Genomic DNA, 144,179 nt, shown 5'->3' on the forward strand with positions numbered 1-144,179 from the left:
TACAGTTGGATGCAGCACAAAAAGAAAGTACAGTCACCCCTCCACATTCGTGGGGATTAGTGGTGGGAGTTACATGCAAACATGGAAAAACCGCAGATATGTTAGCCCCCAGGAAACATGAATACATGATACAGAGTCTTCTCCCACCAAGAGCACCACCCATAACTTGCTTTTACAACCTTCCAACACATCACCTCCTCCACATTTCCTAAGTCTTTGACTTTCAATGTGATGTTAGCAGCCACCACCATGTAGGATCCACCTTCTCTTCCCTCACCTCCTCCTCCTCACCTTCCCTTCCTGCCAGTCAAAAGCTTTCCCACTTTGCCAGACTTTTCTTCCTCCTCAATTGCAAAGTTTTTCCACTTTCACATGTATGTTAGCAGCTACTGCCATGGAAGATCCACCTGCTCTCCCCACACCTTCTCCTCACCTTTCCTTCCAGCCAGTCAAAAGTGACACTGTATCTTCCTCACTTCACTCGACTTTGCTTCCTCCTCATTTGCAAAGTCCTTCCACTTTCAATCTGATGCTAGCAGATACTACCATGAAAGATCCACCTTCTTTCCCCACATCTCTTCTTCAGCCTTCCTCTTAGCCAGTCAAAAGCAACACCATACTTTCCCCACTTTGGCAGACTTTGCATCCTCCTTATTTCCACTTTTTTTGCCCCTTAACAATGTAAGTGGGATTGAGATCATATCCTGGGTTCCTGTTTCCCCTTCTTGTGTAAAGTCTTGTGACTGGTTCTCATTGCTGACTACTCTGAGGGTGATGTGGTTGAACTATTCCTTCTTGTGATTTGCATATCACAGCTTTCTTTTCATCACTATTCAATGTGCACATCCTCTACGAAAGTGTTTTCTTCCCTTTTATCCTTCAGAATGCCTAGCAGTGAGGTCAATACCACTAAACTAACTTGCTGCACTTACAAATAACTCTGCAAGCATTTCAGATTCATTAAGTATTCGTGTAAGAAAGTGGTACATTGAACATATTGAAGAATTCTTTCTGTATAGGTAAAGTACAGCACTTTAACATAGTTCAATCTGAACGAAACCCTTCTATGGAATTTAACTATGGTGAACACTTTTGGTTTTGGTTTTTAAATGCATTACCAAAAAACAGGACAAAATAGTACAAAAAATTACAAGGCTATAGATAGATCCAGATTTGGAAATCATACATACATCCTTTTCAGTCTTCTGATGACATTGGTGCCTCATTTGCTGGGTCTTGATTTTGGTATTTTTCAGGACTGATAGCTAAACTTTGGGTCTCAACAGACCGCCCCAAAGGGGCAGTTTGCAGCTGCCCATTTTCCCTCTGGAGGGAGCCTGCAACAACCAAACCACGCAGGCTCCCTCCGCTCTGAAAAGAACCTGCTAAAAGCGGGTTCTTTTGGGCACATGGGGAGGACATCATCAATGTGTCATTGGCGCACTGTGACGTGTCCATGACACAAGTGTTTCTTCATGATAAAGTATGTACTGAGAACATGTACTCACACTTTCTACCCAGAACTGGAAGTCAATATAGATTAGATAGTAAATAATTCCCTATGGTGCATAGGTTTAGGGAAAGGTGATTTGACTGAGGAAGACAGCATAAAGTGGTACTGCACTAAACAGCAAAATAGCTAAACTTCAGCAGAGCTGCCTAGTATGTAATATGATACAGACTTTTTACAGGGAACAAGAGCCAGGTAGGATACATTTATAGTTGGCAGATTAATACCTCTTGCTTAAAATGTCAATCCTAAAAAAATAAATTTTATTTTAAAACCAAATACTTGAGAATTTAGACTCAAGTCCTTAAAAATATAGTTATGCTAACACAGCCAAACAAATCCCTTATTAGACTGCTTTTTAAAAAGTTTAATAATATTAAACATCCTGTTCCATGTGTAAATGACTGAGATCAAAGTACCATTCATGGATTACTGGTCAGGGTTATTTTAAATAAATAACTAAAAGTTGTGTTATATATACAGTCTTTTTTAATTGTTATATAACACAGAACTCTCGAGGTGTAGCCTTTCTACAGTTATCCCTGGATTAATGGTTCATAATTTTTCTCTATAACTTAACAACATTACATGGCTGACATTTATGCTTTAAATTATTTATTCAGAGTTTTATGTTCATCCACTCTGCATTTCAGATTAGTTCCCTGTAGAAGAAAAAAGCATTGCCAGAAGGAATTTTATATGAGTGCTGGTTTAGTCATTGTCAGAGAAGCTTTGATTCAGTCAAAGCAATGGAAACCAGGATTTAGTAGAAAAGGCATATTTAGGAATCTGGGAATGAGCAATAAAATCATGATAGTAAAACAAAAGGAGTAAATGACCTCAGTCTTGGGAGGGGGGCAGGGGACACACACTACTTTTTGTGGTTTCTGACTCACACATATGGATCACAATGCACTAGTGCAGACTCTGCTTGGAACTGTTTAGAACTTTCATTTTAAAATTTCATAAACTAAACGTAAACAGTGAAGTTTACTATTGTGATCTGAAGAACCACAAAGGTAGTCTCTAATAATAGGATTTTAAAAAAAGATTTAATGTCGGTATGCTTTGCTTGGTAGGCAGTGTACAGGTAATGTGGTTATTCATTGACAGTGAATTGTGTATGGTTTATATAGTGTTTAACTTTAAGAGTAAAGAGAGTTCTTTTTGTAGAACGAAAGTGTTCAAGAAATGGGGAAGTGGGGCAGGTGATGCAGGAAAGCATAATGCTCTTGATTTCTAGATTTCTGCCATTTACAGATAATTATCAGGTTGAAAGCCCTTCTGAAGAGATGCAGTTCCCAGATCCTGCACTACAGGCTGCCAAATATAATTTTCATCATAATGGAATATGGGACAGAACTGTGTTGGTACACTTGTTGTTTGTCATCAAATCAGCTTCAACTTGGGCAACCCTATGAATGATATACTGTACCTGTTCATCAACTGCCCTGTTCAGGTCTTGCAAACTCAAGACAGCTGTGGCTTCTTGACTTGAATCAATCTCATTCTAGTACAGTCTTCCTCTTTTCCTTCTGCCTTCCACTATATCAAGCATCACCACCTTTTCTAGTTAGTCATGGCATCTCATGATATGTCCAAAGTACAAAAGCTTCACTCTAGTCATTTTTACTTCTAGTAAGAGTTCAGGCTTCGATTGACTCCAATACTCATTCATTTGTTGTTTTAGCAGTCCATAGTACCCATAGAACTCTTTTCCAGAACCACATTTCAAATGAATTGATTTTCTTACTTTCTTCACTGTCCAGCTTTCACAACCATACATAGAAATGAGAAACGCTGTAGTACACTACTTCAGCATCTCTTGTGAATATGTACACCAATAGTGGTGTGCATATAGTGGGTCCTATAGGACAGCTTTTGCATAGGCAGTGGCAGCAAGATTTAAAAGGCCATGAGTGCAGCAGCCATGAGAAAAACAAGGCAGCACAGGGGGGAATTCTGCTCAGAGCTGCCAGATTTTGTCTGTTTCCCCTTACAACTTCTGCATGACCCCAGGAGGAAAGTCAGGAAGACAGTATGTGATTCCAAATGTGATATGCAAAATATTTTAGGGACACCAAGTTGGGGAAGACTGATGTAAATTTACATTCCAGACATTATTTTTTTATTGGGAGAAGGAAAAATAAGCATGAAGTGCTCTTTTTTGCTGATCAGTTAAGAAAATGTTAGTCTGAGTAGAGACTCAAGGAAGAGTTGTATGCAATTAGTAACTTTTTGGGCTTTTCCAAAGTTGCATCTGTGACAGGAGGAAAAAATGTTTTCCTGTTTTTTTTAGAGAGCAGCAGTATTTCCACACTTGCATCATTATGTGTTTTAATGCTACTTCAGTTTCCTACATTTATCTAGGTCATAGGTTGTGTGTCAGGAAAAGCAGACTGCAACATATGTACACCAAAGATTGATTACTTTAGCTTACTAAGCTTCTGCTGGGAAAATACATTTACAGAGTGACAATGTGTTAGTCACCTGCAACATTTTGTTTTCCCATATATCTGTTTGTATAGTGACCTTTATAACAGTGATAAAATTCTTCTTGGCTTGCATAACTTTAAATATTATTTGTGCCATTTGGCTTCCTATCAAAATTCCAAGCAACTACAGTTTTATAAGTTTTACAATGACTAGGAGATGTGCCATATAACAGTCTTCAGTTAAGCAAGGCTCAGATGATTTTATTCTACTGTATTTTCTGTGACAGCTCCTTTTTATTATTTCAACAGGTTATTCGGTGTCACATCAGTCATTCAAACCAACTGCTCAAGCACTTGGAAAATCATAACCAACCAAAAGTTGAGTTGGTACCACCATACCAGCCCTATCTTACTACTGCTCTTGTACTACACCTTAGCAACTCTCATTCGACTTTGGCTACACGAACCTATTGTACAGGTAAAAAAAAACTTGCCTTGAACGTTGCTTGCTAATGAAAATAGGCTCTAGACAAGGAATATAGAAATCCTTTTCCATTGTTTGAGATAGGCACGTATGTGGATGTGGATGTAGATGTGCCTTGAAGTCACCTATTGACTTATGGCAACACCATGCATTCCATAGGGTTTTCTTATTCAAGGAATACTCGGGTGGTTTTGCCAGTTCATTCCTCTGAAATATAGTCTATAGTTATTAAATAAACATATAGTAAATAAATAAAGCTGGTCTGTATAGTAAGTAAATAAAACTGCTCTGTGATTTACTTATAAAAACAGATGTCCTACTGTTACATGTAATTTAGGGTATACCTAAGTATTAGAAAGAAAACAGGGTTCTCTGTGTAGTACAGTGTACCCGTGCTATACGCAGCTTTAAACTGAAGCCACACAACAGTTAAAGAAATGGCATGCATGCCAGTGATGCATGCACTGTCCCGTGCCACAAGCACATGCCCCATTGTTTACAATGGGACATGAACATACACAGATTTCCCCTTACACGGGGGGATCTAGAATGGATCCCTTGCATAAGGGAAGGGCCCACTGTAATTATGACCTTGTAATGTAAATGCAGAAGTGGAGTTAGTTGCATTGATGAGACAACAGTCTGGATCCAGTCCTTAAGAATTCTAAATCTACCTGTAGAGAGCTTGGTAACTGCTGCTTCAGGTGTTCCGTAGTCATGTAATACCCCATATATGGCACAGCATAACACAATGTTTATGATTATATGCTCTACTTCTTATACATAGTGGCAGAGTGAGATGAGATGAACATACTTTTACTGATGGGTTAAAAGATGATGAATAAATGTCCTAAATATTTTTAACAAAATAAAAATAAATATGTGCATAATTTGTTTTATTTAAGTCCTGCTCCAGTTCATTATAAAGTGTTGAAAGGGAAATGGATAAAAGTATATTTTAAGGGTAATTTCTTCAATAATTACTTTTTCAATGCTGTATAAAATTATCTGCTGAGAAGTGTTGAGATTGGTTAATTTTAGACCTTAACTGAATAGGCATAATAAATATAAAATAAACACTTCTCAGACTTCTGAGATGGAGTAATGCCTACTAGTCTGTCTGTCTTATTTACTTGGGAGAGAAAAGTTCTGAGAGAGAATTGTGGCTAAACTACTTTCTTGGAATTGATCTGGTGTTAATTAAACTCTGCTTGTTCTTTAGCATGTGTCTGATGAAGACAAGTCTGGTAATAAAGAAGAGGAAATGGATTGCAGCCCAAACCAAATGACTGCAGAGAGAAGGCGGAGCTTGTGGTATATAAGCCGTTACCCAACTGATGAAAGAAAAGTAAGGTTTACAAGAATAAATTAATATATTTTACAATGTTAGTTATGAACTGATAGGCAGCAAATCAAGCAATTATTGGGTAAGTTGTATTCCATGGTCATAAATTATGTGTTGCTCTTCAGATTTTTGCAACAGTTTTACTGTTCAGATTTTAGGTATAATAGAAGACTAAATGTTGCTACAAGTAATTAAAAAACATGAAAAGGTTTTATTTTCCCTTACAGTACAAATGTACTGGGGGGGGGGGGTACTGAAATATTGTCTTTCAGTCTAGAAGCTGCATTCTAGAGTGCTTCCTTAGGAGCTTGTGATTGTTTGCCTCCAGTGAGACTTATGCTTTTTCCCCCCTGTGAAGTATAGCTTCATCTATACTTTGATTTCTTTTCATTGATGTAGACCATTTCAGAACCCTATCAAAATTTCACAGAAAATAGTACTGCGGTTTCTTAAAGCCCTCAGGACTCATTGCTGCAGCACTATCATGGTTGTTTCTGCTGCTGCTACTTGATGGGAAACAGTTGCTAACTCTCTTTGAAACTTCCAGATGCTTCATTACAAGGCTGTCACAGCATGAATCTGTGTATTTTCAGTGGTTTCATAGAGTTGTTGATGGTGAATCAGGGTTGGTCTGTGAGCCATCAGCCACTGGTCCATGACAGGTTTCCAAGAAAGAAAGAAAGAAAAAACCCAGTTCTAATCAGTAGATAGAAATCAACTGTCACTGGACCATGACATATTCAAAATAATAATAACTGCCAGTTCTGCATATCAAATACCCTTCGGGGCACTGCTCTACAAGAATGTACTTGCAATTAAGATTTTTTTTTATTTATTTGATTTATATCCTGCCTTTCTTTCAAAATGTCATTTTCATACAATGCCTATCAATAATATAATTTTACTGTGCCCTGTTTACTTCAATATACATTTCCAGGAGGGTGAAAGTATGTTTCCATGTAGTGATTAATGTCCCAAAAGCAAATGATAAATTTGAGGCTGCAAGCTAAGCATTATTCTAAGCATTATTTTATGCTTCAGCTGTACTTCTCAACTAATATGCTTTTTTGCTTGCTTTTGCAGCTTCTTTCAGTGACGCAGGATGAACACAAACCGTCTGATGTTAGTATCATACATGGTCTCATTATTTTATTTAATGTCCACTGTGAGTGTTGGTTACATTGATTAGAGTTAGACACCACCTGCTATGTATCTTTATGTCAGGACAGGAAAATTTGTCACAGTTGAAAATCTTCTAAGAACTTCAAATATCTTAGAAAGAGGAGCAGGTGCATGGCATCCTACAATGTTTCCTCAAGAAATTTAGAAATAGTTTGTTGTACACTCCCATGCCTCTGTTTTTGCTGATCATATAACCAATCCATCTGTCACTGATTTGCAAATTCTTTTCTTCCATTTCCTTTAATTTTTTGTTATATTTATTCCTAAATATTTTATAGTACTTTTTAGTCATATCTCTAAACTTCTTTGTCTTACAAATTCACATTCCTCTTCATTCATGTAATTAAATAACATCATTTCTGATTTTTTCCAGTTAATCTGTAACCCTGTCATCTCACCAAATGCAATTAAATGTTCTTTTATTTTTTCCAATCTATCAATTAAATCTTTAATAGTTAACAATGTGTTGTCAACAAATAGCTAACTTTATGGGGGTTTTTCAGTCCTACTCCTTCTAAGCTATTATCTTTCCTTATAATGTTCGCTAACATCTCTATCACCACTGCAAATAATATTGGTGATAATGGGCATGTTTGTCTAGTATCTCTTGTCACCTTTATTTCATTTGTTACCCCATCATTTACCATTTTTATTGCTGAATTATTGGAATATAGTTTATCTATTAAGCCCCTTACTTTATCCCCAACTCCATATCTTTGTATAATTAAGTTTAATGTTGGCCATTCGACACAATCAAATGCTTTAAATATATCCAATGCCATGATCCCTGCTCTTATTTTTTTTCCCCCCAGCTACATGTATTTTATCCAGTACTCTTCCTACTAGGCTTGACATTTGTCTTCCTTTCACAAATCCACATTAATCATTTCATATATATTTATACATACATTTATTCATTCTATTTGCCATAATAGCTGATAAGATCTTCACATCTTGGTTTATTAATGATATTGGTCTATGTGATCCTGGATCGCATTAAATCACCCCTCCCTCTGATTTTCTTATATTTTTATTTTCATGGATCCATCTCCAGAAAAGCAGAATTCCTCTTTTGGGAATCTGCTTTTACTACAATTCTTCATTTTAAAGCACCCGGTGATTCAGAACTGTCCTATCCAGCCATTTGTCTGGCTCCCGCCCCCAGTGATGATATCTTTAACAGTAACAGGGAAATATGTGATTGATCTAGCATAGTGTATTTTTAAACCATTTGTCTTCTCTAATCCTCAACAGATTCTACTGGTGACAGTGAATGGGACACCTATTGATTATCAGAACATACACCCGTTACGTCCCATAGAGAATGGGCCTGCCAATGTAGACATTTATTCAAGACCACACTACAAATGGGATCCATCAGTGGATGACTTAGGTAGTAGAACAAATTGTTTGGGAATACATTTTTGTATTTTTTTTTTTTTTTACATATCTAGCCCTTCAGTCAGTCATTCATTATGTTGTGTCTCTACAAGCTTCAGACAGTTTCTGAGATCATATGATTAAATGTACGTTTGACAATAATGGATAAAGTTGTATTCAGTGAAAACTTCATTAAACCAAGAAAAAGTGCCAGGAAAAACACTAAACCCAACAAGTTATTTAGTACACAAAATTAATGTTCCATTGCTTAGGTACATTGATTATCTGTGTTAGGGAATACACACAACCCTTGAGAAAACACATCTTATCTTAAATCATTCTTCCCTTGCCCCTTTTTCTACATACTAGCAAGGGAATTACTTTCCGGCCAATTGTTTAATAGCCTTGGTATTGTAATATCTTGTAGCTCTTCTAGGTTGCCTCATAGAAAGGAATTTAGCCTACTGGTCTTTTATGTTGTTTCGTAAATATGGAGCTATTATGAAAGCTTGATATATTTTATCACAAGCTGAAAATGCTTGATACTCAAATTTGACACTCAAGCTACATTTGTTGTCATACTGACTTATGGCAACTCTCTCATAGGATTTTCTTGGCAATTTTCTTCAGAATGCAATTCCCATTGCCATCTTCCAAGGCTGAGACAGTGTGACTTGACCAAGGTCACCCAGTGTGTTCTATCGCCTAGGCAGGATTCAAACCATGGTCTCCCATGTCTTAGTCCAGTGCTAAAACTACTATGCCATGCTGACTCCACAGCGACTTCATGGTTGATATTTTCTTCCAATGAAGAAGGAGAAAAACATGGAGGCCAAGATCCAGTACATAGCTGCACAATCAATTGCACAAAGGCTTTGAGTGCATCCATCGCACAGTGCTTAATTGGTTCCTTGTGTTGTTAACAGTAAGAGAACACAATGTGTTTTCAAAATGATTAGCTATGCTAGGGAACACACATAACCCCTGAGAAAATACAAGCACTTGTACAAATATTACGGTAGTACAAAATACTTATCTTAAATCATTCTACCTGCATTGTACCTTTTTCAAGAATCCCACTCAGCCCCCTTCAGTTATGAAATAACATTTACAAACCAGAAGACTGATCTGTATATTTCCAGCTTAGAGCTTTGGGGCAAACCATGAATTTGTTCCAAAGGTGCTATGAACATGGAACCTTGGCATCCAACCAATATTTATATGATTTTGTCATTCATAGCAATTTTTTCTATTCTTTTAGAAATGAAAGATGAGGAGGAGGAAGAAGATGATCAGGAAGAGGCTGGAGAGGAAGAAAATACTGAAGAAGAGAAAAATTCCAAAGTTCATGCAATGGTCACAGTTTTCCATTTTATTATGAAGCAAAGTTATGTTTGTGCTTTGATTGCTATGATGGTAGGTTGAATAGTCTCTTAACTATTGATTGATCTCAGAACCAGGACAATTTTGTAATCAACAAGTTTAATTATCACTTGATAGCACAAACATTTATTCTTGCACTCATGAAATATTTCCCTCATCTTAGGCTCTGTTTCATCATCCACTGAAAGGTTATATACAGATACTCTGAAAACTAAATTATATTTATGTAGTGCCTCTTGAAATCTTTGGACAACATGGGCTTTTGACAGTATAGTGCATTTATATCTGATATACTGTAGAAAGATTACTGTACTTAGTGTTTGTTTTATACTAGGTTAGTAGAGTCAATGTTTAAATTTGTTGTGAGAAGCCTGAACATGTTGTTGTTTTAAGAATCCAAGTAAACATTTAACTTGAATAGGTATTAATTGTTGCCACAGTTTTATTTCGTTCAAATGTTGTTTCAAACTAAAATGGACACATTGAACCTAAGTGTTGACTTATTAGATTACCATGGATTTAGTAGACTTATTTGCCTTGGGAGCCACAATTAGATTTTGGTCAATATTATCACCTTTCCATTTTTGCAATTGCTGCACATGCTATGTATAAGTCTATAAATTTTAGTTTAAAAATTGACCAAAAGAACCTGCATTGACTTGTCCATGGGTCAATGTAAATATCATACCTTAATTCTCATCAAAATAGGAAGCATTCCCTTCTCTGAGTAGCATGTTGGAAAACGAGAGCTTAATCCATCCTGGAAGACTCTTAAAAGAAGTACTTACCATCTCTACTCTCTCAGCTGCAGCACTGCTTCTGGCCATTTTGAATGCCTGCATAGGAAAATAATGGCAGCAACAGCTCTTTGGCTGGAAGTCTATGTTCATTTCTGTTTCATAACCCTAAATATACTATGAGCAGATGAAACCATATGTTTTTATATTATTGTTGATAACATTATCATATTATTCTTTTCTTTCTTTCTTTTTTCTTTTGAGGCTTGGAGTATTACTTACCACAGTTGGTTGACATTTCTGTTGCTCATATGGTCCTGCATACTTTGGATGCTACGTGATCGAAGGAAATATGCTATGATCAGTTCACCTTTTATGGTGGTGTATGGAAACTTATTATTAACATTGCAATATATATGGAGCATTGAACTGAACGAACTTCCAGAAGTTTCAGGGTTTCTAGAACGGAAAGCTCCTACAGAATTAGCATCCAAGGTAAGCAGTGTTTAAAAAACAGTGGCATTTTGGCAGTAAGTTGATTCATTCAAATTCATGCACAATTGTATATTAACAGTGGGAAACCTCTCAGGAAAGGAGGGAACTTTAAACAAGCTCTGAGGGAATTAATTAATTCATTGGGTTATTAATTTGTGTGATTTGTGAGGGCTGAATTCTAAAGATTTCCTGATGAACACAGGATTTAATTCTATACCTTTAACACATTAATTATTGAGATCATTAGACCATGTTATGAGGTAGAGTAGCTCGCTTTGCAATAGATTCAGTAAGACAGAATGATTATGATTATAGTAAATGAATCACATAGCTCTGTGCTAGCTGATCTCCCTGATGCCTGTTTTCAAAGAAATACAACAGTGACAATTGCCTCCAACTGAAGAATAAAATGGGTGTGAGAGGGACTGTTTGCTCAGCAAAAGGCTGACCTAAGGGTTGTCCGCATGGGCTGAAACATATAGCCCCACCTTGTATTGGAACTCACCTGTTGGAACTCACATGTGGCCAAAACAGGAGGAAAGTGGACACAATCTGTATTCCAGGGCTTTAACAAGAGTGAACTATCATGCTGGCATGTGGTCTGCAAACCATTGCTGAGACAATGGAAGGGGCCAGGAGGCTGGTGGAAGCAGTCAGGAGCAGGCACTCTGGGCTGAACAAGCTTCTGGCAGCATTGCTGGTCATTGTTGTTGTTGTTTTTGTCCTCTGCCTGTCAGTTGAACAAATATTGACACCCTGCACAGCCTATGCAGTGGAATGACAACAGATAAATCAGGTTAACAACAAAGCAATGGTTGGTCCAACGGGGAGCCATTGAGGGAAAGTGGGAAAGGGGGGTATGATTGGGGGACACCATGGTCATTCTGTACCAGTGTGTGTCACTGGGTGCAGTGATGCACTGTACAGGCAGTTAATTGATTGTGCAATTGAGTGGTCACTCAGGTAAGGCATCCAGAGGGCTGGCAGCAAGGCAGGATGAGGCAGGAGATTGGCAGCTGCAGGCAGAGCATCCATGTATACATGCACATGTATTTGCAGCACAACAGAAAAAAAAATTACGGCATGGTGCAGCTTGTAGCCAATAATGTTCCATTATGGTGGGTCCTTCCTTACAGCAGGAGGGGTGGTACAGACTGCATGTCATTTGTTATGCTGTTGTAGGAGCCAGCTGTGCAGGTAGCACATTCTTCCCATGAATCGGGAAACCATAGGGGTAAGCCAGATTTTTCTTTCTTCTACCCCTTGCCTTAGAATGTCAGGCCCTTTAGGACTTCACACAGTTCAACCCCCAACACACACACATCTACACCTACCTTCCTGCTGGCCTGTAAGGAAATTATTGGAGTCTCCTCTCCAGCTGGCCTGGCAGACCAGTGCCAAATCCTGTATTTTTTTTATCTGGTGCAAATGAGGAATGTGGGCTGCATTCACATTCATAACAGCTAACCTTGGAGTGTTTGGTATGCTGCAAACTACATAACAGATGTTGAAAGCAGTCTTTTTGTTGTCCCATATTTTTCCATATTGCTTTTTTTTTAATGAAAAAAACCCTGGCAGCCCTATTTGTGTAATCCTTTCAATTCACCTCTGATTTTTATTGAGTTTATTTTCTGGGCTTGCATGTTGTTATTGGGGTAAGCTGCAGTGAACTGCTTTGTACTCCCTTGTAGTGTGTCTGCTGCTCACATAGTGCTGGCATTTGAGTAATTAAATGACCCCCCCCCCCCATCTCATCTCCATTTTGTCCTCCCTTGGCTTTCTTCCCCCCTTCTCAAATTCTGCTTTCCACCTACTCTCTGCTTCAGTAGATCACATGGTTTGAAGGGTTTAGTAAGTCTAGAGTGATGATTTAAGAACCAGACGTTTCAGATATTTCTCCTATGTCTACCTGGAGGCAAGTCTCATTGAATTCAATTAGGCTTACTTCCTGGTAAGTTAGTATAGGATTGTGGCATCCATTTCTAATAAGCCCATTTTAGGAGACAAGAGAGTGAGGCGGTTTTAGGCCACAGAGAATGTGGAAGACTGGGTTTTCAGAGTAGACAATTTGGGCTGCTTTACCTGTTATGTATACACCTGTCACTGGGCTTCTTCAATTCCTCCTTGAACTTATTTTTTGCAGTCATTTTGTGTGGAAACAAAAGCAACAAAAGGAGTAAATTTAAATATCTCTTAATTTGTGAAGTCGAAGGCTTTTATGGCCAGCATCCATAGTTTTTTGTGGAGTTTTTGGGCTATGTAGCCATGTTCTAGAAGAGTTTATTCCAGTCGTTTCTCTGAAGATGCCAGCCACAGATGCTGGTGAAACGTCTGGAATAAACTCTTCTAGAACATGGCCACATAGCCCAAAAAAAACCCCCACAAAAAACTGTTTCTTAATTTCATTAGCACTACAATACATATAGAGAGTTAAAGAACAATAACAAAAATTAAGGCAACATGCTTGCAAAAAACTTGATACAGTATTTGAAAACAAGGATGCCATAGAACTGACTTTGGGCTCTCTGATTCCTGAATGCAAATCATGAGCTACCTGTCTCACAAGTCTTTGAAGCTGCTTCTTCTTGACTGTAAGTTCTAAGGCAGAGGATACAGTAATTCATTTACACAGAAATATGTCCTGCATAAGCTCAGAAGCACTGAAAATGTTTCTGATTTCAGAATTCTTAACATTGGAACATAGCTACCTTTTGGTGCACTAGCTGCAATAAATACATCATTCCTTGGTTGGTGTTTGTTGCTGTTTGCCTTCAAGTCACTTCTGACTTATCGCAACCTATCACAGGGGTTTTTGGGCTGAGAGCTTGTGACTCACCCAAGATCAGCCACTGGGTTTCTATGACTGAGCAGGGAATCAAACCTTGATTTCCAGAGTCATAGTCCAACATTCAAATTACTACACCATATTGGCTTTCACCTTTAAATTATTCCTTATTAGCCTTTGCCACACAAGGTGCTGAATCAGTGGGACAAAGATGAATCAGTGGGAGATGGACTATTATGGGTTTTGAGGTAAATCTAGAGAAATGTGCAAGATTGCAGACATCAACTTTAAAATGACAAAAAGACCAGCTTTGAAATAGCCGGTAACAAAAATGTGACCTAGTGGGGTGATTAGTGCAAATGCCATGGTGTATTGTAAAAACTAACATTTTAAGCAAGGATTTAATTACACAGTTGATTTAACAAATTGACTGGTTTCTATTTTGGAGGTTAATGAAAACAAATTGAAATCCAGTTTCTAATATTTAACACTAGCAAATTAATTTTAAAACTTGGCTTTCTAGACTCTGGCTAGCTGGAAACTAAAAGCCTTCTTTATGTTCTCAAAAGGGATCTGCATATATTTTTCCTGATGCTTTTATAATTTTCATTTCTGGCTGCAACCACTTACATTGCATTGAATGTCATTCCAAACCCTTCTTGACACTCAGTGGCAATTTTGGGATAATACAAGGAACTTTGTTTTGGCCTCTCAATGGCATTTAGAAGACTCCTTGATGGATTATAGGACAAAAATGACAGAATTTGTTTAATGCATTCCATCAAGAAAACATGGATTGCATTTTTCTTTCATTTCATTGACCTGAGTGCCTTCATTATCATATGCTAGTTTGTCTCTCAAAGTGAATTCTGTATTTCTTACTCCCTGCTGGCTACTCCTTAATTTATAATGAATGTAAAAATGAGCAAACACTATATTATCTCCTCTCAAAGGTAGCATTAGTGCGCTTGAAACAGATTAATTGGTCCAGAGGTTCTTTTGGATATGCTGCACACTTTCTCTCATTGATGTTATAAATTTCTCCCCAGGGATTTAACTGCTTTAGTATATTGCCAGCAACTTTGCCATAAACTTTGATTAGGTGCTTTGTAAAATTTCTTATCTAAGACTGTGAGCTAACAGGAGTATTAAATTAAAGTAGGAACAAAAGAGAAAAATGCACACCACCATAATAAAAGAAGGACATCTCCTCGATATATTAAATCTGATTAAAGAAACTCTGTGTTTAGACAAATATTTAATTTCAATAGAAGCAGAGGTAAATTGACTATAATTCTCTCTTCAACTTGTATGCTGACAGTAGAAGGAGTTATTTGTGGAATGCACTGCTCTTCTGGGATATATTGAAAAGAAAAGTACTCCCGATATCTTTCATAGGCATTTGAATAGGTAAAAGAGAAAAGGGAATCAGAATGGGAAATGAATTGGGATGAACAGAATGTTTCTTGAGCATTATTACATTTATCTGTTTAATTTAATTTAGAATATATCATACAAAAAACAGTCTTAGATTCAGAGGAAGCAGGTATGAAAAGTAAGGGAAGGAAAATCAACAATTTAAGGTGTGCAGATGATGCCATATTGCTTACAGAAAATAGCAAAGACTTGGAACAACAACTGATGAAAGTTAAAGAACAAGATGCAAAAGCAGAGTAATAGCTGAATATTAAGAAGACTAAAATAATGGCCACAGGTGGCCATTATTTACATAAATTTTATTGAATGACAAAACACTGAAATTGTTAAAGATTTCCTCTTTGAAGTCAATGAAGACTGCAGTAACAAAAATTAGAAGACTACTAAGGCTTGGAAGGCTGCTGTGAAGGGATGAAAACATATCATGAAATGCCAGAGTCAGAATCATCCAGGCCATAGTTTTCTCAATTTGTATGTATGGTTGTGAAAGCTGGACAGTGATGAAAGATGACAGGAAGAAAATAAACTCATTTGATATGTGGTGCTGGAGTTCTGTAAATTGGTAAAATGACAAATGAATGGGTCCTAGAGAAAATCAAGCCTTAATTCTCAGTAGAAGTGAGGATTTCTAAACTGAGGCAGTTGGACATACGCATTATGAGATAGCTTGGCTCACTGGAAAAGACAGTAATGCTTGCTGAAGTGAAAAACAGTAGGAAAAGAGGAAGACTGTATTACAGTGGATTGATTCAATCAAGGAAACCATGGCTGCCTGCAGTTTACAAGACCTGAGCAAGGCAGTAGATGCCTGGGCTTTCATAGAATCATATTATTATTATTATTATTAACCTTTATTTATGAAGCACTGTAAATTTACACAGCGCTGTACATACAATCTTTTAGTTAGACGATTCCCTGCCCTCGGGCTTACAATCTAAAAAGACAAGACACAGAAGGAGAAAGGGGTGGTGGAGGGAAAGGGTAAGAGGTCCAGCAGTTCCTCTCTACCTCCAAGGCCTGGACCAAGGCAGATGGACTGGAGGGAGGGCGAGGCTTCATAATGGATGGTTAATCATTTTCCAGGGAAAATACATACTCTCAAGTAGGATAATGCATATACAGTACATAGCAATACAGGAAATGGTTCAATAAACAGGCACCACAAGAATCATAGAGTTGGAAGAGACCACAAGGGCCATCCAGTCCAGCCCCCTAACATGCAGGAACCCTCCATCAAAGCATCCCTGACAGACGGCCATCCAGCCTCTGTTTAAAGAGCTCCAAGGAAGGAGACTCCACCCCTCTCTGAGGGAGTGTGTTCCACTGTCGAGCAGCCCTTACTGTCAAGAAGTTCCTCCTAATGTCAAGGTGGAATCTCTTTTCCTGCAGTTTGCATCCATTGTTCCATGTCCTGTTCTCTGGAGCAGCAGAAAGCCAGCTTGTTCCCTCCTCAATATGACACCCCTTCAAATATTTATTTATTTATTTATTTATTTATTTATTTTAAAAAATATTTAAACAGGACTATCATATCACCTCTTAACCTTCTCTTCTCCAGGCTAAACATCCTCAGCTCCCTAAGTCGTTCCTTATGGTTTCCAGACCTTTCACCATTTTAGTCGCCCTCCTTTGGACACGCTCCAGTTTCCCAACATCCTTTTTGAATTGTGGTGCCCAGAACTGGATGCAATATTCTAGGTGGGGTCTGACCAAAGCAGAATACAGTGGCACTATTACTTCTCTTTCCGAGGTCTCTCCATCATAGGATGGCCATAAATCAAAACAGCAACAACAACAACAAATCTTGCTTTGAGAAGCTACACAGCTTTATCCATGAAGGCACCAGAGGGGCCTCTTCAAGATGATGTTTTGAAGGAACCTTTCTCAGCACCCTTGCCATTGACTGTGGCTTAGAAGTAATCTTGTTTACTTTTAAAAGGAGTATATATCAACACTGGTATGAAATTAAGATATTAACTTACATACAATGAAACCATTCAATTTTCTTTCACACCAAAATCTGTCTTTACATGGAGAATCTGGAATTCAGACACAGTATGGAAAATCCCTCTTTGGGTACTATATACAATATATAATTGGCTCACAGTGCAAAGAGTTTACCTTTTCCTCTAAGAAGGCACTTGGGAAGAATTTTGAACTCAGGGACAATACGTGTAAGGATGTTTCGCCTCTCAAACTAAATTATATTGACTGAATCTTGCATCCATTTCATCCTTTCACAGAGATAGATTCTGGATTTTCAAGTGGTGAGTGGGTTCATTTGTAAAAATGTAAGATTTTCAGTCCTCCAGAACTTTCTCTTTACATACATGCATCCAATTCCTACTCCTGCTCTTTGGCTGCCCAGTACCTCTACTTTATCAGTACCAACTATAGTATACTGGCTATACTGAGAGGAAGAATGAGATATACATGTTTAATAACTTAGATGCCTTCCACTCCAGTTGTCCTCTAAGCTTTACAAGCATTTTTCTTCTTCAGCTATAGAAATGGTCAGTAAGAGCTGTTAACAGAAGAACAATGTTGACCATATTATGCAGAATCAAGGAGAACCAAACCTTCTGGAAACTTACAAGCAGGGCAACAGCCACTTGTTGTGATTTCACAGCAAATTGCACACTACCTCTGCAACCAGAGGTTCTATTTAGCCATCATGACTACTTGCTAGTGATAGTCTTATCCTCTGTGAATTTATCTAATCAATTTTCAAAGCCATCTGAGGTCACTCCTTATGACAGTTAATTTAATCTGATATATTTTGAATGCCAATGTGATTTTTCCTGTTGTGATTCTACTGCCTTGAGTTCTAGTCCTATAAAAATGAAGAAGGACCTCTTGTCTACTTTCTACTTCATCCATAATGTTTATGCCTTCTTAGCTTGTATTGTTTAAATCAAATAGCTTATTAGATATTCTAACTTTCTTCTGTTTTGTTTCATTTTCTTATTGCAGATCTTATTTGCAATTACTTTCTGGCTGCTGCTTCGACAGCACCTTACTGAGCAAAAAGCTTTACGATTAAAGGAAGCTGTTTTATCAGAAGTCAAAGTTGATGAGGAAGGGAGCGAAGAAAAAGGTGAATACACAATCAGTTTAAATCAATTACATTCTGTCCTCCCCCATATTTTTGTTCTTGTTGACAAGCTTGCAAAATGTGGGTTGGACCAGGACTACCATTAGATAAATGTGCAATTGAAAGATTGATAAGTTGGTACTCAAAGAGTATTCATAATTCCTTGTTAGCCTGAAGAAAAGTGGGTAATATTTTTTTGTTTTATTTTGTTTTGTTTTGTTTATATGCTGTCTTTTGCCTGGCATGGGACCCATATAGTACTGTAGGGTTCTGTCCTGGGCCTGATTAAAATTCTTGTGAAAAACTTGCACAAATGAGTAAAAGGAATAATCTTCAGATTGCATGATACTGGCAAACTGGAAGGGTTAGCATATAACTTTAGAAGACAAAAACAGGATTCACAATGGTCTTCACAGGCTAGAGAACTTGATCTATGCTTACAAAATGATTTTCAGCAGATATAAATATAAAATGCTATACTTAGGAAAGACAAATCAGATCCACAAACATGGGGATTAGATTGCCAAATCTCAAAATGTGAATTCTGGCAGCTGGATAGAATGCTGTACTTGAGGATCTTTTTGGGAATGGGGTGTGGGCTGTTGAAACTGTTCATTTGAAAGGTATAGCTATTTTTTGTATTCATTAATACACTGATATCATTAACCAGATATGATATCAGACTCCACTGATTGCACAACCGTCAAATTATAGCTGTAAACACAGTTACAGCTACTGAGTTACAGCTCTTCTCTGCAAAATAATAGAAATTTAGATACAGCCTAAATCTATAGAACTCAGGAACATAAGTCAGGCAACAGTCATCATGTCCCATGCATGCATTTATGCTATTTAGGAGATTATTTCACTGCCTTTCCTCCTGACCTAGGCATGGGCTAAAACCTTTTAAGCACGGGCTTTATCGCATGCCTCTGTACCCAGGTCAGAGGCATCTTGTACCTGATCAAGACATCTCCCATACTTTGCAAAAAACTGGAAAGTTCCATTCTTTCAAAAAGTGCTGGAGAAGTCTGGATCAGGTATGGGATGCCATGAAAGTGTACTTGGGCACAGAGGGATGTGATAAAACTCCTACTTAAAAGGTTTCAGACCATGCCTAGGTTGGGAGGGTAGGACAGAAAAGGGCAGTGCAATAATCTCCTTAGAATACATAAAACATTTCCAGAGTTTGAGCTGATTGATAATGAGGCTAAGAAATACTCCCAAAATTAGTGAGCTAATTCATGGATGAAAGCACAGCTATAGAAAACTTGAGCATCATGGAGAGCAGATAACTAAGAGGAGTGAGCAAATCCATAGACAGGAAGGCTGTGTGTGTCTGCCTGTCTGTATTCATGTGTGGACATGCAAACTGTTGGCAACTTAGCATTATTCTCCAGTTGTTGTTCGTTTTCTCTCTTTTTTCCTGAGTTGTTAAAGCCTGGCATTGGGCTCAGCTCATGTAGCAACAGGTTCCCTTAGCTGTCTGTGATAATAAAGATTTCCTTTATCTCTGTTTCTTTACTACTTTACCTTATAGTAAGGTGATAGTGTTGCAAATCAGCTAAACAATATGGCAATGTCATGTGGAGGCTAGCTTGTCCAACATAGTTGCACAATGTATACACTACTTCTCTTGTTTTTACCATTAGTTTGCTTAATCGTACCATTAGTGTAGTAGGGCCATATAAAGTATGATAGGCAGAGCTAATTATGTTTTGGATTTACAGAAGAGGAGCCCCAAAAAGATGAAGAGGAATCCACAAAAGAGGGGGAGGAGGAGGAGGAGGAGGAGGAGGAGGAGGAGGAAGAGGAATCTGAAGAAGAAGAGGAAGATGTAATGAAGGTCTTGGGAAATCTAGTGATGGCTATGTTCGTTAAATACTGGATATATGTCTGCGGCGGAATGTTCTTCTTTGTCAGCTTTGAGGGGAAAATTGTCATGTACAAAATCATCTATATGATGCTCTTCCTGTTCTGTGTAGTACTATATCAGGTAAGTAATATAAAATGTGATATTCAAAAATTTGTTAATATTTAACAAATGAGAATATATGTTTAGTTGCATGTTACAGGAAATATAGTTTAGGTTACAAGTACATTCTGTATGAGTGCTTTGGGAGTGAACATGTTGAGCATGTCCCAGAGACAGTTTTCTTCCACAGGGATCTTTCAAGGGTTACACAGACTGCCAAAAAGGTTTTTTGTGGGAGTCGGGGTGGGGGGGGCAGAAGTAGATGGAAGCTGAATAATGGTTTTAAAAAATGCTAAACACTCCAAGGAGGGAGGTATTTCAAATGTAAAATGGTGCTTCTAAAGAGGCATTTCACTTCTTCTTGCAAGATAAAGAGTAGTTGACTACAGAGAATCTTAGAGACTCACTTTTCTCATATCTAGTATGCTTTTTTTAAATGGATTTTTAAAGAATTAGTACAAGGAAGAAGGAAATGCATAAGATACAAATAAGGGATAACCATATACATTAATATATGCTGATCATATTTCCAAAAATACTTTTTCTTGAAATTGATGACTTTTAAAAAATAAAGGTTTGTGCATATATAAAGCACTAAGATCTTCTGACAGTTGAACAAGAAAGGGTTTTTTAACAACAGTATAGGCACACAGAATCCAACAGCATAGACCCTCAAATAAATTCCACATCCAGGGAATGTAATTTACAAGAACATGTGCATCCCTGGTACATCTGGCCATCTTAGGACATACAGTCAAACAAGACAGCCACATTGCTATTGTGCATTTCTACTTGAAATGCTTTGTCCCAAGTCCCAACCAGTTGGGAACTCTAAGCAAGAAATCAGTATTCAAATCTCCTGATAATGGTGGGGAGCAATATGTTGAGAGGTTTTCACAGGGAATTAAACAGCATCTTGAATTTTCTTGTATGCTAAAGCCAGCCAGGGTAGACATGACCCTTGGTACTTTTAAAGCTTATGCTTTCAAACAGTCTTCTCAGGCAGGCTTACAAATGGTGCCTTGTAATAATCCAACCAACAAGAACCAAAAGCATAGATGACAAGTGGAAAGTCCTTCTCAGAAAGGAAGGGCTGCAGGTACATCCTGGCATACTACTGGTGGGTAGCATCTTTTTGGTTATTGCTGTCACCAGTATACCAGGAGCAGTAACAATCTTCCTTAAGAGACATGGTGATCTAGGGCAAATAATCACTGTGTCCCCATATTACACAGTCTCGTATTCATGATTACTCATATATATTCAGTTTCAGTATTGCTTCTGCTTAATAAGTGTTAGTTTACTCTTAATAAGCCTTTAACCCTACTGGTTGAGGTTATCAGTGGTGCTGGATTTTACTATCTTGCATTTCTCCTGATATGGCACCTACATTCTTCCCAGTTGCAAAAAAATATGAGAGGGAATGCCCTCATTTTACCCAATAGCTACACTCATGTCTTAAATTATTTTATCCACAGCTTTTGAAAGAAATAATTGAAATCACTTTAAGGTAATCTAATAAATATATTAGAGAAGCTGTTGACATAGTGTGTAGGTTCACCTGAATAGAAGCAATTATATCTACAGAAAACCTTTGTTGTTATTAACTGCCATCAAGTCAACTTTGATTTATGCACTTATGTGCATGACAGACCTCTAAGTCACCCTATCATCAATAAACCCTGCTATGGCCTTGCAAACTCAGTGGTGTGGTTTCCTTGATTGAGTCTCTCCACCTGTAATGTGGTCTTCCTCTTTTCCTACTGCCTTCTACAGAAAACCTACAAATAGTTAAAACAATTATTGTCTGGTTCTCAGGTGCACTATGAATGGTGGCGGCGAATTCTGAAATATTTTTGGATGTCAGTGGTGGTCTACACTATGCTGGTGCTTGTTTTCATATACACATATCAGTTTAAATCATTCCCTACACTGTGGAAAAACATGACAGGGATGAATGATGAACAGTGAGTATTTTCTGGTACTTCAGCCTTATTTTTCATAGGCAAATGGATGATTGGTTTCGGTGCTACTAGTCCTCAACAGAAATCTGACTGGGGTGAATGGAGGTTACCAAGTAGTTATCCTCCCATTCCTTCCTTTTCTTCATGTCTCTATGTAGCCACATATGTTGAAAATATGCCTATGCAAACCAACATTTTGGAAACATCTGGATCAGGGGTAGGCAATCTTTCTCTTTGGATATTGCTGGACTGTGCAATATCAGTCCTTGCCAGAATAACCAATAGAGAGTGATAATGGGCTTAGGGAAAAGTGCATAACCAACTCTGGCATAGAGAATATATAGTGTTTACTGCTGAGGTCATGGATGGGAATTGTGAAGCCCTTTAGATTTTATTGAACTGATCTCCCACCATTCCTCACTATGCTGGCTAGGAATAGTAATTTGGCAACAAGGGCTACACAATTCTCACCTAGCTTTATTGATACCAATAGATTTTCCATAGGTGTGGTCTTGAAAGCCAGTGCAACAATGTCAGTCTTACGATTTTGAATCTTGTTTCAAGACAGTCCTTGATTCAGACTATTTCTCTTAAAGATAAATCCTATAATTCATCAGGTCTTGGAGCAATGTTATATAGTATTAAAAATATTTCGATTCCATGAATACTGGAGAAATCGTAAAAGTATGGATTATTCTTTGGGCTTATAAAGAGGGATGGAAGAAATTTCTTATTTCTTTCATCCAGAGCAGTTTCAGATTTCTTCTCTGTCATAAGTACCAATTTGTGTACCTCATTTCTGCCTGACACCATGGAGGGAAAATCCTGTGCAGATGTCCATAGAAGAAATCTTTGGTGGGTTCCACACCACCAAAAAGTACGTGCTCGGCACGTACTAGGGTTAGGAAGAGGCGTCCTTTCCAGACGCCCCAACCCTAGTACATGCCGAGCATGTACAAAATGGCAACGCCCATTGTACATGGGCGCCGCCATTTTGACGTAGCGGACACTTAGCATCCGCACGTCTCGGCGCCATTATGATGCTGTAAGTGCGGCAATGGTGCTTTGCGGCGTCGTAATGGCGCTGCAAAAAGAAGCTGCTTTTTGCGGCTTCTTTTTGCTGCAGGGAGGAGCCGCATGGTTTGTCCACTGCGGCTCCTTCGCGCAGCAAACACCGGCACCAGCAGGCCGCCCTTTTGGGCGGTCTGTAAACGCCTATGTCACTTGGATATCAAAGCCATTCTCCACTATTCTATACCATGACTGGATGTTTTCTTCCTCATAATGGGAGCTGCCACTTGATGTACCTTCCAACTCCACAGTTCTGTAATTTTTCACTATGATTAATTGCTTTTCCTTTCCAAGGGAAAAGACTTGTCATCTTCTGTCTATTAAAAGATCTTTGGTCATTTATATAGATAAAATGACACTTTTTGCAACTGATACCATTTTGTTGTTGCATTGTTAACCAATGCCTTTATAAAGGTTGCTGAGCATCATCCCAACATCTAGTTCATTGTGTCACAGAGAATGTTCTTTTGATTTGACAACTAGCCAAAAAACCATCTATTCTAACAAGTATCTTCTTCAGCACATAGACCACACCCATCATGTTCGTAAAATGGTTAAGCATGGATGTCAGAGAAAAACACACAATGTTTGAGCCAAAACTCTCTTGAAAGTATCATTTTGTTCAGCCTGTATTTGCTCCATGTAGGTAAACTTGACAAAGTTTGCATGTGGGGCCTACATGAGTGACAGGTTGCCTACCAGTTTTCTTCACTCTAAAATAAGGATAAAACTTTGCCAAAGCTCTAAGTTTTTTGTTCTGTGAAGGGACAGAATATGTGCCAGAAAGCCAGATGACACTTGTACATTTTTGTGTTCTTTCAAGGGTAGTCTGCATTTTCATGGGCATCTAAGAAATTAGTATAATTCCCAGAACATCATTAAGCTTTGAAAGTAAAGCTGATCTGTTTGTTTCACAACTGGGGAAGGATATATTGCTGTTAAGACTAAAACATTGCCAAATGCATTTTGAACAGTTAACTTAGCTGTTTTTCTACTGCTTTCTCTTTCAGATTAAAGGATCTTGGCTTAGAACAGTTTTCTGTAGCAGAATTGTTTACCCGCATCTTTATCCCAACCTCCTTTTTACTAGTGTGCATATTACACCTCCATTATTTCCATGACCGTTTCCTTCAGCTCACAGATTTAAAAGCCATTATCAGCAAACAGGACAGTGCCATTTACAGGTAAAGAAAACAGAAAAATATTCTTATTTTTATTATTACCATCTTTGCTATAGTAACTTGCATTTTCCACTTCCCCCCATCAGGGACGTAGCCGGGGGGGAGGGGGATCTTGGGGTCCCGACCCCCCCCCTTCCATTAGAAAAATGAATGGTGTGTGCTGCTGCGCCGCTGCACCCAAGCCCCATTATAATGGTGGCACTTAGTCTGGACCCCCCCCTTCCTAAAATCCTGGCTACGTTCCTGCCCCCATCATCTTTTATGGCTGTGTCTCACTGGAGTCTGAAGAAGAACTGTAGATTTAATTTAAATATAGCCCATGGTTCATTGGATAAGAGTGCACTTAGAAATCTTGTGCTGTTTAGACATTTATTACCACTATTACTACTACAAAAATATTTTTTTCTAAATTCTAATGTTTCATTTTATTATACACACACACACACACACACACACACACACACACACACACACAGAGTAAGAAAATGATTATTAAAAAAATGCCCCGGCATAACAGCAGTTTTGCTATCTTAAAAAAAAATAGTCAGCCCTCCTTATCCACAGATTTTTTATCCATGGATTTAAGCATCCACGGCTTGAAAATATTCGAAAAAAGTATAAATTCTAAAAAGCAATCCTTGATACTGCCATTTGATATAAGGGGCACCATTTTCCTGTGCCATTATATTTAATGGATTTTGTTATCCACGGAGGATCCTGTAACCAAGTTCCAGCAGATAATAAGGTCCCACTGTATGTAGAATGAGTACTGTTCACACACAGTCTGCAGGACTGTATGAACTTTCCTTACAAATCTAACAGTACAGGGCAGGGATAGTATTTCAATTGAAATCAATATTGTGAAGGAAAGTATTGAAGTTCCCACTCCCATTCAGTACAGTACCAATATAATTGGTGAAGAATGCCTATTTTTAAAGAAATGAATTACAAAACCCCCCAACAAGTTTTGTAATGGCATATTTAGTGTTACAAATATATTGGATCTCCCTAAATACCCTACAGGCATCGGATCATGCCTGATAATGGAAGCTAAACAGGGTAGCCCTGGCTAGTACTTACCTGGGAGACCACAAACAAATACCAGGTGCTTTAGGCTATATTCCACAGGAAGGAATAGGCAAACCATCTCTGACTATCCATTGCTCTAAGAAAACCCGATGATATTAATGGGGGCCACCATATGTTGACAGGCAACTCAAAGGCACATACACACAAACACATACATCGGATCTACATTTTCTAGTCCAGTGGGTAAACTAGGACAAAGGAACAAACCTGAGTGAAGCATTTGCCAATGATATTTTCAGTAAGCAGAAGCAAAGCATGCCAGAGATTTACCCAGAGAAAATGCAAGAGATGGATTAACTAGGTAACTAGGCAATTTATAGGCATTGTGTCTGAATGCATGAGTCTAGAATTCTGATACCTCTACTGAAGGAAAGAGAAACTTGGCCACCCATATTACTCTGTTGATCATATAGAAAGCTTCCAGGAATTAACTTGCTGGGGCAGCTGGCATAGACCATTCCATTTTCATTGATTCTGCTACCCTCAGACATTAATGTACTATCCACTCTGGTGTCTGCAGTGCCAAAGAGTTCTGTTCTGTTTCCTGCAGCCTCCCCTTCAGCTTGCTGGCACTGGAACAGAGTTGGTCAGCACGTAATATTTGTGGGTGTGTTGCTGAGAGTGCCACTATGCACAATATACTCTCCCAGTCATACATATTTCATGACCTTCATGACCTGAAATTGCTCTGCTACTCACTGTAATAATTGATTCATGGACAGATGCTACATTCTTATATGACCTAGATGAGGGGTGAGAAATATTGAGAGACCCAGTAGCCAGGTTTGGCAAGTTTTAGGCTCCTAGATTCCATTTCAGCATGAATTACACACTGGCCAGCTTCTGGGTGACTTGGGGTGTAGTGTTCAGATGCCATTTGCCCCAGAGCCAGTGAAAAGCAGCTCTAGAGGGGAAGGGATTTTTTTTCTGTCCCAGATAGGAGCAAACTTTTTCCACATTTGTGTGTGTATTGAACATGTTTGTTAATACTGCATCCATTATGTATAATAACTAATACATATACATTTATAATGGGGAATCTAGTTCACAGTGCAGTTATCTACAAGTTGTACAGTAGTTTGCATCAGTGTTTGCTTCCTGAATTTTCATTCTGATTTGTGTGCTTCTTGTAAGAAGAAATTGGGAGGAGGAGCTTCTCTTGTGAATGTTAAGAAGTCACTGCTGCTGTAGTTGGATAGCACTGTCAAGTTTGATAAAAAAATATATAATATTAATAATCTACTTTGCTTGTGTATATATGTGTGATTGATGTATACACATTCATGATGTACAAGGTGATTATTATTATTATTAACCTTTATTTATAAAGCACTGTAAATTTACACAGCGCTGTACATACAATCTTTTTAACTGGACGGTTCCCTGCCCTCAGGCTTACAATCTAAAAAGACACGACACAAAGGGAGTGGTGGTGGGGAAGGGGCCTCTCTAGTAGGATAATACATATAAAATACATAACAATACAGGAAATGATTCAATAAAACAGACAACAAAAGAACATCAAATAGCAAGTGACAATTATGCAATGCCTGGGAATGCTGCCCTGAACAGGATGGTCTTCAACTCCGTTTTGAAGCTGGTTAAAGAAGCAATGGCTCTTGCTCGCGGGGGGAAGAAGGTTCCAGGAGTGAGGGGCAGCGAGTGAAAAGGGGCGAATCTGAGATGGGGCAGAGGAAATCCTGGGCTGGGACAGTAGACCTTGACTACCAGAACGGAGGGCCCTGGTGGGAAGGTGAGGAGAAATAAGGTCTGATAAGTAAGGAGGGGCCAGTCCATGGAGGGCTTTAAATGTCGACAGCAGGAGCTTATACTGAATGCGGAAAGGGAGGGGGAGCCAGTGAAGGGATGCGAACACAGGAGAGATATGGTCACAGCAGTGGGTGGATGTGATAATGCGTGCAGCTGAATGCTGGACAGAAATTAAAGGACGGAGGTGAGAAAGAGGAAGCCCTGCCAGAAGGATGCTGAAAAGTTCTCAGCCTGACCAAGTAGGGAATGACCTAGAACCATGAAACTTACATGTTGTTCCACATATTCACTCTGACATTTGATGCACTTGGCACATAATTTCTCAAGTTTCTTAAATTCTTTTCCTTAAAAAATAAGAAGGTTGTACATTGAAATACTGGTCTGTTGCTTCTCTCACCGCTGAATCATTCAAAATTTTCCTTCCTTTCAAACTCTTTTTAAGGTTTGGAAACAGGAAAGGTAAGATAGATCAAGATCTAATGGAGGAAGGTTTGGAAACAGGAAGTAGTCAGATCTGGAGCAAAGGTGGATAGTCTATTCAAACCCCAAATTCATGAAAACATCAATTGATAGAATATTTTTCCTCAGTCTCCCATGCCATCTCCCTTTCAAAACATCATTTAATCAGCACAACAAGTTAGAGTAGTTTTCTATATTACTGTTTGGCCCTTCTGAAGATAGTCAGTCATCAAAAAACCTTCCTTATCCCAACAAACTGTGGCCAGGACCTTCCCTCCTAACCTTTGAGTATTGAATTTCTTCAGCCATGGAGAATCCAAGTGCTGCCATTTCAAGGACTGTTGCTTCCTCTCTGGATCATAATGATGTAACCATTTTCATCAACAGTGATGGGTTGTTAAAAAAAATATATCACTAGATCACTCAAAATGCTGCAAAATCATCTTGGAGGTATCCACTCGATTTTGTTTCTAGTCAACATTCTCACATTTTGGCACTCACTTGGCTAACAGCTTCTGCATAGCCAACTGCTCATGAATTATAAACCTAATGCATTCCTGGAATATCGCTAGCTTCTTAGCTATTGTTTTAGCTGAGATACACCGATCTGCCAAAATTAGGCCATGAACACACACAACACTGTTGAAGGCCTCTAAGATGTTGGTCTTTGGTCTCATATCTCCTCACTGAAAATTGGCACACCACTTTTTCACAGTTGAGTATGATGGGCAGTTGTCACTCAGTGTTTGCCTCATGGGTTTCCTTTGGGTTTCATTTTGCAGGAACAGGTATTTCATGACAGCCCCGTGTTCAGTACTTGAAAATTCCACATTTTTTACAGTGACATAGTTCTGTCAATGATCTGAAAAAATCCAGAAATTAGAACTATGATCCTGAAAATTGGCAATTTACAAAGCAAAAGAACACTCTTTTAAGCTGCAGTGACAAAAGTACTCTCAGATTTTGGGAAGTGGGCCAGGCAATGAATTTTTCAGTACCCCCTTGTACACATACACACATGACTGATAATGAATAATTCCTTAATATCATATGTATATTTTGATATATATTTTGATGCAGTATGTGGCTTTATAACCATTAGATTTCCTGTACAATTAATTCAACTACCTTTTTATTTCCCATGTAGAAATATATAGTGTCTGAATGTGTTATTAGTTTTGAACAGTGTTTTATTTTATTCTTAAGTACATTTAAAGCTTTCTTGATTTCTGTCTAACCCTTTTATACTAAAATCCATTTTGCAATACTAGCAATATTACACCTGAGCAGGACTTTTGCTTATTTATTGATATTTTGTGTATCCTCCCCCTCAAAAAATATGGGCTGAACAAACTTTTTTCAACAGCTTTGCATCAGGATGCAAAATTAAACTTCAGTAGAATTTCAACAGCAGCTAATGGCCCCCTGATGCTCCAGTATTTTCCTCCTATTTGAAAATTTTGTTTTATGCTGTAATAAAAGTCACTGCTATTTAGGTACACTGGATCTTCAAATGCTATAAAAAGTGTTTCACTTGTCTGAGCACAAATTGATAGCAGCCTTAAGAGTTAGAGATTAGGGTGCTGATTGCAGCATAATCTCTACAGTAGGGACTTTCTTGTGCAGTATTAAATAGGGACAAAAAGGAATTTGTGTAACAATTTTGTAAAGTAATACATGTAAACTAATATTTAAAACAGCAGCCACAAATTAACCTTAATTTGAATCAGAGTACATTAAACTACAAAATACAGAATAGAATAAATATTTCTTTGAAAAATTATTTAAAATGAACAAAGAAGGGCCCATAAGAGGCTAAAGAAGGGCATTTCCAAGATGGGGTACTGCTACACTGGGTAAGAATCTCTTTTACTATATCAACTCATAATTGTACGTCCATATTAATGATAACATATTGAAGATGCTAGTCCTCCCTTTTCTGTTCTGTTTCTACATCTTTAATACAATCTTGCTTTTTCTTAAAGCTAACCTATTGAAATTTACAAATGACTTCTCACTTACAATACAATATTGACATACAATATTGTCTAAAAGGAGTCCAATTTATTCTGTGGCTCTTGTATGTGTGTATACTTTCACATACACACACAAGAGTCACGTGTGCTTGTTCTAGAATATTCCAGAGCAGTAATACTCCAAGACTGTAAATTTTAGTAAAATTGAAATCTTTCAGATACATTTAGGTTGTATATTCCCTTTAAATCAACAGATTTGGGTAAAATGTTTGGTATTACCTGGCTCCTCAAGAATAACATCTCTGCAGAGTCTTTAATAATTTGAGTATCTTCTATCCTTTACTTACAAGTAAGAAGGATGAGTTATATTTTACGTTTTACTTGGCAGTAAGTCCCACCAATTCTATTAATATAATTCAACTTGTTCTTACATTTATCTTGCAGTTTGCTTAGGCCTTAAGTTTCTTCCACAGTTCTTACTGTCAGTCAAGCTATGCAGTGAGAACCTATATGTTTCCAAGTGCTTCTTATTGCGTGACTTCCGATAAGCGTTTAATGATCTTACTTCATTGCTTCTTGTGGAAAGCTGGCTATATACATTCCTGGTTAACACTATTCTTTTCTCTCTCTTTCTCCTACTAATTTTCCTTCTGCCGTCTCATGTATTCTTGCACTTTCATCTTTCTCACGAAAGTCATGCCAAAGTCAATGGCCGTGTTTATCTAATAATCAATAGGTGGGTATTTTAATGTTCCTTTCCTTTTCTGTCAACAGTATACCTTTTCGTTGCTTGCTACATTTTCACTCTGAAATAATATTTCTTTAAAAAAAACAGGCTATATTCCTAGCTCAGAGAAGATAATGCTGTCTTAAATACATCCATTTTCTGGTGCATAGACTTGTTAGTTAATACAATGAAAACCTCAGTGTATATTAGCATTGTGTTCATGGCAGCAGAAATCATTAATATATGGATTTTGATGCAGAATGGACAATGATAAGCCTACAGTTTGACTACATTATGTTGTCTGACTAGAGGTATAGACTATAATAAGGTGCAGATTGTTCCTCACTGTCATTCCCCAGAATGGATTCACTGAGCAATTAAAATGATTTTATTGCAACAGCATATTGTGCTTTTCACTTTTTATACATTTTTGCATTTATTTAACTTCTTATAAGTATCAGGTTAAAACTGTTTATTTACCAAAGACTTGGGTGTATTTTAATGTGCTGATCATTCTCATTTTCCAACTCTGAGCATGCTCTTTTAAAAAAGAAAACACCTGATGATAGTTTAGAAATGTTTTAGTTTGGGTTTTTTGTTTTTTGTTTTTGTACTGTATTTAACAATGCATGTAATATAGAATATAAACATTTGAAATAAGGCAGCTAACTTTAGAAAGGAGCATGAGTATTAGAGCTTGTCTACACAATTAAAGTATTCTTAGTCAAATACAGTGAAATCCCTCCACACGCAATTTGGAGGAATACGGACTTTTTGCAGAGGAGTGTGTGTGGAAAAACTCCACAAGCTCCACAGAAAAAGCGTTCACAGTTTTTACCAAGTATCTGCAAGTATCCACGAGGATGTGCAAGAATATGGCCATTCGTTCCCTTCTCATGGATACACATGCCTGCACATTTTCAGCAGAGGGAGGATGAATAGATCTGAATAGATGTGAATTTACACAGAAAAGTGAAAATAATTAAGCATTGATACAAATGTGCAGAAATCCACATCTGAAATAGACTGTAAGGGTTCCTGCTATGATACTGCAAAAGTGGACCTTATCAGAGTTGCACATTTTCTCATTTGATCTCTGAACTCACCTTCTGTTCTACAACAAATGACATCTGACAGAAATATTCATAATACTTGTGTGTGTATGTTTGTGTATCTACATGCACATTCACATGTAGAAGCATCTTTTTCCCCTTCTTAATAAACAGTTCGGCCAAGGTCAGATCATGATGACATAATGATTATGGTCTAAACAGTTGCACATTGAGAAAACATGTTCATCTCTCCTTCCCATTCCATTTCTCACACACATACACCAATCCATGGTCAAACACCAAGGACAAAGAGGGCAAGATTCAATGGGGCAGAAATGTCTTCAGTTGAGGAGGAAAATTGAAACCCCTGCCCTTGTGACTGCCCTGCTTTTCTCACATGGGATCTGTTTGGTAAAATTTTTCGTATTGGATATATCCTATTGTAGGCATGGTTCAGGATCAGAAGAAAGAGAGTCATGGTACTGAAAGAAAATAAATGAATTAAATCATAATAACATTTCATAATTATACACCATTTATAATAACAGAACCATAGAATAGAATTATGGAAAGAAGAATAATATTTACCATTTGCCAAATATTTGATATGTTGAATTCCAAACAAAATATGGTGTATCATGGAAACAGGATTATGCAGTACAGTGAGCCCTCATCGTTCGCCAGCATCTATGCCTGGCATCTTCTGAAGATGCCAGCCACAGATACTGGCGAAACATCAGGAATAAACTCTTCTAGAACATGGCCACATAGTCCAAAAAACCCACAAAAAACTACTGATTGCAAAGTTAAAAATAAATACTACCAGCCTTAAAATATGGGTTAAAAACAGCATAGTTAAAAACAATAAAAACCATTAAAACAGTAAAACAGCACACCACATTATTCAAAGAAAATTCACCCACCAAATGCCTGCCTAAATAAAAATGACTTCAGCTGTCGGCAGAAAGAGAGCAGGGAGGGGGCCGACCAGACCTCCTGTGGCAGGCAGTTCCATAGTCTGGGAGAAGCTACAGAAAAGGCTCTCTCTTGAGTCCTTGCCAAACGCACCTGCGAAGGTGGCAATACTGAGAGAAAGCCTCTCCTGCTGATTTAGTGCTTGGGCTGGCTTGTATAGGGAGATACGATCCTTCAGATAGTCTGGACCCAAGCCATTTAGGGCTTTGTAGGTCAGATCCAGTACCTTAAATTTTAAGAATCTGTTCCCAAATTAACTAAAGGGCTATTTCTTGTAAGTGCTTCCTTACTTCAGATCAAATACTTGTGACAAAGTTTGGCTCCTGCAGTGCTGCCTTTGAGAAGGGTTGTTCTTTATTCTTCCTGATTCATTTTGTTGGAAAGAAGAAACATCAGTTCCCAAAGTTCTTGTGAACAATGGGAGATGCATATATATTTCCAGATGCCATTGTTATACAGTGCTAAAAAAAACCTGCTTCCTGAAAGCTCAGTCAGTTACTGTTTCTTCTGTCCCTCACCATGACTCACAACATTTGAGTCTGGATAAAGGAAGTAGGAAGAAAGCTAGCAGATACCAGTGGAGTGATGGTGATAGCTGAATCTTCCTGAACTTTTGAAAAATAAAAATCCAAAGTAGTTATTCAGAATTCTTCAGAAAAACTTGAAAAGAACAAGGAAATTTTCAATTGAGGTGGGTGGGTATCATTTATTTCTAGATCATGGAATCTTGTCCCTTCTGTACCTTAAAGATCTCCATTGGTATGGAGAGCCTTTCCACCAATGGAGTTTACAGCTATTCCTTACAATCACTGTTTCTATAATTAATATGGCCAGTTCATCACCTAATGGCTGACCTTCTGGTGACAATGTTCTTTGGACTTGGCTGTATAATATGCAGTAGATAGGCATGCAGTCCATCATGGGCTCTGTACATAATGCTTTACCATCTTGGTAAAGCAGTCAGAGCTTTTTCTCTGCTAAAATACTTCAAGTACTCAGTCATCTCTGCCTTGATAAGGTGGCAGAATAGAACTTTTGTGGAGATTGCTTGCATACATAGGCAATAAGCAAGCTATACCCATTACTCCCAAAAGATATTTGCTTGTCATTGTTCTTCTTCTTCTTTTTCAATTAAATACAAGTAAGACAAAGATTGACTATACAAACTTAATAAAAACATAAAATTATTACCTATTTATCTAGTATAGTAAATATAATAGTATGAAAAAAGAACAAAGAAAAATAAAGAATACAAAGAAAAAGAAAAAAGCACAAAATGTAAAAAAAAGAGAGAGAGATAAAGGATAGTCAATGATTAAAAAAAGATTAAATAGGGAACATGAACAGAAAGAGAGGGGGGAAAGAAAATAGGAATTATAGGCGGGATACAGACGGGCAAAAAGGGGTGTGTTCATGACGTCATGAAGGTATAGCCTTCAGACAGCCCTTACCTGAATGCCGCCATGAACACGCCGCCCGCACGCCCCAAGCGGGAAGAAGCGGCATTAAAAAGGTGCCGCTTTTCCCCGCTTCTTTTCTATATAGTGCGCAGCTGCGCATCTCCGTCTGTAAGCTGCTGCACCGGTACGCCAGAATTGCTACGCCGCTAATTTAAGTTGCCCATTTAAAAGCTCCGTGTCTGCTGCGTTGCATAATGGGTCGGGGTCCTGGAACATGCGCAGTTTGCAGTCAGGCTTTAATTGCAGCATCAGATGCCATGCAGGTGTGGAAGCTGCAGCACAGCTGCAGCGCATTTTAAGACTCGTAACCCTAACCCTAACCCGAACCCTAGAGCAACATGTAGGCATGCGCTGCTAGAATTGTGGATAGTTTGGAATTTAAAGTGAACCCCTACACACATTCCTGTGCCATTTTCACCTAACAATAAAAAAACGCTAAAACTATAAATATTTACATATGTACAAGGGAGGTGATGGGGGATGGCAGGGGGACAGCGGTGGCAGCGGCGACAGCTGTGGCTGTGCATTGCAGATTCAGCAAGAGCGTGGGGACCAAAGGAGAGGAGGCATCCATGATGCTGGTGACACTGGCAACGTGCAAGCGGACAAGGATGCCAACACCAGCTGGTCACCAGCTGGCAGGAGACCACCATTGTTCTTGGGCAGGGCGGGGGGAAAAGTTTAAAGAGGCCCGGGTGCTTTAAATGTGCACATAGGCTTTCTGCTGCCTGTGCTGAGCGCCGCAGCTGCGCAGCTGCGGATCCGCCAACCGGCAAAAGAAAAAAAAGCCCCGTTTTTGGCTGCCCGTGAGGAAGCTGCCTCTCTCTTTGCAGCGTCCTGTGAAGTGGCGGTATGGAAACTGCGGGTCAGAAATGGCCCCAGGTGAAGCGTCTTCACTGCCCCCCATGTGGAAGCCCCATACACCTGAGCCACGCCCCCGGGGCGGGCGGTCTGGAGACTCCGTATTAAGCAGAATACACCTCCAAGACGTCTTCCCCTGCCCGTCTGTATCCCGCCATAGAACTGAAAATTAGAAAAAGAGACTTCCTTCATCCAACAAAATCCTTCAGCATTCTCTTCATGCTTCTTATCTAATGTCACCTTAACATTTAATTACAAAAAAGCAAAAACAAAGATCCTCACTTAAATCACGATGATTATCTTTAAATATTGAATACTACTACTTATTATTATTATTATTATTAACCTTTATTTATAAAGCGCTGTAAGTTTACTGATGCTTTTTATATGAGCCTATTCAGTCACTCTTTAAAACCACAACTCATTATGTCTCCATATTCATTGCTTATATATCTTATCAGCTGTTCCCAACTTTGCACAAAATTATCCATTTTATTCACCTTTAAAAGACATGTCAATTTATTCTTCTCATATCACTGTAATATAAATCACATTGGATAATCTAGATTCATTGTATGATGAACATTGTAGATTCTTCTATAACACTTCTCAAGATTATCGCATAGTATTTATCCAGAATTATTAAGGCGGGTTACAAACCGCCTGAGGACGTCACAGTTTAAAAAAGGGGCGTCTCTTCCAGACGCCCCTATTCCTGTTACGGACTCTGTCCGTAACAAATGGCGGCGGCCGTTCCACACGGCCACCACCATCTTGACGTAACGGACGCTGTGCATCCGCACGGCGCTAATGACGTTGCGAGTGTGCCATTGGCGCCTCGCGGTGTCATTAGCGCGCCGCCAGAAGAAGCTCCATTTTGGAGCTTCTTTTTTGCTCCGTAAGGGAGCCGCACAGTTTGGCTGCGGCGGCTCCCTCGCGGAGCATACAGCAGTGCCGGGAGACCGCCGGTTTGTAACACCTCCAAGACACTTTTTGCTAAAGCTGTCCACATAATTTGGCTGAAGGCTAGAACAGAGTGGTTTGATTTGTACCAATCTGGACTAGACTTGGGACCAGTTCACACTACACTGTTACAGTGTTACATTCCACTTAAACTACCATGGCAACATCCTGTAGAGTTCTGGGTTTTGCAGAATTGCAGTATAGGGAAGAGCATTTATCACTCTCATCCAGTGTCATCTCATCTCATTCTAGAGTCCCAACAAACTACAAAACCACGGAATTCCATAGGATGGAACCATGATGGTTAATGTAGAATAAAGACACTATAATTGTGTAGTATGAATGGGCCCCTGGGGGGGAAGAATCAGTGGAGGTAATTTGTGTAATAATAAACCCCTTGTGGAATCAGGAAGATCAGGCCACCTGGGAGCTTGGAGCAAGGAGCTGCCAGGCAAATAGCTTGTATTATCCTCCCCCTCCTTTGGTCACAAAGCAGAGCAGGTTTGAAAGCAAGATCAGGCTGTCAGGTTCTTCAGGACACAGGCCAAGTCCAAGGAAGAGATAGCTTGTTCTTACAAGCAGCTGGTTGCTGACTGAGCTCTTATAGCAGGGTAAAGACTTCAAGACCTCTAGATGTTGTTGAACTGCAAATTTAAGAAGCCTTAACCAACATAGCCAGTGGAATTGGATGGTGAGAACTGGAGACCAACAAAATCTGGAGGGCCACAATCGCCCTACCTCTGTCTTACATAATATTTCACCTCAGAAGCTGCAGTTCCTACAGATCATGGCTCAGAGGGTTCAAGTTTAAGCGTTTCCACATTAAGACTGTTCCTCATTACTGTGCTTTTGAAATACGTTGAGCAAAGTTGCTGGATTCTTGAAAAAAATCCAGCAAAGTTGCAAAAGTTGAAGCTAGAAGTCTCATATAATATTCAGCATATTAGTAAGATCCAACTACATACTAATGTATCAAATTGTAAAGAAAGAATGTCCATTCAAATATAAAAATTATATTCATATATTATTTAATCCCTGATCCCTTTGGGATATTATCCACTTGCTTGATTCTGATATGCTACCAGTCGTTACTATTCTAAACAACTTTGAAGAAGTTACAACACAACAATTGACGAAGTCTTACATTACAGTATTAGACAACATGATAGTGGAAAACATCAACGAATGTATCTGAAGTTAGAAGAATTTATAGTAGAGATGAACCAGAGGCTTTCTTGTTCCAGCGCAAACTTTATTTTAGGGGTTTAAAAAAAAGAAATAATGAAATGATGAGATCTTTGTTGAAATATTTTCAAAATGAGGTTTGGATCAAAATTATGGCAGTTCTATTTTTCATTATTGTAAATTAAGTTAAAAGTAAAATGCCTTTCTGAATGTTATGAATCCCTGAAACTGGAAAAGCAGTCCTTTTTCTTTGATAACATAATTAAGTTCTAATTGCCAGCATGGACTTCTAACATATTTTTATTATGCTTCTGTATAAAAATAAAGAGCTTGCATTCTGTATTTAATTCTTGTAATGCATTTTGCCATGGAATTTTTGAAACCATAACTGAGATAGCATGGAACATGCTTTCAAGGTTAGATACTGCCCTTTTCAATAATATTAACAGTTTTTTTTTCTATGCTTATTAGTAACTTAAAAATGTACCTATGAATCACAGATGTTGAGTTTTGCATTTTAAAAAGTTGAAAAAATAACCAGAGTAGAAACTATGCAAGTTCTTTGGGACAATTCATACTTGCATAAATTAGGAATGATTAACTAAAGGTTTCTTTATAACTGCAATATATGCACTTTCCATCTTAAGAAATACGCCCTATTAATGTCAGGATGGCATGCTCCTGGCATCTAAAGGTTGCCACAGATGGATTAAGAGAATACTAGTCAGTTATGTAGCATGATGTCTTATCTCTTCTCCTTTTATAACTCTTCTGTTCTCATTTCCTTTTTTTCTTTCTGTTTCAATTACTTTGAGCAGCATCAAGAAAAAATTACCAATCCGCCAAAATGAGTAAGTCCCCAAGTGAAGTCATGAAATGCTTGCTGCTACAACATGTCATTTCATGCTTCTGCATCTTAAACTTTGACCACTTTTCCCCTCTCTAGGGGAAGTGTCAAGTTTAGGTGGCAATATCACTGATTACTAGTAACATGAATAACTAAAATCAAAGTGACAAATAATTGCTACTACAGTGTGATCCCATGTAGAGTTTTATTTTTCTAAACAGTGTTTGATCCATTTATTCATGCAGTCCCTGTTTGTTTCACTATACATAACAAAGAAGATAGCTTGTTTGCAATATTGCAGCTGCATAATTTGTTGACATGCCTATTTTGTCTACCAACAGACTGGTGCACCAAGATGGAAGCCTGCCTGATATCACAATGATGATTTCAAATAGCAACACTGAAAGGGAAGAGGAAAAGATGTTGCAAGATCAGGAAAAGATGCCACAAGAACAGGAAGATAGTATAATGATTAGGGAGGAGAGAGAACATGAGGAAGAGGAAAAGGAAAAAGAGGAAGAGGAAGTGGATGAAGAAGATGAGGATGAGGATGAATCGGAGACAGAAGAAATATCAGGTAGCCTGTGAAGAGATTCTACCCTTTGTCTATCTTATTATTATTATTAACCTTTATTTATATAGCGCTGTAAATTTACACAGCGCTGTACAGACAATCTTTTTAGTTAGACGGTTCCCTGCCTTCAGGCTTACAATCTAAAAAGACACGACACAAAAGGAGAAGGGAATGGTGGTGAGGAAGAGGATCAGGTCCATCAGTTCTTCTCTCCCTCTGAGGCCTGGACCAAGGCAGAAGGACTGGAGGGAGGGCTCGCACACACCTGGGAATGCATCCCTAAACAATATAGTCTTTAACTCAGTTTTGAAGCTGGTTAGAGAAGTAATGAGGTGCGCACGTGGGGGAAGAAGGTTCCAGAAGTGAGGGGCGGCAAGTGAGAAAGGGCGAATCCGGGATGGGGCAGTGGAAATCCTAGGCTGGGACAGGAGACCTTGACTACCAGAACGGAGGATACAAGTGGGAATGTAAGGAGAAAGAAGTTCGGATAGATAAGGAGGGGGCAGTCCATGGAGGGCTTTGAAAGTCAGCAACGACAGCTTGCACTGGATGTGGAAGGGGAAGGGGAGCCAATGAAGGGAGGGTAAGAGAGGAGAAACTTGGTCAAATTGGCGAGTAGATGTGATAATACGTGCAGCTGAATGCTGGACAGAGATTAAAGGATAGAGGTGAAAGAGAGGAAGCCCTGTCAGAAGAAGGTTACAATAATCTAGTCGCTATACCACTAGGGCATGGACCAGAGTCTTGGCAGTAGAGGCTGAGAGGAATGGACGGATTTTACCAGTTGTTGTAGAGAAAGAATCTACAAACCTTGGCGGTGGCCTGGATATGAGGAGTAAACAACAGAGAAGAATCAAAAATGAAACCAAGACTGCGGGCTTGCTGAACCGGCAGAATAGAAGTGTCATCAACAGAAACAGAAAAGGAGTATTGAAGGGTGGGCTTAGGTGGAAAGACAAGAAGCTCAGTCTTAGACATGTTGAGCTTCAAGCGCTGATGCTGCATCCACTGAGAGATAAAACTCAGACAAGATGAAACTTGCTGTTCAAGCCCCAGGGAAAGGTCAGGGGAGGAAAGAAACAGCTGAGTGTCATTGGCGTACAGATGATAGGAGAAACCAAAAGAACTTATGAGTTTTCCTAGGGACAATGTATATAGAGAAAACAAAAGGGGACCCAAGACAGAGCCCTGGGGAACTCCAACAGATAAGGGAACAGAGGAGGACCACCCATGACTACTGCAAAAGATCTATCTGACAAGTAAGATTTAAGCCAGTCGAGAACAGAGTCAGAGAACCCAAGGTCAGAAAGTAAATCAACCAGGAGACAGTAATCCACAGTGTCGAAGGCCTCAGACAAGTCGAGAAGAATGGGAATAGAGTAGGGGCCATTCGCCTTGGCCCGCAAGAGATCGTTTGAGATCTTGGTGAGGGCCGTCTCTGTAGAGTGCCGTGAGTGGAAACCAGACTGGAAAGGGTCCAGGATGGAGTTGGCTTTGAGAAACTCAAGACAGCGAGAATAAACGACCCGCTCCAAAACATTAGAAAGAAAAGGAAGAAGAGAGATTGGACGATAGCTAGACAAAGAAGAGTTGACAGAGGGTTTCTTCAGAATTGGGGAAACGAGTGCATGTTTGAAGTCTAAAGGGAAGGAACCCGCAGAGAAAGAGAGATTAAAGATATAGAGGAGCGAGGGCGGAAAAGAAGGGGTTATAGAGGTTAGAAGACAGGAGGGGATAGGATCAAGAGAACAGGTTGTAGGTTTGGAAGAGTTTAGCAGCGTAGAGAGGATAGGTATGAGGATATGAGGATAGGTAACAGACACAATCTCTTGGTTGGAGACCACCTAGAACAGTGGTTCCCAACCTTCCTAATGCTGTGACCCTTTAATACAGTTCCTCATGTTGTGGTGACCCCCAAGCATAAAATCATTTTCATTGCTACATGCAAATCTGTGTTTTCCAATGATCTTTGGCGACCCCTATGAAAGGGTTGTTCGACCTCCAAAGGGGTCCCGACCCACAGGTTGGGAATCACTGACCTGGAATCAGTTCTAGAAAACAAATTTCACATGCTGGTGACTCATGCAGGTGGCTGCTTACTTTGGACTGAATGAACATCTTCTACATTAAAGGGAGGCAAATTGTGTGTTCCCCAGGCAGGATGACCATTGTCAGGCTACATGATTTAAACTGTGCTAGCTCTAACATGCCCAAGGAACAGAATCACAGAGCAGTTTCTGCTGTGGTAAAAGGGTAGTTAGTAGACTTAGTTTCCTAAGTGCATCATTTTGTTTGCCTCCATATAAGTGAAAGGTTGCCATTCATTCCTGTTGTTGCCATAGAATTAAACATATATTTGAATCCTGACACTTTGTTGTTGTGTGCCTTCCAGTCATTTCCGACTTATGGCGCTCCTAAAGCAAACCTATCGTACAGTTTTTGGGTGTGATGTTTTGGCAACATTTGTTCAGATGGGTTTTCTCTGTGCTTTCCTCTGAGGCTTAGAGTGTATGACTTGTCCAAGGTCACCCACTGGGTTTCCATGGTCGAGTGGGAATTTGAACCCTGGTCTCCAAGGTCCTAGTTTATCATCCAAACCATCAGCACCATACTGGCTCTCAATAAACCTGACGCTACAGGTTGTCTTATCATTAACAGGGATCTCATGCTGTGTTTCCTTACTTTCTACACATTGAACTTGCACATATATATAGCTTGCGCTCTCTCTAATCCTCTCCCCATTCCTCATATTTTCTCCAGGCATTTTACTAGTTAATAATAAAGGCTGTTGTTTAGTCAAAAACTGAATTTGTGAGCAATCTGTGTCTATTAAGTACTGACAGTAAACATATATATATATATAGAGAGAGAGAGAGAGGGAGAGAAATAGAAATGGAGTAACTAATATTACTTTGAATTATTCTTTGCTCAACATTTTATTTTATTTATCAACCACAGTTGCTGTAATACAAGTAGACACACATGAGCAAGAGATATGAAACTTTAGGAATCTACAAATGGCTTCAGTTTAATCAATAAAGGCAATAGATTTTCAAATACAATATTTCTTTCTCAAAATAGATATATTAAAATCAGTTAACATGTTGTAGCTAAGCTATTAAGTCCAAATGTGATTATAAGAATATAAAAATTCTTATTCTTATAATCACATTTAGCCTTAATATCTTAGCAGTAACATCTTAGTTGATTTTAATATATCTATTTTGAGAAAGAAATATTGTATTTGAAAATCTGTTATTTTTATTCATATCTCCAACTGAAGATAGAAGGAGCCCGGTTTACAGGGGGGGGAAACCAGTTTCATCATTATGTTTAACTTATTTTTTTCAGATTTAAGAAACAAATGGCATTTAGTAATTGACCGGCTCACTGTACTTTTCTTGAAATTCCTGGAGTGCTTTCATAAACTGCAAGTCTTTGTGTGGTGGATTCTGGAGTTACACATAATCAAGATTGTTTCATCATATATTATCTGGGTCACAGTAAAAGAGGCAAGTAGATAATAGATATTGTGGTCAGTTATTCCTTTTGTGCCAATGTTACAGAAGAATGTTGGCCAGTTTATCTACTCAGTATCAAAACTGATTATTTGAATGTTTCATTTGAGTCTGAAGTTTTCTGTCATTCTTTTAAAAAATGTGTGAAGTGGTATCCCTTGAAAATGTGGAAGTGAAGTATAGTTGCACATATAATTAAATATTGCATAATTTAAAATATTGATTCTTTGGATTTTGAATTTGAAAAAAAGGTTGTTGAGTTTTCAGAAACTTCAGTGGATCCCAAATGCCAAGCTTTTGACTGGGGTTGGTTACAGGGATCATGTCCCCCCCCCCCCAAATATGAAACAACTTCATTTCTGTAAGCCTTTGTGAATCCCATCCCAGGAGAAAGGCAGGGTATAAATTCAAGAAATAATAAATAAATAAATAAATAAATAAATAAATAAATAAATAAATAAATAAATGATATACTGTACTCTTGCACTCAGGGAAAATGTACTGCTTTAGCATCATACAAAGAAGGAGACTATGACATTTCCTGCAACCTTTCTGATGTTTCTAGGCAGATAAGCTGGAAAATAGAACAACTAGGTATTCTAACGGGCATATGCACACTGCACAGTTATAACAGTTTGATGTCATATTAAAGTGTCATGGCTCCATTTTGTGGAATTCTTGGGTTTTTTAGTTTGGCAAGTTACTTAGAATTCCATAGTCTACTTTTCTGAAATAGAGCATGGAGCTCTCAGGCAAAGAAGTCTTAAGTGTTACATAAAACTACAAATCCCAGGATAGAGCAATGACAGCCAAAGTGCAATCAAACTACAATAATTGTGCCACATGAGAACACCCTAAGACCCACAAAGTGGTGAAATGTTTCTGATTAGGGTGCACTAGTGGCCAAATCTGACCCTGAATAAACTATTTCCCTAAAGTTTTATTTGTGATCATCAGATTTTGAAAATAGCTCATTCATACCAGGTGGAAGTCATCCATCTATAGCCTTTCCTTTCTTAAAGGATACAAATTGATCAGCATATTATCTTTTCCCTATTTTCACTCACAGGTCTCACTCCTTAACTATGTATTTTTGATTGCCTGGGCTTTTGCTTTGCCATATTCTCAGTTCCGCCCGTTGGCATCTAGTGTTTGCACTGTTTGGACCTGTGTGATTATCATCTGCAAAATGTTGTACCAGCTTGAATCTATTAATACTGCAAACTTTTCTGTCAACTGCACAATGGTAAGAAGTAGCTAGCTTTAAAAAATTAATACAGTGAATTGAAGTAATTATAAGTACAGTTTCAAACAGATAGACCTTATGAGTTATGCATAGAGATGGACTACTATTCATGATACATTGAATCAGAAATCTTCCTCTCTCTCTGTTTTTATACTGAAATCAAAACTTTGAGGCTTAAGATATTTTTTCCTTTGTTTTTCCTTTCAGTGTTGCTTTCTTCCAAATGAATCCTTTCACTATACTGTCTTATCTCTTGCCTGTGAATCCAACTTGCTTCCTGTTCTCAAACAATGTTATTTATACAGTTTTCCCTTATTAAGTTTTCTTTTTTAGTTCTCTACTGAATCCTTTTCCATTTGGTAACATCATTTATTAAATTAATGTTTTTCCGGGAAGGGGGGGGGGGGGCTTGATGTTGGGCTTTCAGGCTTGAAGGGATTTAAAACAAAACCTATCACTATATACTTAGATCCTTCCAAGTTAGTTTTGTTGGGGATACTGTTCGGTGCTTTTCATAATGTTAAACTATTACACTATTAGTGGGAGGTGCCTTAAAGATACTTCATTAATTCTTTTCTAAATGAAAAACTCATGTGCCATGCCTGATCTGTTTTGTTATGTGTACAGTCCTAGCTTTCTTCACTCATGAAAAGGTCAGATTTAAAATTAATCTTTTTCTCCCCTTCATTTTAGCCTAATATGACTGTAAAGCCAGAAGGCCTGAGTGAATCACTTCTCTACCGAAAACCCATTGATCCAACTGAATGGGTTGGGTTAAAAAAGTCCTATCCTTTGCTTGTGTACTTGAGGGTAATTATTATGGATTTTTTTTTCTGTTCAAAGTTTTCTGTTCTTGCCTTCTACTGCTGAATACTTCCAATAGAATCTAAGCATTGTATAACACATAGAACAGGTTGAAATCATCTTCAATGACTGGGAGTGCCTGTGGCGAAAATAAATATTTTTAGTCATTTTCAGGATGAATGAAAAACTGGGGGGTTGTGGCATACTAGGACAAGTAGTAGAACTGAGATTTCCCCTCCTGCTCCACTTCATTGGCCATCCAGTCCTTTTGAACAATGTTGCTTTTTGTGGTGTTTCTCTTCTCAATAGACAGTGAGTTTTATTGTCTATACAATGTAGATCCCATCTTTTTGTTGCTGTGGTTGTTCACATCCAATTGTGAAATAAGAAAAAATGTTTATAAGAGAGTGTTTGTCTTGGGAGGGGAAGACAAGGTGAATGCTTTCTTGTCCTGATCCTGTTACACCTCATTGATTAGTCTGATGACACTATGGTTGAAAACAGACGGCCCTAAAGGGGAAGCGGCATGCCACCCCTTTGTGTGCCAGATCAGGGCCACGGCAACCACATGCCATGGCCCCGATCTGGCCTTTTCCCAGCATGAAAAGCAGCAGCAGAAAGATGCTGCAGCAGCTCTTCTCTGCTCCTGCGGCATGCAGCATCTGGTTGCTGCACCACAGGAGTATTCCCACACTGCCTGCCATCTGCTTGGGTGGGCGGCGTGAGGCTGGATTGGGGGTGGAGTCAAAGCGTGTGACATGCAGTCACCACACCCCCACACCACCAAAAAGCCGGCTCAAATTACCAGTTTGTTCAGCCCCTATGATGAGATGTACATTCAGATGCACATTTGAATGTGTTGTCTGTTTAGAACAAAGTTGGGTGACTGTGGAAGGCTAAGGGGTGCATTAGCCCTTTGGGAGACCTTGGTATGCCACACTAGCCCACCACGCCTCTAGCACCAAAAGAAAAGGAAAAAAAATCAGTGTTTTGCCCCAAATGCCCTCAGAGGTTATGAGGGCATTTTGCCATGTTTTTGCAGGGCAGCAGGCCATTTTAGACTCAGAGGATGTCCTTTTTTTAAAAAAGGAAGTCATTAGCAATCACTTTCTGTTTTATAAAAAGTTCTCTCCAGGACTAAAATGGCCTAGGGGGCCCAAAAATGTGGTGAAAATGTCCCCATGTCCCCTCGAGAACATATAGGTACATTTGGGGTCAAAGTGGGAGAGGATATTTCAAAACAAAATGATCAAAAATGGCCCTAGAGGGCCACAGGTAGCCCATGGACTACACTTTGCCTATCCCTGATTTGAGATACAGATCAGATTAATAGCATTCACATTTGGTGTGACTTCCCATTCCTTGCCTTAGAGGGAAATACATTTTTGTGTAGGTGGTTGATTACTTACACATTCAAGGATTGGTACCAAGAACTGAAAACAGTACTGAGAGTAAGAAACTAGGATAACAAAATATATATTTTACAAAGAAAACTCGGGCCTGTTACAGACTGCCAAAATAAAGCTGCTTCGGGTCTCTTTGGAGAAGCAGAAGAAGAAGAAGAAGCCTATATTTGCATTTTCCCCATTTTAGTGGGGAAGGGGGTTGTACCGCTAACAGTTGTGAAAATTGAAGGCTGTAATGTGATCTCAACAGAGTAAGAAAATCCCATAGCTATTGTTTATCTGACAGTGGAATAGATGAAGTTTAAACGTTTTTCGGAATGCTTGCTTTCAATAAAATATCCATCGATTTCATGTTGTTCTCTTTCTCTTGCAGAATAACCTGCTGATGCTGGCAATTCTTGCCTTTGAAGTTACTATTTACAGGCATCAGGAATATTATAGATGTCGAAACAATCTCACTGCACCTGATACCAAAACAATTTTTCATGATGTTACCAGATTACATTTGGATGATGGAGTAATTAGCTGTCTTAAGTATTTCGTAAATTACTTTTTCTACAAGTTTGGTTTGGAGGTAAATTCATAGCTGGTATGATCAGAACACTAATTCCTATGATGATTCCATATTGAGCTTGCTTATTTATTTATTTATTGGATATTTATATTAGAATATATACTCTTTCCTTCAATTAAATTCCTAGAGAATTTTAAAACATGCAAAAATGTGCTTAAAACAATGGTGTATTTTCTTGATTTGCATAAAAATCAGTACAGTGTGCCTTTGTCTCATGCAGGGGATCTGTTCCAGACCCATCCACCCACCCCCCAGCGTAAGACAAATTCCGCATATGCTTGAGTCCCATTGAAACTAATGGGGCCCGGGCACAGCAGCGCAGCGGTGCCTGCATACCATGGGCTTGCATGCCATTTCCTGCTTGTTGTGCGGTTTTCAGCATAAACTGAAAGTCGCATATAGGGCAGCTGCGTATGACGCAGGTGCACTGTAACAACAACATAGAAACTGTCCCTAGAGAAACTGGAGGACATGGGAGAAGGCCTACTCTCCTGTGGCACCCCAGTTATGGAATGTCTTTCCCTTAGAGGTCTGATTGGTGTCTACGAAGATTATCACACAGGGTCTTACTGTGAGTCAGTTGCCAAGGAAACGTTGGGGAAGTACGCTTATATGAACGCCAGGTGCGCTTCCCCAATGTCATGGAATCATGAGCTCCCTCTAGCATTCTGGAATCATTCAGGGAGAGTGACTTTCTTATTAATGGAAATATTGCGTTAATAGGAAAGTCACTCTCCCTGAATGATTCCAGGACACCAGAGGGAGCTCATGATTCCCTGACATTGGGGAAGCACACCTGGCGTTGAAACGTGTGCGCTACCCCAACATTTCCTTGGCAATTGACTCATGGTAAGACCCTTTGTGATAATCTTCTACATTGCTGTCATTCTGGCTCCAAGCGAAAATACAGTTGTTAACAAAAACCTTTGAGGCCTAACTGGTTTTACACTAATAACCACATGCACATTGTTTTAAATTGTTTTAACTTATTTAATTGGTTTTAATCAGTCTTCTTTTAACTTGTGTAATAGCCTTCTAAAATCTCTTTTAATGTTTACATTGGAAAAAAGATAATACTTTATTGTATGTCATTCTGAGATCTTCAGATACAAAAGTAGGCTATAAATATTTAAATAAATAAATAGAGTGGATTTGAGATAAAATTAATCTAAATGAATTGAAAGTCTTCAAAAATAACATGATCTATGCCTTGTGCCAAAAATGCCATGAAATTAAATGTCATATGAGTGTCTTACAACCACGGTACCACAACAGAGCAGGCCGTTTCCCTTGTTATCACCTGCTGTACTTCAGATGGTGGGGCAACGTGGAAAAGAGAACAGAATAAATATCTTATTGTACAGACAGATACACATGGAGAGAAATGGTACCCTGGTCTCAAGCCAAGAGGGGCTTTGAAAGGTCAAAATCAGCTATTTGGATTGAACCCAGAAATGAACAGGAGCCATTTGACTGAGCAGCAAATGACAAAGTGCCAGTGTGATAGGATCAAAATGTCTGGTCCAAGTTAGCAATTTCCTGCTATTAAGGTGCTGCTCTAGACTTAGGGCAGTAAACTGTTTTGTTTTGCTCATAGTCTGCAATGTTATAGCAAGAGCACAGTTTCAGCACTGGCAGTTCTACCAGATATTTTTCTTTAGTGTTTTAATTAATTTTTTTTTAATCCAGTCTTCTGTAATTTTAACTCCAACAACTCCAGTTTTGTTTAGTGGCAATCTATCTTTTTAGCTGGTATCTCTGTCTTGCATGATCTATAAAAACATGGCTAATATCCAGGAATGAAGTTCTATGCATGAATGTAGAGCTCATAGTTGATAGAAGAAGTTATTGTTGTTCTTGTTCATGCTGTGTGCCTTTAAGTAATTTCCATCTGATGGTGAACCTATAATGGGGTTTTCTAGGCAAGATTTGTTCAGAGAGGTTTTTCCTTTGCCTTCATCTGAAGCCTTCATCTGAGGCTGAGAGAGTGTGACTTGCCTAATGTGACCCATTGGGTTTCCATGGCCAAGCAGGGATTTGTATCATGTTCCAGTTCAAACCATGCAACCACAAAGTGCTAAGGACAAACTACACCTCTGTATCAAGAGGTGCAGGGCCTGAATTCCCTAAAGGCACATGTCTGATCTTGGAAGCTAAGCAAGATCAGCCTTGGGTAGTATTTGGATGGGAGACCACCAATGACTACTAGGTGCTGTAGGCTAGTTCAGAAAAAGGTACAAGCAAAACCACTCTGAGTATTCAGGGAAAAGAAAATCCCTGATTTATGGGGTCACCAGAAGTTGAAGGCAGTTTCACAGAAACACCAAGGGCTGCACTGAGAGCACTGTGTTTCCTACCCCCGAGATATTTCATTTGATTTGCAAATGTTTTTGTCACAGTATAACAAAAGTTAGTGTCAGTGACTTAATTCTTCTTTTTATAAATAAGTACCTAAATTGGTGAGTAAAGGGGGAGTGTGAAGAATAATGAAGACCAAGAAATGACACAGCACTGGAATAAAATAGCTCACATCTTTACTGATTACAATTTACAGATCTTTGGCATAGAGGATAAGTCTGCCAATACATTCTCTAGTTTGCCTACAGTAGGAATCCATGGGACAGCAGGAACTGGAAATCTGCTGCCTGTTCCTGAAAACCTTCCCCATTACAATCCCATAAGGGATCATGGGTGCTACACATGTCAGGAAAATTATGTGAGCAGCACCTAGGAGTTCATTTAGGGTATTTCTATGACAGCCAAGCCTGTGTGAGTGGCGAGATTGTTTGTACCCTTGCTAGATAACAGTGGATGCTAGTGCTCTGCTTACTAAAAGACAGGCAGCACAGTTGCGTATGTCTCTGATCAAGCCATTAAATCCTCAGTGATCCAACCCTATTTTGTAGAAAAGTCAGAGCCAGGCCCAATTGATGATTCTGTAGTGACAGATATAGTCTGATATAAGGTATGTGACTATAACTAAAAAGAAGACACATTATAGGCTACTCTTACACTGCAGGTGAATATAGTTGTTACAGATATGGCTGCCCTATTCCTTAAAGGAGTGTGCCTCAAGCTTGGTTGAAGCCCTGTTCCATCCACACTGGTAAAGAGGGACCAGTTGGCATGAATGGAGAGTGGTCTGGTCGGACAAAGTGGAGAGTTGTAAAGATTTTGATTATCTAAATGGTCCACACATGTGGAAGCCCAGAAGCAGTTGTGCACCCTATTTCCCTTCTGCAGCAGTTTGACCACTGTTTCAGTGGCATGTCCCCATTCCTTCAGGTAAAACAGGGAGTATGTTGAGTAGGTGTCATCTCCTCCATTAGGAGATTAAAATGTCAGGACCCTTGCACTTGATTTGGATGGTTGTGGATGGTTCTGGGTCACTCCAATGAGTACCATGTAAATTCCAGACTGTTTTTAGAGGATCACTCAACATGCTTTTATCTGTTCCATTAATTCTCTCTACGCTTTACCCAACAATCCTGCCTCTTCAGCTCCTGTTGATTCCCCACCAAAGGTTACCTGAAGGCTGATACTGGCCAGCAGAGCAGGATGATATATAAGAAAGAAAAGTGGGCTTCTTGAACTTGTCCAAGTTCTCTGCCAAAGAGGCTGCCTCCTGGGCAAGCCTAACAGTCCTCTAATTGACTGGATGAGGTCAGTGTTCCAGGGAGCCAACGTTAGTTGTGTTGGTTGCTAAATGGGCCAATGCCATACACACTGGGAAGAACCAGCCTTCCTTGAACAACTTTTTACCCTTCAGGAAACCAATAGTGCTCCTAGCAAATTAGCAACCCTTGCTATATCCAGTTGGTTGTTAGAAAATGTATGAACTTGTGGGTAAGATAGTGTTACATTTCAAATCATGGGGTTTCTGAGAAGGAAGCTAAATAATATATACAGATAAACTATCCAGGGAGGTTTAAATTCTGTCTGTTTCTCTTGTTATCGCAGAGCTGTTTCCTGTTATCAGTAAATGTGATTGGTCAAAGAATGGATTTTTATGCCATGATTCATGCCTTTGCCTTAATTGCTGTACTGTATCGACGAAGAAGAAAAGCCATAGCAGAAGTCTGGCCAAAATACTGCTGTTTTCTAGCATGCATCATTACATTCCAGTACTTTATTTGCATTGGCATCCCACCTGCTCCTTGTAAAGGTAAGGACATTTCTTGTCTCCTCCAAATGACTACATTTTTCATCAGTAGTAGTTTGCTTTCCCTATATCTAGTGCTCTCTAGATGCTTGGGACAGCATTCCCATCATGCCTTGCTGACTAGAACTTTTGGGATTAGTCAAAACATCTGGAGATCACCAGTTTGGAGGAAGCTGTTTTACAGTAATTACTGGAAAATTTAAAAGATGCAGAAGAGAAATGAGTGGCTTACTATAGTTGTCCTTGCTTTTGCTTTCACAGATTATCCATGGAGAAGTCCTAATGCTAATTTCAACTCTAATATCATCAAATGGTTATACTTTCCAGATTTCATTCAACGTCCAAATCCTGTCTTTCTTGTATGTAAGTATTTTAATGTGTCCATAACACTGGCCTTTTCTCTTTTCTAATTCCTTTCAGGACATTTTTAATTGGTGTTCAAAAATGCATTGACATATGCAGAAAAATATCAACCTTTAAAATTTTATTTTGCTGCTGCTAGTGGATTTGAAATTTTATTGCTTGTGTTTTACTGCCCTTTGTCCTGTATGATGACAGTGTGATTCTCAACATCTTTGCCTGATGAAGAAGGCAGTGAAGATTCAGATGTTGAGCATTTTGGTTACCCTGTAAAGGTGTCACTGTTCTGTGGAGTTTAGATTTGCTTTTATTTTGCTGCTTGGCCAGGACAGCCACCCCTGAATATGTTTTCCTGGATTTAAAATGATTTGTATTATCTATCCCCAAGGCCTTTCCAAGGAGGATTTGATTTGGGATTTCCAGGCACAAGTTGCTAAGCCTTAATGTGGAAGATAATTTCCTCTGCTCTGTTATTTTATTGTTCCATGTGTTTGCTCAAGTTTCCATTCAGATCTTCCTGTTTGTAGGCCAATTATCAAGAGCATTGGTTTGATTCAAGGGATGGGGTAGCCAACTGTGCTCTTCACATAGACCCAAACCAATGTGTCACATTGCATCTGGAGATGAGAACTAAGTAAACATTCTCTGTCCAATCTTTTGTGGAGAGATGTGTGTGTGTGTGTGTGTGTGTGTACCTTTGTATTTTTGCTTCACTCATGTCTTCTAGTGGGCAGAGTTAAAAAGATGAGAGAAGAAAGTAGACTCTAGAGAGAAATTATTGAGGAAAAGCAGAGGAAACAATCGGTTGAGAGGCCCTAACTCCTTTTAAGACAGTCAATGAAGAAACAGAAAAGTGGCAGCCATTGGTTCCCATGTCAGGGGCTGCGATGAATCTGTTCCAGCTTTTATTCTGAACTTTAAAGGAACTATTTAAGGTCTAAAACTATTTAAAGAACAGAATTCATTGCCTTGGATGACACCTTAAAAATTAAAACGAAACTCTGGAGCAGATTCAACACCCACTGACATGAGAACTATTAGCCACCATTGGACAGAAATTTTACGAGAGGAGGAAGCAAATAAAAGATATTGGCTTTTTCCTTTCCTCTGTGTTATGATTGTTTGCAGGTCTTGACTGGTTTTAAAATCCCTTTCTGTCATAATTAATGTGAGTCCCTCAGAATGAAATTTAGTAGAACATACAAACTTTAGATTACTTTGAATGGTAGATAGTGAGAGATGGATACTAAAATGCCATGGCTGGGGGGTGGGGTAGGAGCAAGATCGCTTCCAAAAAAGAAGGGAGTTAATAGCAGAGATTCATCAAGCTGTCTCCTGCCAGTACTAATCCCAGTGAAGTTGAGATCAAAAGTAAGTAAAGAGGAGGATCCCACCCTTCCCTTCCCTTCCCTCTTTGTTGTCTAGATGCTCACAGCCCTTGAGAAGGCTAGAGCTTCCTAGAACCACTGCCCTTTCTGTAGCACGAGAATGAGAGAAGCCCTCAGTTGTTGCTACAGTCAAGATCTCCACATATGGCTAAGGAAAAGCTAAGGTGTGTGGGGGTCGGGGGTTGGTGAAAGAAACAGTTTTGTGAGACCAAAAAAGTTTGCAAGGATAGGGAAACAAAGAACTTTCTTCAGTTAGGAGGTTGTTCTGTATCTGTGCAGAGTTCAGGTTGGGTATGGACCTTAACACCCATTTTTAAAAATGCTTTTAAAGAAGTCCAAAATTCACTTTTAAGCCAGGTTTAACTCAACTTCACCGGGATCTTCTAGCCTTGATCTTTGATGCTACTACTAAATGCCACCCCTGCAGGTAAGGGAAAATGTAGAGGAAGAGAAATCAGCTGATTTGTTTGTTTGTGTTTTTATACCCCACTATTCAGACATAAAGACTCTCAGAGCAGCTTACAGATTCTTAATTTGACAGTTCCCTGTCCTCAGGCTGACTATCTAAAAAGACATGACACAAAAGGAGAAAGGAATGGCAGTGGGGAAGGGGATCAAGTCAAACAGATACTGCCAGTTCTTCTCTCCCTCCAATGCCAGAATGGTAGCATTTAAGATGGAGGAAGGGCCTTTCATCTTCCTCTGGGGCTAGGCATGGTGGAACTATGCCTAACTTTCCTTCTCTCCTTGCAAAATTTACTATGGTGTGGAGCCTGAATTCAAATACTCTTTTCTCTGTGTGTGTATTTCTGCTACTGTATTTAATTAATTGTTTGTGTTCCTTATATTGGTTGTTTTAGCTTTGAGATTGCATATTAATCATGTTATGGTTTCATATTCATCAGCTTGATTGCATTTGAAGAACAGTTGTTTACATATTATAAAAATACATACAATCAAAGAGTTACGGCTTAGATTATTAGTGAAGTACAACATTACATATATCTAACCAAATGTGTACATCCTACATTTTCATTGGTATTTCTTCTTTCTGCCAGATGACTTCATGTTATTACTATGTGCATCCTTACAAAGGCAAACCTTTGAAGATGAGAACAAGGCAGCTGTACGTATTATGGCTGGAGACAATGTAGAGATCTGCATGAACCTTGACGCAGCATCGTTTAGCCAGCACAATCCTGTCCCTGATTTTATCCATTGCCGGTAAGGGCTAGGGCTTTAATAATTGTAAAGATCACATCAATTTACTAACTACCCTCATTATATTTTCACAGATATCCATTCCTTTTGTGGCCTCTCAGTTCAGTGCAGATGAAAATTTTGCACTCACATCAGAGAAATTAAATGTATGCTTTCTCTCATTTTTATTTATAATAAGAATTTGGTTTGTGCATTCACAGACAATAATCCATCTGTACTTCATAGATTATAATCCAGACTGTACTTCATAGATTAATTGGTACTGAAGTCCTAAAGTTATGGGCACTGCCTTACAGATGTATTCTCTGCATATGACTTTTCCCCATTATGTTACAACCTGGAATTGAAATGGCTCAATTGTATCTCTGCCTAGAGAGGACTGTCCAGCAAAACACTAGTAAAAAAAAAAAACACACACACAGAAGGTCAGTGGCAGCTCTGAAGAAACTGGAGAGATCTACAACTGAGATTAGAGAAATTGTTAAAAGTAACAACTATCAGCTTCAACCTGGCCTTTTAGAAGCATACCCATAAAAAGAACATTTGGAGTTTGAAAAATGGTGTGTGAGGGACACAGAAAGTGTGTGAAATAGGGTTCTCTGGTCTGATGAGATCAAAACAGGTTGTTAATTTTAATTGCTGCCAAGGTGCTTGTACTAAATTTTGATTTAAGGGAGTGAACACACATGCAGTTAGTTTTTGTGCCACAATAAAACTATGGGGCTTTCTATATTGCCCTTTGGGACGTCCGGAGGACGTCCCATTTTAAAAAAGGGGCGTCTCTTATAGACGCCCCTGGGCCTAGTACGGACTCCGTCCGTACAAGATGGCGCCGGCCCTTCTACATGGCCGGCGCCATCTTTGCGTATCGGACGCTGAGCGTCCGTACGCGTCGCGTCGCTTGTGACATAGCGAGTGCGCCCCTGGAGCTTCTTTTTCAGTCCGCAGGGGAGCCGCGCCGTATGGAGGCTCCGGCTCTGCCACGGACTAGCCGGCGGCGGCGGCAGACCGCCGCAAAGCGGCGGTCTGTACCCCGCCTATATTTCCACTTCACAGTGTTGAGTATCTTGCAATAGCAATGCCAATGAAATTCATTTCAACTCTGGATTGTAATGTGAAAAAAAATCAAAGGTATATGTCTTTGATTACACAAAGCATTATATACGAACCACACACCGTTTCTTGACACCTTAAAAGAGAAATAAATTTGATTTTAACAGATGGTCAAGTATTAATTTTTGTGTGTATCAGAAATCAAAGGGACTGTCTTTTTTTCCATTGACTGACAAATAGTTTTTTTAAAAAAAATTACACAGTACATAGTGCAAATGAAGGGCAGGGATCAAGAGGGCAGGTGGTCCTTTTGACCTTAGCAAGCAGTTTGTCTACATCATCAGTATTCAAAGACTGAAACTGATCCAAATTAATCTCATTAACAGAATCGCTGGACACCTCTCTAGATGTTCTGTGTTAAGGCTGGCGTCTAAGTCAGCCCTTATCCGAGATACTTTATCTGTGAAGTAGTCGTTGAAAATATCACAGCAGGTCTCAGTGGGTTGTAATAATAGATTCAAGGTGGAAAGAGTCTGAGTTAACATCCTAACCACCTTGAAAATCTCTGCCGGACAAGACTTTGCAGACGCAATAGATGCAGTAAAGAAAGATTTCTTTGCTGCATTTATTGCCACTCGATAGGCTTTAAGTGAAGTCCTATGACGTGTCTTGTTGGATAGGGATCGAGTCTTTCGCCAGCTGCACTCTAGTTGTTGTACAGCCCACTTCATCCTTCTAAGATCCTCAGTATACCAAGGATTTCTATTCGAAGTGGGCTGAAAAAGATGCTTGGGAGCATTTGTGTCAATAGCCTTTGTGAGATCGTTGTTCCAGGTGGACACCAAGGCTTCGACAGAAACACTGACATTACCAGCCATAGCACCCTCCAGGGCTTCCTGGAACCTATTGGGTTCCATTAGCCTTCGAGGGCAGACCATTCTAATAGGTCTACCACCCCCGAAGGGGTTATGAATGGTGGCCTTTAGTCCAACCTTAACCAGGAAATGATCCATCATGACAAAAGGGAAGTACAGATTACCTCCGCCCACGGATTTTCCTGTTCCGAAGAAAAGACCACAAGTTAAGTTAACAATCATTATCAGCAAAAAAATGACTGACAAATAGTTATACAGACTGAAGTTCACATGATGTCCCAATTCAGAATAAATCTAATAGTCAGTGTTTCTTCAAGACGACTTCAGAAGCATCAGTTTTTCAACAAATTATACTGTACTACTGAAAGAGTTATGTAATGCACTTATTTGTTCTCTTGCCACTTGATTCCAAAACCATAGTAGTGGTACAACTGCTTATGAGGAGACTTGCCATTTATTTTTATTTATGGGGGGGGCTAATATTACTAAATTAACAGTATAAGGAAAAGTACTGAGTTATTCAAGAAAAAATCCAAAAGAGAAAAAATTGTATCCTGAGCTGTCCTTCAACCAGTAGAATGGTTCCTTCCATTTACATAAAATAGTAGAAACCCTTCCTGATAAAAAATGTGGAAGCATTTTTTATTTTATTTTATTTTTAGAATTTTACCAATTCTGTCTTTCTTCTAAAGGCCTCCACATGCCTTGGGACTGCTCCAGAACCTTTTAGTACAAATTTTGGAGGGGGGATGCTAGAAGGAAAGAGACAATCAGCAAGAATTTCATCTCGTACCTTCTTCTTCCAGCATGCTATAAGTGGATTTCTGCTTATGAGAAGTTAGGATTTGAACCAATAACTACTGACTTCACTCAATAGGATGGACAATTTCTTTATCCAAGCACAGCACTTTTGTTAATGTTAATAATATATTAAGTGATCATCAAGAGATTGTTTGTCCTAGTTAGACTCTTTGGAACAATGGAATTTACATAAATGTTCATTTATCAAATTCCTATTTATTCATTTGACTTATTCTAGTTGGGATTATCGTGTGGACTGAGACAATTGAAATGAACAAATACAGATTTAACATGTTTCATTCTCATTTTCTTCTATAACAGATCTTATCTAGACATGGGCAAAGTGATAATGTTCAGTTACCTCTTCTGGTTTGTACTGACCATCATCTTTATAACGGGAACTACTCGGATCAGTATATTCTGTATGGGCTACTTGATAGCCTGTTTCTATTTCTTGCTGTTTGGAGGAGATTTATTACTAAAACCTATCAGAAGCATTCTTCATTATTGGGACTGGCTGATAGCTTACAATGTCTTCGTGATTACAATGAAAAATATATTGTCCGTAAGTGTCATGTTCTTTATTCATAAATATTCACCTTTAGATTGGAGAGTCTGTCTAATCTGTTGTGCTTACAGAGGGGGAAACAATAAAATAATTATGGAAAAACATTTCTCATCTGGTATTTTATCTTTACTTTTACTTTCTTGTTTTCAACATTATATTTGGGGGGGAGGAATTAAACTTGTGAAATATACAAGGCATTGTTAACATATCTACAATTCAGCCTTTTTAGTTCACACTCCCCAGAAGCCTAGAGCAATCAGTTACATATTTGGTAACCAGCTTGGGGCCTCCAGCCTGTAGCTTCTTTTGAAGCTTTCCTCCCACCAAAAATCTCAAATAGCAATGTCTGACCAAGACTGTGACTGGTCCTCTGAATGGGAGCACTCTTATTAGGAACAGTAGATATTCACTGCAACATTTCTTAGCAATCCCACCCCCCTCATGTTCCTAAATGATAACAGTGTAAACTATAGAGGTCAGGTGTATGTGGGAAGGGGAGCTCACAGTAGGGTCCTTGTCATGTGCAGCTTCACTAAATTGAAAAATGCTATTTTGGTCTTATTTTTATATCATAGCCAAAGATGTACAGTCTGCTGTAATAGGTAGCTATATTGAAACAATTAGAATTGTTTGCATTGTTCCTACATTTCTCATGAGAGACCTACACTGAAGGGAAATATCATTGTATCCTTCCTCCTCCTCCCTTTTCTTTTAACTTTATATTGAGCAATAGCACCTACTAGTGATAATGCTATTTTAAATATTATTTTCCCTCCTGATTTTTAATATATACATCTCTGCTTCTTCCAGATAGGAGCATGCGGCTACATTGGGTCATTGATTAAAAACAGCTGTTGGGTGATTCAGATATTTAGTCTTGCTTGTACAGTTAAGGGTTATACAATACGTAAGTATAGACTTGAATTCCTTTGCAATATTTTTTCCTTAAAACTCAATAGAAGTCTTTTAAATATGAATCACTTTTTTTAAAAAAAACAGTTGTTTTTCCTTTGCTTTTTTGATGTTAAGAAATAAAATTTTAAAGACTGGATAAAGTATGGACATAATTGAATTTCTTAAAGTAAACTGGATAGAATTTTAAATCTGAAAATAATGGCAAATATTGAATGGAAGATGTCTTTTTTAAAGCATTTTTATTGTGTATATCATAATAGTGGCTCTGACTTAGAATAATAGTAGTTTACAGTAATATAGTTATAATTCATGGTTACACGAAGCCTGTTTATAGTGGTGCACATGAAGCTATAACAGGTAGCCTGTAGATGATGCCTACTTTTCATAATCCATAATTTGTTCTACAGTCTATATTATTCATTATTCTTCTGGATTAAGGGGATTGCCTATCAGAAATATCTTTCTATGGGCTCTGCTAAATGGGGCAAATGTGTTGTAAGGCTGTGCTATGTGTTGTTGTAGTTGTCAGGATTTTCTAGGGCCCGAAAGACACAGGCAAAAAGAAATGGCTTTGGGTCATGTTGGGGGCATGGCGTTTACGTGCTGCACATCCCCAACCGCCAGAGCAAAAAGTACTATTTTAATCTGCTTGATCCTGGGACCACTGGCAGCAGCCTGCTTTGAGAGTGGGCCAGGCAGTTGCTGTAGTCTTGGCCCAACCATGGCCAGAGCGGCCTCACGCCACTCCTTTTGGCCTGTCTGCTGTGCCCCAAGTGATGTTTCTGTGACTGCACACTATTTTCTGGCAATTCCTGACACCAGCTGCAACATTTTATTGCCACTCTCAATCTTTTTTTTAAAATGCCAAGATTTATTAGTCTTTTCCTTTCTCAATTTTTTAAAAAGTTGCTTCAGTAAAAAACTGCATCAGTAAAACAGTATTTTCATAATATAGCATTATTGCACTAAACATTTTTAAAAAACAACAACAGAGAACCACCTTAGCATATGGTTCTTTAGAAGACCCTAGTGCAGTTCCAAGAAACTACTACAAACTACCCCCAAAATAGGTTTTAAGGAAATGGATGAGGAATTGACAATTTTTGGCAAAATCTAAAACTCTAAACGAGTCTGAAAGAGCACTACATCTTTTTCCATTTGCTTTTTCTTTTCATTGTTTTTCATTTTTTTTAAACAAAACTTATAAATTCAGTACATTTTTTGGCCTTTCTAGAAGTGTTATTCTTACAGCTGGCATGATTGACTGCTAACCTCAGAATTGTTCTGGTAGTGGTATGTGGAGATCCAATGTACTTTGACTAGGTGAACCAGGAAAGGAAGCTAGTGCCTTCGTTCATAGTAGTTTGCTGGCCAGTTTGGTGAAAGGACTAAAAATAAAGCACAATTATCAAGAGACTGTCTGAGGCATTTCATATTTGCAGGGGGTGATCCTCTGCCTCCCTCTCTTCCTACCTGCGGTTACAGTCATGAAAGGGCTTGGAAACTAGGAAGGGAAGGAGCACAAGGGCTTATGAATTTAGAAATAAGACTCTGAAAGATATTTGGCACAAATCCAATTGCTATTCTCAATGTAAGTTATCCAATGAATCAATTGCCCAATGATAAATCAAGATTTCGGTAAATCCCATTGATTCAGCAGGTCTGTTTTAGTTGTAACTAATTATTGAATTTTGGCCACTTATTCTCTTTTCCTTAACTGTTTTACTCTTTTTCCCATTTCAACGAAGATTTTCACTTTGTAAGTGTAATAATACTTACCTTAAGGGTTTTTGTTTACTTTTGCCAGCTTCAGATAAAGATGGAAACTGTAAATTACCTAGTGGGGAGGCAGGAATAATCTGGGACAGCATTTGTTTTGCCTTCCTGTTACTGCAAAGGAGAGTCTTCATGAGTTATTACTTCCTCCATGTGGTTGCAGATATTAAAGCCTCACAGATTCTGGCATCCAGGTAACTTATCCAACTGATTCATTTAAACAGCTGTATATGTCCCTTGAGATTTTTGTCCACTGGTGTAGATCCACCCCTACTGGTTAGTTGCATTACTTTCCATAGCAATTGAAACACAAAGTAAAAACAAAAACTTCCTTAAGTAAAGACAAAAACTTAGACTTGTTGATTAGATCAAAATGCAAAAACAAAAAAAGCAAATGTTTTATCCCTGCTGCATGAAGTTTTTTATCATTTTAAAATATTTTTTTCAATTTTTTTCACAATGTGAGACTTCTTTGTGAGAATTTTGTTTCGTGCAAAAATATATTTTTGCAAAAAGCCCTGAAATGTAAGAAAATCAACATAAAATTTTTATGTTACTTCAAAGTTTCCTGCCCATTATGTGAAGAAGTTTGGCTAGTGACCTGGACTCCTATTATTTCCTATACCAGTATAATTGTCAGGTCTTCCTTCATATTTTGATGGTTTGTAAGACATACTTGCTCTCGTAAAATGACATACAAGTTTAACTCAGTTGACAGTGAAGATGTGTTCTGGAACATTTACTTTTTTAACAGAAAATTTGGTTTCAAAGTCAGAATTGACATGGAAAGAATAGGAATAAGTTCCTGCGCTATAAACAAGAAAATTAGCTCCATATGCTGCAATAAAAAACTATATGCACATGTGAAATGAAACAGACAGATCAGGTAAATTTTGCAAAAGTAAACAAAAATATTTTGAATCTTCCATAGACCATGTAAAAGTTATTTCCAAAATGCCTTCAGTGATTATTATTTTTCTTTTACCAGCCTCCAGTTTTCCTATGATTTCCATCTTGGTAGGAAGGGCATGAGGTTGCTGGTGAGGCAGATTTATCAACTCACACCTTTTCTTTTTGTTTTGATGTTCACAAACTGTAAGGGGTTAAGGAAGCAGCTGCTCTTCACTTTTCCTGGTACATAAATGGCAACAGTAGGACCAGCTAGAGTAAAATACTGCTTTTTCCCTTGGCAGTAGAATTCAAAGACATAGCTGTGTTAGTCTGTAACATCAGTGTTCAAAGGGAACTTGTTTCTTTCACTCTAGGGTGAAACAGACAGGCCAAATGAAGCAGTTTCCACCTGTTTTGAAGGCAGGGCATTTAGATGATGCATGTCTCCAAAGTGGGCAGAAACTGGACTGAAACTGTGCTCTAAGGCTAAAAACCAGAACAAAAAGAAGCAGACTTAGCTCAGAAAATATGCACCTCCAATCCTGCATATAAACGCTGTGACGTGAGAGCAGTTATGAAGGAGTGATTCATCCTAACCCTAATATACAAACGCAACAGTGCAGGTGTGCATTGGGGGAAAAAAGACAGAGACGGCATACCCAAGTGATCGGAGCGACAATGCAAAAAAGTGAAAGTGTGACACCTCCAATGGATGTAATTACAACATACACAAACCAGAGTCCAAGATGGGAAATGGGGTGAAGGGATGTGAAAGGGACATGTGAGGGGGGGCATGATTGTGCTTAGCCAGCATTTTACTGGACACACCGATTCTCCGATACCCTGTACTGGTTGGTAGAGGATCACCGGTGCGACTGTGTGGTTGATCAAAGGAGTGGCCATTCAGTGGGATGGCATCTAGGCAGCAGACAGTTGGGGACAGTAGTGAGCATGCATGGTGGGGAGGTGATAAAAATTTTACTGTGCAGTCGAGCTCTTCGCATACAGGCCACCTTGGGAGTGACTGGTGTGGACAGCGGGGTTTCAACAGGTTCAAGCTGCTTTTTCCTGCCCACCTGTTCCACCCCTTAATCTCAAAAGTGCTACACGATCTCTTTCAACACTGCTCTTTCTCAATTGTTTACTGCAGACATGCTGCTGCAACTCAACACTGGGAGTATTTTTCCAGCACTTTTCACCATTCTCCCAGTACCAGTGCTGCTTAATAAAATTTTCAGCTAGACAGAAGATGAGGAGAAGGAGGGAGTTGGTTGGGCATAAAAAGACATTGTAAAAAAAAGCTTTGTTAAATTGAGGTATGGCTGTATTTAGGAAAGAATAAGAAGTTCCCCCTGAAATTAAATGAGAGAAATGACTTGCCTATGCAGAGGGATGTGGTATATAATGCCTGTTTTATGGGGAATCTGGAGAATTCTTCTTGAAGTGTGGAATAATTTTCTTGACCCTAACAGACACACCCAGAATATTTGTATTAGTTTCCAATAGTGCAAAATAGCTGAAGCAATGGGTTGCTTCCCCTAAAACCTTCATCTTTAATAGTGTTTGAAAGCAACCGTGTTCAATATGCCATTATAAGCATTACATATAGCATTACCTGGTACTTGGCAAAAGTTTTGGTTCTTTTATTATGCATATATGTTTTGTTGTTTCACAGAGGTGCTGAACTTTTTCAAGCCACAATTGTGAAGGCTGTAAAAGCAAGAATTGAGGAAGAGAAAAAGTCAATGGATCAACTGAAGAGACAGTATGCCTTTCTTTGTTTTCTATGGTCATTCTCCTTCTATAGGGGTTGTTGTTGTGTGGCAAGTTTTTACGACTCATGCTGAGGTGAACCTATCACAGAGTTTCCTTGGCAAAATTTGTTCAGAGTAGATTTGCCTTTAACTTTGCCTTTCTCTGAGTCTGAGAAACAAATTTGCCCAGGATCACCCTGTTGGTTTCAATGCCCGAATGGGGATTTGAACCCTGATCCCCAGAGTTGTAGTCCAGTGCTCAAACTTCTACACCACCCTAGTTCTCTTTTGTAGAAGATTACCTAATAATTCTATAAGGGAGTACCTAGTTAGCCTTTCGGAGGTGGGAGTCCAACACCACTACATTAGACTTACAAAAAGTTATCTTAACTTTATAGATGTCCATACTATCCACAGAATAACCTAGTTCATGTATAATTTTCCCATCTTGTTTAAATTATAGATTGAAGTTGGTTTAATATCCTGATTAGTAAACTGGCATTCCCTGATATCCTTATAGTTCCCCGATCTGGGGAGCTAAAAAGGATTGGTGAGTTGGGGAAATCAGAAACAGGGGGAGTACATTGAATTGAACCATGAATTTAACTAGAGTTTGACAAGCAGAAATGTTGCATTGATTCTGAGATAGTATGATTCAGAGAAACATTCAGACATATACAATCCATTCTCATTTTATACTACCATCTGTAGATTGTATATAAATTTAGCTTTTGTAAAAATATAAAAATAGTTGGGATGAGCAGATTGCTGAGATCACATATTAAATGTGCAATGAATGTAGATCTATGTGCACTTGGGATCCTCAGAGATGAAGGTGTGTCTCTAATAATATAAATCCTTTTCCTTTTCCTTCTCCTTTTTTACAGAATGGATCGTATCAAAGCCAGACAACAGAAATATAAAAAGGGTAAAGAAAGGGTGATGAGCATGAATCAAGAAACCTCAGATGGGCAAGCAATTCAAAAGGAAGATGATGATGATGACGATGGTACTATTCCTTCAATATATCCGGCGTTGGTATTTATTGCTTGGACCTTGGTACTGTCAACATGAATGCATGTAGAGTAGTAGTAATACCCCCTTTGGCCATTTGTCTGAGGGATTTCACAGCCTTATCCAATGCATTTTGCTCAGACATAACTTCCACTGTGTTCAGTGAGAATTCCTCATAATCATAATCATAATCAATCATAAATAGATTGTGCATATATGGGACATCCTTTACATTCCCATTTACTACATTTAAGCAGCAGTCTGAATATTATAGCCAGTTCGATGCATGTGGTGATCCTCTTCACTGAAGTAACAGTAGAACCATTCAGAGTTTTGAGTTAGGGTGCTAATGTAACATTTATAACCTTTAAGATATTGCATGTGAGAGGCTACAGCTTGATAACTTGGCATATGCAAAATAAATATAGAGCTTTTTGAGACAAAAGGTTTGCATGTGGGTCTCAATTGGTTTTTCATGTTACATTGAGTTAACAGAAATGTTGGAAGGATGTTTGTACTTATAAACAATTTCAAACCAGCAAAGCTTTTTCAATACTCTTATTTAATGCAAAAAAAAAGTGAGTTAAATGAAATTTTAGGAACTCATATTTAAAGAAAAAGATTGCTCTTCTTTCCAGCCATATGTAACATTATATGTAATAAACTGTTGTTATTCCTTTGGCAACTCATTTTTTAAATAATTTATATAAAAAGTACTTTCACCAATACTGATGAAATCATGTTCCATCAATAATGGGGTAAGCAGTAATCCCAGTAAAGTGCACGTGTTAGTCCTAAGTCTCATTGATTTTTGTTGGTCTACTCCAGTTAAGGATAATAATAGTTTTAGTTTAATATCTTACAGGTTTAGTTTTTCTTTTTTTCCCTTTTTGGAAGTATTACAAATGATATTGGAATATATGTCACAAAAGTTTTTTCTGATTTGTCTTCTTTTGCCAAGACACTATAACAGGAGTAGTTGCTGTGACACTTTAGATATTGTTGAATTGCATCTTCTGTCAGACCTAGCCAGCATAGCCAATAGCGGAGAATGCTGGGAAGTATTCCAGCAACATCTGAAAGACTGCATGATTTTCCACCCTGGTCTACAAAAAATGTTTTCATGAATATATTTAAGTCTGAACTGAAATTTTAATTTGATGAAATGGTTTTGGGGTGTTTCTTTTTTTTTCTTTAGTAGGACAGAATCTGTTCTTCCACAGTTTGGAGCTAGGAAGAGCAAATACAAGCAGTAACATGTTTCTCATTTTGTAAAATTAATTTTTGGACATATTTCATTTTAGGAGAAGCAGACAAAGAAAAAGCCAAAGGCAAAAAAAAGCAGTGGTGGCGGCCTTGGGTTGATCATGCTTCTAGTAGGTTTCTAAATCATCTTTAAAATACATGGATTTAACCCTTATATCCTTGACCAGAATGGAGGCATCCCCAAGACTTGTTTGTTTTATGCATAGTTGTATATTTGTGACTTGATAGTTATATGGATGCAAATTCAGTAATTTTGTGTGGAAACAAGAAAGAATCAGTCATTTGCAAGTATGGTCCAAAACACACAGCAGAAATAACCCATGTTGAGACCACTTTAACTGCCCTGCTTCAATGCTAGGCAATCCTGGGAGCTGTAGTTTTGTGAGATTTATTCTTTTCTGTCAGAGGGAGCTCTGGTGCCACAATAAACTACAATTCCCAGGATTCCCTAGCACTCAGCCATAACTGTTAAAGCAGTCTCAAACTGGATTATTTCTGCAGTGTGTTTTGGACTTATCATACCTTTGTAGTAATTTCCATTTTTACTAGCTATGACAATATATTCATCATATGAGGAAAAATACACTAGACATCCCTTCAAAAGATATTTAGATGCTTTGTCAATATAAACACTATCATCACCCTGTATTTGGCATTTTACTGTTAACATGAAAATATTTTCAATTGTTTGATTTATTCGAATCTAAACTGCCTCAGCTGTTACTGAGGTACTGTATGAGACATAGCAATGGCATATAAGATCACTAATCTGTTTGATGTTAAAATATTATCAAAATTCAGAGTAACAATTCATAAATCCATAATTTTGAAGCCTTTTTAATTTTTAATACTTTGCTTTTCTATATACAAAAATATTTTATGCATCCATATGTATGTTTCTTTGTTATCTGTAGCACTGTTATTTTTATAAGAGCTCAACCCAGCATATAGAATGTCTGTTTCTATCAAGTCACAAGTAAACTATGCCTCTGTATATTTGTGTGTTTGAATGTGTGTGTGTGTGTGTGTTTCTGTTTCTAAAAGGGCATGATGAAAATTTATAGTGACTAATTCTTTTTCCAAACATTTGCTAAAGATAGATTGTTTTAGTTTTCAAAATAAATACATTATGACACGCTGTCTGCTAAGAGAAGAGCTGGATAATCTTAGTTTGGGGCTGCTGGAAAATTGTTGAAATTTAGGTGAAGAAAATGATTCAGAAGTTGTCATGTTCCCAGGTTATTCTTTACGGTGGATTTTAGATCAGGCAGAAGAATGTTGAATATGGTACATTTCCGGGTTTTTTTTTTTTTTTTTTTTGCTACTGTCCACTGTATTAGATAGACCTGCATCCATACAACTTTTGTTAAATTGTTCCAATTCAATTTAGCATTTCTGATTCATTTCACCCTCATTATATGTTTCAGGGAGTTAATATACAGTACATATTATTGCAATAATGCATATACTTGTGAAAAGCAATAGATGGCCAAGCTCCGAATTGTTTATTACTCATTAGTTTTCTATATCTTTCTCAGCTGCTAACATGTTCTGGACAGTTGTTTGCATATTTGAATGATTCAAACTGCTTGTTGTTTAGCTATGTATTTCTAAATATTTAACAAATCCAAAGTTCCTATCATGCTGCAGCTAATCAAGTACATATTACAGTGGACCCTTGTTATACGCTGGGGTTTAGTTCCAAAATCCCCCATGGATAACAAAATTCATGGATGCTCAAATCCCATTAAATATAATGATATAGCAAAATGGTGTCCCTTATTTTAAAAAATCAAAGTTTGATATTTGAAATTTATACTTTTTTTGAACATTTCCAAACTGTAGATGCTTGAATCCGTGTAAAAAAAGATCCGTGTATAAGAAGGGCCGACTGTATTTGCACCATGACCTTTTTTTCTGATAAGAAATTCTCAGATCTTCTCTTGCTGGGGGTGGCAATGTGAAATTGCCTTCCATGCATACTATTAAAAACATATGTTGCTGCCTGATAGTCTCTGCCAAAATGCTACAGTTTATTAATTTTATAGTAGTTTTTCCATTCTGATAGACCATTTAAAAATTATGGTCTGCTAAAATTAAAACTTTTCTCTGAAGGAAGGGTGGTCTGTAGGGATGGGCTTCTTTTAAGAGTACATGCTTGCTGTTTAATCATTGCTTTTATTGTGTGGCTTCAAGTTGTTGTTTAGAATGGGGTTGTCTTTGCCTTTGCCTTTGCCTTCCTTAGAAGCTGAGATAATGTGACTTGCTAAAGTCATCCAATAGGTTTTCATGGCCGAGCAGGACTTCAAACCCTGCTCTCCAGAATTGTAGTCCAGTGCTCAAACCACTACACCACTTTGGCTGTTGAATCATGTTGTTGTTGTTGTTGTTGTTGTTGTTGTTAGCTGCCCTCAAGTCGACCTCAACTTGACTCATACACATCTCCAAGCCCCTCTATCCTTCAATGCTCTGCTTAGGTCATGTAAGTTCAGGGCCATGAACTCCCTGATGAAGACTATCTATCTGGCATGCATTCTTCCTCTCTTCTGCTGCCTTCTACCTTTCATAGCATTATTGTCCTTTCCAATGATTCATGCCTTCTTATGATGTGGACAAAGTATGGTAGCTTCAGTTTAATCATCTTGGATTCCAGGATAGTTCAAGCTAGATCTATTCAAGGACACATTTGTTTGTATTCTCATCACTGTTCTCACTTTAAATAGTATCAATAGGAATTGTATTTTAACATGGATTATTAGATTTTATTGGCACTGATGCTTACATCAGAGCAAGAGGTATGTGTGGACTTCGTGCAGGTGGTATCCCTACTACAGGACTGGATCCAGTATTCTTCTTAAACAGTAGCAGATCACACTTGTTCAACAAAACAGATTCATTATATCACATGAGAAATTTAATAGAATCGATTTCTTCCTGGCTCAGGACATAAAAATGGCTTCAGGTCATGAGAGAGATTTTAAAAAGAAGAAAAGGATTAAGGAATAATTGAATAAGAATGCAAGTTATTTTGATGGTCCAGAAAGCTGTATAATGAGGGTCAAATGCGCTCTTGGATGTCATTCTGTATATGGCTTTGTAAGTTTATTATTATAAAAACATTAAAGTATTTTCTTTTACTTACAGAGATTATGTTAATAATCTTTAAGGGCAAATGTAAGGCTGTTTTTTCCCAGCTCTGTTACTTTTTTGGACTACAACTCCCAGAGTACCCAGCCAGCAGGGCAACTGGCATGCTGCAAGTTTTAGTCCAAAAACGTAACTCTTCTCCATCTCTGCTCTTGCTTATTACTTTTCTTTTCACATTTTATTTCCTTTGTTTATCAAGTTAGACCTATTAGCTTATTTGGAGTTTTAAACAGTGTGCTTCTGTTCAAGGATATAAGGCCCAGTTCATTCACACCCCATCTTGAACATATGGAGGCCTCCGGACATTTTAGTGATGATCATATATGCTTTTAAAATATATATATTAAGCAAGAAATTGTTTCCCATTTTCGAACTTGTAAGCTTGAAAAATACTGTGGTTTTTAAGAACTAAAATGTTACCAGATGCATGTATACTTTTAGCAGAATTTTGGTTTTTCTTCTTCTAGTGTTAAAATTTAACATTTATGCAGACCCATTCAAGTTGGAGATTCCTCAGTCTCTGATGAAATGAAATTAATATATTTTTTAAACAAGTTAAGAATATTGCAAGTTTTTAATACTATTGTTCCATTTTTTATTTTATCAGCGCCTATTCTTCTGGTAGTACTATATTTCTTCTGTAACTGACCTTCTTCACTGTGTCTACAAACATCACAATAAAATGATTTATCTGCCATTGATTCTGTTCATCTCTTGCTTTTTCTCCACTTCTACCCGTCGTGCCCTTGAGTGCCATGGTCAGATAAACTTATGAAGTGCTTTTTCTCTCGCAAATATAAATATATATATATATTTTATTTCGCTTAGTGGTCAGAAGTGGAGATTATTATTTGTTTGAAACGGACAGTGAAGAAGAGGAAGAGGAGGAGAAAAAGGAAGAGGACGAACCCGCTAAAAGATCTGCATTCCAGGTAGTGTGTCTACCCATGTGTTCCTGCTAAATAGGTTTGAATAATCAAATCATTACTGAAAACTGAAAGGAATGGTGTGCCAGTTTAAAATCAATTGCTGCTTGCTTATATTATCAGCCTTTTGCAATGCAAAGATGATACAGGAGATGGATTCTCATTCACTTGCAAATGTAGCATGGTTGTTTGTTTGTTTGTTTTTTAAAAAAATAAAGTTTCATATCCTGAACTCTATTTTTCTGATGTTGCATTGAAGACAAGTGGATAAAACATCTTTTCATCAGCATTGCTTGATATTGCTTAAATTTGTTTGTTTGTTTGTTTGTTTATTTGGGGGGAAAGAAATGCCATGAAGAATTCTTAAAGATATATTTATTGTAATAAAAGCTGGGGTTTATATGGATGGATATAGTTTTATTTGGTGAGAGAAGTCAGTCAAATGTAACAATATAATTAATATATTTTTGTGTTCTAGGTTGAAGAAAGGTAAGCCATAAGTATAGCACCACCACAGCATTCAGCAACCTGATTAATGCATGTGTACCCCCATCAGAATGCAGCATCCTGGTGCTCTCATACTACTTCTATGTTAATAAAGTCAGATTGTAATATTACATTCACATGGACTGACTATATAGACATGGAATATTAGTGTCATAGTGGTGTATCCATGGATTATTGTATGGGGACTCCACTTATGATCTTTCATATGACACAGTGTCTGTAGGGGAGGGGGTTAAGACTAAAGATCAGAGTTCCTGCCTAAATTCCTTTCATATTTGGAGCACCCTGGATTCATAAAATATCTTTTCTGGCGTATCTGTCATATGAGTGTATCCATATTTCATCATAGTTGATATAGACCCATTGGTTACTGTAGCCTAATTTGATTGCTAGTCCCAACTAGAGTAGGCATAGTAAATGAATTACAGTTCAGTCAAAACTTAATTGATTCAATAGTTCTCCCTTAGAAGGTACTAGCAATTGAATTTAGGCCTATATGTCTGCTTTTGAGTACTATCCAACTGAATGTATTATGTTATAGACTTTACAGAGTCTGTAGAATAGTTTCCATTCATCTTTTTATATTTCATCATATTCATTAATTTATGTTCACTTAAAATTGTATAAAAGATCATTACCTAAAGCAAATGAAATATATATCATTACCTAAATCAAATTAAGAATGCATACAGATTTCTGTATTAATTTTAAAAATCTAGTCAGTCTGTTCTTATTCTGTCCAAAGTTTCAGGCTGTTTGTTGATTTGCTGAAAAGAATTTACATATTTTTTGTCAAAATCTCTTCAGTTTACACTGATTATCTTGAAATCTTCTGAACTGAAATCTATACATTTATCCTTTAATGTTTCATTATATAGCAACAAATAATTTTGGGTCAAAAGACATTATGTTAGTCTTTTTCACTTACAAAGATTAGAAATAATGATAAGTATATATTTGGTTACCAGAGAAAGGGCATAAAAGAATAATAGCATCAAGGATGAGAATCTGTAACTTCTAATATATGTCACATACTGAATATTAATTTTCATTAAGTTTTTAATCATTCTCACTAATATATTATTGTTACGTGTGTGATAATTAACCTTCATACAACTATGCTGTCACTAACTGAAGTACACTCTAAGCTTGAATACTCACAGTTCACATATTATATGCTTGTTTTAATTTAAATCCTGTTATCTAATATGATTGTGCAAATATTTCTTATAACAGTCACAATTATATTTCACTAATTTTCTTACTTTGTCCTTCTTTGTAGAGAGCTATTGCGAAATTTGCTTCAGCCATTTTAGCCTTGCCAAAGTCTGTTATTAAACTGCCCAAAACTATTCTTCAGTATTTAATCAGAGCTGCAAAGGTATTTGATGTTCCATACTGTGTAGATTGTGATCTCATCCCATATTCTTCTGGCAAAGGGTATCCCTTTTCTGCATTTTCCCTCTTAGTGTGAACTTCATGAGGACTTAAGGTAATCAATAATTTGGTTTGCATAGGACTTAATAAACTGAATCACAGGATAAATTGCCACTCTCAATTTGACTGTGATCATAGATTCCTGAGAGAAAATGCAGAGACACATCTTGGTGTAATCTTGGGATTTCTGCCAAAGCTGTTTTAAGAGGATTCCATCAGGTTGCATGCATCTATAGATAATATAAAATATATATAATAAAAATGATGAGCCAATTTAATTGATGAGTTTAGCAAGATTTCACACTGCATGATAATCTTTCTCAGAAAGCTGGTTAAAACCTACATTGTAGATAAGCACATCAGGTTTCCTTTGCATCATTATTCTGATATCACTAAGTAATAGCTTTCTGTGGACCTCTTTTGGAAGTACCTGTGATATTTTAGAAGTGATAACTTTATATATGCAGTATACTACTTACCTGAAAGAACTATAAAATGATTTAGATGCAGCATAACTGATCAAATCCTAATGAGCTGTGTATATTTGTACTGTTCTTTAAATGCAGAGCTTATGTACCTTAATTTTTACTCTTAAGAAATAACAGATGAGTTAATGTTTTTTAACAGTTGCATTATTGCAGCTAATCCTCCTTAAAGCTTCTTGTTGTCCTTTGCCTTCAAGTCATTTCTGGCTTATGGTGACCCTAAGGTGACCCTGTCACAGGATTTCTTGGCAAGATTTGTTTGGAGGGGATTTGCTATTGCCTTCCTCTAAGACTGGGTCATCTTGTGAGTTTCTGTACCCAAGTGTGGATTTGAACACTAGATTCAGTACATCACATTTGTTCTTAAAGTTATCTGGAGTTTTAAAAATCTTAGAATGAGCATGCCATTTCAGTAAGAAGGTTGATCATACCATTGGATTGTTATTTCTATTCCAATTTCTATTCTGTTTCTATTCAAAGCTGTATTTTTCCATAACAGTTTTAATGAGTGGAACAGTCAGCCAAGTGTTGAAAAATCTCACACTTTGTGGTTACAGATTTAAGTAGCTATATAAGAATGAGCACCATTCCAGTGTTGGAATGGGGTTCTGCTGCCACTCCTCTTCACTGAAGCATCACAAAGTCAAATCTTGAATAAAGGAATCCTCAGAAATGGTTTGGGATGTAGTCTGGAAACAGTGGGTGGCAGAAAGGATTATCAAAGTGGTGGATCCCTCTAATGTGAGCAGAATCACCTTTTCATTTGTGCAAGACAACTTTGAATCCAACTTATTAATACAGCAGCTGTAGTATTTTACTTTAATTCAAATCATAAACCAAATTTGTGAAGTACTGTGGGGGGCGGCAGGGAGGAAAAAGACAACAACACTTAGTTCTCCCACATTTAGTACTGTAGTTTTTCATGTTCACATTTCATAACCAGAGAGTTTATTTTATTTCTGTGCCCCTTGACATTTTAAAGGCATTTCTTCATAAATCATCAGTGTATTTTTGTGTATCAGAACAGCAATAAATAAAATTAAAGCTACATTTCCTTTTGTAATATCCAATGATAACATATTCCAGCTTCCCTGAGACAGTTTGTGCATGTTTCTGTTAGAAAATGTAACTGTTCCGTCTATCCTCACCCTCTTCTCTTTGCGTGCATGCGTTTGTTTGTTCTATGGCTGTAGCTAATGTCTTTAACTGGTGATGCAGTGCTAGCTGAAGATGATTTTCATTCTGTAATGAAGATCATACAGACAAAAGCAAAGATCTTTTGTCTCAAACTGCTATCACATAGTCCTTACCTTTTTGTTATTTTTATTCAAATGTGCTATAGAAATCAGTGCATACTATGTGGTGGTTGTGGCAATATGAACTTCCATTGCACTCTTATTTTAAAAGATGAATTTTAAAATGAGCATATTTAGATCGTTCACAATTTAAGAAATGTTAGACTAAACTTTAAAGGTCATATTCTATTTAGAATATTGTTCAACAGGTAAAGCTACTTTCAGGAAACGGTTCATATGTAGATGATACTTTAATTCCCAGAATATAACTTGTGAATCCACAACTGTTAAAATTATTTGGTTAATTAAGTACTGTATTTGAAAATAGCACCCCAAAAATCTCAGACTTCATTTTAGGTATTTGGGTTGAAATCAGAAATATTTAGTTAATCTCCCAGATTTAAATCTGTCTGTTCAAATAACTGTTATTTGTCATTTGCCATTATTTTGTTTACTGGTTACTTAATAAGGAGACTGAATGAATTGGTTTGTTCCCTTTAGTTTGTTTATCAGGCTTGGATTACTGATCCTAAAACTGCCCTCCAACAGAGACGAAAAGAGAAGAAAAGGTTTGAGAAAGAAAGAAGACGAAGACGGAAAGGATCAGGAGATGGTATTTATTCTTCTGTAATATTTTCAGTTATGTCCTATAAACTATACAAAGATGCCTTCTCCTCCTCCCATTGGAGATAGACTTTGCTGGCATAGTATGTGCCTTGCATATTGAAAATTCCTGGTAATTAAAATAATAATAAAAAGAATCATATAGTATATGGTAAAAAAGACATAATGTTCTGGAAAGCCACAGCCTATAAAAGCAGAAAATGGTGGGACAGTTGGACAAATGTTCTTGTCCTATGGAGTTATAGTATGTAATTCTTTAATGTTGAGAATGTTAGCACACAAATGTTTTTAATGTGTTGCAAGAAAAAGGAAAATGTTGTTTGAGTGCTACCTACAAAGGAGGTTATTAGATTGTGATTTCATCCTGGTTTGTAGGTTGCAATTTCCCAGATTGGACATTGTGAGAAACCGAGGTCTAATAAACTATGAAGTTATGAATTAAGGCATGGAAAGAAGTGGGGAAACAAAAAAGAATAGGGAGTGTGTAGGAAGAACATTTGTTGCCAGCATTATAACATGATGGCTAGTATCCTATTACTGGATTATGATGCTGTAAAACAGATTTCTGCAATTCACTGATATGGTTGTTGCATTGGCCAATATTCTGTTTTGACCATGCAATGATCAACCCCAAACTCACCTTCTAAGCAGCACATCCCCCCCCCAACATGGCCATTTCCATGTTGTTGGAGAGTCGGAGAAGAGTGAGGATGCATCAAGCTATTTTTCTATAATTGGACATTCTGCCATAGGCAGCTGCTGAGACACTGGGACATCTGTGTGATTCTTGTACTTGCTATAGGAAAATAGCTGGATGCTTTTTGGATACTCTCATTTTGAGGTGGGCTGTGATGATTATAAGGTGAGCATCAGAAGACGTAGCTGCAGAGATGTATCTTGTGATACACATATGTGTCCCAATGCAGGATCTTGGATGATGTGTCCTAACTGAATGAGTTCTATCAAATTTGAAAGCAACAGAGTTTTAATTTAAAATAAAATTAGTTCTTTTATATCAAACAAGTACAAACTTCCAAGATTCTTTGCTTATTGTTTTTATATTGATTTCTCAGTTAGTATAGATGTGGAGTGTGACGAAAAAGATGAATCTGTCAAAAAGAAATCAGATGGACCTGGTAAGTAAAGGGACAATAAAGGTATTTTAAAACAATGCTAATGGATAGGACTGCACAGCCATGGGTTACATAAAAGCATTTTGTATCAAGAATCATAGCAATACTAGCATACATGATACTATTCAAGCCAGTTTGAGGCTACAGAATTGTGAAGCGAGATGAATTAAACTGTTTTGTATTTAGAGATGCTGTACAGTGGTACCCCGGGATACGAATTGATCGCGTTACGAAATTTCCGGGATACGAAAAAGTTAGATTGGAAAAAACTGTTCCGGGATACGATGTTTTTTTTGGGTTACGAAATTTATTTCGGCGCGAAATTCAAACGCAAAGCGCGGCTAGCGGCTTTCCAGCGCTAACGGAAAGCCTTTTCGGGTTGCGAAATGTATCGGGTTACGAACGGAGCGGCGGAACGAAATAATTTCGTAACCCGAGGTAGCACTGTAATTAAATTTTTTTGTATGTTGGCCAGCTACATTTTGAACTTTTAAAAAGATATAAAATATTTAATATTAACTGCTTCAGGGTCTTAAAAATGAAAGGCAGTGTGGACTGCAGTGTATGAGGAGCTGCTCACATATATGAAGAAGTGAACCACAATATGTAGCTTTTGAAATACTAAGCACAGAATGATAATAGACAGCCTTAAATCTGAATGCAACATTTTAAAATAGCTGTCACCTGATTATAGGAAGTGTTTCAGCATAAACAGAGCAAAAGCTCTGAGTTCACCAAACAGTGATTTCAAATTACATGACTATGCTTTAAATCTGCAACTGATAATTTGTGCCATGAAACAATAAATACCTGATAAACAATTCAATCCTATGTACATCTGTTCAGTTTACAGTAGAGTTTACTCCTAGATAATTAAGAAGAGGATTGCAGCCATATGTTTTCTCTTGTCTAGATTTTCATAAATTATTTGAAAATATTTACTACTATGATTATTGATTTACCAGACTATATTTCTTTTTGTTTTACTCCAGATAACATTATCAAAAGAATATATAATATCTTGAAGTTTACCTGGGTTCTTTTCCTTGCAACAATTGACAGTTTTACAGCTTGGCTCAATTCAATTTCGAGGGAACACATTGATATTTCCACTGTGCTCAGAATCGAGAGGTGCATGCTTACTAGAGAAATAAAAAAGGTAATATGACAAACTCACAACATTTGTATGATGGTAGCAAACAGGTTTGTCTTTCAGATACACTTTGGCCTACAGTAACCACACTGTATTTTCTTTTTTCTTTTCATTTTTGGGAGAATGCTATGCATCAACAAACTTTTTTAGTTTTGTTTTTTAAAACAATTTTTGCTATGAATTGAGGAAAACCTTCAAACTCAGGTGAAAAAGTAGAACACCTTTTTCTATATTGTATACACACTTTATATATTGTATAGTTGGAATGTGGTGGCTTAGTGGTTACGATACCAGTTCTGATGACTGGAAGATTGGAAGGTTGGCAGTTTGAGGCCCAAGTGCCACATGATGGAGTGAGCTCCTGTCACTAGACCCAGCTTCTGCTAACCTAGCAGTTTGAAAGCATACAAATGTAAGTAGATAAATAGGTATCACTTCAGTGTGTAGGTAATAGCATTCGGTGCAGTCATGCTGTCCACATGACCATTAGAGTCATCTTCAGACAATGCTGGCTCTTCGGCTTAATAACAGAGATTAGCACCACCACTACCGTTGGTTATGACTAGACATTTGTGTCAAGGGACTACTTTTACTTTTTACCTTTATGGTTGTATATACCTGCATGGTAGGAGGAATTCCTGATTATGGAGTTCCTTCTTCCTGGATGCACAGTTGGCACCAACACTGGAATGATTCTGGCACCATATTAAAACCTGGCTCTTTATTAAAACCTTTGAGTGAAACTGATTTTATCCAGGCTACACATGTTTTCAGATTCAAGATTGTTTAAAATTTTCTGTTTTTAAATTGAGAAACTATTTAATATATTTTAATATTTTAACACATCTGTAATTATTTATTCTTTGTAGTTGATTTTATTGTAAGCTGCCCTGCAAACTTAATAAAAAAATAATAAATACAATAAATAGATCATCCTTGCAGTCCTTCCACTCTAAGATTCTATGATTCTACAAACATGATTTATTTTGGCCTTCTGCAGATTTAAAAAATCTTCACAGTAGACTATTTAGAGACATCACACAACAGTAATGCCCTACTTGATCTTCCCAATTCTGCCTCTTTTGTCTTAGGGGAATGTTCCAACTCGAGAAAGTATCCATATGTATTACCAGAACCATATGATGAAACTTTCCAGGGAATCAGGATTGGATGAAATTTATGAGCCTGGACAGGCTGAGAGGACAGTAAGTCTAGAATCTGCACCATCTCGAGATAGCGAAACCAGGTATTTTGTCAATGTGCACAATATTTACCTATTGACCTTCATAAATCTACAAATAACTAGTAACAACTTTAGTTTATGTTGCTGATAAATACTAGATTTGATCCCTGGAATTTTAACATCCTGTTAGCCTAACTTTGACTAGGAGCAGATATTCAGCATCTATATTTCATTCCTTTGCCTACCACTATACTGTAGAAATAATCCAGTTTGACCCCACTTTGACTGCTTTGGCTCAGTGCTATGGAATTCTAGAATTTATAGATCTGTGAGGTATTTAGTCTTCTGTGTCAGAGCGCTCTGGTGCCACAGCAAACTACAGTTCCCAGAATTCTATAGCACTGAGTCATGGTAGTTAACGTGGTGTCAAACTGGATTATTTCTGCAGTGTGGATGCAGTCTTTGTCTTCTTCTTGTTAACATAAGAGTGACAAATATTTTCTATCTTGTCTGCTGTCATCTTTGTTCTGGTTTTCCTTCTCTAAATGTGGTTCTAGGGTTTTACAGACAACCTCTACATTGAAAGAATACACACGCAAAAAATCCTTGGGGCTGAACAAACCAGACTTGGATATCTCCCCAAGTAGAAATGTTTGCCTTTGTCAGTGGATTTGGACTGAATGGGAAAGGGCTTTCAATGCATACTGATGTACATAACAGAGAGCTCTTGTGGGAGTCCCATTGTGGGAGAAAGGTGGGATATAAATCCCATTCCTTTTGTCACATTACAGGGACAGTGTCCTCCCTCCCATCCCTCAAAAACTGGTGCCTCGGAAATGGCTAGCTGTGGTACTGCTTTTCTGTTCAAAAATGCAAATGTTCACATAGTATTTATACCTGAGCAATTTGTCTTAAAATATTGTACTGCCTTTGAGGCTTTTTCATTACACTGAAAAAAAATCTGAATTTAAAAGTACCAAGATATATGGGATGTGGTTGGGGGAAAAAGCAATAGATACTTTTCACTTATTTTTCATTTAATATAATTTTATTCTTGTTTTTAAAAGAACACTTAAAATGTGACTACATATTTGACTACATATTTGAGAGTGTTTTTGTTGTTCATTGAGAGGTTTGTTTTGGGGTTTTAGGATGCATTTAAAGTGTCTTCTTAGGGCCCATTCACACTACTTAAATGTAGTGCTATATTGTACTTCAGCTGTCTTGGCAACATACTGTAGAATCCTGGGATTTGTAGTTTAAGAACGCACTGGAGTTTTGTGGCTAAGAATGCTAAATGCCCCTTCTAAACATCAAATTATTATTATTATTATTATTAACCTTTATTTATGAAGCGCTGTAAATTTACACAGCGCTGTACATGCAATCTTTTTAGTTAGACGGTTCCCTGCCCTCAGGCTTACAAGCTAAAAAGACATGACACAGAAGGAGAAGGGGGTGGTGACGGGAAAGGGTAAGAGGTCCAGCAGTTCCTCTCAACCTCCGAGGCCTGGACCAAGGCAGATGGACTGAAGGGAGGGCTTGGCTTCAAAATGGAAGGTTAATCATTATCCAGGGAAAATACATACTCACAAGTAGGATAATACATATACAGTACATAGCAATACAGGAAATGGATCAATAAACAGCCAACAACAGAACATCAGATAGTAAGCGACAATTATGTGATGCCTGGGAAGGCTTCTCTGAATAGGATGGTTTTCAACTCCGTTTTGAAGCTGGTTAAAGAAGTGATGGCTCTTGCTTGTGGAGGAAGAAGGTTCCAGGAGTGAGGGGCAGCAAGTGAAAAGGGGCGAATCCGGGATGGGGCAGAGGAAATCCTGGGCTGTGACAGGAACCCTTGACTACCAGAACGGAGGGCCCTGGTGGGAAGGTGAGGAGAAAGAAGGTCTGATAAGTAAGGAGGGGCCAGTCCATGGAGGGCTTTGAATGTCGACAGCAGGAGCTTATACTGAATGCGGAAAGGGAGAGGGAGCCAGTGAAGGGATGCCAACACAGGAGAGATGTGGTCAGAGCGGTGGGTGGAAGTGATAATGCGTGCAGCTGAATGCTGGACAGAGATTAAAGGACGGAGGTGAGAAAAAGGAAGCCCAGCCAGGAGGACATTACAGTAATCAAGTCGTGAGATCACTAGGGCATGGACCAGGATCTTGGCAGTAGAGGCGGAGAGATATGGTCGGATTTTGGCAATATTGTACAAAAAGAATCTACAAGCCTTGGCTGTGGTCTGGATCTGAGGGATACACGACAGAGAAGAGTCAAAGATAAAGCCAAGACTGCGGGCTTGCTGGACTGGTTGAATGGAAATGTTGTCCACAGAGACAGAAAAGGAGTGTTGAAGGTTGGGCTTCCCAGGCTTCAGTGAGATGTTGCTATTCCAGTTAATAATATGGGGATATAGCACTGTAATTGTGTAGTATTACTGAGTCCTTAGTGCACCTGTAGTTCAGCTCTACAAAATACTTAGCTACCATTCCAAACAACCATATAAGTCATCCTCATCATTAGACTTCTGTAAAAGTCCCCTTCCAGAAATTCAGATGCTGATCTGGTAGTTTTGGCTGACTTGAGTGAATGTTAATAAAAAGGACACCATCTCTCCTCAAAAGAAGCACAATAGGGGTTAACTATTCTGTCCAACAACTTTTCCATTAGTAAACTGTCCCATAACCTATGCTACCATTTGTCCATTGTTAAGCTGCCCGTCTTCCAGTTCTTGGCTGTTTCAATTCTTGTGATGTCCAGGAGAAAACAAATTATTTTGATATTGAAAATATCAATGATTTGTGTTTCAAGTCTTTGTTCTCTCCCAGAGAGAAGAAATATATTTCATAAATATCTGCGAGACCTCAATATTCTTCTCTCTGTGGTTCACATAAACATTTTACTGTTCTGATAAAGTGGAATAAATTAATACTTGCTAGCCTCATTGGGTCAAATTTTAAAATGGCCAATCTGAATTTTCCTCAAAAGCACCAGTTGAAGCTATCTTCCTTCTATTAATTATGCATTTTAGGACACTATTATCATTCATTTCAGTGTTTATTTGTTCACTAGAGTTAAATTAATTTTACCTTTCAGTCGTGTTCAGAAATATTCACTGCAACAGCATATTACTTTAATCTTGATGCTGTTCAATTTTTCCTTAATAGTTTGTTTGCATTTCTCCAAGTTTTGGTCCCATAACTATTATTTATTTCAACTATCATAATCCTGGTGCTTGCCTCCAGTGTACTACTGTATGGATACATGAGCAAATATAGGGGGTATTACTTGACGGACCTATAGTAAGAGACTATAAACTAACTTACAAACCTGTTAGAAATTAGAAAACAGTTTTGGAAGCAGTGGAACATTGTAAGATCTTGCCAGTTGTTGCATGGTTAAAGTAATACGCTTATATTGTTTAATGAACTGTTTAATGAAAAAGTTTGTCATATTCACACTGGGTTTCTTTTGAAAGCAGATGAGATCATAAATAGTAGGGGTAATTCCCCATCATGTTTACATTAAAAATCTGAAAATTCATTGTTAACAACTTGAGAATTGTGTGGAGTTTGAGACAAAAACCCAAACCTTTCCTAAAGCTACACTGTGTCTGAAAGCATGCATGCATTGACTGTAATGACCTAAAGCAGATTTACTCAGGAGTAAGAGTCCTTATGAGCTTTATGGGTCTTACTGCCTAAAGAGATATCAACACTGAGATGCCATGGTCTCCCATTTACCTAACTATTGATCCCATATGGTTGTCAGAACCTTGTTGTATTTTACTACCAAGAGCTTGTTCTTTCCTCTCAGAACCTTTTGTCTCTTTGTGTATTTGTGTTGTGCATGGCCAGCCTGCACGTTTGTTGTTGAAACACTTTGGTACGATGTTGTTATTTAACTCTGTCTTTGTAACTGTTTGCACTGCTAGCTGCTGCACTGAAGCAACCACCCTCTTGTTGTCAAGGCAATCAACCCTTGATGATTTAGATGGACCAGATCCTATTCCTAAAACAAGTGAGCGTGCGCGACCTAGGCTTCGTAAAATGTACAGTATGGATGTATCTTCCTCATCTGCTGACAGTGGCAGTATAGTGTCCAGGTGCTTAACTCATGCATGCTTTGTTCATTCATTCACTTTCACAATTATAAATTTGGGCAATGTAAAAGTTTGCAAGTATAGTGTGTGTGTTTATGTAGCAGTTTCGTGTGCGTAAAGTTACTTGCATGCACAGCAGATGCATCTGTCTGTTGTTTAAGTTCATACCAGTATTTATACTTTTGTTTGGAACCTTATTTTAGTTGCTGATTTTTCATTGCTACACTTTTAATGTTAGGTTTCTTAATTAAGTGCTTATTTCTTTACTTTTCAGCTAAGAGTTTAAACTATAGTATTTTCTTCAGACCCTGGTTAGGTCAGAATCCTGGTTAGCCTTAGACACAGCTAACACCACTCACTGCTGATAAAAATGCTTAAACAGGTTAAGACCAAAGATGAGGGGGTTCACTTGGAAGAGGAGGTGGAGTGGGGAGGGTGAAACATGTGGCCTGCGGCCTGCTTCCAGACTCAGGTGTGGTTGCTTAGGTTTGCACTAGCTTCATACGATAGTCCATCTAACCGTTGTGTGTCTCGTGAAATAAGAAATTGATGAGAGTATTCTTCCCCCTATTCATGACAGTGAGGCTACCCAAATTACTATGCTGTATTCCCGTCAAGGAACAGCAGAAACCATTGAAGAAGTTGAAGGAGAGGAGCATGAGGAAGAGGGGGCAGATCCAGCAACAAGACAGGAGCATGATATGGAAGATTATTGCTTGGATTCTGAAGGAGCTGCATACACTTCTGATACGGATATGCCTTCTTATTCTGCTTTGGATGGCATTGCTGAACCCCCTCCTTCATATAGCAAAGTTGTGAGCTTGGAGCTTTTACCTTTGGATGATTCCCAAGATGGTTCATCTGATAAAAATCAAATGATGGTGAGCCCAGATGAAAATCAGTCTATCAGACCAGATGATTCAATACTCCCACCTTTGACACATGAACTGACTGCAAGTGAACTACTTCTTAACAAGTAAGAATCACCAAATTGTTTCCCCACCAAAATGTCCATATCTATAGAGGAAATTATCTAACTCCCCTCCACATATGAATATTTTTGATATTTCAGTTGTTCGGTTGCAATTTACTTTACAAATTAAACTTACTGCTGACCCAATACACTTTGTCCAATTTCATTAAATGTATTCTTGGAGCCTGATCTTTCTGGTGGCACTGGTCACTCATACACCAGCTTAACATCATAAATGTACAGTGCACCCGCGCCATATGTGGCCTTGAGCATACGCACTCAAGCCGCAGGGCGTGAGCGGGGCGGAAGGGGCGGCGCATCCCATTCAATTGAATGGGTGCGCACGCCTGTTGCGCCCCGCCCGCGCCCCCGCGCTGCCACGCACGAGCCCCATTGTTTCCAATGGGGCTCGAGCATAGGCGGAATTCACCTTACACGGCGGGATCCGGAACGGATCCCCCGCATAAGGCGAGGACGCACTGTAACTGCATTTCATATCCTTAGTTTTGAGAGTCTTGGCGCTTTTGTTTTTATTTTTGGATACAACTTCTTCTCTATCATTAGGAAATAGCTTTTGCGTGGGCCAGAATGGACAATTGGCCATGGTTACATTATTCAGCACTGAGCAAGAACTTCCAGACATTTTCTCTTATTAACAGAGGTGTGATTTATGCATTACAAAATTCTTCCATGAAAGACCCATGTAACTATTGCCCACAAAGGTGCTTCCTAATGTATACAAAAAGTGTATACTGTACATTATGAAAAATCACAGCTAATTGCAGCATTCCAGGACAGATATACATAACAAAAATATTTTATGATCTGACCAATTTTTTACCAAAGTAATTGCTTTTAAACTCCCCCTTATGCAAACAGTTTAACATGTGGAAAGGCCCAGAGATCGAGCCTGATCTCTCCAATTCTTTGGATGAATTTTAGAAACAACCATAAGTATTTCTACTTGGAAGTTTTTTCCTTCTTCTTATGTTGAGCAAGAGATCTAAGTGAGGCACCATGTCATCTTGGAAATAAATATGTGTGAAACTTAGTGGATAGTCCTGGTTTTAGGTGGCTTACTTTATGACCATGTGGCATTGTTTGGGAAACCCATCCATAACTGGGTTTTGAAAGTGTATGGTTCTTTGGGAAATTCCTGTTAGTTGGAAAGCTCTAATTTGTTATTACTAACAGATGCAATATTTAAAATATTTACACATCAAATCATGTAGTCTAACTTTTTCCCCACAGAATGTTTAAAGATGAAGAACTGGATGAGTCAGAAAAATTCTATGCCGATCAGCCACGATTTTTGCTGCTTGTTTATGCTCTATATAACACACTTGTGGCCCGTTCAGAAATGGTGTGTTACTTTGTAATTATTCTAAATCACATGATTTCTGCTTCCATGATTACCCTCGTACTTCCTATTCTTATCTTCCTTTGGGCTATGCTCTCCGTCCCAAGGCCTAGCAAACGTTTTTGGATGACAGCTATAGTCTACACTGAGGTATGTTTTCATTTAGTAGCCATTGAATCTAAAAATGTCCAATCCAGACTTCTAGCATTACAGGAATGGGTTACACTAAAACTGGAAGCTTGCATTTCCTGATTTAAACTAACCATAATCTGTTGTTGCTATCCATTTGAATCAGCTGTGATTAGCTTAAACTATAGCTCTGATTTCTACTCTTGTCTTGTTTATTTCTAATGTGCTTTCAGTTGTTAATGTAATGGCAAATTATTGATAGTTTACACTAGTGCCCTATGCAGGCATTTGTAGTCCTAGTAGTAAAGGGAGTGCGAGAGGAATGAGAAACAAAGCACACAAGCATGTTGCTGGAGTAGAAATCATCGTAATATTATTGTATATACTCATGTATAAGTCTAGAAATTTTAGTCAAAAAATTGACTCCAAAAAACCTGGATTGACTTATACACGGATCAATGTAAGTCTTGTACTTTACATCCCCTGGTGAAAGGCAAGAGCATAATCTATCCTGGAAGCACTGACCCCCTTCTGTTCTCTCATCCATCCAGCCTGTAGGATGAACACAAACAGTTATGTCTGCTGGACATTTGTAAGTTCGTTAGCATTGTTTTCCTTTGCTTCATCATTTAGATATTTTGTTACATGCCCCTAGGTTTTACCCTTGACTTATCCATGGGTCATATCAAAATCCATAATTTTGACCCCAAAACCTGCCCTGACCATGAGGTCAACTTAGATTCAAGTATATACAGTAATTGATTATAGCTGATGCAGTATAGGGATCCAGGTACTGAACAACCTGTTTGACAATTGATGAAAGTCCCACAGCTTTCTGGTAGGATGATCGGAAATGGGATACACATGGGTAAAAGTCACTACATGATTTCCTTACCACCTCAGAGTGAAGCCTATCCGTGGCGGGATACACACCGCCATATAGTACGTATAGGATACGTACTAGGGTTAGGAAGGGGCGGTGCTTCCGCACCCCCCTAACCCTAGTACGTATCCTATACGTACAAGATGGCGGCGCACCTTCTACATGGGCGCCGCCAGCTTTACGTACTGGACGCACAGCGTCCAGACGTGTCGCGGCGCCTATGACGTCGCGAGTCCGCGCCAGGCGCCTCACGACATCATAGATGCGCCGCAGAAAGAAGCTCCAAAATTGAGCTTCTTTTTTGCTCCGCGTGGGAGTCGCGCGGTTTGGCTGCTGCGGCTCCCGCACGGAGCAAATGGCGGCGGCGGGGAAGCGCCGCAAAGCGGCGGTTTGTACCCCGCCCATGAGCCCCTGAGCAGAGCATATTCCTGAAAGCCTTCACCTTTGAAAACTTTCAGAAAACCCCAATATTGGTGGACACAGCATAAAAACCCTGTTTCCCCCACAGTGGACTGGGCCCAATTCTGCCACAATGCATTTCAGATATTACTCTGATAAACATATTTTCAGAAAAATAGAATAAACAATCCATTTTGAAATGGGTTTTCTTAAGAATAGTTTTAAAAAGGCTATTTTCACTAAAGATTATTTTATTCTACAGTTTAATACTAAAAAGATGAAATGATTGGTAGCAGATGCAGGACAGGTGAAAAAAGGAGTTTTTCAGACAATGCTTAATCAAATTATTAATGTGCTGCTGTGTAGTTTTGTGACAGCTCTGATGATAGATTAAACAAATTCATCAGTTTTCCCACTTAAATTTAACCTCCATCTTCAGGGTTGTTGTTTTTTTTTCTTATTAGCAGTTGTTATAATGCAAAAAATGAACACCTGCTTTGCTTGTAAATTACCAGAACCACCGGTGACCATTCTCCTGATATTTGTTATGCTTCCTGCAATATTTTAACAGTAACTAATCACTGTAATGAAATTTCTGGTATTTAATGATATTTCTGATGTTGTATTTGAGGAAGTGGACTGTAGTTCACAAATGTTTCTGCCAAATAAAACTGATTGAATCTTTAAGTTGCTGCAAGACTCTATGGCATTTGCTTGTATAAACATGGGGCTATTTTAATCTTTGTTTTGTTTTTTGCGCAGGTAGCAATAGTTATAAAATATTTTTTCCAATTTGGATTCTTCCCTTGGAATAAAAATCTGGAAATAAAAAAAGATAAACCTGATCATCCTCCCAATATTATTGGTATTGATAAGAAAGAGGGTTATGTGCACTATGACCTTGTTCAGCTACTTGCTTTGTTTTTCCATCGATCCATTTTAAAGGTATTTTGAAATTAAATAGGTACTTTGTTCTTGTGAACATAGTTTTTTGTGCAAAATGATATGGTTTACAACATGCAGTACTTCCATCCTTTCTAGATTATAATTTGCATGTTTTACCTAACAAATTTAAGAATAACACAAAGAAGCCTATTATTAGGCTAAATGAAATGCTGTCATTATAAAATCAGATCCGTATATCATTAGTTAATCAGCTAGACCTTTGATTCAAAGCTATATTTTCACACAATGCTTTAGGAATTAGCAGATCCCAATGAACATCTGTTTGTTCCTTTAAAACAAACATCTTGAAACAGCCAGGACTTTAATATTAGTCTGGGCTCAGCAAAGTATCACTCTAAAATTTATTTTCACTGGCATTGGGACCAACAACTCTACATTATCTAGATTAAACTGTAATATCCTCAAAGAGCCTCTCATTCTAGAAATTAAGTACCAACATGAGCACAAACTTGTTAAAATGCCATTAGCCATATTCTTAAAATTGTGGTTCACAAGAGGTTACATGATAGAAGGTAGCAACATATTTCAATATTAAGTGCTTTCTATGAAGAAAGAGAAGCTCGAGAATAGTCAGTTGTAAAGTATAATTAATATAACTTTGAATACAAAAACATATTAAATTTCTTTCTTTTTAGTGTCATGGATTGTGGGATGATGAAGATGGAGGAGACAATGGCAGTAATAAAGATGATTCTGATGATGAGTTATGTGAATCAGACCGGAGAGGTTCTTCTGACTCTCTGCAATCAGTTAATTTGGCAACATCTGTTGAATCCATCCATGTTCATTTTCCGGAACAACACTCTGCAGTCCGCAGGAAAAGTTCAAGCAGTGGTTCACAGTTGTCACACAGATCTAGCTTCTCCTCTCACCGTTCAAAGAGAGGTACATGTGTGTTTTTACCACTAAGACTCTAAAAGCGAATAGGGAATCATGCTGCTCCATACCTAGACATTCTTTGACTGTATTGGTGCGAAATAATAGTGGTCATTTCTCTTGTGAAGGATAAGTGTTTGGAATGGAAAGTTGACTTCCTGATATATTATTAAATTGAAGCCCAAAGTATATTTAAGCCAAATACCTTAAGAATTGCCTCTCCTCATATGAGCCAGACTAGAGATGCCATGTTCTTCTATGGCACTTCTGAATCTCCTCTCATAAATATAATAATAACTTTATTACAGCCATTTGGCCAGCACTCTCATAAATATGACAATTTTAAAGGTATAGCAGTGTTAGTCTGGAAAATAAGTATAGAAAGGGATCTTGTAGCACCTTTAAGACTAACTGAAAGAAAGAAGTTGGTAGCATGTGCTTTCATAGAGTTCAGCCTATTTCTTCAGATGCATGTTTGGAGTGAAGAACCTAGACACAGATTTATATAAGCAATTTATGTGTGATACTGGCCTGGTCCATACCGGTGCTTTGTGCTGGCCTGGCCACATAATAGGGTTGCGTGGGGGTGGAGCATCCACACGTCCTGCAACCCTAATATATGGCAGTGGCGTCATGGCAGTGTCCCGTCCACACAGGGGCCGCCATGGTGACATCACGCACGTGCTGTGTCCAAATGGTACAGCGCGTGTGTGACGTCTCTGGGTGCAGTGCGGGAAGGAGCTCCGAAAAGGAGCTCCTTTTGGGCACCGCATCATTCCCTCACCAACCAAATGGCTGCAGGAACAATGGCAGGGAGAAAGGGGCCAGGCAGCCCCTTTCTCCCATGGCTGCAGCTCCCGGGGTGTCCAGGGGCATGAAGTCCCAAGGGCACCCTTTTCTGCAGCACAGGGAAGCGGCATTTTGCCACTTCTCCATGGCCCAGAAAAACTCTGGATTGGGGCTTCAGGGCTGCCGGTGAGGCTGCCCTGCCCCCAACCCGGAGATAAAAGGGGCGCCACAGACCCACACCTTTGGGGTGGTCTGTACCACATCAATGTTAATTCAGATTCAAAACCTTATATGTGTATGTATATATGAGGTGGCGAGTAGAGTTTTAACAATGGCCACTGGGAGACAAAAGCAGGAAAAGCTATTATTGACAGCCAAGGAGAGTAAATAACCATATGAATGTTGGAATGTAGTGTGGGAAACAGAGAGGGTTATGTTGAACAAGTCAAGGGCACCCTCAGGATGGGGGTTAGAAAGTGTTGAAATGTCTGTAGTGTGCCAGTGTGTAGGCACACTATACACATTTCAATACTATCTAGCCCCCCTCCTCTTGAGGGTCCCCTTGACCTGTTCAACACTTCCCTCTCTGTTTCCAACACTACATTCCAACACATATTCATATGGTTATCAACTCTCCTTGGCTGTTAATAGCAGCTTTTTTCCTGCTTTTCTTCCTCAACACACATGTGTGAATGTGCACACACACATGGCAAAGTTTAAGCATCACTTCCCACCTGTTTCGTTTACCTTGAAAAAAAACTGGATCCTACATTTAAAAACATGGTTTAAATTGTCCATACCCCCCCCCCAGCTGTCTTGGTTTGGCAGGGACAGTCACAATTAACACTTTGTCCTTGCACTTTTTCAACTGTTTTTAAAATGTTCCAGTCCTCTTCCCATTTTCTTCCTTCGTACTGCAGACTGAGGCGGGATACAGACACTTTGGGCCGGCCTGTGTGCAGAGTCATGGCATGGCATCCGCATGCTAGATGCTGTGACCCCATCCCCATGGTGCCATTTTGGTACGTGCCCGTTAACATGGCCAGCGCAATGATAACACCACTATAACACAGCGTCCATGGTGCAGTGCGGAAGAGTTGTCATGAGACTATGCCATGATGTCCCTTTCAGGGAGCCGCTTGGGGTGGCTTCATTTTGCTCTCTGCAGAGAACGGATCAGTGCAGCAGCACCGATCTGGGGCAAAAAGGGGCAGCTGCATGCTGGCCATCTGTACAGGCCCTGAGTTCAAAGTGCAGAAACAGTCTTTGCACTCAGTTAACACAGCAAGGGAGAGAGAAGAGGAGGGATGTAGTCTTATTCTTTCCAGTAGGCTCATGAAAAAGCAAACTGATGCAATCTTTCCTAGCTTCTGTGTTGTTTCTCACTGACAACCATTGACAACTTGACCACACACTGGTGTTGTTTGGCCATATGTATCCTGATTTTTATCTGTGAAGTGTTGAAGGGTATGATTCTCTCCCTATGACCCACTTATACACTTGGTGATAATATTGTAACACTAGTGACATTTCTCCCTTTCAAATATGCAGCTGTTCTATGTTTTTATTGTATATTTGCATATTACCATTTGGTTTGTACACATTTTTAACAGATGGTTAACAAATATCAAATAATAAATTTGGTGTGATTCAGACAAAAAGAAAAAAATCATTAGACTGGGGGCCTATAAAGTATTGATATAACCAGTGTTAAATGCTATCCCCAAATGAAATTCAGCTTTCAATTGAAAGCAGAAAACATCTGTAGAAATTGATTTGCAATACGCAACACATACAGTAGTGCTATTACATGACAACAGTGGCCAAAAATAATACTTCAAATAAATCAACAAGCATTCTCATGGAATGGACCTATGTTCTAGCAACCAATAGTTTAGGATCTAATAGAGACCAGAATTAGGCAACTTTCAAGTTCTGTGCTTTTTTCACTTTCTCTCCCAAGATCTCATGGATACCCTGGTTTTCTGAAGCAAGACTATATATCATTTTAAAGTTTAATTTAAAAGCTTTAATTAAATGTGATTTTGTTGTAGTTTGGCAATAGATAGCTTGTCAGTCATGTTGAAATAAGCTGTAGAAAGCTGTAAAGATACATTCCTTTTCAGTTGTAACTGGGAAAACTATGCGCTCTTCCAGTCTTTTACTCCAAATCTCAGGGGTCTAGCTTCAAGTGTCAAGTCCTTGAAAGATACTTTCAAGTCAAATCAATTAGGGTCTCAAGCCTGGGAGCCAGCTTTTAACAGAAAAAAAAGGTGGTGGGGTATGTTTCTCAGAGGGGAACAGCAAATGCAATAAGCAATGGACTTGAGTCTGCTCAGCAGCCTGTCCTTGCTACACATCAAAGGAGCCTTCTAAAGCTTTTTAAATGCTTTAGAAGTTTTTAGAAGAGGAGAGGAAGGAGCCATGACCCCATGGTTTGTTGCAGCTTTAAAAGGCTTTAGAAAGATACTTCCACCTCAATCCGGTTGCCTAACACATTTGTTTTTTCCCCTCCAAGAATGGCAGACCATGTGCTTGTCAGCTGCTAAAAGTGAATAATGTCAGCAAATCAGTCACTAAAAATATCCAAGTTGCAAATTGAGTCAAGTCAATATGCCATTTATTGTCAAGTCAAATCCAAATTGAATCACTGAAGTGACTTCAGTCTGAGTCAATCAACTTGAGTATACAGACCTTATCGCATGGGGTAAAAACCCTGGCTTACCTTTCCCCAATGCAGTACTAATTTGGGAGTCACACAGAAATTGCCTTCCAGGTCCATACCAGATGCAGCCCAGGTCCTGTAAGCCACCTTGGCGGCCCCTTTTCAAAAACAGAAGCTTCCAACTTCCAAAAATGGCCACTGAAGTGGTTTACAGGAACAAGATGGCGATTCTGCAGCAATTTCTGTGTGACAGGACCCAGCTGCCTTCCGAATTAGCACTGAATTTAGAAAAGGTAAACCAGAGTTTTAACCCACTGCTTTCTATTTTGTGAAAAGCTGCAACAGACCTTGGAATCACAGCCTTTTACTCTCCTCTTCCTTGAAGGTGATAACTTTTCCCTTCTGATCTTAAATAAATTACAGTTCTCTGTGACATCTGAAATTTGGGACACTCTGATTTGTATGACATGCCAGAATATGAAACCACTTTTTTTTTTTAATCCAGGCAAAATCTCACTGACTGTAACTTAAAGAAACAACTGTTTACCAAGTTCAGACATCTCAGGGAACTGTTAGATAATATCCAGAAGTCAAAGCTTTTTGATCTCCCCACAGTTGAAAAGAAGTGAAGTTTCTCTTTACGTTTGACTTGTACCGTTACTCTATAATTTTAGTCCTTTCCATAACTTAAGCTTAATTTAATATAAGATTAATCTAATACTTTGAAGTAATTCTTTCTCCCAACTATATTCTCAGGCAGTACCAGCACAAGAAATAGCAGTCAAAAAGGAAGCAGCGTATTGAGCATAAAGCAAAAATCAAGGAAAGAGCTCCTTATGGAAAAGCTGCGAGAACAAATGATTATAGCAAAGGCATTTACAATTAAAAAGTAAGAAATTAAGATTTTATCAATTTAAATGAAAGGAAATTTGCTGCAGAACAAATCTCAAGGCTTTTTGCTTTTGAAGAGACAACTTACTTCTTACAGCATCTGCCAGTGAAAATAGCCCTTAGTTCTACATGCTTAGGATCCTTGTGGTATCCATGCCAAATATCAGATATCTAGGTTTTACAGTCTTGGAACTATAATGGACAAACACAGGCATGTACACTTCCTGTATTTTATTATAGGTTAACCAAATTATCATTCAGTGAATTAAGTATATAAAATGAAATAAAGTATAATATATTTTAGCTGGATTTACAAATAAATAAAGTTACTTGTAAGTAAGATTCTGTTTCTGTTACTTCAGGACACTTCAAGTATATGTGCCCATCAAACAGTTTTTCTACAATCTGATCCACCCAGATTACAGTGCTGTGACTGATGTTTACGTCCTGATGTTCCTTGCTGATACTGTGGACTTCATTATCATTGTGTTTGGATTTGGGGCTTTTGGGGTAAGTTGGAAGGAATTTAATGTATCTGAATGAATCTGTCATGAAAGCCATTCATTGTGACAGACAATAAAGAGGTTTTGCTCTACTTAAAGTATTGGCTTGGCTTTTCTTCCCAGAAACATTCTGCTGCAGCAGACATTACTTCTTCCTTATCAGAAGACCAAGTGCCACAAGCATTCTTAGTTATGGTGCTAATTCAGTTTGGAACCATGGTAGTAGATCGGGCACTCTATCTGAGAAAAACTGTCATGGGGAAAGTCATCTTTCAAGTCATCCTTGTTTTTGGTATACACTTCTGGATGTTTTTCATATTGCCTATAGTGACAGAAAGGTAAGTTATTATTTCAAATACTTTAAATTTAGCATTGTTCATCCATTGGCTCAAAATAATGATGATTTCATGTGAAACAGGAAATATACTGTTTATATGATACCAAGATAGCAGTTAGCTATGGTTACATTCAACAAATAAACAAAAAGAGCAATATGTAAATGATACGTTACAGATCCCACCTGTTCTTAGAAGCTAAGCAAGGTCAGTCCTAGTTACCACTTTGATGCGAGACAGCCAGCAAATAACAAGTGCTGTAGGCTATATTTTAGGTTAAGGAACTTGTAAAAATCCTCTTGAGTATTTTTTTTTTTTTTTCCTAAGAAAACCCTATGAAATTCATGGGGTCACTATAAGTTGACAAAGGACTTGAAGGCACATATACACACATGGAAAACTCGCTTAAAGAGATAGCTGCATAGTGGCTTCTTTTATGAGGCACCCTCCATCTGGAAATATCCTATATCATTATACTAATGATTCACAACGAGGGACCATTCTCATTTTGAAAGAGAAGGGAAAGAACACTTCCTTGGGGTGCTAATATGTCTGTTTATAAAAAGTAATTTGAGAAAGTTCAGGAAAATTCATATTAATTCAGTTCATTCCCAGCAACTCAATACTAATGCCTTACTAGAGTTTTCATAACTGCCTGTACTTTATGGTTTATTGTTTATATCAATACTTTGAAAGATTAGGAACCAAAGCATCATATTCTGTATCAGTAGATCACTTGAGACTGATCAGATAGTTGCACAGTCGTCTATGCTCTTTCTAAAAGCAGCTAATAACAGTCAGCTTAAATTTGGGGAAGCTTCTAAAGTAGTTTGCAGTACAGTGTGAGAAGCTTTGTTAAGTAAAGAAGAGTAAGATGCCCCAATCTGAATTACATAGACTTTTGAGTCCAGTAAGTGTTGTGCACGTATTTGTATTCATTGCCTGCTCTCTGTTTTGCCTTGTAGGAAATTCAGCAAAAATACAGTTGCCCAACTCTGGTATTTTGTGAAATGTGTTTATTTTGGATTATCAGCTTATCAAATACGTTGTGGCTATCCAACTCGTGTACTTGGGAATTTCCTCACTAAAAGTTACAATTATGTAAACCTCTTCTTATTTCAAGGGTAAGTACATGAACATGCACACATAATACACAATTGGGGGAGGTGCATTTCAGTTTCTTTTTCCTCTAGGCTTATTGAGACTGGTGATTTCCACTGGTGTCAATTAGTGCAAACCAATTGCACAAATTCATTGGTGTCACCAATTAATGTTGCTTCTTGTTGATTCCCTATCCAAATGCTCTCCTAACTCCTTGACTCTCCTAAAAATTCAAAGGATAGGTTGCACACTTTGATTCATTTGTAGGTGTCATGCTTGTAATATGGGTTGTGATTCTAGATTTAATCATGTCCAACTCCTTCAAATCCTTCATTTGCCTTATTTGATTGTCACAATTCCAATATATCACATTTTTCAGGGAGGAACAAAATATTACATAATACTCTGGAACAGGAGGTGAAAAAGCCTGAAACATTACATGATTGGACAAATGCCATTAATGTCATCTTATCTTTTCTTAGTCAAGATATACAGCAACAAATACCAGTATATTTGTTCAATCTGTTAGAACCCATCTATAAATCATTTAGTTCACTGTTTATATCACCATTTATATGCTGTCCATGTGCAAGTGGGTCAAGTTGTACTAGTTTGGAGCCTGGTGCATGAATGATGAAAAATACAACAAATCTTCAAGGAAACCCCAAATCCAAAATGCTTTAAAATACAGAAATAAATTACAGTATAATCCACATTATACGCAGGTGCCTTTTACATGGCTTTCAGCTTATGCTGAAAGCCCCGTGCCATTTACTGGATGGCGCACTCGCCATGGTGCGCCACAACCACAAGCCCCATTATTCTCAATGGGGCTCGAGCATACGTGGAATTTGTCTTGTGCGGCAGGGTCCGGAACGGAGCCCCCACTTGTAAGGCAAGGGACCACTGTACTTGAAATCTCCTGGTGGTGGAGTTTCATTTCTTGGAGGTCTTTAAACAGAGGCTGGATGGCCATCCATCAGGTATGTGTTGATTGAAAATTCCTGCATGGCAGGGGGGTTGGACTGGTTCACTCTTGTGGTCTTTTCAAACTCTATGACTGTGATTCTTAGCATATACAGTGGGCCCTCTCCTCATGCGGGGGATCCATTCTGGATCCTCCTGCAAAAGGGAAAATCTACCTATGCTCGAGCCCCATAAGAAATAATGGGGCACATGCATGTGGATGTGTGGCGCACACGTGCCACGGGTGCACACGCCATTGTTATCCTCCCCACGCAGCTTCCAAGTAAGCTACAAGTCACATAAAATGGATCTGCGCATGGCACGGATGCACTGTACTTAGTTACAATGTAATTCCCCATCTATGATGATTTCACTCTATTTAGATTCCGGCTGGTACCATTCTTGACAGAATTGAGGGCCGTAATGGATTGGGTTTGGACAGATACTACATTGAGCCTTTCTAGCTGGATTTGTGTTGAAGACATTTATGCTCATATATTCATCCTAAAATGCTGGCGAGAATCTGAGAAGGTAAGAAAACTTCTTTGCTTTTGCATTTTTAAAAAATTTTCTGCCTTTAAAGTAAACCAATATGACAGGTTCTTTAAGAAATATAAAATGCATATGAAGAATTAGAGATATATGAAAATATTTGCTTATCTTGATGGTGTTTCACAGACTGTTTTGTTTAGCTAGTTTTCTCTAGGCACAGTTGCAATTAAACACCTAATAATATACAAAGACTGATTAAGAGTAGAAAGTACAGGTTGAGTCTCCCTTATCCAGAATTCCAAAATTCAGAATTGTCCACAAAATTGTCCACGGCTGAGATAGAGACACATTTTCTTTCTAATGGTTCAATGTACATAATTTTGTTACATGCACAAAATTATTTTTAAAATATATTATTTATAAACGTACCTTCAGGCTATGTGTATAAAGTGTGTACAAAACATGAATAAATTTCATGTTTAGACTTGGGTTCCATCATATTTCATTATATAAAATATGTTGGGCCCCAACATATTTCATATATATATATATATATATATATATGCAAATATTCCAAAATCCCCCCCAAAAAAACCTCTGCTCCCAAGCATTTTTTGAATAAACAAGATTCAACCTGTAAAATGAAGTGTCTCCATGAAATGTTTAATTTAAGACATCTGAAAGTAAGAACTGACATGACTTCATGTTACCACAAAAACTTTAAGACTTGAAGTAGAAAAATTATAAATATCAACTGAACCTTAATGTACAAATGTACTGTTCCCAAAAAATCCTTGTTTACTCACCTGAAACAGGAGGTCTCAATGAAAAGCAGAATTGATGGTCATAAATCAGTGTGAACATTAGGAAGCTGTTTCTAAATGGACCTGGAACATTCCAGCTAGGGCTGCACTCAAGATTCTTTTGATCTGTGTTATTATCTGTGTTCATGGCATTTTATGGGATTAGTCTCTTTTTATAGCATTGCTCTTTTTTCCCCCTGCCAAAATGTGAATGATAGCTACAGCACTGCGCCAGATCCAGTTTTGGTGTGAAATGATCCTATATGTCTGTCTCTCCTGTTTTGGGGAGACAACTTCTGTGCAAAACACAGTGGTTTTACCCTCATACTCCCAAACCTTTTTTTTAAAAAGCTGGAAATCAACCAAAAATGAAACAAAAAATGATGTAATTCATTTCTAATTGAATTGCATTCATTTCCAATTGAATTGCATGCACTGTTGCAACGTTATCAGAGGATGCCAGGGTGAAAAATGGCCCCTGCCACCTCTGCGTTTGCCCACCCTTGCCTTAAGGGATCTTGGACTGAGGGTTTCCAGGATCAAACACACTTAGGTGCTGTCAGGTCTTCCCTAATGCTCATGCAGGGGAGCAACACAGTGATTTTCAACCATGTGAGTCCCACGTCCTGTCATCCCATGGTATCTCCCAGGGTGAAAAATGAGAATGGGGGTGCTTACTGAATACTGATTGGCATCTGATGCCTAATCTTTTTTACCCACTGCTGACCTGAGGATCATATAATCATAGAGTTGGAAGAGACCACAAGGGCCATCCAGTCCAAACCCTTGCCATGCAAGAACTCACAATCAAAGCCTCCCCGACAGATGGCCATCCAGCCTCTGTTAAAAGACCTCCAAAGAAGAAAACTCCACCACACTCCAAGGGAGTGTGTTCCACTGTCAAACAGCTCTTACTGTCAGGACATTCTTCCTAATGTTGAGCTGGAATCTCTTTTCCTCTAGCTTGCATCCATTCATACTCCTGTATTCAACTCTAAACCTGGAACTTCAGGCATTAATGGTGGCCAGGAGTGCATTTGCACACTTAGGGCTTTTGCACCAGCTGCACTCATTCCTTGCGGGATTAGATCTGGCCACAGTGACACATATTTTAGGTCCACTGCAGAAATAATCCAGTTTGAGACTATTTTAACTGCCCTGGTTCAGTGCTAGAGAATCCTGGGAATTATAATTTATTGTGGCACCAGCTTCTGATAAAGAAGGCTAAATGTCTCCCAGAACTACAGTTCCTAGAATTCCCTCACATTGAGCCAGGGCAGTTAAAGCAGTCTCAAACTTGATTATTTCTGCAGTGTGTTTTGAACCTTATTGCAAACCAGTAGGGTTGCTATAATATAGTCTATGGCGGGTTACACACCTCCATGAAAGTACGGAGTCAGTCCGTACTAGGGTTAGGAAGGTGTGGTGCTTCCGCACCCCCCTAACCCTAGTACAGACTGAGTCCATACAAAATGGTGGCTCCCCTTCCACATGGGGGCCGCCATGATGACGTCACAACCGCGCCACCTCTATACGGGGTGGCGCGGATGTGACATCGGTCTGCGCCAGGGCGCTTAGTGCGCCCTTTCCGCGGCCCAGGAAGGAGCTCCGTTTCGGAGCTCCTTCCTGGTTTGCGGTGCTGCTTTGCCTCTCTGGGCGCAGCCTTCAGACGGCTACGCCCAGTGAAGCAAGGGAGAAAGGGGCCAAGCGGCCCCTTTCTCCTCCTCCCCGCCGCCACGGGGTGTCCTTGGGGCTTGAAGTCCCAAGGACACCCCTTTTCAGGCTGCGGGGAAGCGGCGGTTTGCTGCTTCCCTGCAGCCTGAAAAGCGGCGGATCGGGACCTCAGCGGCTGCCATTCTGACAGCTGAGGCCCCGATACACCGGGGAAAGGGGCGGGTGCAGCCCGCCCCAAATGGGCGGTCTGTAACCCGCCTATGTGACTCTGCCTTTCAGAAATTTAATGTTGTCCAGAGAGCTACATCCAGATTGTTAGTACACAGGGAACACACAGCTCTCTGATTGCAACAGTTCCACTTTCCAAAGAGATTAGATTGGCATCCTCCTTGCTCTCTTTCCATAAATGAGTGAAGACCTTTCTGTTTCTTTTTGAAAATAGAGTGAGTACGTTGACAGGCTACCCAAAGGCACCAGCATTATTGGGCTGGGGAAAGCTCTTCAATCCCAGGGTCTCTTCAGCTATCAATTGGAGACTCTTTCTGTATAGCAGCTGAGAAGGACCCCTCCGGGCCCCCACCAAGCACCTTAGATCTCCTCTTACCAGAGAAGAAGTTTAGATGGAAATATTATTGTTATTTTCCCATCTCCAGCCCATTAATGCATTTGTCGTCAGGAGGAACTCTCAGAGCACCATCTCTGGAAGTTAATCCCTTTTTAACTTTTATAGTTTGGGAATTTTTAACTAAGTAGGTTTTTCTTTTTCTGCTGTAAACTTCTTTGAGCCATAAACTGGAAAAAAGCTGAGATAGAGGAGGAGGAGGAGAATGGCTTGCCTTCCATTGCCATCATTCCCAGATGACCTTTTCAAATGGATGGGATTTCCATTGTACCAACAGAAGTTTCCTCTTTAAAAGAAAGAGAAGAGTTGGAAGCTCTGTTTATTTGTTAGTTTGTTTGGTTAACATTTGATTTTACTTGTTGCAGAGATATCCCCAGCCAAGAGGCCAGAAGAAGAAAAAAGCTGTGAAGTATGGAATGGGAGGCATGATTATCGTCTTGCTGATCTGTATTGTGTGGTTCCCACTGCTCTTCATGTCTCTTATTAAGTCTGTTGCAGGCGTCACAAACAAACCTCTTGATGTATCCATCACAATAACTTTAGGGGGTTATCAGGTACCAGCTAACAAGCTAAAATGTTGCATGTTTTCCTGTATACACTATTTTTATTTATATTTATTTGGATGTTGAATATTGGTGAAGTGGATGGATGCTGTTGCCACTTTTTAAAAAAAATCAGAATTTACTGAACAAAATACATAAGCATTACTTTCTTATTTTGCAGCCTATATTTACAATGAGTGCTCAGCAGAGTCAGTTAAGAAACATGACAGGAAAAGAATATGGTGATTTTTTACGGAAGTTTAAGGATAATGTAAGTAATTTTATGTGTTTGGTGTACTTTTGTCTATGTGGAAATAATAATACTAATTATATGTTGAATTATTTCAGTCACATTTTTCTTATTTAGTAGTATAACAACATTAATGTTCCCTATAGGCTGTGAGCACACCATTTGCTTGTAAAACCAGCTCTATTCAATTTTATTAACATGCAAGGAAAAAAGATTGAATAAATAGCAGTGTGTACTTTATGTGGCATGTTACTGTGTATTTGTTATTGTGTATACATCCCTAAATTTTGAACATAATGCAAATTGCCAAATTAAAAAATTATTATACATTTCAGAAAATGCACATAAACATGTATAAACAGTTTTGGGGAAGCAATTCAAAGCAAGCTTTTACAACCATTGTAATCACATATGAGACTTCCCTCTTCTCTGCATGGAACTGTGGCAGTTAAAGTGGCATCAAACCATATTTCTGCAGTCTGGATGCAAACCACTTCTCCCTGCTATGGGAAATGATCAAACTGGAAAATAAAACCTTGGCATTGAATACTGTAAGAGCCTTTGAGACAGGGATATAACTTTGACTTTGACTTTCTCTTTATTTTTATTTTTTAGGCTGCTTTGCAATTTTTAGAGAATTATGGTAGAGAAGATATAACAGTCGCACAGCTAGAAGGCAGTTCAAATTCATTGTGGACTATCAGCCCCCCCAGCAGGGAAAACATGATTAAGGAGCTCAAGACAATTGAATCTGATTTTTCTCTAGTTATTTCATGGACTGTTCAAAGGTATGGTTTCATGGCTATGTTGTCCTTATTTGTCAAGAGCAGCAGTTCCCAACCTGTGCTTCATGGAGCCCTTAGGGTTCTGCATGCACTTCCCAGGTGCTTTGCGGCCGCTCCAGGAAAATGAAAGAAAGAAAAATTGAATGAAATTAAAGAATAAGAAACAAAAAAATTACACTACTCCTAAACACCATTAACTTATAAGACATAGGGTAGGCCTCTTAGGGGCTCCACCATAAAAAATGATTCTAAAAAGGGCTCTGCAAGTCAAAAATGTTGCGAACCCCTGGTCTTAGGGTTGCCATAGCGCCGGACCTCAAAACCGGGAAAATGTAGGACAAAATTTTCAAATGTAGGACACAAAAATGTGTCCTACATTTGAAAATTCTGTCCTACATTTTCCCTGGCGATCACGGCGGGGAGCGGAGGCCAAGTGGCGAGGGAAAGCCCCCACTTAAGGAGGCTTTCCTTCCCCGCCTGGGTCCCGGGCCTCACCGCGATCAGAGGCCAGGATCGGGGCCTCTCCTCATTCCTGGCCTCGGCTGGGACCAGGAAGGAGGGGAGGAGGCCTGCGGCGATCGCCGCGGCCTCTCCTCGTTCCTGGCCCCCGCTGGGACCAGGAAGGAGGGGAGCAGGCCTGCGGCAATCGCCGCGGCCTCTCCTCGTTCCTGGCCCCCACGGAGGCCAGGAAGGAGGGAGGAGGCTGCAGGGAGGCGGGGAGGTTGGCGCGGCTGCGCCCAAGAGGCGCCGCCTCCCTGCAGCCTCCTCCGCACCAGGCCTCGCTGCCCTCCTTTTCCTCCGCGCGGCCATGCCCGGTGGAGGAGGAGGAGGGCAGCCAGGCCCCAGGGTTGCCCAGCAACCCCGCTGCAACCGGGCTTTTCCCGGTTTTTGGCTGCATCCGTGCCGTGACCGGGCAGGTGCAGCCAAAACCGGGAAAAACCCGGTTGCAACCGGGTTATGGCAACCCTACCTGGTCTAGAGTGAGTAATTTGTACTGCTGCATTTCTCTTGAATTTTAGATTGTTTGTCATGCCATGTAGGACAAGCCTTTATTCTTTTAATTTATACATTTTGTCTCAGGAGGTGGGTAGAAAGTTATGAACAGTGTTTTAGAATGAGCCCAGATGCAAAGATTAAAATAATCTACATGGACGGGCTGGAAGACAGGTCAAACATTGGAGTTTGGGGGAATTTGCAGAGGTGTTATTGTCCCCCCCCCCCCAAATATTCCTCTAGTAGGAGTCCTCATGATCCAAAGCACTTCCTTGAATGGAAGGGGCTTTGATTCCTAGAACAGCAGATCTGGAACCAACTCCAAGTGCCATAGTTGACAGGCAGTTTTCCAACAAGCTTGCAAAATGAACCTGAGAGGTCACATGTAGATGCAATGCCATCTGATGTTTTTGTAATATAATTTTAAATTTTAAATAATGTCATATTCAGCATAAATATCTGAGACCAAAGCCTACCATCTTAATTGTGGAAAGCTATTAATATCTGTTTATAAGCAATTAGATCTCAGGTAGAGGTTCCAAAGCAGATCCCATGCATGAGTTTAGCTCTAGAGTACAAGGCATTTTTGCACCACTGCAAAAAAGATGGAGTTGTCAATGATTTATAAGAATGTAGAGTCAATTATTCTGGATGAATAGCATTTTGAATCCCACAGAATTTTAGGAACTGAGGGATACTTTGTGATTTTGTGTTGACAAACAGTTGAATAGTGTAATCCTGTTTCTGTTTTGATTGAAGAAACCTGTCCCTTGGAGCAAAAGCAGAAATAGCATCAGACAAAGTGTCTCTCAACCTACCAATTGATACAAGAAGAAAAATTGCTGAAATGATGGAATATCCCAATTCAACAAACTTAGTGTAAGTTATTTTCCTCTTAATAAAAGTAAACTTTACAGACAACAGTTATTAGAAATCCTGTTGAGATATATTGACAGCATTGCCATATACAAATGGGAGGAACTGGCCAAGTGGAAAAATGAATCCCTCTTTACAGCAATATGAGTTTACAGCATCCCTAGTGAGGTAGGAAGTAGTCAAACTTTTGTTGAAAAAGCACTCCCTGAATCCCATCAAATGAGACAGAGATACAGCTATTCATGGACAGTGTTCAAGCATATAGTGTCATCCCAACTCCACCCCCCCCAAAAAATCGAAATTAAAATGGAAACAAAGAGAACAAGCAAGCAATAAAATAAGATGTCCATGTGTAAAAATGCACACATTACTTTGTTTTAGGAGCAGAAAGAAACCTAAAACTGGGAGGGTTGAATGCAGATGTGACTTCTTACAGTTTGAATTTTTGGTCTCATGTGGAGTTGTTGAGAGAGGGTTTCGGTTTACAGTAAGTCCCCTGAGGACAGAAAATACCCTCTAATCTGCCAGTGTTGTCCATTAAAAACATAGGATGAGTAATTATCGTGGCCAAATAATCTAAATGGAAAATATTTAGTAGGTTGCTTTGTTACAGACAGAAAAAATGTTGGCAGTGTCATTATATTCTCCACGCATCACGAATGGAGTAGAATTTAGAGTTGGAAGTGACCTCATGGACTATCGAGTCCAACCTCCTGCTCAATACAGCATCTCCAGCTAAAGCATCCCCAGCAAGTAGCTGTACGGACTCTTTTTGAATACATCCAGAGAAGGGAACATCGCTACCTCTCTAGGCACTTGGTTCCATTACCAAATCACTGTTCCTGTCAAGAAGTTCCTTCTAATGATCAAAATCTACTATCTGTAACTTGCCTTTCGATGATGTTTGAGCTGTCATCTCCAGCCTCCCTAGGGTTTACTTTAAAGCTCTCTTGATCAGGCTTCCCATGCTACAACAAAAGGTGATATCCCTTGTTCCTGGTTTCCCATTTGAACATCTTCACTTCTGCAATCCTCATGAAGATGTAAGAAATGGTTGCTTAGTATGGGACAAAATATGGACACCTATGACACCTCACAGTTCAATAATCTAGGAATCCTCCAATGTCACTCTCTGAAACTAGTTCTGCAGCCAGAAGCTGAGCCACACAATGACAGCTACTAGAGTTGTTCCCATAGGATACCATAATCAATGATATCAAAATCAAGGGGAGATCTGGGAAGATCAAGAGGTTAAACCCCCTCCTGATTAGGAGCTGCTCCTCCAGGGAGGGAAGGATGGAAATGGAGCCTTTATGGGCCTGGGTGTCTGGCTTTGGCTCCTGATTAGGACAACCGAGACTGTTTGGTACCATACATTCCCTGAAATCAGTTCAAAATCAGTCCATATAATCTTATTTCCTTAAGGAATGGCTGAAGCTGGCCATCTTAAGTACCTTGCCCCAAAGTGGATGTCAGTGATAGGGCAGTAGTTCTAATATATTTCCAAGTCCAGGAAGTCCAGGTCTTCCAAAGAAGACCATATTCAGCTTTCTTCAATGCATCGGGTACCTCTTCTTGACCTCCTGGAGCCATCCAGTCAATCTATCTCTGCTAGATTTTGTCATCCAAGATGAACAAGGGCCAAGCTTACACTTGGTGGGATAGACATCTTTTTCACATCATCAGGATGCAACAACTGAAAGTGATCTTTAAAAAAAAGATCAGGTGGTCTCCAGATTCTATAATAACTATGGTGTCAAGTTCTGGGTTAAAATGAGAGACTTTCTCTTCTTAGTGCAGACAGCAGACAGCCAAGGGCTCCACTCCTGGCTTCTCTGAGGCTGATCTTAATAGATTTCACACCATGCTGAATACCTCTGCTGGGCATCATGTGGATAAAATAGTAACAAAACAGTAAAGTTGTTTTTGCCAACCTCACTGCCACATAATAAGCACAATAAAGAGTCCTTGCTGATATTTGATCATGCTCACTCCATAAGCTATGGTATGTGCACTGTAATGATCATCCAGCCTTTTCCACTATGCCTAGCTGTTCAGTAAATGAAGCTGAATATATGCTCCATTACACTAGATTTGATGCTCAGGAGCAATCATATTGATGGCCCTTTCCATTTCACCATTCTATCTAAGGTCCACCCATCTCTTCACCATTATATCTAAGGTCCACTCATCCACCCAAGTAATACATACTTGGTCAGATTCTTTGTCTGCAGTCAGGTCATATAAACTGGCCTGGCATTCAGTAGCAGCACCAACAGACCAGAGGGTGGGCTGAGAGGGCAAACTCATTCTTTAAGGATGTGCCTGCAATTACACTGTTGTGAAAAAATGAGACCAGAATCAAGGCAGAGAATTTCAGTTAAAGCATTTTGAATCATAGTGATAATATCCAGATCAAATCATAAATTCACAACAGACTATATTTTTTATGCAGGATACTAAAGGAAGTATATCCACATTATATCAAGGCACCCAGTGACTCTCTCGCAAAACCTATAAAGCAACTATTGAAAGGTATGTAATTGCATTTGTTTGCTGTTTCTACATATTCTCTTGACATTTGTAGTCTAGGTTGTTTGTATTTTACTTCCTACATCTGTGATCCTGGAAACACTGAAGCAATGTCTCTACTAGCATTAGCCTTGCTAGCTTCAGTGGTGATCTGGGGTTACCTATAGAGAATAGCTGTTTTTCCAGGACTAAAGCCTTTCTTCAGTTAAGCAATATTGCCTGTTACTTTAATTAAGCTTTCTGCAACATTTTTTACCTGATGAAGAGATTGAGAGATCTCAGAAGCTTACATATATTTTGTGCCCTTTTGTTGGACTTAATAAGCATATGACTCTAATTTTTTTACATTTTTATTATAGATACATTTTGCTGTTTACATAATCTGAAATATTAACAAAATTCCTCGTTCTACTGTAGATGGAAAAGATGAAAATATCACTGTTTCACTGTCCAATAATAATAACTCTGACATTAATTCTGATCTTCGTGAATGGTGGGTTCTAAACCAGACTAACAAAATTTTGGATAAAAACAAGACAAGGCTGGAACTTGTTGTGTTCAGTGACAAAGTTAGCCCTCCTAGCCTTGGATTCTTGGCAGGCTATGGGTAAGTGATTGTATCATACTGATACGAGTGTATCATTGCACACATTTAACAAAACCTTAATACCTTTGTTATTCTTTGGAATAGTACAGCTTACATTTTTCATATGGTTTTCATAAAGCACTTTCCCCAACCTGAGGCATCTGAGAAGGAGATTGCTACTCCCTCTCAAATCATTGTATCATCCTGAAACATCTAGACTGGCTTCCTCTTAGGAGTTTTCATCATCATAAAATAACTTATGCTCATGTAAAGTTGAATTGTGCCATTGAGCAACATTTTTATTCTCAAGAGGAGAACAGAGACATAACTAGGTCTTCAGGACCATTGTGCAAGTGAAGCCAGGAGCATGGCCATTATGCAATGGTCCTGTTGTACTTTGGGTCAGTTATGCATAGCACCCCATTGCAAAAATATTATGTCAGAGATGTAGCTATGTCATTGTAGAGTTACTCACCATCTACGCTAGGATCTAGGCTGCAGTCTTGTCTAAATTCAGACACTAAGCAGGGCCTGGGCATGCCAAGGCAACCTAAGATCTTGAGATCCTGGCTGAACCATTGCCAACTGGAGTTAATAATACTGATCTAAGATGGATCAATACTCAGTATAAGGCAGCTTCCTACATTCCTGGTACCCCAGTGCAGAACACACTTTTTAGAGTACTTGAGATAATGATAGATGACAGAGAGAGAGAGACCAATTGAAGTCCTAAATGCATGGAGACCAAAGATGATACAGAACATCCCATACAGAATAATTAAAAAAAAAAACACTTTTCATATGGTGGAGTATTTGCCAACCTCTGTGAGTATTCAAATATATTAATCCATCTATCCATCCATCCTTTTATTTAACCCCATCTTTTTCTCAAAATGAGGCTCATTGGGTCTTAGAAAATGTTTTGTAGTGGAAACGTCTCTTAACAGATAGAGACTGCCTTCCTGTCCAGTGTTTAGGATGTTATAAGCTAGACTTATGACCTCGTAAAGTTTGGCATTCACATTTATGATTATGGCATCATTGCCACAACTGCAATTAAGATGGGACCCCACAGGGGTCACTACTCCTATTATTCACATCACAATTCACTGGCAGGAGGTAGCTGGACATGGTATCCACCAGTGATATAAAACTGCTTCAGTTGGTGTGGCTACCTGACATTTAAGGTGAGTTTTAGGGGCCAGATTGGGAGATGGATTTTAGCTATGCCATTGCAGCTATGTCTCTCATGAGGGAATGCAGCCAGTTGTTTTGTGGGACATTGAATGGAAAAAAAGAAGTGCCCTGTAGTAAAAATCAATGCATCTGTTGCATTTTTCCCTAGTTTTTTGGGAAGGGCAGCAACAAGTGGCAAGACTCTGGTGCCATTGCTTACTATGGTGCCGGTGACAATATCCTAGAATGACTGCACTATAGATCTTTCTTCAGTAAAAATTGAATCTGCCGGATTCTATCCTAATGTAAAAAGGTTTTATAACCATGCTGACTTTTGACATAACTCCTGTCTTCACCTCTCTGTGACAATGTTTAACATTCCTCCATTTTTATACATGTCTCAGTTTCTTTCCCTGCCATTCCATTTCTGTTGTTTATGTATGTGATAAATTCTTTGTTAATGCAGAAAGAGAAGGAGTTTGTTACTAAACATATTCATCATTTAATTTTTTAAATTCTTCTTATTGTCTCAATATCCACATTTTGTGCTTGCATTTTTATTACTATACATTTCTAAATGAAAGTACCTTTTGATTGTTTTGCAGTATAATGGGGTTATATGCTTCCGTTGTCCTGGTAATAGGGAAGTTTGTCCGTGAATTCTTCAGTGGGATCTCCCACTCCATAATGTTTGAAGAGCTTCCCAATGTGGATCGTATCCTGAAATTATGTACTGATATCTTCTTGGTGCGGGAGACTGGTGAATTAGAACTGGAGGAGGACCTATATGCCAAATTAATATTCCTGTATCGCTCACCAGAGACTATGATCAAGTGGACTAGAGAAAAAACAAATTGATCTCTTTGGAAGTCTCGCTGTAAATCAAGAAGACATTGGTTTCTTTTTAAAGCACAACATTCTCCTAAGAGCGAAAGCTTTTATGATGGGGTTGCAATGGAGGTTTTGTTCATGGATCCACTTGGCTGCTTAGAAAGCTACATGGCTTTGAATCAAAGATGAAGAAAGAGGCCTCATTTCAGATTCAGCTCCTCTGACATTGGAGAAAATTGTTTTTAGTTCAATGAACAAATACTCTGCATCCCTCTGACTAAGGTAACACATGGGCTTTGCCCCCCCTCTCAAGGGAAAGAAGGATACCACAGCTGAAGTAAGCAGATCTTTAAGGGAATTTTTGGGGGGGTGGGGGTATCTTGGATTGTGCATAGCTTGCTTTACACCACTGCTTTCAAGGGACAACAGTGGTCTGAGTTATCATTCTGAGAAATCCAAGGCAGTGGGAAACCATGTGTGCTGAAGAAACTTTTTTGTGTATGTCCAAAAAATCACATCTGTTAAAGATACTACAGATGACCTTCTGGAAATGAAGAAATAAACACTCATTGACATTATCATTAAATGCCTTATTTTATTTGAACATTTACCGGAGACATTAAAAAATCAATGACTTTACTCAGGAAAATAAAAACTGTCAAAGTTTAACTAATACATGATAATTATTGTGAAATATTGTGATCTTTTGTCGGCCATTTTCGCCAAATAATTTGTCTCCCAGCAGCCAGATGTTTTAAGACAAAAGAAGACAGTTGAAATTTACAAGAAGCCTTTGAAGGCAAATTTTTCTCTGCTCCAACACATGCTTTCCCTATTTTGACATTTTAACCTTATGATCTGACTTGTATCTAATTTTCCTTCCAGTGTTTCAGGTATATAACAATGTTTACTATGAAAATTCACATTTTTATGTCCAAGATGGTTTTTAAAGTTCCTGGTCATGAGAAAAATATTATGTAAGCTTGAAAACATGGACTTTTCTTAAATTATTGCTATTGGTGCACACAGGCTCTTCAATAGAGGGAACTGTAGCATGAACATTTAGTGTTGCAATGTAGTTTTCATTCCATGGTTTAGAAAATGCATTTTCTCAGCAACAATATTGAATGGACAGATATGCAAGGGTATATATGTGTAGTTCTCGCTTCCATAATGACTTCAGATGAAGTACATGTTGCAAACTCTTTTTTCCTTGGCTTGTTTACACTGAATGGAAAGTCTTTGTATAAATTATGTCTAAGTTGTGAATCTGTCAGTAATCATTTTTTAAAAAATCATCTTGTATTTATTTGTATTATAATGTATTAAGTCACTTAAAAGGAAGCTGTAGATGGCGAATCAAAAGAAAAGGTAATAGTCAATTGTTCTGAATTTCATTCTGTTATCTGGTAACTAGAAGAACACCAGTGTAATAAGACTGTGACATACCCACACAATTGATCTACTTCCATGAAAACATGCTGGTATCTTTCTATATCATGTCGAAAATTTGACACGAGGAGGCCCAAACCCAACATAACTCGAAAGCATTTTTACATAAAAACATTATGACTGGGTCATTCAAAGCTATTTTAATACCTAACAACATCACACAATAATATAATAAAGCAAAGGGGTTGTTTTCAGAGAGAGGAGAGAGAAACAAAAGTAATTACTCTTCTCATAATAGGTTGTTGACTTAATCAGTGTGAACAAGAAAAGTCCTATGGTACCTTAAAGACTAATGAATACATTAGTTGATGCATAGCAATTACCTGTATGTACAGAACACAAATGTATACAAGAGGAAAACTCAGCTTGTATTATTGAAATCTAACAGTCCTACTAGTGTGTACATTGCACTTCAGGCTCTTTTTGCCTGTCTGTTTACCATGATCACACACCATAATTGTGCACTTCTTGTTTGAAAATAACTCTTTATGGATCTGCTAAAGAAGGCTGTGACACGTGAACAATTTATTGTTAATTGTTAACCTATAGGTTACCATAGGACTAAACATGGAACTAGAATCTCCATTCTGCTAATGGAAGGACTCTGCTTACTAAAGATAGCTCTCTGACCACATCCTAATTCACCACATCCAGCAAGGTCCCTTTTCCCTCCTTAGCATTACTCAGGGCCTGGAAAGCTACCATAGGAAGAGAGGCAAAGAAGTCTGATTCTGTGAGCCCATTTGTACATACATAAATCCTAATCCAACTTTCTGTTTTTATACTAGAGATTACATGGCTCCCTCTTATCAGATTTGAATCGTGTTCTAAGAGTAGCAAGGGCTGGCTGGTGTAGAAGAGCGCTGATACCAGCTAGTCTTGTGTTTTCTTTCCCCAGCCTTGCCAACCAGGTATTTCATAGAAGCCTTCAACCACAACATGAAGGCACATGTTGGGTTTGTTTTACCAGCAACTGTCCTAAGAGGCATACAGGCTCTACGTCTGGAATCTGAGTTTTTTACTATGTTAAAAATGTTGATGGTGTATTTCCATTCATTTGTCTAAATCCCTCATAAAATGAAGAATCACAAGTAGTGGATTCCATAAACTAATTGTGTTGTTTGTCTGTCTTCAATACACTGCCAATCCAAATCATTAATGTTCAAGTATAGACAAAATCCCCTCTCCCTTCACATCTTAATTTTAAAAACTTTTCAGATCTCCCCACTTGAGGCTTTTGGCATGTTTTTCGCCAAATAATTGCCCCACTTTTAGATGAGTTGCTCAAATTCCTATACCATTTTGTGATTGGTGTTTTTGTTTTAGATTGATAGGTAGTAATGCTTTCTCTTAATCACAAAATTAGTAGAGAGTTAATCTGGCTGTGGGTCCACTGTGGTTACTACTCATTCATAAGAGGCACTTTACTCATCTATCAAATCTACTAGCAAATAAAAAACCATTTGTGCAGGTCCATGACTTAAAGGTGAAGTAGTCTACGGACAGCATTTTAGAAGTGTGGAATCCATAAATCTTCAGTCGTCACAAATTTGCTGCCTTTACATGATTAATCTCTACAGGCTCCAACTAGCATGGTTGAACTACACACAGCCACTGAGGCAGATTGAAATCTTAGCATTGAATAGCATTTATTTCTTACTGAGAAAAAATTGTGCTTCTTATTATCTCTCTTTTACATGCATGTTATTTATAAAGCATATCTTTTCTCTCCTAATAATGCATTGTATGAAGGGTTAAAAAAAAAAGGACAACACTGTGATGCAATTTACCTAGGAATGGGCCTTGATTTGTGGCAGGGTTATATCTTGGAACATGTGAGTAGCCAGTTATGTGCAAAATGCTTTTATCTTGCCTCTGAGTAACCACAGTTTATCCTATCACATTTAGGATTAAGCAGCATACAAGGCAGATGGCATGGCATTCAGGTGTACCAGATCCCTGGTGACTGTTTTGAGAAATTAACCAATACCACGAATGGAGAAACACAGTAGGAACTTGGAGATGATGGCTACAAGCCAAGCTCAGGGGGAGAATTATCTGTCCCTCTGGCTGTCATAGGGCTGCAAGTTTCAGTAGCCCTAGTCCATTTAGTCAAGGATAAGAGAGATGGGGTCTTGCAGTGAAGAAATATTTAGAGGGGTGCATGAATCTCATCTTTGGCCTAGCTTCTCACCATGGTAAATTTAAACTCTGTGAAAGAAAGATGATGAAGTTTGTTTCTTTTCCATATATCATGATCTTTCTGCTGGAAGTTAGCAATCAGTCTGATATAGTTGGAGGCTGGGAAAATTACTTTTTGAAACAGTTTAAGTTGATTCCAAAATCCTCCAGCCACCATGGCTAGAGACCGTGGGATTCTGAGAGTCATTGTCCAATAGGGTAACCTTTCCAAGCTCTAGCTATATACCTTTTGGTCTCCAGCATTCACCTCATTTACACAAACATTACATACTTGACCTGTGTAGATACACTAATAGAACTAATTATATGAGGACTGATACAAACCCCAACTTTTCCTGAAGAGATAAAGGCCTAGTGTTTCACTTCTGCTTTTTACTGACCCCCATAATATCAGTTTATTCCCATGTAAATAAAACTGTAAATATATGTACAAACTACAAATACACTATGTAAGACAAGCTAGGATTTAGTGCTTGATTTTGTTACCTGAAGGGCAGTTGAAAAACAAATGTGACAATGTGACTCGCAAAAAATATTAATTAAAACATTAAGGTACTATAGCCTTTGTATAATGAAATTATGATATGAAAAGGTCTTTTTCTTGATTAAAGTTTTTTAACAAAGACTTTTCTGTTCCTTTTCCTCACCCAAGATCCATCAATGCAGTATCAAAAGCACCTGTTGATGTACTGGAGAATAGTTTTTAATCCTATTCTGTGTTTGTGCTCCACAGCCAGTGTTAATGCTCTCTTTAGAATGTGAATCGAAGAAAACATGTGTGACATTTCATGTCATCATCTATGGCCATTATCAGACGAGTGTGGAACTGGGGGTCTTCCGCACTGGGTGATTCGAATTCACGTTATTTCGCACAATACCATCATACCAGCATTCGAATGGCCCAATCCGCCCCTCACGTTAAAGCGCGAGCTGCCGAACTGAATGCGTACTGGCTCCTCTTTTTGGAGCTGTTGGCCAGTGCGCTGATAAGGGGATTGGCGATATCCTGGATTGGGGCTCTGTTCGATCTCAGTGCGAATGGGTCTGGTGTGACTACCCAGTCCTGAATTCCATCGCAAGACCCCCAGATTCCAATTTTACTTCCGGTGGGTCTTTCCTCTTGCCGGTTCCAGGGAAGCGGGGGGGGGGCGGTTCCCGCGGCTCCTCCTCCTCCTCCGGCTTGAGAGGCATCCCTGGCTGCATCCCAGGCAGGGAGGAGGAGGAGGAGGCCGTTGAACGGCGGCGATTGCCACGATTCTAGCGGCCCCGCGCCTGTTCCCTGCCTGGGATGCAGCCAGGGATGCCTCTCAAGCCGGGAGGGAGGAGGAGGCTGCTGGAACCGCGATTCCCGTTGCCCCCCCTCTCGCCTCTTCCCTGCCTGGAAGGGCAAGGCATTTCCTCCCCTCATCGGAGGGGAGGGGGAGGAGGAAAGAGCCCTGGGCAGAAGGGAGCAAGGGAGGCATTCTTTAGGAGCCTCTTTTCCCTGCATCCCCTGCCCAAAGCCCTCTGTCGCTGGGCATTCCTTCCCTTGCAGGAGAAAAAATCAGGTCATGAACGGAGCTCATGTCAGGCAACCCCCCCCTTTTCAAATTCAAACAATTTTTTTTGAGCGCAGATGTGCATGTTCAATATTCCTGAATGTAGTTTTATTTTTAACCATTTTTTGAGCGCAGCTGCGCATGGTTTATATTCCAGAGGGCAGATGGAGCCAGGCTTGCACTTGTGCCGCCGCTGAAACCCCTGTGCCTGGCTCTTTAAAAAGGGAGGACACTTCCCCCGATGCCCTGCAAACGTCCCATGACGATAGCTTGATTGGCAGCGGCCAATCTACAGAATGCATTCAATTTCTGTCAAAATGCATTCGATTTCAATTTGTAGGGCACTTGCTAACGGCAGCGATTGACAGCCGCTGGAACTGCTCCTCCCCCCACCCAGAATACATACTCACACACTCACCACCACACACACACACACGTAGAACCGGGCATTGCTAATTTGTTGCAAGGGAAGTCATGGTAACATTAAAACCAAGCAGGAATGTAGGAGGAAACAGTAATGGCGCGTTGTATCGCGATTGTTAATGTGCATGAGCTGGCTCTCCAGCTGTTTACTGGGCTGTCATGACGGGACCTCCCCTTTCACCCCGGAGCGTTTAAGGTCGCAACCCATGCAGGGCACCACTGAGTGTGCGAGGCAGCCGATACGAATCGGCCAATCCTCATGTTGAGCACCGGTGTGACAAAACATTCTGCACTGAATGCACTTCGCGCGATGCAGAATTGGCCAATTTGATCATGCCATGCGGAGGGACTCCCAGGTATGATGGTATTGTGCGATAACGTGAATTCGAATCGCCCAGTGCAGAAGACCCCCAGTTCCGCACTCATCCGATAAGGGCTATTGTTTTATGACAGTGTGGATTGGCAAATGCCACCTTATCTGTGGAGCTCCAGAGATCTCAGTGGATGATGCCATCACTTTGCATCTGGTTGTGGAGTGATTTGAATGTTGGACTGTGACTCTGGAGACTAGGGTTCAGTTCCCCATCAGCATGGAAACCCACTGGAGCACACGCTCAGCCCCAGAAAACCCCATGACAGATTTGCCTATAGGGTTGCCACATGTTGGAAATAGCTTGAAAACACACAATAATCACAACAACAACGGAGACGTAGCCAGATGGTTTTCCAATCTCTCCCATTCTCCCAAGCCCAGAATAGGGGAAGGGCTGTAGCAACTCTGTGGTAGGTCTGGTGTGGGCTTTGGTTGACGTGGAAGGAGAAAGAGAATAGCAATCTCATCATCAACCATAAAGAGACATATGCAGACCTACAATTAGCTTAGCCAGTGATGGTGAACCTTTTAGAAGCCGAGTGCCCAAACTGCAACCCAAAACCCTCTTATTTACTGCAAAGTGCCATGTCCCTCTGGCTTTCTAGTAACAAACTCTGGCAAACTCTGTGCTGGGGCGACGGCACATGTGCCCACAGAGAGGGCTCTGAGTGCCACCTCTGGCACGCGTGCCATAGGTTCACCATCACTGGCTTAGGCCGTGTATGGCAGGAACAGGATACATCTCCCCATTTCTTACAGTTTGTGCATTTCGTTTGCTGCTATTGGAAGGGAGCATCTTCCCTGCCCACCATAAAAATCCAGCTAGGCAGGGGAGGTATTTAAAAAGCTTTCTGGGTCTTTGTCACTGTATTTCATGGGTGCTTTTCTGACTTTCCCTGATTTTCCTTCCCATCAAGTCCCTGCTGCCATATTTTGTCAAACGCTTCACTTAATAGGAGATGTGCTTTCTCCTGTCACAGCAGCTATCTCTCTGTTGAGCCACATGTTCAATGTACAGAAATGTCAAATCCACTGTATCATACTGGTGACCTCCCCAGCCGCCATCCCTGGTTAAGGCAGCGTAAGGACATACATCAGAGCAATGCATAACTTTATCAGAGCTTGGAAGTACAACAAATTGCATAGGAAGATAAGATCACAGATGTGCAGTCTAATAGAAAAATGCCAGCATAAATTAATCGTGAAAAACACATGGTTTGTTTTATCCCAGAGCTAAATACAAAATGTATTTGGTTTTAGACCTGCATCTGTCCTTTGGAAAGCAGTCTCTCCTAATGGCTTCCATATGACATTAGAAAACAAAATGTTTGTCCCTTCCTAGAGCCACTGTAACTTTCTTTTCTTTTTTCATTTAGACCTTGAAAGTGGGAAATAAGAAGGTTAAAGCATATAAGAAAACTACTCATGAATTATCAGGCACTTATCTAAGAAATGAATAAAAGCCATATTGGAGAACTTTACTGTGATGCAACTGTGGAGATCAAAATTATCAGGAAAAGCAACTACATTTCCAAAAATCAAATATATGAAGCTCTCTGCTAGTGCCTTCAATGGATTAACTAGAATATGCTGCAGCTAAAGTTGTAACACAGTTGAGAACTATTTGATGGATAACTGACAAGTGGTAGCTGACAGCTTCAATGTTAAGTGATGAATATGCTCTGGATTTTAGTCTGACGTTAAAGGAATTGTGCAAAGTCCTAAATCTGAGCCCCAAAATAAATTCAACAACAGTTGAGGTTGAGGTTTAGAATAAGCTGACTGCTGTCAGTGGCACTGTGAGTAGTAGGTGAAGATGAAGCAGAACCTGTACGATTTGCCCAAAGTAAAAAGTAGCCATTGATGTATGAGGGGTTGAGGCAAGAAAAGAGGAGTGGGAGGTATCTTGTAAGGCAGATTTCCAGTATCATCTCTTATTCATGGCCATGGTCAAATAAATCAATCACAGAGGAGCCTCCCTTAATGGGCTCCCTGGAGATTACAGAGGGATTTCAAAGCTTCAGACGACATTTCATTGCCTGCTGCCATATCTATTCTCCCACGTCAACAGCAGAAGGTCTCCTTTGAGAGCAAAGCTGCATGCAGCATAAGCACATTTGCCAAAAATTGCAGATGAACACAAGCATCTGTGTTTGCCATCTCCATTGTTCCAAAAAAAAAAAACAAAAAAAAGGCAAGGTTGGATAGAAAAACATATGTTATACATTTGCAGCTCTAGACAATTTTTATTTAGGAGCCAGGCTGGAGTTGACTGCAGGTGCTAGGTTTTTCAAAGTTTAAGTTACTAATCAAATTTTCTGGCATGCATGATGTTTAAATAATACAATACTTTCAATGCAATCTATATTAAATAGCTCATACTTAAGCCATGCTGATTTTAGTCCCAGAGCTCCTCTCATAAATAAAGTCGGTGAAGCATTTGTGAGAAAATGATGGCTCATAGCCAGCCTCAGGGTGAGCAAGCTGGGCACTTGTAGTAAGTGCTAAAGGGGCTCTGAGATGACCTCAATGAGTTGGTGCTTCTTAAATATGCTGTCTGCACTTGAAGTATACTGGGAAAAGGTGCTTTTCTCCTTTTCTTTGAAGTTCTACAGGCAAAACCTGTTTGGATGCTGGCTACAAACTAACCTTCCACTAGTTAGCTTTAAAGTGTGCTGCTTTTCACTTTCTAGTTGGATGTTATTAATTTAATTCAGAATAAGACATGGGGAACCTACATAAAGAGAGAATGCTACTAAAATATGCTGGCTTCTCCACCAGATCCCACTCTTTCCTGGCAGGGGAAGTTCTTCTCTTCAACCAGCTGCTAACTGGAAGTAAGAATTTTTCTCTGCTGAGAAGATAAGGCAGGGCTTATGGGGTGGGGAAGCTACTGAATATAGCTGACCTTCCATATTCATGGATTCTTTATCCATAGATTCAGCCATCAGTGGCTTGAAAATATTTTAAAATATATATAACAAACAAACAAACCTTGATTTTGCAAGTGTATTTAATGGAATACTGTATTTAGTGGAATGTGAGCATCCATAGATTTTATTATCTATGGGGGGGGGGGGGGGGGTCCTGGAACCAAACTCCACTGGATACCAAGGGCCCACTGTAATGCAATATTGCTTTCTTCTGAGACTTGTCCTTCTTGCTTCTTAGTTGATGTGGAAACACTTGGCCTGTACACCTGAGTACCCATGCTGGTCATACTCACCAATCTGGCTGCTGAATTTTGTACTAGCTACAAATTCCAAACACCTTTCAAGTGCACTACAGTAGTCTAATTGGGAGGTAACTAAGGCCAGATCTGCCTTTCCCAAGAAAGAGCACAGATGACACACCAGCTGAAATTAGGCAAAGGTGCTCCTGGCCACCTCAGCAACCTTTCTTTCTAGGAGCAGTGCTGGGTTCAAGAGCACTCTAGAACTACAAAGCTAATATTTCAGAGGGGAAGCAACCCCATCCAGAACATTCTGTGATCCCATTCCCAGGTTGGTTTTCCTGCTGACCAACAGCACTTCCATCTTGTCTGGATTAAGCTTCAGTCTATTCATCCACATCCAGTCCTCCACTGCATCCAGACAATAATTCAGGACTTCCACCGTCTCCCTGGCATCAGTTGTAAAAGAAAGATAGAGCTGGGCATCACCAGCATACAGATAACACCCAGATCCAAAACTGAATGACCCTTTCCAGAGGCTTCATGTAGATGTTAAAAAACATAGGTGACAGGATTGACCCCCTGTGGAACCCCACAGGCTAATGGCCAAAGGCTGAATAACAGCAGCCCAGCACAACGGGGAGCATTCAAGTAAGAACAACTGGAACCACTGCAAAACAATTACTCCAAGTCCCATATTAACTAAACAACCCAAAAAAATACCATGGTTGATGGTATGAAATGCTACTGAAAGACCCAGGAGGACCAACCAAGACTCGCAGATTAGGCTCTTACCATTCTGCCTTTTCTCACAAGAATTAAAACTTGCCAGCATTTTTCTACACTGAACAACAACTTAGGAAAGAACACCACCATCCCCTACTTTCAAGGAAAATAAATGTTCAGCAGAGAAGGTAGGATATAAATAATCCTGGGCAGCCAAAATCTAGAAGCCCCATAGACAGTTAGCAATCAGCACCTGAATGAGTTAAGGGATATTACACAGCAACAAAACATCGTCTCAAATTGGCAAATTGTTAAACTTCCAACTGTGCTCCTCCCCACCATGACAGAGGGATGAATAGAGGTTCAGAGCAGTTTGAAGTACTGACCCCCAGACCTCTGCTCTAATGGGTCTAACAATCTACCATTGCTATTTGCCAAAATATTACTAAAACCTTGGCTGCTTTACATACCTCTGTGCACGAATGGAAGAGTCTGAGAATCCAATGTGTGGTTTGGTGGGCTGTTCTGGCTCAAAATGCATCTGTCTTTCATTCTGTGCATGTACATACATCACCCGATCTCTCCCTGCTTCCCTCTCAGCTACATCTAAATTACATGTGAACCTGAACTGAACAGAGATTAGAATACTTACAGAATTGGAGGTGAGTGAGCACAAGTTTGTCCAGATTGCCAAGCAATAAATCCAGCTTTTTGGCTGGAAGAAACAATCCTTCTTTGCAGGAGTTGCTAAAGTTAGCTGAATAGTTGGAAATAGATGTTCTGTCTTTTTATACTGTTTGCATGCAAGATGACTAGATTTAGTTGAGGGAAAGATCCAAAATGTCTCTTAAATTAAAATCACACAGCAAAGGGTCTGATTGCTATAATGTGTATAACTCCCTGCAGAAGTGTCTGTCTTCCTGATGTTCTTGCTCTATTTTGTTTTCTGTCAACAGCTCCACCTCTCCTAGTCCTGAGAGAGTGCCTGAAACTATGGAGATGTTAAAGCATTGATCATAATAGACCTTAAGGCCTGGATGGTTATATTAGGCACCCAATTCATAATATAACTTTCAAAAAAAGCTTCACAATGAAGAAATGATCTACTTTTAGATATTTCACAGTAAACACACACCTCACATAGTGGGCTTATCTGGGAGTAAAGTTAAGCTAAAAACTGGGTTAGCCGTAACCATAGTTTGTCATTCATTCTGTCTAGACTTAATAAACTATGGTGGCTGTTTTTTTCCTACTCATGATTTGCACTAAACAAGAACCAACTTTATAGCTTCTATATGTGGAGGAAGAAGAAAAAGAAGGAATGTACACCTCCAAATTCCATACTGTTCACTCTTATACTGGTTTACCTAATTTAAACACTTTCAAAGGAAAATGATTAGCCTTAGATTCACGTTTCTTACACATACCCTGAACTCTTTAAAATACTTCAGGAAGATCTCAGACAGAATGTAGCCTTAACTCTTGCCTTTATTAACTAACAACATTAATATTGCACTCAAATGATTTAGTGCTGAAGGACAAATTGTAAAGGCATATTAAGAAGACCAGATATTTGCTTAATTGGTCAATCTATTTAAAAGGTGACATGGCTTTGTCACAGCAAACCTGTGAGATATTAAAATTTCATTTTAAAGTTTATCACAGTTTTGCTAAAGTTCAGTTAGAGTTTATTATGTCTGTCCCATGATTTAAAGACTTACACACTATCTTCTGTCCTCAGACATTGTACAATACGCACACATCTTACACACACTTTGGCCTGTTACAGACTGCCAAAATAAAGCTGCTTCGGGTCTCTTTGGAGGTATGCTGTTTAAATGATGCATGGGTCCTAAGAGTCCAGAGGTCGTGCCAAAGCCACACTCCATTCCTCAGCACTGGAGGGCAGCTTTGGTGCAGCTTCCGGATTCTTAGGGTGCATGCATCATTTAAACAGCATACCTCCAAAGAGACCCAAAGCAGCATTATTTTGGCAGTCTGTAATAGGCCATACACAATATAAGCTGGAGCAAAACACAGCCTTCATAAATATTAAGCACACACACAAACCTAATGATAACCACCATGAAGCACAGCCAACAAGCTTCCATATGAGCCCTGTAGAAAGAGTTAATCCCTCTCACATCCATAGGAGTCCACCAAAGAAACAACCAGTACATCTAGGAGCAGAATTACAAAAAGCTGCATCTGCTGTCTATAAATTCATGAGCCAAAACCTCAACATTTACAAGACATGAAAACATTAAACCAGGCCTTCTTATTTGGCTTCTGTTGCAGAGCTTTTAATAGCCACAGTTGTCATATTTTCAGGCAACCGTTTTAAAAGCCAATATTCCAACAAGGGAGGAAGGTTCCAAATCTTACCTAGCACATAGACCACTATAGCACAGGGTCTTTTTGTATCATTGTCCCGTCCACACTGGCACTGTGAGGATTTATAGTTTAAGTTTCATGGTGCGGTATTCTGGGGTTTCTCCATAGCAATGACAATTGAGCTCTCAAACCCTGATTACTAAATAGTTCAGGTGACAGGCTTAGGAAATTTAATTTCGTTTTGCTTTGTTTTTTACTAGAATCTTGAGGTCTACCATCTAGAGTCAGGACAAAGCCATGGCTCAATTAGACAGACATTAAAAATTAAGGGAAAAGGTGCATTAAAGCACATGCAAATGCTTAGCCAAGGACTTTGTGACTAATAACGACAAAGCTCACAATATCTTTCACGGAAATTCACTCCTCATGTTCCACTAAGTGTTCTTTTTCTGCAACTACAAACAAAATGAGTATGTGGCTTTTTAGTTGTTGTTAGTAAGACAATTAGGAGACAGAAACCCTGGCTGATCTATTGCAATTTACTTAGAAATTCACCTGTATATCCATGTGTACATTTTATCTAGCTCTTTTGTGCAGAGCTATTATCTCTACTGCTTATAGCAGCTAAAACTTTAATGGCAGACATCAGAGAAACACATCTCTTCATATTTATATATCTCTTTCTCTACTGAATTACCATGAAAGCACTTTAAAATGGCTTTTTTTTAAAAAAAAATTGTCACCATTATTATGGTAAAATCAACCAGAAACTACAGCTGGGTTAAATCGATATCAAGAGACCACAACTCTAAGCATAGACAGCATCCTAATCCAAAAGGTGGAAGCATATCTAGATCCCTCTTCAGCATTTGGGAGACACTACAAACCTATCTGTACTACTATATTCAGAACTTGAAGTAAATTGGGGGGGGGGGGGGGGGGAGATATGTCAACATTATAACACACACAGACATGCACAGCACTGGCTGATACTATCCAAGTACATGGAGCTATTAAAGTACAGGGGCCCAATCCTAAAGGATTTACATGAAGGGCTTAAAAACAGACAAAAGGGTAATAACTGAAGCAGAAAGGTAGAATATGATCCTTACTTACTTGGGCTTATTTATGGTAATGCATTTGGTAGTTGGGGGTTGTTCCAATGGGTACATAGAAAAACTTGTCAGAACGCTTCACTCTTGTCTTTTACCAGCAGACACTTCCAAATCTTTAACAGCAAAACCTGTAAACATGCTGCTTTGTTAATGTACTGTTCTTGAACACAAGCTTGAGGAATGCACAATTGAAGGGCGCATGGAGGTTAACCACTCTCTTGTGACCTCTCATAAAATGCAGTGAAAAATCCAACACAACACTAGAGCAGCAATAATTCACTCTTCATAGCTGTTCCATTTGGAAACACAATTATTTTGAGAAGGCCAGAGGAGGGTGGTGGGTGTGGGACTGGACATGAGTCAGTACAATATTAAGATACTTGGCATCTCCATGAGCTGTGGAGCTCAATGACAGTCAAAGTTGCAGAACATTCTCATGCACTTTCTATCCAGTTCAATGCACATGTTTAAGAGCTCATGCTTTGTGTGATGAGAGATTTTCAGAATGATGAGGAGTGTTAGTAAACTTTTACAATCATTCTATACATGCGTTTTATATGTTTGAACAATGTATAACATAACAAAGAACCATTTGCTAATTAATCAAGTAGGCCTCTAACAACACTATTAACATTGCAACTCTAGCTGTTGCAATTATGCTGTGGAAAGACAGCTCACACTGCAGAGTTGTGCAGGGACAGACGGGCTGGACACCATTCCTGTCTTATAAAGATGGCTACAACTTATTGCATTGTACAGAAGTCATAAATCAATCAAAGTCACACATGCCTCTATCATATCAATCATCATGTAGTTGTATAATACTCTCATAAATCAATCATAATCAGCGTCAACAATATCATAAATCCTGCTAACAATTTGACAATTCAGAGAGGACATGGGTCCTGATGGTTCCATCCTTAGCCAATTGCTGGGCAAGGGTCTCCCTGCATTAAATCCCTGAGCAGGAATTTTATTCCAGCCAATCAGTTTGATTAAGCCAAACCGAACTGGTAAGAGGAGTGTGCCCTGCACTTGCCCCAACTGCAAGTAAACCCTCTCCCTTCTTGTTGGTTCTGATACCATCACCACGTGCCCTCACACTCTGCTTTATATCATGCCTGATGTCCTCTCCTCCTTGAGATAACTGCCATAGAAGGGGCTAGCCCAGCTTGGCAACCCCTTCCCACCAAAAATGTAATGATGAATGACCCACAGAGTCCAAGTAGATGTCAAAGCCTTCGGGGAAGAGATGTAACCTATTGCCCCTGAATAAATGGGCCAACTTGAATTCTGGGTGGGGAAACAACACCCTGCCTACCCCAAAAGGATTCCTCATTATGTCTCTTGACATGGTGTTGGGCTACATTGACAGCTGCCTCCCTTCTAGACCCTTGCCATGCCCTGCATGACAGCATTTTAGTCCACAAAATAAGGGTATGCAGGAGGATGGTCCTAATTGTTTGGAAGTCAGCCAAAATCATTCTGACCAGCTGAGGTCCCTGCATCTCAATGAGGCCATTCTCACTTAGCATCTAGAACCTGTGGAACTGAAAACAGGAGTGGGAATCTGCCAAGGGATTCATAATTCCCAGAAGATAGTGAGATTGGAATAAAAAGTTGTAGTGCAGGCATTGGAGAACCATGCATCTGACTAGGCCAATGATGCTGGAAGACATGGAAGACTGTGAGTTAACCTCCTGAACCTCTGCAGTATTCTGCACCAGAAAAGGACCAATTTGTTGGCAAACATGTTGACCCATACATGGGCCGCTACCACAGTTGGAAACAGTTCTAGGAAAATCAAGTCCCTCATCACCCCATTGCTTACCCAATCCAGTGACTAGGATTCCATGTACCACTGGTCTTCCCAGTGTAGGCCAAACTCTTCCACCCCTGTTGGATCTGACTGGACTTGTAGATCCGTCTGCAACATCAGGTCCCCCCTCATTATACTTACAGAGAAAAATGGTGCCTCACCATTTCTAGCAGGAGAGGGAACAGGAACAGCCATACAGGAGGAAGGACCTTGGTGTGTCTCTGCATTTTGGCAAAGTTTTCCAGTCTACAGCTAGCCATGTTGGAGCTGATGACTGGAGGCCTGATATATCTATGGAAGGCACCTTCCCTGGTGGAAGTTGTATTGCACCAGTAACACCCACCTGTGCACCGGGCCATTGATGGTGGGCCACTGATCTGGGTAGTGGTCACTGTTGGTGGTGTGCTGGGCTGTTTGTGGCTTGAAGGATAATTGGCTAATGGGAGAGAATGGGAGGACCTCCCAGAGTAGAGATATAAAATTTCTGGAAATTTTGAAGCCACAGGGGAGGAGGGAAAGGTATTTTTTCTGGGGATTTTTCAGGAAAAAAATGGGCAATTTTTGGACAAACTGAAAAAATGCAACATTAGCACTTTTTACAGATTGAAAGTCACTCTGTTACATCAGCACTTTTTACAGATTGAAAGTCACTCTGTTTAGGAACATAAAATATGGCTATGTACAATTTGATTTGGCATAAAAATGATCACAATAGGTATATTAAAATACAGTGTATTCAAACAATTATTACAAACAGAATTTACTTTTTTAAAAAAAAAAAGATTTGTAACAAATAGAGTAATAATATCCTGAACTTTGGTTTTGCTAGTTTATGTCGAGTAGGCAAAAAATAATTTAAGAAAAAACCACAAAAGAAATAATCAACATTAGTAACAAAAAAAAAAAAATCATATTTCTGCTCCACAGTATCAACTAGACATAAAGCACCCATTCCCATAAAAATATTTAGTGGGGGGAAAGTGTGTGGAAGGGAAGAGGAGGGACTAAAATTTAATGAATAGGCATGACATTGAATCAGACTTATTTTCTGAGCTACAGTTATCAGTATCAGTTTCATTCTCTGCTTCTGCTTCGTTACCTTTGTCATCATCACAGCTATCATGGATTTTTGAAAAACGAAGGTTTGCCCAAAATGAAATATGTTTCTCTACCCTTTCAGATGTCAGTTTATTTCTTGATTTAGTGTGTTTTTAAACATAGACCAAATTCTTTCACATGCTGCAGAAGTCTGAAGAAGGCAAAAAGCAAGAGGAGTCGGAGGCTACGTTGTGCAAAGACCTTGCCACCATGTTGCAGGACTCAGGGATATGTTTGGCAGAATCCCAGATTGCCTTCCTGGACCAAATCCCTGAAAATGCTCTGCAAGTACCTTCCCAATGTTAAGTCCTAAGTGTGAAGCTTGCTTTGTAACCCAGTCAAATGCAGTAGCAGTGCTATCATTACTTACATTACCACCTTTGAATCTCGGATCTAACAGATTTGCAACATCATGAATCGGATGCCAACAAAATTCTTGGGGGTTTTTTTATTAAAAAAATAAAATATTTAACTTTATTTTTTTCTACAGTTGTAAGTGGAGATACACTGAGATTGTCAAAAACAGTTGTTTTTATCATGGCCATTTGATAAAGAATTTCTGACAGAAGTGCACTGCCTGATTCAGATGCAATGGCTGCAGAATTGGCTTTAGAATCTTCACGGAATTCTTCAGCTGAACCCAGAAGACATCCTCATCAAGAACAGTGTTTCTTACACTCCTGGGTACTATAGGATCTTCAACTATTACTGTTTCTTGAAGAGCTTCTTTATTTTATTTTATTTTTAGTAAACTTTCAAAGGAGATCACAACTCCACCCCAATGAGTTTTACTACAGAGCTTCACTATTTACTACAGTATCACTATTTTATTCTTTGCATTTTTTTCTACTTGCTTTTTCTTGAAAACTGCAGCTACAATATGAGTGGCCTTTACATGTTTTATAACTTCTTTTGCTTGTCTATAGAGAGTTTGAAGGGTGTCAAGTTTCATAATATCATCAAGAAGCAAGTTTAGCCCATCAGATGCACATGCTATTGCAGTAATATGTGGATTCTTATCAATTATGATCTCCCATGCTGTTTTCATATTGCTGGCATTGTCAGCCAGCAAAGCGAATACTTTACAGCTCACAGTTTTCTGTAGGACTTCACATATTTTACAGCTGATATACTCTGCAGTATGTCTGTTGTCCCGTTTCAATGCTTCTGTAAAAAACTGTTTGAGGTGTTGTCACAAAATTCATAATTCTTTTTCCTCTCACATTTGTCCATCTAAATAGTGTAAATAGTGCAATATTGATTTTTCCTTGCACATATTTCAATACACGTTCATATTCTGATTCCAAAAGAGGCTTGCTCAAAGAATGTTGGCTGGGCAAATGGTATGATGGTCTTAATAATTTCAGTTTCCTGCCAGTATGTATTTTCAGTTATTGAAAATGGTGTTCCATTCTCTCTTCTTGCAAGAGCTTGATGAATTCTTTCCTGATCTTCAGGTGTCATTTTGTCTACAAAATGCATCTTACTCTTGCATTGGAGAGTTCATTTTGTAATCTAGGTCTGTCCTCACTCGGTGTACAGAAATGCACTCGGTGCTTCTCCTCACTCAGTACACAGAAATTAGAATAATCTGGTACTGTACATCGTTTTTAGAAATGATTTGGAGCATATATGAACATCTTGTCTTAAAGATGTTAAAACATTTCATAACTGATTTTTCATGGGCCTTCTCTATCCCAGAACTGGCCCATTCACATCAGCCACAGTGGCCAGCCTTGTAGCAAGTTGTAAATGTCAGCAATGGTTGGCTGGGAGGAGGCTACAGCAGATTGGCCCAGCTGACTCAAAGTCACCATGCCCTGTATTAGCTGCACAACCACTGCTAAGGCAGGTTTACCTAAGGGGGGGGGGGGCAGCTGGCTGGTAGACATCCCTATCTGTAGCAACAGCAACTGGAGCTATATAACTAGAAGCAGCAGAAGGGAAAAGCACCGCCTCACAAGCAGCAACCCTGCTGTCCAGTTGCACAAACTCAGCAGCCATGTTATTATTTCAGGTGACCCTTTTAGTGACAATAGCCAATCTCTTATGGCCAACTGCCCATTATCAGAATCAGGAGTAGCAGTTGAAGGATGTTTGGGCTTGCTTCACAGCATGGTGTGGTATCTGTAGGATGGAAATGCAGAGCAAATCAAAAATGTTAGAGCCAAGCACAATCATTTAGCTCAAGCAGTGCTGAAGTAGCGACAGCACAACAGCTGGACAACAAAGTAGCCGTAACAAATAGAAGGGCGTACAAGTGAGCCATCTGGAGCTGTACCAGCCTCCAAGGTGCCTGCAGCAAAAAGAGAGGAAGGGTGCATTTCTGAAGGATCTGATTTCTGTTCAGAGATCATGATTGTTAATTAAAGCAGAACTTCCTAACATTAACAATCCTGAACAGAAGTAAGATCCTTCAGAAAAAACACTATTTACTTGAAAAACACTGTGCATACTAAAAACGCTCAGTTTAGTTCTTTGTGCTTTGTATTTTCAGCTCCTCTTTGGATTCAGGTTTTAATTATGTTTGCTTAATGTGGTAGAATAACATTTCAATTCTAGATCCAGAGGGGGTTTTCGCTTCTGCTGTAGATCTTTCACACTTTTAATTAAAATACACAATTTCCATAGCATCATGCTTTGCACTATTTAAAATCTAAGTTCACAAAAGAAAGTTGGGGGAAAACAAAGAAAGCAATCATTTCTTTGTGGTCTATTTGGAAGAAACAGAATGATCTCAGTTTTCTTCTCAATACTTTCTGTTATTCACTCTTTCACAAAGAATGTCATTGGGAGAAAGACCTTGAGAGGACTGGAAGAGTGAGAGGAGAAAGATCTTGAAAGGACATAAAGATTGGAGCATGCCTGGCAAACCTATTACAGTCAGCCCTCCTTATCCACTGACTTTTTATCCACAGATTCAAGCATTCATGGCTTGAAAATATTCCAAAGAAGTATAAATTCCAAATAGCAAACCTTGATTTTCCATTTTAGGTAAAGGGCACCATTTTGCTGTGCCATTATATTTAATGGGACTTGAGCATCCACGGATTTTGTTATTCAAGGAGGATCCTGGAACCAAACTCCAGCGGATAACAAGTGGATACCATATTTGTGAACATCCACTTTCAGTACCCTACTTCCTCTGGAAATGGGAACACACTGAAAAGTTATGCCACTTTCTTAGGCCCCATTCATACTGAGCTATTTGCGCTGGATGGAACTGGGCAGATCCGGATTCCCTCCCCCTGAATCTCTCTGGAAGCAAGTGCCCATTATTTACCTCAGGGTAATTTAACCCTGAATGCCATGCAGCTCCGGGGAGAGTAATCATTTGCCAAACAGGTTTAAAAAAAGGCTCCTTTACATAGTTATAAAACGATTATATACAGTACTCCTAACCAAACTAATACATCATATAGTTTTAGATTTTGATAAGTTACAAAATAATTTTTTTAAAAAAGGCTCCTTTGTTGTCATTCAAATTCTCTTCTGCTTTCATCAAGGTGACATTTCTTACAGCGATTGGGCAACTGGGTGGGTGATTTCTCCCTTTTCCCCTCGCCTTTATTTTTTAAAAAACAGGCTCAGTATGCGCATATTTTATCAAATTTAAAAACCTCCTGTGTGTGTATGTTGTGGGTAGTTGGGTCACTGCAGGTTATGGATCTTCCCTTGGCCCCATTTTCAACCACAAAATGCAATCTAATGCCATCTCTGCATCCTGCATCCTCCCTCCTTGCCACCCCAGAGTGCCTCATACACATAATAATAATAAATTCCTCACCTTGGAATGCCAGAAAAGGATGCCATGCATCCTTTGTTTTCCCCCAGCTACCCCTGAATTCCTTGCCAAATTAGAAAAACGTTTGTAACATTCGCATTGTAGCATTCGCAAAGAAAAAAGCCTCCTGCAAAGTGCTGTGCTGCTGGAAGCAAGGAAATTAAAGGGAAAGTGAACAGGCAGGCAGCCGCATTCTATCTATATATCTATCTACCTGTAGCAAAAAGCATGGGCATAGTCTGTCAAAAATAATTTTAAAAAAATAAAAAGAGAGAAAGCTGCCTGGTGCGAGAACGGAGGCTTGCTCCGTCCTGTACCCTCCCTCTAACCTACCCTGAACTTGACTTTTCCTCCTGCTCCTTCCTTCTCCACCTCCTCCTCCTGTTCCATTACCCAGATTGCCCTCCATGACCTTCTTCCCCCAGGCTCCTTCATCCTCCTCCTCCTCCTGCTCCTCCTCCATCACCAATTCTTTTGGTACCCTTTGGCTCCTTCCTTCTCTTCCTGCTCCGTTACCCCAATTGCCCTCCATGGCCCCCTTCTTCCCCCCCTCCTCCTCCTCCTCCTCTGTCACCAATTCTCTTGGCACTCTTTGGCTCCTTCCTTCTCCTCCTGCTCCTGCTCCGTTACCCCAATTGACCTCCACGACCCTCTTCTTCCCCCTCGGCTCCTTCATCTTCCTCCTCCGTCACTCTTGGCACGCTTTCTCCAGTTCCGCCCTCTGCCTGCCCTTTGCATCCCCTGTCACCCCAATTGCCTTTTTTGCATCCTTCCTCCGGCTCCTTCCTCCTCCTCCCCCTCCTTTTCCTCCTTCACCCCAATGAAGGGGAGGCATGTTCTACCCTCTGCCCTAAACCCCTCCCACTTGTCCCAATCATGATCAGGGAAAAGTTCATATTCGCTGAACACATTTTTCTCCCAAAAGATACAGCTTTTACCCCGCTTCCAAATGACCTGCGCTAAGGGGCATTTGCCCCAAAATGGGTGTGGAAGCCTCGGATTCGCTTGTGGGAGATTCAGGGCGAATATGAACTTCACGTGCATAATTTGGTTCTTGATCCGAGGTAAAAGGTAGTCTGAATGGCCCCTTAGTTTCTGTAGTCACATTTCATTCACTTTATTACAGGTGACAAATGGTTCTGTCATTACAGAAATTGCAATGAAGAATGTTTAGTGTTCAAAAAACCAAGAACAGATGGCTCGGGTTAAACTAAAGGCGCCACCAGCATAAACCTCGTTCTTTTCCTATAGTAGAAAAAAAAATCTTTTGCTACACCATTGGTTCCCTAGAACTGTAAGACTGAAGGGAAGCACATACAGGCCTCAACTATCATCTAAAAGATTAACCACTTTTGAGGCGTGTGCATGTGAGGGTTACCGAAAAGGACTTGAAGCAAGAGCTTAAGTTTTTATGATGGCTCTTCATGATCATCTCTGCAAAGAGAGAGAAAACACATAAGGTATGAAGCCTGTGAGAAAAAGACGATGACACTGAAAAACTGAGTCTGGATACAAGTTGTAACACTTTTGTTTAAACTACAGCACCATCTTGTGGCTGTAACACCTACCTACCATAAGGCTAAGCCTAAGGAGTACTGCTAGACTATTGGACAAATGTACTGAAATGGAACCTGTCTTCTGGAAATAGTACAATACGTCTCATCAACTGAAATAAACACCCAATAAATCATTACTCTAGTTAACGGCTAGGAACTAGAGATAATATTACAAATCTGTGTCACCGTTATTCTTTAACATCATTTGTAGTCATTAAATCCAAGTGCAGAAACAAAAGGATTCTAGATTGCTCACTGACTGTCACCCATAATTATGAAGTCTATAGGAAACCATCCCCACCTAAAGGTGGCAATATGTTTATTATTTACATAACCATTTAGAGTTTTTATGACGGCTCCACATGATAATCACTGCACAAATAGGGAGGGCAGAGACACACATATTCAGGTAACCAATTAATGAGGAGTTAGTCATTGGAATCATAGCAATTGGTATTTTAGGGGGAAGTGACAATTGTATAATGCAACAATTCACAGCTGTGGAGTAAAGCAAAGACCACAGTTAGTCCTTTGTATCCATGGGTTCAACCAACCACGATTCAAAACTAATCACACACACATTCCAAAAGCAAACTGATTAAATGTGGAATAGATTGGATCCATTGTTGGTTGAAAAACCACACTCAAGAGTCATTATCAATGGCTGTGCTTCAAACTAGAAGGAAATCTTGAGTGGTATACCTCAGCGTTCTGTCTTAGGACCATTTCTTAGATGACAGGAAGGATGAAATCCTTATCAAATTTGCAGATGACACAAAGCTGGGAGGGGGTGGCAAACAGATTTCAAAAGGACCTGTATAAAGTAGGAAATTGGGCAGAAAATAACATGAAATCCAAAAGAGACAAGTGCAAAATTCTGCATTTAGACCACAAAAACCAAATGTACAGTTATAGGATGGGGGACAGATGGCTCAGCAGAACTACTTGGGATTATTGTTGAACATAAGTTGAATGTGAGTAGGCAGTGTGATGCTGCAGCAAGGAAGGTGAATGCTATTTAAGCCTGCATTAATAGAAGCATAGTTTCTAAATCAAGGGAAGTAACAGCCCCACTATATTGTGTGCTGGTCAGGCCTCACCTGGAGCACTGCCTTCAGTTCTGGGTGCCTCATTTTAAGGATATAGACAAGCTGGTGGAAGTTCAGAGAAAGGTATGAAGAACATATGAGGAAAGCTTGAAGGAGCTGGGCACATTCAGCTTGGTGAGAAGACTGAGGGCTGACATGACTGGACTCTTTACATGTCTGTTCTCTGCTGCCCTAGAGAATAGGGTCACATGTAACAGTTAAATTACAGGTGAATCAATTTCAACTGAATGTTAAAAGGGCCTACTTTACAGTAAGAGCAACTCCACAATGGAACCTGTTGCCTAGTGAGGTGGCAGGGCCTTCTTCTCTGGATGTCTTCAAAAAGGGCTAGGCAGCTACTGGCTGGGGATGCTTTAGCAGGAGATTTTGCATTTAGCAGGGAGGTTGGATTGCATGGCCCATGAGGCCCCTTCCAACTCTACGATTCTAGAAACAGTTCAGAAATCCTTGGCCCTGCTAGTGACACTCAATATTCATATTACTGACCTTAAATTCTCACTTACAAGACATAAACCAAGTACGTAATCTTCAGTGCTAGGGTAGCTGATGTTGTCAACAAGCACAAGCAAATTTCCAACTCGCTTATGTTCAATACTGAGGTCTGAGCATGCAAGCAGATCAAGCTAGTCACAACTACCATGAAGAAATTCACAATTTAAAGCTTTATTTTTGTTTTACAGGCAAAATACAGGGATTGTTTTCTGAGAAGCTGCAGCATATGGCAATTACAACATTTCTTTCGTAGTATTATAACCCACATTTAGGCTGTGCAGAATTACAATTAAAACACAGGTTCACATTGCATAAAACACAGTTTACACACACCTGGCTGTACAGACAAATCATATTTAATATAGTTGTTTACCTTCATAATACATGTTAGCATACTTGCAAGCCAAGTTCTGTTTTGGCTCTTAAAAGTTTGGCATTATTTCCCCAAATTTTCCTTCTTGTTGCATTTCTCTCTTTGTCAAAAGAAGTGTGCAGTGTGCCTTGGACATTAAACACTAAACACATTTTATTCAGAAAGTGCAGATTAGAAGTTAACATTTAATAAAGGTACTATATTTATTATATTTTAATCACCTGAAACAAAAGCCAGGAGGTAAAAAGGACATGGCTCAGTTTAAGCTACACCCATCTTCACAAATTTCAGTCTTGGAAGCATTACTAGGATCCAGTGTTTAAAAGATATTTTATAACCCTAGAGTTTCTGCATATTGTGAAAACAGGGAACTTTAAACCTGGGCCCAGATCAACTCTTACACACAGTGGGTACCTAACTTATTCTGAACATGGAATTTAAAGGGCCTACAGTCTTATTGAACAAAACACAAAACAGTATGTTGTAGAAATAAGCCTGTTCTTAATCAATGTGCTACATACTAGACAAACACAACAGTATCTTCATTGATAAATGTAAATGTTAGCCTATGGTAGTTCATTTAACACAAAAGGATGTTCTTGAAGTTAATTCATTCTCACAATACAAAACTAGTAGGAATGTTAATTATTACATTTCATGATCCTTCTGCTGCGATGATATGGCCCAGGACAATTTAAGAGTTCATGAAGCACAATGTTCTCCAAGAGTTTTATTACTAATGCATTACCAAGATCAGGTGAGGAGACATTATCAAAGCTACCTTACATGTATAGGTGACAGGCTTCTCACATATACAGATTATAGACAGTAAACCTGTATTTTCAGCTCCTGTCTTTAGCTTTATCATTATACCAACCTGAAGTTATCAACCAGTTAACAATTGCCTAAATTGACCTGACTAGAAAAACTGCAGCAAAGAGTGGAGAGAAACAGGAAGATTTTTACAGCTTTACACTAGACTCCAGACACTCTGGAAAAAATTCTCTTTATATCTACAAAGAAGAGTCAAATGTACTGTACAAGTACTGAAAGGTGCCAGCCCGGATTGAAAGTAAGTGTACCTTATTCTTATTACTGGAATTCTGCTTTGTTACCAGAAAGGACAAATAATTTGCCACTATTTGTACACAAATGTTTTGAATTCCCATTTTATAGAATAAAGTGAAACGATTTCACAGCTAACATTTTTCAATATCCAAAAGGGAATCAGTTTTCTTCTTTTTATTCACACCAATGTTACATGGATAAATAGTAACAACATTTTTCTTTTAAAAAACATCCAAAAACCTATATTTTTTGGTACTGACCACAGACCTCCTATACATATTACAGATATGCTTGCATACAAGCACATATGTTTCATATGAGTCTGCACATATGAGTCTCCTCAGTGGGGGTAAGGATAGCCATCATAGTTTAAGGTGCTGTCAATGTTTTAGTGATTTTGTTTAATATGTAACAGCAGCAATAATTCATAACTCTGTAGGATTCAGAACTTTCCTCCTCAAACTCCAACCTTGTGCAGGGCCATCAAAGACACTGGAGCATAAAACAATGGGCCATGAAACTAGAGACATTTTGAAAGAAATACTGAAAATAAATACCGTCCTCCAAACATACTTCCTTTTCAGAGAGAGACTACAGTACTCAAATTTTTCATTAAAGCAGATGCACTGAAAAGACATAAGATTTAAGACTGTAGCCCACAGATACAGGTTTACAGCCATGCATTTTTATACAAGTACCTTAAAAGATGACAAGTCATTATACTTTCCAATTTGATAGCTGCAACAAAATATAATTTGGATGCATTTGGAATTGCTCAGTGGCCACACTGATATCTGAGAGCACAGTTAACTGGAGTTAGCATAGTCCACCTGCATAATCATCATCATCCTCATTTCCAGGAGCTCCAGGTACAGCTTTGCCATCTGCTTTGCCCTGTGGAGTAACTGGGGATTTCTTCTTTATACCTCCTCCTGGGACAGCCAATGAGAGACCAAGCTTTGCATACTGGTAAAAACAGGAAGAGTAAGATGTCTGCATGTTTAAGGGCACATTCTGAGTATATTACTCAAAAGAAAATCCATGTAAACATTTAAATCAATGTAATAATTTGCCATAATGGCAACCTGTTCAGTGTCAGCATTACACTTTTACACTCTGTCCAAAAACACCTGATTTGCCCAAGCAAGTGTCCATCATTACTGAACTTATGTGGACTCAATATAGAACAACAAGAACTTGTGTAATTATTCTTGAAATGGTAGTTTGCAACAGAAGACCTTTTTTAAAAACTAAATATTCAACTGCCATCAAAAAAGGTGGACAGAATGTAAAGATTCAGTTCTGAGAACCATGAGAAGAGTTCTGTTCCCTGAGGAAGAAACTCTCCGCTCATGGGAGGGTCAGTAATGGAACTATAGTGAATGGCTTTATAACAAGCAAATATATGGAAGAGAACTTCCAACCTACAGCCACTTTGGAAACCATTAACAATGGTTTTTCAGTTCAGAATAAGAGAAAGCAATGGTTGCAGTTTGTGAAGTCGAAGGCTTTCACGGCCGGCATCCATAGGTTTTTTTTGGGGGGGGGGTTTCAGGCTATGTGACCATGTTCTGGAAGAGTTTATTCCTAACATTTCGCCAGCATCTTGGCTGGCATCTTCAGAGAATGTCAGCTAGAGGTGCTGGTGAAACATCAGGAATAAAGACTTCTAGAACATGTCCACATAGCCCAAAAAACCCATAAAAAACTATGGTTGCACTTTCTTGGTTTTTTTTATAACTCTTTCAAATGTATAAGCAAAGCAACTACAGCAGATTTATTTCAGATTAGGTTAAAATTTAAACATCCAAACACAGCCTTGAATTACCACATAAACCTAATATAACTGCAGGTAACATTCAACCACAGTTTTCCCCACATCTTAAGATTCTGCAATAGTTAATAATAGCTTGTTAGCTAATAAAATAAGTGTACATTTAAGCTAACAATTACAACCACATATAACATCTTGGCTCCAAGAACTGAACACAGTAGGAACCTTATTTACCTATACAAATTAAAAACTGCTCTTTTTGTTCTCCAATCCCAACTACTGACTCAGTTTTTCACTTACACAGTAGAACTGAATTCATGATTTCAATACGTCAGTCCCCAATTACATTTTCCTACTCAAACACACACACACGCCTGCAGAACAACTTACTTCATTGTCCATGTATTTAAAGAGTGGTGAATTGCATACATCTGATACTTGGTCCTGGTCTTGCTGATCATACCCTTCTAGTAACTGTTCCAATGCTGCGCAGTCCTCACTTTCCCTGAAGCCTGGTATGCTGAAGCAATTGAAACTTCATTTAAAAAAGCCCCTCCAAGTTAACAAACCAAAATTTCAGACAGGGTAAAAGTAAGGAAATGGAACACACACACATATGCTTAAGACCCGGGGATCTGAAAGACAGTTTCATATTACATGATACTACCTAGATCCTGAATTCATCACCTAAGGGCCCTCCTCCGGGCCTCACTCATTGAAATTAGATGACTGATGACCAGAAACAGTCATTTCTACTGCAACAGCCTCACTACGAGATGTTTTCCCCAATGAAGACATCCAGTACAAGCTGTGGCACCTTCATTTGCACAGACATTCCAGTATGTAACATGAATTATATTTAATATTGTCTTTATTGGTTCTGTTAATGTTTATTACCAGCTTGGTTGTTTTGTGTAACTCCTAATTATGACTTTATATATTATTGCTTTATCGTTTTTACTGTACACAGATATTTTAAACAATAGGTAGCCTAGATATTGCTTTTAAAAAATTAAAAATAAATTGGATGCCTTCAGCTCAATTTCCTAGACAGTACTATATACACTTGACTATAAGTCAACTTCATGTATAAGTCGAGGTCAACTTTGGGGCCAAAATTCTGGGTTTTTATATGACCCGTGGATAAGTCGAGGGAGCCCAGTTGGAGAGAGGATGCAGGGCTATCAGTCACCCTCCCCAGCATCTTCCCAGCTGGTGTTTCTCCCGAGTATGGAGCCAGCTAGGAAGAGGCTGCAGAGCATTTGGTCACCCTCCCCAGCTTCTTCCCAACTGGGCTTCCTCCTGGGGAGAAAGCCTAGCTAGGAAGAGGCTCTAGGGCGATTGATCGCACTCCCCAGCATCTTCCCAGCTGGACTGTCCCTTGTGGGGGCAACTTGACTGGGGAGCAAGTCGGGTTGAAGTACCATATTGGCCCCTGTATAAGTCGGCCCAGGTTTTTTGGATCCATTTTTTGACCTATTATTATTACTATTATGCTTTATTTGACTTATTATGCACAAGTATATACAGTAATACAACCTGACAATTATAGGTGTGCAAAACTTGATGATAAGACACATGACGCAAATCTGAATCCTTCCCTAACCTGGTGCTTTCCAGTTATGTTGGATGATGGGAACTGTAATTCAGCACATCTGCAGCATACCAGTTGGAATGGCTGTTTTATAGGCAGCAAGCTGTGTATTTCTCAAAACTGTGACAACTTAGCTAACCCAGCATTTAACACTTAACCTAGCAATTACATGCAAAGTGCAGAAATACAAAGGTATTCAAATTGCTGATATGACATAGAATAGTACCGTATTTTTACATTAAAAACCAATCAGGCAAGTGACTTACCTACAGCTCTCCCTGACACATTTTTCTGCAGCAACATAGTCATTTCTGTGAAGATGAACTAAGACCTGAGCAATAGTTTTCTAAAACAAAAAGAAAGAATAATTATTCTGCAATAATAAAACAGTATTTCAAAAGAACAAAAATAGAGGGATAACCCACTGTAAAGCTTCCAAGACAGCAAGTATACCATCAGGGGAGATATAATGCTTTCTAGGCCATAATTCATTAGATATCAGTCAAGCAGAATAAGCCCACAAATTAAATTAACTGAAAAGAAAATTAAGTTTTTCTTTCTAGAAACTGGGGAGCAGGTAGAAACCAGTAGAATTTATACCTTGTAACATGTTGGATAGTTTTCAATATCTTTATAAATACTTTTTTCTTTCTGCAGAGATACTGCTGCCTCATCTAGTCTGGAAGACAAGAAGGAAAAGGGAATGTTCATTTAACGTAAGCAGTAGGAACAGGAACAACAACTAATGCAACTGAATGTCCAATTTCAGACAGCTTAACAACACAAATATATAGTAATAGGTTCCATGCTTGCAACTACAGTGATCCTGCACTGAAGGCACCAAACCAAGAACCATTTGTTTCAAAAGGCCCATGAATATAACTGTAAAAAAGTAAGATGTCATATTGAGGAGGGAGCAAGCTTGTTTTCTGCTGCTCCAAAGAACAGGACCCGGAACAATGGATGCAAGCTCCAGGAAAAGAGATTCCACCTCAACATTAGGAAGAACGTCCTGACAGTAAGGGCTGTTCGACAGTGGAACACACTCCCTCGGAGTGTAGTGGAGTCTCCTTCCTTGGAGGTCTTTAAGCAGAGGCTAGATTGCGATCTACTGGGGATGCTTTGATTTGGATTTCCTGCATGGCAGGGGGTTGGACTGGATGGCCCGTGAGGTCTCTTCCAACTCTATGATTCTATGAAGTTGGGTGACCGTTTCTAATATAGCTATATGGGTGCCAAACCACACTGAAAATTGGGGGGGGGGGGGGTCAGAATGTGCAAACAGCCCTGTGGGTGCATCATGTGGAAGAGGGAGACAAGGTGGGAGGGAGTTGAAAGTCCCAGTAGTGTAACTTAGCAGTTTATATTCTGGAAAACGGCTTTCTGGAAGAATATCCAGGATATCATCAGGATAACATGCAAGTAGTCAATAGTAGCTGTGTGTCTATTATGCAAAAGCCACATCAATCAGTAACATCTTCAGAAAGATTTCATTTTTTAAAAAAAGGTAGTAATAAGATGCACACCTACGACCTTTGACTAAAAGTCTTGAAGCTTTTCCATACATTTCAACTGCCTGTCGTAAACGTTCTTCATTCTGGAAAAGAAGGGAATCATAGGAATATATAAACATTAATGACTTAACTGTGAAGCAACTTCAACTGCATTGTTTTAAACCAGGAGTAGACATGTGCCAGGGGAAAGAGTGCCATTTTCAGGAATCCACAACTACACAGGCCGCACTACCACCTCTGACTTACACACACACACACACACACAAATTTCCATGTTCTTTCACACTTCCCCGTCTCCCTCTCCCCTCCTTCTTCTCTTCTGAACTGATGTCCTCTCTCCAGCTGCTAACAGAACCATCTGCTTCCTGCATCGGTCTTCAATCATATAGCCTATGCAATTTCCTTAGTCAACTCTGAAGAAGCTCAAAGACCCAGAAGCGAGAAGAAAACAGCTCTATAGAGAGCCAGGTGCCATGAGCAGGAGCAGCAAGCTTCCTTTTCTTTTTCTCCTTTCTTCCGTCCCTCTTTCTTTTGAGGAAGTGGGAGGGCTACAGAGGATAAGAGCATAGCAGCAGCATCCGGGGAGAAGGGAGAATGTGGGGTGGTGAAGGGAAAAGTTGACAAAGAAAGAGGTGGTAGGAGAGACTCAGCAGCACACCACAGGGGCAGGCGAGCTGGGAAAGCCCAACTGATATGGGGGCTTTCTTCTGGAAGACTGGGAAAAACTGAAAGTCTACAATCAGAAAATGCGGGCGGGGGGAACATATACAGCTTGTGTGCTCCACAATTCCCACCCTATTTTAAAATATTTTTATAGATAATCACAGCTTATTTGGAAGAAATGAGAAACTGCAGGTTTTACTACCTATACCTGTAGCTCGCCTGCACTATGCAAAGCAAACAGCTCTTAATGATGGAAGTGTTAGGAATGATGTAAAGGTGACTTTAGTGATGCCAGTCAATCCACTCAAGAATGCCAGTAGGTGACCATGTGACAAGAACACACTTGCTTAACGACATACTTAAAATACTGATGTACACCTGCAGTTTCATTCTTCTGCAATATGGCCTAACTGTACCTATTTTAAACATTATTTTCTGCTAACTTCAGTAATGTTGTATGTCTCTGGAACATACATTACGATTTCAGAAGACTTACCTCAAATACTGCTGCTGTTTGCTGATACAGCTGAATAGCCTTGTCTGGATTTATATTTTCAATCACCCTGAAATAAAAATCATCAACTGCTGAGGACAACAATCTACTTGGGTCACATCCAGCAATGGCTAGGACCAGAATGAAGAGTAGACAGGCCCATTTGTTTCCCTTATTCTTTGTTCTTATCTGGTGCCTTCACAACAAAGGCACAAATCTCTGTAGCCATGAGACTAAACTTATTTATTTTATATTCTGCCTTCCTTCCAATATTGCTTGAGTACTTCTGAAATGTAAAATTAGGTCCCTGGAGGATCTCAAAATCTCCACTCCTGAATTAAATTAATAGTTTTAAAAAGACAACTATTTTTTAAAAGACAGCACTTCTGGGAGATGATAAAGAAATGTCTTACAGGATAAATAAATAAACCTAGAGGAACTGAACTTCTATTCCAGATTTTTTTTTTAAAAAAAAAACACCACCACTAAAGGTTTTACATAACAAACTTACTTCCCAGCACGATCTAGGGCAATAGCTGCTGTATCAGGTGTTCCATTCTCCAGGTACATCATACTGGCTTTCTGAATCAATTCCACAGCATCATGGTGTTGCTGCATTTCCTAAAGGAGAAAGGAAGAGGCCCTGTTTGATGAGGAAGAATTGAGGTGATAAGAAAGCTTTTCTTTGGTTGATTTGTACTGGTTCTGTAGGTGCTTACAATCATTAAATGATAAATATGTATACAGTATATGATTCATCTAATATGATAAAACTCTACTTATTTAATAGGTTAATTCGTGTCCTTTTTCCTTTTAAATTTATCAAAGTAATAATCTAGTATAGATTTGACCTTTTAGGTATAGCTTAGTTCCAAACTATATCAGTACCAGGAAACATTTTTCCTTTAAAAGCTTTGTTCAAAGGGTTTGCCTTCCTGAGCCTGAGAGAATGTGTGACTTGCCCAAGGCCATCCAGCAGGTTTCCATGGCCAAAAAGCATTTTAATCCTGGTCTCCAGTGTCCTATTCCAAAAGTCAAACCACTATACCACACTTGGTAAAATCCAAAGGTGTCCAAACAATAGCCAATCTGGACAGATACCAGAAAATTGTGATAAATTAGTAAAGTGTAATTTTAAAATATTTAAACAATGCAGCTCCCTAGAGTAACTGTAAGCCTAAATACGGTGGATTTAAAATAACAATTTCACAATTCAACAGAAAAATTTAGACACAGAACGTATTTGCTTATAATTTTTAACATTATGCCTAACGTCATACTCTTTTGCCTATTTTTAATCTGCTGTTACTTTCACTTGCTTTAAAAAAAACTGTGAGTAGTTCTGATCTCCAGTTCTGGGAAGAAGACACAATGGCCCGATACAGATGCCGCAGAAGTGCTGTCCTTGGGCAAAAACTAGGGCTGGGGAGCACGCAGTAACTGTACGCTCCCCAGCCCTAGTTCGTATGGATGGCACCATTTTGGAAGCGCACCATCCACACACTGCACAATGATGGTGTCACACATGCGTCACCTCCACACAGACTTGCACATGCGTGATGCCACCATGATGCTGCAGGGCACTTGGGGCACCCTTTCAGCATTGTGGGAAGGACCTCTGAAATGGAGCTCCTTTTGCGCACGCGCATCGTTGCTGTGGCTCCTACATGACCACCCCAGCGATGCAAAGGAGAAAGGGGCTGGGCGGCCCCTTTCTCCTCTTTGCCGCGCCTGTTGGGGTGTCTGGGGGCATGAAGCCCCACGGGCACCTCTTTCCAGGCCATGGAGAAGCGGCATTTTGCCGCTTCTCCATGACTTGGGAACACGCCAGGTTGGGGCCTCTGGTCTGCCGGTGAGGCTGCCCTGCCCCCAATTTGGTGCGGAAAGGGGCGGCTGCAGGCCGCCCATTTTCTGCGGTCTGTACCCCACCAGAATAACTCAAATAAATAAATATTAGACTACAAAGTGAAACTTACAAAGTATAAAACCACAATATTTGTAACCAAATACCTTTATATATGGAATCTGAATAAACAAGCACACACCTTTAGCATCATACCAGCTTGTTCATAAGCCCTGGAAAAGAAAACAAAAAACAGGTTACCATTCTCTCTAATGGTGGTGTGATGTACATGCTGCCATCATTGGGGATAATGGAGGCTTGTCATCTGTGGATGCTTAAATAAGGAAGTCCCAATGTATTTACTGCATAAATATGTTGCCATTTGATTTGAAAATCCTTATCAGCAATGCATACAGGAACAAGAAAGAAGCCCTAAGCAGGGAAAATTATGTTCATAAGCAGGGAAAATTAATGTTCACAATAAGATGTCTTTTTAAAGTAAATATTGTTGCATTGAAAGTCAATCCTAACCTCAAAATGTACAAGCAAATTCTCCAAATTTTGGCTTTTCTTTTGGTAAAAATTCCTACACTTTGTGCAAAATGTAATTTTTGTGCAAACATTTTTTGCAAATAACTCCCAAAATACAATCAAACTGTATGTGCTAGACTATAAGTTGACCTCATATAAGTCGAGGAAAGGTTATATGGCCAAAATTATAGATTTTGATATGATCCGTGGACAAGTTGAGGGTAAAACCTAGGGGCATGTAACAATGATCAAAAGGATGAAGCAAGGAAAAACAATGCTGAACAGCTTATAAAATTCCAGCAGACATAACTATTGGTGTTCACACTAAAGGCTGGATGGTTGAGAGAATAGGGGCAGGGGCAAGGGAGGTTACTCTCTTGCCTGTCCCCAGGGGTTGGTTCCTTTTTTTTAAGAAGAGTTCAAGTACAGGACTTACACTGACCTAAGGCAACACAGGTTTTTGGGGCAAATGTTTTGACTAAAATTTCTACTTATACATGAATATATACAGTAATAAAAAAATGTGGAAAAACGTTTGAAACATTGGGATGGATTGAGGTATTCTTTCTTGCAAGGAAGACAATGCTTATAAATATTATTTACAACTCTAAAGTGAAGCCAAGTCATTATTTCCCTGAACACGCAGGGGAGTATTTTACCTTTCTCAACAACAGTTAAAACTTATATAGATACCCTCAAACTTGATAAATTAAAGTGGCATTCAGACTTACTTTGCAGCATGGAAAAGACTGGATACAAGTTATTTTGAGTCAAGGACACAAGATATAATGTCTTCCTAAGCTCAATTTTTATGGTTTTAAACAGTTCATACTGAAAGACCTGTTGCACAGGTTTATATTTATACACAGACCCTCTCCCCCGCAAAAAATAATTTAAAAAGTCACTCATTAAAATATTTTTGTAATGAGCTCAATAAAGGAAAATAGATCAAAACTAACTGCAGGAAAAAATGTCCTAAGATATATTTACATGCGTATTTCTCCTCTCCATGGGGACATCCTAAAATGGAATTAGGAAATCCATTCTGACCATGGAGTCTGTTTTGCTAAAATCATAAGGACACTACTCTTTGTGATAAGACAGTTTTTGAAAAGTCCAAAGCCTCACTAGTTCATATTTCAGGAAGCTATTATAATAGTGTTGTTATGTCATGTGGAAAATAGAGTAAAAGCTTGAAAACATCCCAACAAATACCTCAAAGATCTGCAATTTCATCTACGTAGGAAGTCCCTCTACTGATCAGAAAACAACTATTGTACACCACCACACTGATAGATACTCTGATCAACTGGTCATGTGGTGGCCAACTTTCAGGCAACGAGCATGCAGTCTTTTGGGCCAGGTACTGGAAGATTTGCCAGCACCAGTATAGCCTTCAAGATCCCAGGCTCCTCTCCACATCACCCTGCTTTGAATCGGGAGTTTACAAAGGACCTCATAAATATGATAGCAATAGTTTTATTATAAAGCTATATGATTTGGTTAAAATCTTGATAGCAATTGCTAAAATCCATTTAAAATCCACCCAAACATAGAAATGAAGCTGTCATTGAACATGCACAGTACTTTAAGGGGCAAATGGCCAGTATGCATGTACAGTAAAATAGGAGAATCACACTAGTCTTCTCCATTGCTAAGCACACTTTTCCTGCCTTCAGGTTTGTCAAAGACACTGCAATAAAGCCCAAGTGCTGAAACAGAGCCTACAAACACTGCCTGTTTTGTATGCTCATTTTTTTAAAAAAAATAGCCTTCCAGAATTACTGAAGACACAACTGAAATGCACTGAGTACATATTTTTAAACTCAACCATTACAAAACTTGAGGACAGACTTCTCAGACTCCATTTGGAAGCAATACCACTGCTCATGTACAAATAACTCTTGACCGTTAATTCTCTACTAAACAAGTTCTAAGAAAGAGCGAATACAATTGTTCTATGTTTGAACAGGCAAAGGAATAGTATCAACCCAGCTCCAACTTTTTCAAACTTAAGAGAGAGGCTACATTAAATGAAAAGATACGCTTTATTGTGTTCATGGGAGATGGCTTCTCTGTAGTATGCTTCTTTTGCTTGATCAAATTGTTTGGCATTTTTAAAAGCAACAGCTGCAAAAAGAAAAGAAGAAGAAATATGAAAATGCATTTAGTATTGGGTACATAATGAGTATTCTAAATCTCAGTAATATTTCTCACACGGATGAGTAATTAACTGCCCTGGAGTCGACTTCAACCCATGGCGACTCTGTGAATGAGACATCTCCAAGACTTCCTGTCCTCCATTGCTCTGCTTAGTTCCTGTAAATTCACACCCATAACCTCCCTAATAGAATCCATCCATCTAGCATGTGGTCTTCCTCTCTTTCTGCTTTCCTCTACCTTTCCTAGCATTATTGTTTTTTCCAATGAGTCGTGCCTTCTCATGATGTGTCTGAGGTACATCCCCAGTTTTGTCAAGGATACACACAAGATATTGCCTTTTAACACAGACACTTTCAGAGCAACAAAGGTTTGATCTCACCTCTTTTAAGACTCACAACAGCTCTTTCAGTTAAGTAAAGCTGAGAGCATGTGACTAGTCCAAAATCATCCAGTTAGATTCATGGGTGAGTGGGGATTTGAACCTTGTGCAAACGGGTTTTCTCTCAAATTCCCTGAAGTTGATTATTATCCCATTCATAAATGAATGCCATGTCTTTGTTAGATGATGACAGATGATACAAGTCTTAGAAGCAATCAGATTTTAGAATAAAAATCTTACAGTTTTCTGGTTTATAATCCTTATGCACACTTACTTACAGTAAATTATACAGAACACACTGAGACACATTTTTGCAATCATAAAAAAGCATGCTGGAAGCCAATAGTCTCCAGCCTGAAGCAGTATAAGCAGACATAAAACAAGTGAAGAGACAGATAGGCATGTGAGTTTGCTGCTCAGCTATTTGTAAGTGAAGAATTTCAGTGAAAAACATCAGCGTTATGTAATACGAGTCTTAAAAAACACTACACTGGATGACAATATGCTTCTGGTCGGAGTTCTGATGACATTAAAAGCATTACCTAGCTTTCAACCTCAGTACTTAAAGGATCTCCTCTCTCTATGCATGCTTGCCCAAGAATTGAGGTGCTGAGCAGGCCCCCTTTTGAGTCTTAATAGTGAATTAAGTACATTATGGGAGGATATGGGAGGGTGCCCTTCCTCAGAGGCCATGTAAAAACATGTCTAAAGCCTTTGGGCCTAGCTGAGTTAATTCAAAATGCTTATGTGCACAGCTGTACATTGTTTTAACTTATTGACATGTTTAATATACTTTTACATGCTCTATTTTAATTATTTTTTCTGTATCTGTTTTAACTTGTTTGTCTTGATTTGGCTTTGCATACCACCCTAAGATCTTGTGACATAGGGTAGGATACAACTATTTTAACATCAAGAAGTAATAACTAGAACATAGCAGTGTGAGTCAGAGGATGTTCACTAGGTTGGACCACAAACTGCTTTAACTGCTGATACACAAAAATTAATTAAAGAAGAAAGTGATAAACCATATTTCAGATAGAAAAATTAAAGTCCAGTTATTTTAAAGAACATACCTGCCTTTGAATATTCAGTAGCTGCACTATCATAGTCTGGCTTCCATTTCAATAATCCGGTCTTCAAACTGAAATACAAAATAAGCCAAGCAATTAATAAAAAAATAACAAACTTGACAATTTAAAACAAAAGCTGATTGCCATCATCAGCCAATTAAATTCTTCTTGTTGCTGTTGCTGTTGCGTCATTTCCAACTTATGGCGACCTGAAGGCAAAACTATCATAGGGTTTTGTTTTTTGTTTTTTTGCAAGATTTGCTCAGAAGAGGTTGTGCCATTGGGTCCATACAGACAGGCCAAAATAAAGCTGCTTCGGGTCACTTTGGAGGTATGCTGTTTAAATGATGCATGCGTCCTAAGAGGCCAGATGCCGTGCCAAAGGCATGCGCTAGTTGACTGGAGCACAGCTTTGGTGCAGCATCTTGCCTCTTAGGATGCATGTGTCGTTTAAAAAGCATACCTCCAAAGTGACCCGAGGCAGCTTTATTTTGGCCTTTCTCTTCAGGCCCATTGTCTTTCCTTGAGGCTGAGAGCATGTGACTTGCCCAAGGCCATCCAGTGAGTGTCATGGACAAGCAGGGAATCAAAACCTGGTCTCCAAAGTTGTAGCCCAACATTCAAACTGGTGTCAGAAAAGTTAGAGTGCATCTTTCTGATTCTCTACAGCAGAGGAAAAAACATGTCTACTTCAAGCACAGGCTTTAACGAAAATGTCTCTTATCTTCAAGTTGCTGGTTGGTGGCAGAGCAGACGCTAATATCTGCTCCCTGTTTCAATCCCTGCCATCACTATCTGAGATGATGTCAAGTAGAACAGATGAACTTTTACTGGACAGCTGCTGCCAACACAGGGCCAGACGGTCCACTGGTATAACTCTGCTTAAAATAACACAAAACATGCAACACTAATGTGAACTAATTTCATAGCCACTGGGGGGACTTGAAAAGTAAGCATCTAACAGCCATATAAAAACATGTCTTTTTATAGCCATGTATAAACATCAATTATGGAAAAGTCCCCCATCTGTGCATATGTACCCTCCAGCATTTTGCAATGAAACGTGTGCTCAGGAAAGCAAAAGCTATTAGATAGGAAAAACACAAAGTCTAGGAGAGGCTGCAGCAGTTTGTTTTTGGCTGGAATGACTGGGCAAGACAAGGCTCCCCTTTCGAATGAGCTCAAGCTACACTCGCACTTTGAACTCACTTTGCCACAACTGAGTTTAGCTATGAACAATGGGATGAAATGGGAGGAGAAGAGAGAAACTGGGGCATTTCATAGACAGTGGAAAAAAAGGGGGGGGGTTAATTGGGAGAGCTGCTAAGTATATAACGTATATGTGGGGCTTTAGCAAGAAGCGTCAAGGAAGATGCCTTCCCAAAAGGGAAGGAGGGGTGCCCCTGCATCAAGGGACAAGAATGAAGCAAACTAGGACTTAAGATTTAGGATGCACCTTTGTTGTTGTTATATACCTTCAAGTCGTTTCTAACTTATGGTGACCCTAAGGGGTTTTCTGAGCAAGATTTGTTCAGGGAGGGTTTGTCATTGCCTTCCCCTGAGGCTGAGAGAGTGTGACTTACCCAAGGCCACCCATTCAGTTTTCATATAATATAACATGGTCTTAACATTCAAGAAAATCATCCTCTTAATATAATATAACATAACAGTCAAGAAAACCATCTTCTTGATATAATATCGCATAACATTGTCTAAACATTCAAGAAAACCATCTTCTTGACATCCTTTTGCAATGACTTATACCTTCTTGCTAAAGAGCCCCACATAAAATAGCTCACCCATTATTATTATTATTATTATCATTGTTATTACTTTATTTGCTCCCAATACAGGGACTCATAGGCACTCAACAACAACAACAAGACGCACCCCCTCCCACACCCGTCCTCCTCTTCCCGGACCCAGTCCTCCATGTCCACCTTTCAGGGAACAACCTGGCTTGACATCGCTTTTAACAGCCTTCGCTCAAGGACATGGCATTCTGGGAACTCCAATTCCCAGGATGCCATAGTCTTGAGCCAAGGCAGTTAAAAGCGATGTCAAACCGGATTATCCCCTGAAGTGTGAAGCCCGAGAGGCCTTCGCCCGGTTCCCGAAGGGGCTGACAAGCCTCCTGCTTCCTCCGCTCACTATTTCTCCGCTTTGGCGATGTGCTCCAAGCCTTCGTTGATCTTCTGCGCCGCCATTTTGCCTATCAGGACTCGCCTTCGCGACGTCACCGCGACTACGGGAAGCCGAGGGGCTCTAAACTGCGCCAAATGCGGAGCCTCGCTTCGAGAAGTGCGCATGCACGACTGAGGCGCCGCCGCCGCATCCAAAGATTAGAGTCTGAGTTCTGTGTTACAAAATGGCGGCGGCAGGTTATGCTGAACTCTGCTGCCTCTCTTTCTAAAGGGAGAGGAGGAGGCATGACGCTTCGTGCGTCCTCTCCCTTCCCCAAACACTCCTCAAAATGGATTATTTGGCTGGCAGCGACCTAAAAAGCGTTTATATCCCACTCATTTGGGGGGAAA

General features: G+C 39.2%; 2 protein-coding genes across 2 annotated transcripts; one reads left to right on the top strand and one right to left on the bottom strand.

Moving 5' to 3' along the window:
- The first annotated feature begins 4,307 nt into the window (after positions 1-4,307).
- LOC121928425 (piezo-type mechanosensitive ion channel component 2-like) lies at positions 4,308-104,735 on the top strand. Its single transcript, XM_042463093.1, has 45 exons — positions 4,308-4,423; positions 5,652-5,777; positions 6,858-6,896; positions 8,211-8,349; positions 9,598-9,752; positions 10,721-10,951; positions 18,147-18,270; positions 19,998-20,263; positions 22,061-22,209; positions 24,288-24,461; positions 38,164-38,399; positions 41,748-41,908; positions 42,984-43,160; positions 43,854-43,970; positions 45,744-45,944; positions 49,905-50,109; positions 50,368-50,469; positions 52,913-53,078; positions 56,126-56,369; positions 57,183-57,279; positions 59,095-59,257; positions 61,630-61,719; positions 62,596-62,717; positions 64,027-64,098; positions 67,964-68,067; positions 72,287-72,398; positions 73,483-73,545; positions 74,535-74,701; positions 75,787-75,941; positions 79,819-79,989; positions 80,567-80,962; positions 82,211-82,469; positions 84,493-84,675; positions 85,332-85,581; positions 89,783-89,915; positions 90,280-90,427; positions 90,544-90,758; positions 91,721-91,879; positions 93,206-93,353; positions 96,779-96,967; positions 97,137-97,226; positions 97,821-97,993; positions 99,743-99,862; positions 102,315-102,394; positions 102,809-104,735. Exons 2-45 carry the CDS (start codon positions 5,694-5,696, stop codon positions 103,000-103,002), a joined length of 7,023 nt encoding a protein of 2,340 aa, XP_042319027.1. The 5' UTR covers positions 4,308-4,423; positions 5,652-5,693; the 3' UTR covers positions 103,003-104,735.
- A 23,597-nt stretch (positions 104,736-128,332) lies between these two features.
- Positions 128,333-143,925, bottom strand: NAPG (NSF attachment protein gamma). The gene is made up of 12 exons (XM_042463104.1): positions 143,797-143,925; positions 141,649-141,716; positions 140,076-140,160; positions 138,762-138,779; positions 137,702-137,732; positions 136,168-136,277; positions 135,660-135,726; positions 134,513-134,583; positions 133,587-133,665; positions 133,253-133,332; positions 131,783-131,912; positions 128,333-130,584 (listed from the first exon to the last, which is right to left on the bottom strand). The coding sequence occupies exons 1-12, from the start codon at positions 143,850-143,852 to the stop codon at positions 130,435-130,437; spliced, it is 945 nt and encodes a 314-aa protein (XP_042319038.1). The 5' UTR covers positions 143,853-143,925; the 3' UTR covers positions 128,333-130,434.
- Between the last annotated feature and the right edge of the window lie 254 nt (positions 143,926-144,179).

Source organism: Sceloporus undulatus, chromosome 4 (assembly GCF_019175285.1).
Source record: "Sceloporus undulatus isolate JIND9_A2432 ecotype Alabama chromosome 4, SceUnd_v1.1, whole genome shotgun sequence".
Classification (NCBI taxonomy): domain Eukaryota; kingdom Metazoa; phylum Chordata; class Lepidosauria; order Squamata; family Phrynosomatidae; genus Sceloporus; species Sceloporus undulatus.

Bases quoted from the DNA above. Each gene is read 5' to 3' on its own strand.
- NAPG (XM_042463104.1), bottom strand. From the start codon at position 143,852: ATGGCGGCGCAGAAGATCAACGAAGGCTTGGAGCACATCGCCAAAGCG. The intron at 135,727-136,167 runs GTAAGTTTGTTA...TTTTTATTTCAG, and splicing joins GCCCTAGATCGTGCTGGGAA to GGTGATTGAAAATATAAATC. The intron at 133,333-133,586 runs GTATAAATTCTA...TTTTTGTTTTAG, and splicing joins ACTATCCAACATGTTACAAG to AAAACTATTGCTCAGGTCTT.
- LOC121928425 (XM_042463093.1), top strand. From the start codon at position 5,694: ATGGATTGCAGCCCAAACCAAATGACTGCAGAGAGAAGGCGGAGCTTG. The intron at 20,264-22,060 runs GTAAGTAATATA...TCTGGTTCTCAG, and splicing joins TCTGTGTAGTACTATATCAG to GTGCACTATGAATGGTGGCG. The intron at 73,546-74,534 runs GTAAGTAAAGGG...GTTTTACTCCAG, and splicing joins AAAGAAATCAGATGGACCTG to ATAACATTATCAAAAGAATA.